Genomic DNA, 144,179 nt, shown 5'->3' with positions numbered 1-144,179 from the left:
AGTGGCTGAACTAATTTACATTCCCACCAACAGTGTATCAGTGTTCCCTTTTCTCTGAAACCTCACCAACATCTGTTTTTGACTTTTTAATAATAACCGTAATTACTGGTGTGAGATATTATCTCATTGTGGTTTTGATTTGCATTTCTCTGATGATTAATGGTGAACATATATTTATATGTTTATTGGCTGCATGTATGTCATCTTTTGAGAAGTGCCTTTTCATGTCCTTTGCCCATTTTTTAATGTAGTTGTTTGTTTTTAACTTGTTGAGTTGTTTAAGTTCCGTATAGATTCTGGATGTTAGAACTTTGTCAGATGCGTAGTCTGCTGATATTTTAACCCATTTTGTAGATTTTCTGTTTACTCTGTTGATAGTTTCTTTTGCTGTGCAGAAACTTAGTTTAATTAGGTCCCATTTGTCAACTTTTATGTTTGTTGCAATTGCTTTTGGGAGCTTAACTATAAATTCTTTGCCATGGCCCATGTCCACCATGTTATTTCCTAGATTTTCTTCTAGAGTTTTTATAGTTTTAAGTCTTACATGTAAGTCTTCAATTAACCCTGATTTGATTTTTGTATATGGTGAAAGGAAGGGGTCTGGCTTCAATCTTCTGTATATGGCTATCCAGTTACCCAGCACCATTTATTGAATAGGGAATCCATTGCATGTTATGGTTGACCTTGTCAAAATCACATGGTTGTAGATGTGCAGCCTTATTTCTGGGTTCTCTATCCTGTTCTATTGGTCTATGTTTTTGTTTTAGTTTTCAACCCAGTACCCTGCTGTTTCGGTTACTGTAACCTTGTACTACAGCTTCAAGTCAGGTAGTTTGATGCCCTACATATATACTTCCCATCACTGAAATCATGGAAGATAGCCTTCTATATTTTATTCTAAAACATTAGTACAGGTTGAGTATCCTTATCCAATATGCTTGGGACCAGAAATGTTTCAGATTTTGGATTTTTTTTTCAGATTTTGGAATATTAGCATTATATTTACCTGTTCAGCATCCCTAATTCAAAAATCTGAAATCTGCAATGTTTCAATATACAGTGCATTTGAGCATCATGTTGGTGCTCAAAAAGTTCCAGATTTTGGATTTTCCAGTTTGAAATCCTCAACCTATAGTTTTATCTTTAAATTTTGTTTTTAATCTACATGGGATTAATTTTAACATATGGTATGAGGCAGGAACCCATTTTCATTCATTTTTCATAAGGGTATCCAGTTTCCAAGCACCAGTAATTGAAAAGCTGTATCTAAAGTACTGTTTCTGTCATAAAGCATGAATCTGTGTATGTGTGTTTTGTCCTATTGATCAAATTATCTTGCCTCACACCACCTCACCACTACAAGACTGTCTTAATTTCTATGGTTCCTATTCTTCAAGAATGGCTATATCTGACCTTTTCTCTTCCATATAAATTTTAGAGTCTAGTTCTACCTGCCCCCTCCGGCCGCCAACAAAATTGGTATTTTGGTTAGGATTATAAGGCATCTGATATAGTTTGGATCTGTGTCCTCACTCAAATCTCATGTTCAGTTGTAATGGTCCATGTTGGAGGTGAGGCCCGGTGGGAGATGATTGGATCATGGGGGTGGATCCTTCATGAATGCATTAGCACCATCCCCTTGGTACTATTCTCCTGGTAGTGAGTGAGTTCTCACAAGATCTGGTTGTTTAAGTGTATGGCACCTCCCCCATCTCTTGGTCCTGCTCCTGCCATGTAAGATGCCTGCTCCTGCTTTGCCTTCCACAATGAGTAAAGGCTCCCTGAGGCCTCCCCAGAAGCAGATGATGCTATGCTTCCTGTACAGCCTAAGGAACCATGAGCCAATTAAACCTCTTTTCTTTATAAATTACCGTCTCAGTTATTTCTTTATAGCAGTGCAAGAATAGACTAATATAAATTGAATTGGAGAAAGATGACATTATAATACTTATTCTACTGATCTATGAACATAGTATATCTCAATGTTTGCCTAGGTCTTTCTTAATGTCTTTCAAGATTCTATAAATTTCTACATGATGGGTTTGCACAACTTTTGTTAAATTTATTCTTAGGGACTTTATTTTCTTAACACCATTGTAAATGGTATCTTGAAGGTATAATTTTCTACTTGTTGCTGATGCACAGAAATACAATTACATTTTATCTTGTATTTTTTTGAGACAGTGTCTCACTCTGTCACCCAAGCTGGAGTGCTATGATATGATCTTGGCTCACTGCAACCTCTGCCTCCCAGACTCAGGCAATCCTCCCATCTCAGCTTCCCAGTAGCTGGGACCACAGGCATGTCACCATGCCCAGCTAATTTTTTGTATTTTTTGTAGAGATGGGGTTTCACCATGTTACCCAGGCTGGTCTCAAACTCCTGAGCTCAAGTGATCTGCCCATATCAGCCTCCCAAAGTGCTTGGATTACAGGCGTAATCCACCATGGCTGGCCAATTAATTTTTTATATATTGATTTTATATCCAAAATTCTTGCTAAATTATCTTTGCAATTATCTATTAATTCTAGGAGCTTATCTGTTTTGTTCACTGGATTTTCTATGTACCTAGACTGGCTCTCCCAAGAAGGAGGTAGCAAGATGGAATTAGATTTATTAGGGAACACACCTGCAGGGGAAATGGGGAGGGGTTCGGTGGGGGTTGGAAAACCCAGCAGACCATGACTGAGCTCATATCCTCATGAAGAATGGAGAGGAGGAGGAAGATTGGCACAAAGATCTGAGACTGCAGTGCAGTTCTGAGGATGTTTGGCAAAGCCAGTGGGGATCCTTGAGCTAAAGTTGTCTGTCAGAGGAGTCTCATGTCTTCCAGGATGGGCATGAGCTGGGGGCAGCCCGTGGAGAGCATGGCCTCTGTCTGCATGGGGGCTGGGAGGCCTCCACATGTTCCTGGGCATAACAGCTGTGGCCCCAGATCTCATTCCCACAGATGAAGGTCTCAGCCATTTTCATGGCCACACAGACCTATTTCTCCAGACACATCTGGGGAGCAGCTCTTTTATGTTCCCGTGGGCCTCTTCCCGAGGGGAGACTCTAAAGAGGGTGTGTGGGATGGTTGGCAGCTCTGACCACTGTGTATGGGGCTGGAACTGGTCTTCCCCTCCCGCTCTGTTCATGTTAAATTCTCCTCACCCTCGGGGATCTTTTGACTGGTGTTGGTGGCTTACCTTGTGGTGTAACCCGAACTTTCAATCTTAGGGTGCGGGAGTCTGAATCTTTGGTAATTCACCCCTTTAAGGCCAGGCTTGCTGCACGAAAATGAGACAAGGAAGTTCCAGGAGGCACCAGCTGGGATTGTCTGGGTCCCACGTGTGCTACTTCCTGTCCCAGCATGTCTGCCACCCTGCCTCTTCCCATGCTTCTGCCAGGGTGGTGGCTCCTGGGCACAAGACGTATGGGTTCCCCGGCACAGCTGTAACCCGTGTTTCAGAGGGAACCTTGCCCTGGTGGGGGAGGTTTGAGTTGGGGGATGCAGTGCTATGGAGAAGCCTTTCTTAACTGGTGCAGAAAGACCTGAGGAGTGGCACTGTCCTTGCAGGAGGCACTGGAGAGATGCTTCAGCTGTACCTTGAGTCACCTGACCCATGTTCTGGGTGGTGCATGTGGGACCCAGCCTGGAGGGACCGGCCCCTGCATCCTCATGGGTCACTTGCCTCCCAGCCGTGCAGCTCGTGTGTCCATCCAAGGCCTTGACCACAGGGACTGAATGTTCGGGATCCTCAGGGGTCAAACCAGAAATTTCCCATGTCCAGCAACTGAGGTTTGCTTAATAAACACCTGCACCACCATGTAGAAATCAAAGGGAATTAGTAAAACCAAAGCTGTGGAAGAATACAGTTGCTTCTTGACTTACCATGGGGCTTCATCCAATAAACATGCCTAAGTCGAAAACGTGTGGCCCAATCAGACGTGGTGGCTCATGCCTGTAATCTCAGCACTTTGGGAGGCTGAAGTGGGAGGACGGCTAGAGTCCAAGAGTTTGAGACCAGCCTGGGCAACACAGTGAGACCTCATCACTACAGAAAAAATGCATGGCTGCCTGGGGGCTGCCCAATATTGTGAGAGGACAGCTCCTACTGCCTGCTCATCCCTTTGCATTGTGGTGAGGTCAAAAATCCGACCTCAGGGACCTTCTCTATAGTGATATGCAGTGTGATGGGGGCAATATAAAATGGCTAAATAAACAGACCTCATACAGGAAGTGTGCTACATATCTCTTTCAGTAAAGAGGGACTCTTAAAAGTATATATACTTTATATATGTAAAGTTATATATAAAATATGTGAATTTTATTATATGTAAGTATATTTAGCTTTGAATTGACCAATCAAGATAGAAAGACTAGAAAATGTGCCCCAAAATAGCGAGAGTTCTCTCTGATTATAGAATTGGTCAGGATTTTTGTTTTCTTCTTTGTACTTTAAAAATTTTATTGTTTATGATGAATTGCTTTTGTAAGCCAAATAAAAATTAGAGACTAATATATAGGTTCAGAAAAGCTAGGAGTGAAAGCAGCTGCTTTAGAGGGCTTTACTGCGGGTGTTAGGGGAGTGTCACTTGCGGAAGCCCTGAGCCACCACGCCTGAGAGTGACGGGTGTACCTCGGGCCACGTGGTGTCCCCCGAGCTGCACTGAAAAACCAGCCACGTGCTTTCGTCACTGCGCGTTTTCAGCCTTTCACCTCCCCAGTGTTGAAAAACACCACAAGCTCTTCCCTAATTGTCCTCTGTGTCGCACAGTCAGTTTCGGGATCTTTAAGAACACATTTGAAGCCTTGGAGAGCCTGTTCACAAGTCACCAGGTGCATTAAATTGGAGATTTGCAAGGAGCCTGGCGTCCTGACTTAGACCCTCGCCCCTAGCCATGTCCCCTGCTCTCTGTGGAGTCTGGCACAGACGCCGGTGTGGGATCTGAGCATTTGTTGGATCAACGGCCAAACATCTGCACATCCTGAAGGCACCCACAGTGTCATCTGTCTGGGGGTCCCGAAGGGTCAGCAGCCTCACCTGGAATGGAGATCTGCCTGTAGGGATTTCCCAAGAATACAGAGGTGTCATTACCTCTGAGGTGCGTTTGGTTATTGTGGCCTCTCTGCAGTAAGGGACAATTTCCAAAATCGTTATCAACGCCTAATGCATACCAGGCACTTCCTACGGCTCACCTCTAGCTCTGACAGCCACCCTAGAGCGTTTTTAAGATATCGTTCTTTTTTCATCTGGGGAGAACAAGGTTCAGGGAGTGAAGTCGACCTGAGTCACCCTCCTTCAGATGCAGTGTAAGGCACCAGGCACCAAAGCTCCTCTCCCGGTCCAGCCAGAGAGGCCACCCAGGTGGGGCTGCGACCTGCTTGGGGCGCCCAGCCGCGAACAGGGGAGGGCTGCGGTCCAGCTCCATTTGCCGGCATGGTGGCCTGCACTGAGCTGTCTGGACCCCACCGAGGTGGCCCACGTAGGGCCTCGCAGCTTCCAGCGCCCCTTTCTCCTCTGCTGGAGGTCTCGGCCCCTTCCCAGCCAGCGCCCGAGAGGGATTGGGTTTCCTAAGCATGAACCCTGTTCCGGAAGCGAGGTTGGCGCCAACCCAATCCCCGCCTGGGGCTCCTGGGGAAGGATGTGCGGGAAGGGGAAGAGGAAGGGAAGTGAAAATTGCACAAAGATCTCCGCGCTCCAAAAATATACCTCTGCTATCTAGAAAATTGAGTAAAATGGGATGGAAATTTGGCTAAGTGATTATGGATATTGTTCTGTGGACGTGTTGCCAGGTGCCTTATAAAGAAGAGAAATAAATTTTTATTTCTCTGCCTTTACGCTGGGCTTAAGGTTTTAATAAGAATGCAGCGAGGGGATGTCGCACAGCAGCTTGCCTGGAACTGAGATCATTGTTTCCGACAGAGCCTCAGGCCGCATTCCTCTGGCACAGCGGGGCTGGCTCCCCCCACACCGACAGACCCGGGGAGTCCGGGATGGGGGGGTGGAGACCGCGTGTCCGGAGTCCCATCCACCCGCGGCGTGTGGGTGGCGCTGGGCTGGTGTCCTGGGGGAGGAGGCCTGGGCACCCTGGGGGCCTCCAGGCCAAGCGGGCGCCTGTTTCAGTTTCTGCGCCCTCCTGGTGTGGGCCGCCCCACCCGCAGGCTGGAGAGGAAAAGCGCTTTCCATGCACCCTGTGGCTGGGGTCCTGGGGAGAGGAGCCCCCGCTTCCATGTGGGGCTGTGCATGGAGAAGCTGGGAGGAGGCGCCGCTCCTGGGACCAAGCAGGGGTATCAGGTGTTCCTGGGGTGAAGTCTGCATCCCACGCATGGGTGTCTAGGGGCAAGTTAAGTTGGACACTTGGGTGGAAGCAGCTCTGAACAGTGGTGCAATGTTGTCCTCGGAGCCATTTCACCCTGGGTCCTGATGTGGCCCCTAAGAGACAGTGCCTAATGTCAAAGCCACGTGCTTTAGGGGGGCCAGGAGGCCTCTGGGCGCCTCGGCACCCACAAGGTGCAGTCCAGAGCTTCCGGAAGGGGAGACGCAGGGCTGCCTGTCTTCAGCCCGGTGATCTCTGGTGCAACCCGTGTGTCAGAGGGACAGGAGGCACACATGCCGGGAGGGGTCCCGAGGGAGGGTGGGGTCCCGTGGCCTCCGAGTTAGCAGGGCCTCGCTCCACCGTGCTTTCTGCACACTTCAGTGTGGCCCTTTCTCTGTGCCTGACTTACCAGGCTTCCTTCGGTGTGTGCATGTTCACATGTGTGTGCACATGGATGGGGCACTGTCTGTGCCTGTGTGCGTGCCTGTGTGCCAGCCTGCTCTGACATTTACGCTTGTGAAAACTGAGGTATGAGATGCGCGGTTCGGCTGCTCTGACAGATGCAGGCTCCCCTGCCACCCACTTCCCCGAGCCCCAGAAAGCTCCCTTTGTCGCCTGGCCCAAGCCACCGTGGAGCTGGTGTCTAGTGGCATAGGTGAGCTCTGCCTATCCCTGAGCTTCCCGCCTGCCACACATGCCCTCTGCCTGGCGCTCTGCTCTTCAGAGTCCTCCTGGTGCCGCGTGTCTCCGCTCGTGGGTTCTTATGGGCGGGTAACGCGCATCCCACGTGTGAAGGTGCTACAGCTTATCCACTCCTCTCACCGGATGCCAAGGCTGTTTCCAGCCTCTGGCTATTTTTTAATATGTTATTAATAAAGATGCCATGAACATTTGTGTGCAAGTTGTGTGTGCACACGTTTGAACATCTCTTGGATAAATGCTTGAAGTGGAATTTCTGGATTATGTGCTAAGCGTTATGTTGAACTTTATAAGCAACTGGCAAGTGGGTGTGGAAAGAGCTCACACCTTTCTGCATTCTCACCAGCAGCCTGTGGGTTCTGGCGGCTGCACATCCTTACCAGCATTTGGAGTTACCAGCCTTTTTCATTCTGGCCATTTCAGGGATGTGAGGTGGTGTCTCGCGTCCCCCACGCCCACCTGGTAGCTGTAGCTCTGAAAGCCTTTCCTGGGCTTGCTGGCCGTTTGCTCATCTCCTTTGTGAAGTGCCTCTCAAGTGTGTTGTCCACTGTTGGGCTATTTTTCGTTTTCATTGGATCGTAGGTGATGGTCGTAGATTCTGCCTGCAAGCCTTCTGTCAGATACGAATTGCAAATACTTCCTCCCTATTTATGGCTTGCCAGTTTAATTTTTAAAAGCTTCCTCACTTTCAAACAATCTCAAACTTACAGAAAAGTGGCAAGTACAGTAAAATAACTTTTTCTTGAAGGATTTAATGATAAGTTGCAGACCTGTCACCCCGTCACCCCCATGTTTTTCAGTTTGTTTTTCCTACAAACAACGATGTTCTCCTATGTAACCACGACACAGCCAGCAGAACCCGGAGTTGAACACGGATCGATTGCTTCCCTGACAGCCAGACCTCACTCCGCTTCTGCCCTCTGTCCCCAGCGAGGTCTTAGATTGCGATTAGATGGTGAGTGGCTCAGTCCAGATCACACCCCCACGAGTCAGCAGGCGCCTGGTTCTCGTTCAGCCTGGAGGTTAGCAGTCTTGCCTTGGCTTTTCTGGCCCTGAAACTTTTGAAGAGGATAGACAGTTATGTTGTAACTTTTCCCTCAGTTTGGATTTGTCCAGTGTCTCCTCACCATGACATTCAAATTATGTACCTGTGGCAGCAAAATTGCTGAAGTCACATGGTGTCCTTCCTGTGCCCTGCTGTTGGGTGGTGCCTCAGCTCAGCTACAACTACCCAGTGAGGTGCCTGCCAGATGTGTCCACTGTGAGCTCAGTCTTTCCCTCTTTGAAACTAACAGCCTTTGGGGGGTGGATTATGAGAATATGTAAATACTCCATTCCTCATCAACCCTTCAGATTATTTATTTATTTATTTATTTATGGAGACAGAGTCTCACTTTGTTGCCTAGGCTGGAGTGCAGTGGCGCGACCTTGGCTCGCAGCAACCTCCGCCTCCCGGGTTCAAGCAATTCTGCTGCCTCAGCCTCCCAAGTAGCTGGGATTACAGGGGCACGCCATCATGCCCAGCTAATTCTTGTATTTTTAGTAGAGATGAGGTTTCGCCTTGTTGGCCAGGCTGGTCTCAAACTCCTGGGCTCAAGTGATCCACCCATCTTGGCCGGCCTCTCAAAGTGTTGGGATTACAGGCATGAGCCACTGCACCTGGCGTATGTATTTATTTTTATCAGGGTAGAGTCATCGTTTTCCATTTTATTCAATGGGATATAATCTGTTACCTTCACTAGTTTTTTTTCATGCTGAAATTCTCCCACATTTGGCCAGCAGGAGCCCCTCCAGCCGGCTTCCATGCCCTCTCCCCATGATGCTGTGGCTGCTTGAGTCCTGCCTTACTTCTGACGAAACACAATATTCCAGGCTTCTCTGGTGCCTTCCCTGCCCCTGCCCTGGGATCCACCATTTCTCCAAAGAGCCCTGGGTCTTGTTAGTGGAGAATGGCACCCAAGACCTGGGTCCCGCTCTAAGTCCATCTTTGGGCAGTTTTTGCTTCAAGTGTTAGAGAGCTTTATTATTAGATGCACACATTTAAGATTATTATGTCTTCTTGATGAATTGACCCTTTTATCATTATAAGCTGTCCCTCCCTTTCTCTTAAACTGTTGGATTTAAGGTCCGCTTTAGTATTAATAAAGCTACGGCAGCTTTCTTTCACTTAGTGTGTACAGGGTATATCTTTTTCCAACATTTTACTTTTAACTTCTTTGTGTCCTTAGGATTAAACTGTGTTTTCTATAAACAATATATAGTTGGTCTTTTATTTTTATTAGTTTTATAATATCTACCTTTAAACTTGTGTATTTAGTCTACTTACATACAATATCAATATATTTGGGTTTGATTCTACCATATTTCTCCATATTTTCTACATATAAATCATCTCTTCTGCCCTTTCTTTATCTGTGCCTTTTCCCCTGCCAAGGTGAATTCTGTAATTTTGGTTGGTATTGAATCTTATTTCCTCCATTGATTTGGTGTTTTTGCATCGTCCTTTTTTTTTTAGTGGTTGCTCCAGATACTAAAATGTACATCTTTGTCAACCTCCATCTTAAAAGAAAATCTACTACTTCATAAAGAGTGTAAGAAATTTTTCAATAGCATAATCCCTTTGTACATTTTGTCTTTATTTTACTTCTACAGATATTGTAAACAGCAAATTACTTTTTATTTATTTTTGCTTTAAACAACAATAGCCTATTCAACACACATATATATGTTTGGGAGAAAATGTAAATACAGAGAAATAGAGAACATATATATATATACATATAAATATTTTTAAGGTATTTTGTATTTAACATGATACAAAATTTTGTTGGTGTTTATCATGTCTATCAGGTATAATTTCTCATCAGACTAAAGGACTTCTCTTAGCGTTTTGGATAATGCAATTCTGGAGATAAAGTCATTCAGCCTTCACCTATCTGAGGAGGTCTTTTTTCTAAAGAATATTTTTGCTAGATCTGGAAATCTAGGTTGATGCTTTTGTCACATTAAAGATGATGTTTTCTCATCTTCTGGCTTCCTTTGTTTCTGATGGGAAGTTGGTGGTGTTCTCATCTTGCCTCGCTGTGTGTGCCATGTCCTTTTGCCTCTGGCTGTTTTCAAGACTTGCACTTTCTGGGTGGCCTTTGGCAATCTGACCACGATGGGCCCTGGAGTGGTTTCTTTGTAGTTTCCTACTTGGAGTTTGCCAAGCTTCTTGGCATTTGTGGTTCTCTTATTTTTTTCAATGTCCTTGCCCATTATTCTTTCAGATAGTTTTATGCCCCATTCTCTTTGTCCTCTCCTTCTGGAACTCCAGTAACATGTACACTGGCTATTACTCTTCACCCACAGGCCTCCAGTGCTCTCTTCCCCCCCCCACCGCCCACTTTATTTGTCCCTTTTGATCAGCTTGGGTAATTTCTATTCATGTCTTCAAGGTCACTGATTCTTTCCCATGCTATCCACAGTCTGCAGAGGTGCCTGTAAAGAGAGCTCTGACCTGATACAACGTTTTCACTTCTAGTATTTCCACGTGTCTGCTGTCACCTTTTTCCCCCTTGATTCTGTAACATATTTATCATTGTTGTTTTAAGGTTTTTGTCTGAAATTCCAGTATCTAAGTGATTTCTAGGTTTGGTTCTGTTGGCTGTTTCCTCTCTTGATGGTGGGTGGCATTTTCCTGCTTTCTGATGTGTCCTGTCGTGTTTGATTGACTGCTGGAAGCCTGTTTGTTGGCATGCATACGCCGCCAACACCCAGGCTGCGGCCTCTTCTTGCCAGTCTGTACTGCAGTGGGTTTGGTCAGCCCATTCTGTAGCTGAGCTGGGTTTGGGCTTTACTGTTAATTTAGTAAGATTCTGTTCACTACAGACTTCATGTGATTTGAAGGCCAAATCAGAACCCTCCTTTTCTTGGGCTCAGGTGCCTGTGGGTTCCATCTTAGCTCCCCTGCCTTTCCTTGGGTGTCCTCTGGCTCCTGGCATCTGCACCTGGGGGAATCCTCCACCCTCTCCCCCTCTCTGTGGTAAACACTCTCTGCTTTATACTCAGTGCCAGCCCTGGGGTGCCTCGGGCTTCGCTCAGCCTTGGTCCCTGCCCTTAGACTGCAGCAGGCTTCATGTGCCTGTGCCTGAGAGGTGGGGCCCCCTGCTTCCCTGTCCTTCTGCAGGCTTCATGCGCCTCTGCCTGAGGGGTGGGGCCCTCTGCTTCCCTGACTCTCTGCAGGCCTCAGAAGAAGGCATGGGGTTTCTCAAGGGATTATCCCTGTTCTGCTGCACCCTTGCTCCTCAGTAGGCCCTTCATCCCCATGTTTTGGAGGGCATCTCTCAGCCTTCTGCCATGTACCCCATCCTTCTTAAGGGCACCTGGAGAAGGACCATGAAAAATCCCTGGAGGTGGGGGTGGGTTCTCCTGTGTCCAGACTCACAGGCACTCTAATGCTCATGCCACCCCACATTCAGCCTTTACACATTTGTCAGAAGCTATCTGTTCTCTTCTTATTTGTGTCCCTGGAAGCTTCCGCCTCCCCCACGGCTGGTCCGTGGCTGATGGCAGCTGTGGACACTTCTATCATGGGCAGGCTGCCGATTCGTGGATTCAGCTCACTGGGCTTCTGTCCAGTTCCAGCTCTCCGATGGGCTTTTAAAAGATGACAATTTTTAGATGATCTAAGTTTTTCTCACTTTAAGGAGGGAGCCACATTTCCTGTGCCATCTGCACCCTGGGTGGGAACAGAGCATCAGTGTCTTCTTTCAGCTGGCAGGATCCTCAGAGGATCTCGTGAGGAGACGGTACGGTGTCCTGACTCTCCTCTGTGAAGCACAGAGTTTCGAAGGTCAGCTCATGGCCAAGCACTGTAAAGAGATGCCGAGCTATTCAACAGTTACACATTTCATTTTACAAAAGAATAAATGCTCCAAATTTGCCAGTATTCCCTGTGATGATAAATGGCTATCCATAGTATGCTACTGATCAAATAGTTTCAAAAATATTAAAATGCTCAACCCCTTCAAGGTAGAACCTTGCTAATAATGTTTTGACAATGAATGAAGCAGCTACCTTTCAAAAGAAATGCGTCTGTGGAGAAAACATTTTTGAAATGAATGTTCAAAAATGTGGTTTTATTATGTGGTTTTGTGGCTAAGAGTGATGTGTCACTTTTTTTTAAGTTTGATTTAAATCCTTAAGAAACTTGAAAAAATAGTTTTCAAACTTGTTTAAAAATATACCAAGAAAGGGATTCCAGTTGATTGGCCCTATTTGTTAAAATTATTGAAATTCAATACATCCTAATTAGCCTGGAGGAAGAGCTGATTGTCATCATGGAGTATAGAAACGTGCTGCCCAAATTTTAACAAAATCCCAGGCAGAGTTGGTCACTGGGATTGAATAATACACAGCACTGTTTAGAAGTGTAGCAATGATGTGCTTCTCCATTGTGATGAATGTATCCTTGTGAGTAATCATTTTGAGGAATCATTTTTCAGATGTCATAGTCATTAAAACTGAGTATCAAAATTAACTAAACTTAAATGTCACTTCAGATAGTTGCACTGCAAAGTGTTAAACCAAGTGTTTCCTAACAGCATCTAAGCCAAGAACCAAATCAGGGGCATAATCCCATTCACAGTTGCCACAGAAAGAATAAAATACCTAGGAAGACTTTAGCTAACCAGGGAGGTGAAAGATCCCTACAAGAAGAACTACAAAACACTGCTCCAAGAAATCAGAGAGGACACAAACAAATGAAAAAATATCCCATGCTCTTGGATAGGAAGAATCAATATCATTGAAGTGGCCATACTGCTCAAAGCAATGTACAGATTCAGTGGTATTCCCATCAAACTACCAATGACATTCTTCACAGAACTAGAAAATCTATCCTAAAGTTCATATTGGAGCCAAAAAAGAGCCTAAACAGCCAAGGCAATCCTAAGCAAAAAGAATCAAGCTGGAGGAACCACATTACCTGACTTCAAACTATACTACAAGGTTACGGTAACCAAAACAGCATGGAACTGGCACAAAAACAGACACGTAGACCAATGGAACAGAATATAGAGCCCAGAAAGAAAACCACACACCAACAATCATCTGATCTTTGAAAAAGTCAACAAAAACAAGCAAGGAGGAAAGGAATCCCTCTTCAATATATGGTGTTGGGAGAACTGGCTAACCATACGCAGAAGATCAATGTTGGACCCCTTCTTTACACCATATACAAAAATCAACTCAAGATGGATTAAAGACCTAAATGTAAAACCTAAAACTATAAAAACCCTGAAGATAACCTAGGATATACCATTTTGGACATAGAAACTGGCAAGGATTTCATAACAAAAAAGCCAAAAGCAATTGCACAAAAGCAAAAGTAAACAAATGGGACCTAATTAAACTAAAGTGAAAAGAAACTACCAACAGAGTAAGCAGAAAAGCTATGGAATGGGAGAACATATTTACAAACTATACATCTGATAAACATCTAATATCTAAATTCTACAAGGGACTTAAACTAAAGTACAAGCAAAAACCAAATAACTCCATTAAAAAGTGGGCAAAGGACATGAACAGACACTTTTCAAAAGAAGACATATACTTGGTCAACAAGCATATGAAAAATCATCAGAGAAATGCAAATCAAAACCACAATGAGATGCCATCTCATACCAGTCAGAATGGCTATTATTAAAAAGGCAAAAAAATAGCATGCTGGCATGGGTGTGGAGAAAAGGGGACACTTATACATTGTTGGTGAGAGTGTAAATTAGTTTGGCCATTGTGGAAAGCAGTGTGGTGATTCCTCAAAGAACTAAAAAAAGAACTACCATTCAACCCAGCAGTCCCATTACTGGGTGTATACCCAAAGGAATATAAATTGCTCTAACATAAAGACACATGCACATGTATGTTCATTGCAGCACTACTCACAATAGCAAAGACATGCAATCAACTTAAATACACATCAATGAGAGACTGGATAAAGAAAATGTGGTACATATAAACCATGAAATACTATGCAGCCATAAAAAGGAATGAGATCATGTCCTTTGCAGGAACATGGATGGAACTGGAGGGCATTATCCTTAGCAAACTAACACAGGAACAGAAAACCAAATACTGCATGTTCTCACTTATAAGTGGGAGCTAAATGATGAGAACACATGAACAAAAGGCACTGGGGCCTACTTGACGGTGGAGGGTGGAGGAAGGAGAGGAGCAGAACGAAAACAAACAAAAAACAGCTATTGGGTGTATGCTTAGTATGTGGATGACAAAATAATCTGTACACCAAACCCCTGAGTCACGAGTTTACTTATATGTCAAACCTGACATGTACCCTTGAACATTAACCTGCACATGTACCCCTGAATATTGACTTTTAATACTTAAAAGTTAAAATAGTAAAAAAAAGTAAATCAAATGTTTCAGAAATAATTAAGCAAATCAAAGCATGACACTCTCTAAAATCATTATTATTTATACCATATTTTAGTGAGAGCAGGAAATGATGATTGCAAAATTACACAGAAAATTTTCTTTTATATAATTCGTATCTCATCCTTCAAAAATGTCTTTTTGTTATGTGATGTGTATAACATAGTAATAGTTCTTGTACACAACTTTTAAATAAGTGTGCATGCTCACTGGGATTCACATTCCGAATTTCAAAACGTAGTTCTCGTTTCAGGAAGTTCAGAGGTTACTCTTTTGGAAGATCCATTCTTGGGTGTGCTGTCAAAAGCACTGTTGTAGCGATGCTTTTGGGGGAGGCTGCATATAATTTATGAATAAGTCCCAAAGGCAGCATTTCTAATAATGCGTTTTCTAATATGTATTAGAGCTGGCTTGGAGGTGTCCCTGGGGAGCCCCTCTTTCCTTCGCATCCATCCTGGAAGCTCTTCGAGTGGAGACAGCATCCATCATGTGTCACTGCTGAAAAATAAAAAGTAAACACCAAAGCTGAAGACCATCCTTTGAAGCCTGAGTCAGGCCCAGGACCTGGAGGGCTTGTTAAACTCAGATGCCCCAGCCCCGCCCAGAGCTTCCGGCCCAGCAGGTCTGGGTGGAGTTGGAGAGTCTGCATTTCCGAAAGGTGCCTCTGAAAGGGATGTAGCGCCGCCATCCCTCTGGAGCTTTGAAGCAGCCGGACTTCAGCAAGAATGATCGCGTGGACTGTTGAAACCCGCACCTGCCGGCCAGCGGCTGAAGAGCCCGTGTTGACCATAAGGGACAGGAAAGGGGGCACTGTCTGCACAGCCTCGGGGCCCTGCTGTGGCCCTTACCTGGGAGGGCTGGCCTGGGGCAGGCATAGGTGCTGAGGACCAGCTGCTGGCCGGCCCTGCCCGACCAAGGCCACCTGTGTTTTCATTCCCAAATTTATTTTCTGCATACAATGTCCCTATAACCAGAGTGGTATTAATGTGTAGGTGGCACAGTTGTGTATTTATGGGTGTGGTTTGGGGAACTCTGTCTTAAAAATGCCCTCCTGACTGTCTCGGTGCCTGCTCCTGGGTGCCCCAGACGGGGGTTTTCCAGTGGCTTCAGGCTGTGTGGCCCAGTGAAGCCGGCGCTCACCACATGGCCGTGGCTGCTCCAGGTAGAGATGTGCCATGGGTGTAAAAGTAAATATCTTATTAATCCATTTTTTCTACTGATTACTTATTGAAATGGCAATGTTTTAGATATATTGGGTTAAATAAAATAGTAAAACAGATTTCTCCTGTTTATTTTCATTTTCTAAAAATGCGGCTCCTAGAACATTTACAGTTCTACGTGGCTTGTGTCTGTGGCTCGCACAGTTCCTTGCACAGCACTCATTCCCTCTGAAGCAGACAAGACGCGTGGACTTCAAGGAATGTCCCCTCCTCTGCTGCTCCCCGTCCCGTCCCGGTGCCTTCCCAGGCCCCTCCCCTCTTTGTCTTTTCCTTGCCTTCCTTGTGGATGAAGTTCAGGGTGTCAGGGAGAAGCCTGGGACCCCCGGCCCTCGCGGATCTGCAGTCGAGGGGGCTGTTTCCCACCCCATTCGCTGTCTTCCTTCCTCTTTCTGTAGCAGAACCCTGCATTGATTTGGGGCAGCAATGAGCCCCAATGAAAGCCTGGTTTTCTAATCTGTTTCACATCTAGGTATTGCCGCATGACTCTCAATGAGCGGTAACTAGACACTGTGTGAAGGAATTTCTCTAGTGGGTCTCTAGTCTCATGCTCTTCTCTCCATCTTCATCCTTCCAGCTGCTGGGAATGTGGTCGTGAGGCTGGAGCTTAGGCAGCCTTCTTGACCACAGGAGTCGACCCCCAGAGAGGGGAGGCACTGTAATGGGAGGAGCCCTTATGCGTGCATGGCCTGCCTGCCCCTGGTTTCTTTCACACAATTGAGAAACGGACTGCTTTCTTGGGTAGCCCTGTTCTATGCGGCCAACTCAGCCTTGACTTTTTTGCCCCTCTTGGTCTGGGTTCTTGCAGGGAAGGTGCCCACAGTCACCCCATGCAGTGACTTGCCTGCAGTAGCGGCAGCTGGGGCTCCACCCACATCTCTGAGATGCCTGCACTGTTGCGTCTCGTCATTTGTCTGCTTACACACCTGTCCTTACGTGAGACTGCTGGCTCCTTGAGGACAAGAACTTGGAGTTACTTCCGTGTTTCCTGTTGCTAAACCAGGTTGGCATAAAGTGGGTGCTCAGCAGATGTTTACTGAGCCGAATCCCATGTACCTACAAGCTCCAAGGTTCCTGCTGTGATCATTCAAACTTATGGATCTCCTTTGAGGGACAGCTGGAAGTTGTTTACAGAATCAGACATGGAGACTTTCTCCTTCAGACGGAATCTAACTGGTCAGTTTTAAAGCTGTGGCATTCCCTGGCGGGGCCACTGTGCTAGTTCTCCCCATGGCGGGCTTTATAGGAAGACTCCCTCTTCACACAGAAGCCGGGAAGGCGTGCCTCGGTAAGGGTACAGCCCTGAGTGTCTGCACCCCCCAAAACCCCTGCTCCCTGTTCGTCTGTGACAATCTGACTTCAGATAGTTAATCCTTCTGGCTCAAGCTTCGGAATGGAGATGGGCTGAATCCATTGGGCGTTTTAGTTGCATGTAAGCCGCACTCCAGGCTGAGCTTGCCGAGCTGACTTCACTGTCTGGGCTGCCTGCCTGGGGTGCTGGGAGCCGAGTGCCCATTTCCAGGAGCTCGCTGTGCTCCCCCAGGTCAGCTCCTGTCTGCCACACCTCACCGTGGTCTCCTTTTCCTAATGCGTGATGAGACCAGCGTCATGTGGCATCCGTGGACCCCATTGGGGCCCTTTCGATCAGTTGGGGTTGGGATGGGGACAGGAGGTGAGCCGCTCATGGTGTTGATTTCTTCTCCTCACAGACACAAGGAGATTCAGAGGTGCTGTTTGTGCCTCTGTCTGCTTTTTCTTCCTGGAAATTTTCTTCCTGGGATTCAGGACCTGAGGAAGGTCTGGGTGTGGCCTCAGCTTTGGGCCATGAAACCCATCTAGACAGATCAGGCTGACCTCTGGGAATCGTCTGTGTGTGGTTTAGACAGGGAGAGAAGCTGGATGGAGGGGAGTGGTGTTGAAGTGGGTTGAGCCAGTGGGGGTTGAGCTGCTGATGGGCTGCAGGCGAGGAGGCTTCCTGGGGCCCTCAGGCAGCCCCTGCTCCCCCCACCTCAGTGGGCCTGGCTGTTCCCTTAGCACAATGGCGAGTTCCAACACTGGATCCCTGGGAGAGCATGTTTTGTTTGCTTTTGTTTAGTTTAAAAATAGATATATTAGGAATCAAGATGAGATGAGGTTAGTCCCCAAAGTTAAATTCCTCTTCCTTGCCTCTGAGCTGTGCCATTCCAGACGCGTCTCCTTTAGTCCCCCTAGGATCCCGTCTGGGCCGGGCCTGCGGATGCCAGGCCCCCCCCTACCCACCGTGTCAGGGCCAGCTCCATCTGTCCTGTGTCAGTGGGGTCCTCACACAGGATTTATTTTAGATCATCACTGCAGGAGATAATCTATTTTCCATAATAATCTGCAGGTAGCTTTATTAATTTCCTCTGGAGGGGGGATGGAGGCTCACCTTGCTTCCGAGAGGCTGGGGCTGTGCCTGGCTGCGCTGATGCCTTATCACCCGTGTCCTCACGCAAGGCTTCACTTTGGTGTCAGGATCTCGGGGGCTTGGAAATGCAGGTTCATTGTGGGTGGAGGGTGAGCCCTTCCTCAGCAGGTCATGACCAGAGGTGGTCGGATGGCAAGGACTGCTCTCCAGGCACGTCCAGCAGGGACAGTGCGGCCAGTCCCTCCCCTCGGCCGCTGGAGGCTGCAGCCTACAGGTTTCTGGCAGTGACAGGCGTCCTCCAGGGAGGGTCTGAGTTGCACCCTCCACATTGGCTGAGGACCCAGCTCATGCTGTGGGAGAGGAGGAAGCCTCCATGGCTCCAGGACTGTCTTCCTGAAGGAAGTTCGTGGGGGCGGGTGGTGGAAGGGGGTTCGGCCCTAGTGGGGCTCCTGTTGTCCCTCAGCACGGCCTCTGCTGGGGGTGGTGGCCCGAACCCTCACTCCAGGGGCCCGAGCTCCAGGTAGACGTGCCCAGCTTAGCTGTGTGGTTGCCCTTGGGAACCACAGTGGGTCAGGAATCAGGCGCTCCAGGGATGTCTGGCTCCCACGGTCCCTCCTGCCAACAGCACAAGGCCCAGTCCCCTCCCTGCCCTGCCCAGAGCCCCCAGTTCCTGCACTCACGACCCAACTCCTTTGTCCCCACTGACTCCTTTGTCCCCACCTTTACAGACCATCCCTGTCCCTCTGGCGACCCCGCTTGTGCCTGCTGCTTCCTGCTGTTATCCCTCCCGGTACAACATTCTCATCACTTGCGATTAGAGCGGCACTCAGGCCTCTGGACACCCGAGCATGACTTCTGGGACAAGCTGTGTCTTCTCTCCCAACCTTTAAAAATGAACCATGATTCAGGTGGTAAATAAAAGCTGGCACGGAATTAAGCGGTAGATGGATGCGACATCTTTATCGCTGTGTCCTGGCTGTGGTGCAGGACGGCCCTCGCGCTGCCGCGGCTGTTTCTGTGGGGTCGTTGGCGCACTGTGGTGGTCACTGTGGCTCACGTGCACCCTTGGAGGCCCTCGGAGGCAGCATCACATCTGCGGACACAGCAGCCCCGGCGGCCTCACCCTCTCACTGAGGATTCCCGCCATCACCTGGTGACGTCCCCTGAAGATTCTTTTTAAGAAGTCAGTGCCCTACATGGCAACATTAGGCTGTGGGCGTCACGCTCCTGTGATTGTGAAAAGTCAAGTGACTGTGGCGTCGGGCGGGGCTCCGTGCTGCGAGTGTGGCCAGGCTTGCAGCTGTCAGTGCTGGGGAGAAGTTCAGGGGTCCGGGCGTCTGGGCGGTCCTTCTCCAATACCACATCCTGGGCATGGAACTCCCTGAATGGAGGGGCTTCTCTCCGTTTTCTTGGGGCAGTTTTGTGATTGGCATTGGCCTTGCGTTCCTTCCTTCCCTCACTGATGTGCACCTCACTGATGTGCCTGCATGTGGGGTGACAGCCTGGGGTCAGGACGCTGCTGGGGGTTAGGGGTGTGTGGTGGGCTGCGGTGGGGTGTGGTGAAGCCTGCCTGGCCTGGAGCCCGGTGGAGGCTCTGGGAAGCCCCCTGCTTCCTAGTCCTGATGGGGGCTGGTCTCCACCTGCCTTTGGTGTTCCAGAGACCTGAAGCGGAGTGGCCAGTGTGGCTCCAAGGTGGCCGGGGCTGTGCGGTGGGCTCTGGAGCCCCCGAAGCACTCTCTCCACCCTCTTCCTGCAGAACTGCATCTGGGCCTCCGGAAGGAAGCTGCAAGTGAGCCGGCAGCGGCTTCCCCGATGGCCCTGTCTTGGCAGCCCTCACCCGGGCAAGGACTCTGTGGGAGAGCAGGGCCACTCTCTGTGATGCCACTGCCGGGATGGCTGAGCTCCAGCGTGGTGCCCGTCCTGGGTCTGAGGGCCCGGAAGCCGCCTTTCCGTCTGCTGCCAGCAGTGTGTGTGCCCAGCATTGGAGAGCAATGAGAGGTACTGGTTTCCCAGCACACAGTGTGCGCCTGCCCGCTCGTTCTCCCGGCTCCGTGTGTGGGGCCCTCACCGGCCAGGTGCTCGTTCTCCCGGCTCCGTGTGTGGGGCCCTCACCGGCCAGGTGCTCGTTCTCCCGGCTCTGTGTGTGCGGCCCTCACCGGCCAGGTGTGTAGCTGCGTGGTGTTTCTGGGGGGCTGCTGGCCTGCCAGGCATGGCCTCTCAGTGGCCAGCATGGGGTCTGGGGGTGGTCTGGGATGGCCAGGCGAGGGGCTGGGGGCTCGGGGGCAGCTGTCAGCCCTCGGGTGTCGCCCTGCACTTCCTGCCCCGTGGCCACATCCTCCCACCCTCTTCTCTGTACATCATGCTCAAGAACAAACAAAAAACCTCACCAAACGCGCGTTGGAGTCGGCCAGGCTGGCTCCATTCCGGGGGCCCTGGCGATAGGTTTCAGGATGGCAGCAGCAGGACCGTGGGATGGGGAGAGTGGACTCAGCTCCTCCCGCCGTGAGGATGGGGAGGGAGGGGACAGGATGTGTGACTGTGGATGAAGAAGGACTGGGGATGGAACACCATGAAGAGGAAGCATCAGGGTGAGGGGCTCTGACAGATTTGATAGGACCACGGCTGACAGCCGGCAGGGCTCCCATGACACTGATGTGCCAGGATTTTCACCCAGTGGAGCGGCTCCCCCTCACGAGAACAGAGCGGGAAGCCCCAGGTCAGGCCTCATTAGAAAGGGCTCAGGAGCCAACTGAGTGTGGGCCAAGGAGAGCCTCTGCGGGCCGACGTGCCCACCTCCATCGGCTATCAGGGCCCGTCCATGGCACCAGTCCCCTGCCAGCCTCCTGATGCTGTCCAGGCGGGCAGGGACCTTTCGGGCTAGGGGAAGAAAGTGACACCTGCCCTTCTGTGCCTGGCCTCAGGGCACCTGTCCCCGTCCCAGGGCGGTGTGGCACAGGTCTGAGGGCTCTGCTGGTCACTCAGCCCCTGAGGCAGCCCCGCCAGCCCAGGCCCGAGCACCTCTTCCCTCCAGGCTGGGCGCAGCCAGTCCCCACCTCCCACCTTCCGCCTCCGCCAGTCCCGGGACATGGAGTCACGCCTTGGACAAGATTCTTACTGTGTCATCAGCTGGTGCACAGGTGACTCCAGAGCGCAGATCGTGCCTAGGGAGGTCCACGCCGTCACCATCTCTCCCCACGCCCTCCACCCATCCCCGTCCACCAACTGACCACACACCCTTGGCTCTAACCTGGGATTTCGGGTTTTGCTGCCATTTAGAAATGACGTTCTTACTTGTTGAATTCTAAAATGGAAGCAACACAGCTGTCTAGTAAATCAAATTTAGTGAATAAACGAGCCGTTCTTGTTTAGTATTGTCTTTAGGTCTTATTTCTCATGTCTCCTTTCATTAGAGGTTTTCATTGTAATCTCTTCGGCTCAACAAAGACAACCAAATCTGCCCTGTTAATTTTGTAATTGAGGTCTCTGCAAACATATTGCCAGAGCCATGGAAAATGTTTACTCTTTTTCAGCTGAACACACAGTACATTTTTAGTTGAATAAGATCCAACTGAAAGGCATAAATCAAGGGTTTAAAAATAGAAAGAGGATCGCAAAGCCTAGTATGTCAATATGCTCGTCAAGTGTTAATGCAGCGAGGCAGAGTTAGGCGGCCCCGGGCGCTGTAAACTGCGTTTGACCTCCTCCCTGCCCCTCTGCGTCTGCAGTTCAGTTCTCACAGAGGCCTCTGGGGGGAGGAGCCAGCATTTAGAATACAGATGGCCAAAGGAAACACCATTTTTAAATAGTTACTTTAAAAAAATCCTTTCAGATGAAAAAATCTGCTATGGTTGATCTTTCTGGTGTTGGTGAAAGGAAAGAGAAATCTCCACGTGGGGAGGCCCTGGGCAGCGTTCAGGGACCGAGCCCTGTGGAGCGGAAAGGCTGGAGACTGGACCTATCTTGCAAAAACAAGGCTCCTGTTAGCAGAATCTAAGTCAATTGAGGAGCTGGAAGAAGACAGGTCCCATCTCTAAAGCACTGTGATTAGCTCAAGCTCATTGGATTTGCACTTTTGGAGACGATGTGTTCAGTGAGGGCTGTGGAAGGCTAGGCAGGCTGGACGCCCAGCTGGAGGCCAAGCCTGCAGACAGCGGAAAGGCGAATGCACCTTCCAGGTGGCCGCCTTTCCTGAAGAACTGCCTGGGGTTGCATTTGTGGAAGCCAACCATCCTTCATCAACGAAGCAACAAATATCGACTGTTTAATCTACAAATTTTCATTTTCTTAATTTTATTTGTATATATTTGAACACCCTGTGGTTTGTAAACATTTAGTAACTTATCCAAAGGTCACAGGACTATCCACGCTTCAAATCCGGGCCCCCGTCCTGGACTTGCAGGGGTGCAGGATGAAGAAACCCCAGGCCCTCTGTGAGGGACCTGAGGCCGCTGGGAGGGACCTGAGGCCACTGTGAGGGACCTGAGGCCGCTGGGAGAGCTGGGAGGTGTGCGCGGTTGTGATGAAGTGTGCATGGTGGCTGGGAGAGCTAGGAGGTTTGTGCGGTTGTGATGAAGCGTGCGCGGTCGCTGGGAGAGCTGGGAGGTGTGTGCGGTTGTGATGAAGTGTGCATGGTGGCTGGGAGAGCTGGGAGGTGTGTGTGGTTGTGATGATGAAGCATGCACGGTTGCTGGAAGAGCTGGGAAGTGTGTGCAGTTGCAATGATGAAGTGTGCACAGTGACAGCACTGCAAAATGTGACGGAGGCTCCGAGCAGCGGTTCCCAGGGGCTGGAGGCTGGGTCTACCCTGGTTGGGGCTGGCCTGGTGGAAGGAGTGAGAAAGGCAGTCTCAGGAACAGTGACTGTGGAGGTGGGAGGATGAGACACGCCCCCAGTACTGGAGGAGACCCTGATGGTGGCAAAGGCGGGTTGGGACAGAATGCGGGAGGCTTTGAACATCAAGACACGAGTCTGGACTCATTTATAGTCAGTATTTTTTATGGGTTAAACAAAAAGACGTGTGGCATTTTGGGGTCTGGACACTTTTAAATCAATGACTCCTAAGTGTTTACAAAGCAGGAAACAAGGTTTGAACCATGAGCTTCAGGAGCAGGACGGGCTCCTGGAGCCTGAAAGGAGCCCAGTCTGCCTCTCTGTGGGCGGCTGGATGCTCCTGACTTGGGTCAAGAGGGAGAGCCGTTCTCCTGGTCTCCATGCCGGTCTGTGACCACTGCCTCTCATTCGAGATGGCCCTTTCGGGGTGTCGAGGACTGAGGCAGCTCTGGAATGTCACCCTACCTGTAAGCTAACCTGCCCAGCTACAGGGGTGCTGGGAGGAGATATGGGGCTCTGAGGTCAGGGAGGGAGGACAGCTTGTAACAGCAGTGACAGTGGCTGGGAACCCGCAGGGCCCCATATCTACTCAGCCACGTGAAGGGACCAGTGCTGCCACACACACCATGAGTCAGGGTTATAGGACAGCACCCCTGAGTCTTCCGCCACAGAGGAAGGCACTGCCTCTGCCTTCCAAGGCTGTATTTGCTTTCAGGTATCCTTGAACAGGTAGCCCTGAACAAAGGGGAGGCCAATGTCTCGCTACATGGGGTGTATAGAAAATGTGCCACCCATGGAGAATTGCCTCCCAGTAGTGCGTCGGTGGCAGCTGGCAGACCCAGCTGAGCTGTGCTGTGGCTAAGCCAGTGGTGGGAGAGGCCTCGCCCCTGGAAGCATGGTGCCCATGTGTTGCCACCACGTCCCTGGGGTCTCTGGGCTGGAGTTCCAAAGTCGTCTTCATCATGAAGAAGCACATCCAGGCTATGGGCAGAACTGCCTTGAAGCCGTCCAGCGGTTTAAATTCTACATTCTGTGGGGCATGCACGAGGTTGGCTTATTCAACCTTCCTTCCATTCTCCCTGTGCTTGGAGAAGACAGAGAACAAAACAACTCATTTCCGAGATGCTTGGCAGCCGGGTTCTGGAAGCCAGGCAGAGTCCACCAACGAGAGGCACCCAAAGGCAATCCAAAAGGCAGGCGGAAGAGGAGCGCATCTTGTCGCCATTGTGCCGTGTTTGCTGGAAAGCACCGTTGTTGAGATGTGAGTATTTCTGCGTGATGTCCGTTCTTCAAACCCCAGACGCAATTGGATGGCAGCCGCGACCCCGCGGGCTCCTGGCTTTTGCTCCTGGTCCCCAGCTGGCTCAGGTGAATCCATGGTCAATGGCAGCCCCAGGAATGGCGGCCCCCATGATGGGTGGGCTCTACATTGTCCTGTAAGTAGTTTCTGCGAGCCACAGCCAAGTGAGAACCTGCTTCAACTTTTCATTGGCTTTCAGAGACACCAGCATTACCTCCTTTCCTGCTGAAGACACCTGGAGTGGCTTCCCTTCTCTGCCTCAAACCCTGACTGGTTCATGTTCTTAGTTCATACCTTACTGCTGGTTACAAATCACCTGCAAACTCTTGGCCGCAGTGCAGCGGGGGCCGGGCTAAGCACTCTGCCCCTCGGGGGCGGTCGGGCGGGGCTGAGCACTCTGCTCCTAGGGGGCTGTCGGGCGCGGCTGAGCACTTGGCTCCCAGGGGGTGGTCAGGCAGGGGTCCGGGCTGGAGAGAGGGTGGCCCCATTAGGGGCGATGAGATGCTCCCGAATCTGATTTGATCATCCCCGCTCCTGCTCCTCAGCCCCCTGGAGCCGCATGTCTCCTTCAAGGCTGCTGTGATGTGGATTTTCACCTGGCGTCCATGGATAGCCACGCCCAGTGGGGAGGGGTGCGGGAGCAGGAGAGCCCGTTGAGGGGGGGTCCCACCGGGTCCCACCCTCCTCCTGCGCACATTGCTGCTGCTGGAAAGGCGGGGGACACAAGCTGCTCCAGAGGCAGCGAGCCCCCATTAGTGAGCTTTCCCCATGGGCTCAGGAAGATCTGCGGCCCTTTGTCTACTTTTGTGTAACAAGTTATCCCAAATGCAATGGCTTAAAGCACACATTATGGCACAGTTTGTGGGGTCGGGAATCCAGGGCCTGTAGCTGGGCACCTCCCGCCCAAGGCTTCTCCTGAGGACAGCAAGCTGTGGCCAGGCCCAGGTCTCATCAGAAGGCTCAGCAGGAGAAGGATCCGCTTCCACACTGGGCTCCCACTGACTGTGGCCAGGTTCCTTGTCACCTGGGCTTTCCAGAGGGAAGCCACAGCCTGACAGCTGCCTGCCTCGGAGTACATAAGAGAGAAAGCATGAGAGGCCCTGAAATGGAAGCCACAGTTGTTTTGTGGCCTGAGGTTGGAAGCAATATTCCATCATGTTTCCATATTCCACGAGTTCAGTCCGTGCTCAAGGGGAGGGGATTACCGGGGGGAGTAGATCCCAGGGGGAGGGATGGCTGGGCTCATTTACGGCTGCTGAACACCCTGGACTTTGGGAAACAACACAGCCTGTGTCTAGGTTCGCGGCATGGAGACTGCTGCGCAGTCACCAGGGCGGTTTGGATGGGTGGAGGTGGCAGACGGGACTGACCTGCCCCTGGAGGCTCTGGTGGAGTTAGTGGCTGGAGTGGGGGCCCAGGGGCTGTGTGTCTGCGGGGAGGGGAGGCAGGGTGGCCGGGGAGTGCTGGTCATTGGGGAGTGCTGGTCATGGGCCTTGGGGGTGGCCTTGAGCCGGGCCTCTGCAGAGGCGGTGCTCCCTGTGCTGGGCACTGCATGGGGCTGAAATGTCTTCCTGTGGCCACTGGACTCCTTGGACCAGCAGAACAAGCCTGGCCCTCGTGGCAGCTGTGGTCGCTTGTGCACACACACCCTGTGGTTCCTTTGCTGTGTCAGTACAGGAGAAACACCCTGGACTCCCTCGTTTCTCGCTGGACGTAACTCTCAGTCCCAGCTGACTGCTGTTCTCCTTAACTCATAGCAGCCCCTCCTGGGAGCAGCTCAGAGGTGCCTGGGAGAGGCAGCGCGGCTTCTAGACACCCTTCTTTGTAATCCAGCCACGCGGATTGGATTGGCCACAGAAGCCCCATCCACCGCTGAGGACTGGGCTTCCTGGGCTTGCCGCGGAGCCTCCCCCATCTGCCCCAGACACACCTGCCTCCTGCATGGTGGCCACTCTTCTCGGACTCCGTGCCTGACCCCACATTTATTCTGTTAAACTTTTCTTTGCAGTACTCAGCCTGTTGTTCTGGGTCACTGTTCAGCTGATTAAAAATGGCAGCTTCCCTCAAAAGCAAATGTTATTGTAGCCCTTGGGTGTCAGAGAAGAGCAGGCAAACCCAACCTAAAGGCTCCTGGGCTTTCTGCGGTTGTCCCCGTCGGCGTTCAGTAGGAACACACATGGAGTGTGGGAGAACTGGATCGTGCAGGTGGGAGTTAAAGGCAAGAGGGGATCCAGGAACGCCGGGAAGCTGCTGCTTGGAGGGGGTGGGATGCTGGCAGGGGCTGAGCCTCCCCAGGACACAGCACCTTCGTCACTCTGGCCACTGGGTCCCCTGCCCCATCTCTGACCACTGGACCTGAGTGGGGTGTGTCTCTGAGTGGGGTGTGTCTCTATTCTGGGCCCATTGGCTCCTCCCTACTTCTCGCCAAGGGAGAGACCAGCCCCTCCCATCACAGGCTCCTTGGAGGGCTGGAATCCAGCTCAACTCAGTTCAGCAAAAGACCGTGAACCCTACTGTGTCCAGGTACAGGACTGAGGTGAGTCTAAACAAAACAGACCCCAGTGCTGAGACAGTGACAGTGAGCCTCTGTGAACACCTGTGTGTCCCCAGCCCAGCTTCTCACTGTGAAATCTTGAGGGGCAGCAGGAAAATAGGGGCTGACCTTGCTCCTAGTCCCTAACAGGGAGCCCGCTTCCGTGAGGGTGAAGGCAGAGGGGCTGAGCTTGTGCAGGACCGGGGGCGGTGACAGCCCAGGGAGGGTGGGCATGGCGGGCAGGGCACGGGGAGCGGACCTTGAGCGGCCGCCTGCCGCCCCCTCCGTGGGGGGTGCAAGGGGTGGAAGCTGTGAGTGTGGACATGAGTGAAGCGGGTCTAGGCAGGGCGGCCTCAGGCTCCTCCAAGGGGGCTTTCTGGTCAGAGCGGGAGGGGTCTGACATCTGCGGTTCTGTGGTCGCACAGCCTGTACCCAGTGTTGAAAAGTAATGTTGCCTCGTGGGGAAACAGAAATGGCCAACAAGGGTGGGTTCATCTCAGTCCTCCTCACCCGTTCACCTCAGTCTCCTCACCCGTTCACCTCAGTCTCCTCACCCGTTCACCTCAGTCTCCTCATCCATTCACCTCAGTCTCCTCATCCATTCACCTCAGTCTCCTCACCTGTTCACCTCAGTCTCCTCACCCGTTCACCTCAGTCTCCTCACCCGTTCACCTCAGTCTCCTCACCCGTTCACCTCAGTCTCCTCACCCGTTCACCTCAGTCTCCTCATCCATTCACCTCAGTCTCCTCATCCATTCACCTCAGTCTCCTCACCCGTTCACCTCAGTCTCCTCACCCGTTCACCTCAGTCTCCTCACCTGTTCACCTCAGTCTCCTCACCCGTTCACCTCAGTCTCCTCACCCGTTCACCTCAGTCATTCACCTCAGTCTCCTCATCCATTCACCTCAGTCTCCTCACCCGTTCACCTCAGTCTCCTCACCCGTTCACCTCAGTCTCCTCACCTGTTCACCTCAGTCTCCTCACCCGTTCACCTCAGTCTCCTCACCCGTTCACCTCAGTCATTCACCTCAGTCTCCTCATCCATTCACCTCAGTCTCCTCACCCGTTCACCTCAGTCTCCTCACCCGTTCACCTCAGTCTCCTCACCTGTTCACCTCAGTCTCCTCACCCGTTCACCTCAGTCTCCTCACCCGTTCACCTCAGTCTCCTCACCCGTTCACCTCAGTCTCCTCACCCGTTCACCTCAGTCTCCTCACCCGTTCACCTCAGTCTCCTCACCCGTTCACCTCAGTCTCCTCACCCGTTCACCTCAGTCTCCTCACCCGTTCACCTCAGTCTCCTCACCCGTTCACCTCAGTCTCCTCACCCGTTCACCTCAGTCTCCTCACCCGTTCACCTCAGTCTCCTCACCCGTTCACCTCAGTCTCCTCACCCGTTCACCTCAGTCTCCTCACCCCCACCCCGCTCTGTTGTTCACCTCGGTCTTTGAGACAGGACCAAACACAGAGGCGGCGCTGGTGCAGCAGGGTCAAGGGGCAGCCTGGGCGCCAGCCTCCCAGCCTCCTGGCCAGTCGTCCCCGAGCCAGTCTCAATCTGTTGGTGCTTCCTTGGGTCTTTCTCTAACCGGTGCCCTTTTCAGCAGCAACAGGGAGGCTGCAGAGGCTTCCGGGCTGGGGAAGGCTTGACCAACAGAGCCAGGGGCCAGAGCTGTGAGCGATCATAGTCACCGTCGCTGAGAGGGCTTTCTGGGTCATAGCCACTGTCGCTGAGCGGGCTTTCTAGATCATAGACACTGTCACTGAGGAGGCTTTCTAGATTGTAGCCTCTGTCGCTGAGCAGGCTTTCTAGATTACAGCTGCTGTTGCCAAGTGAGCTTTCTGGATCATAGACACTGTTGCTGAGCGGGCTTTCTGGGTTGTAGCCACTGTCGCCGAATGGGCTTTCTAGATCGTAGCCTCTGTCGCTGAGCAGGCTTTCTGGGTGGTAGCCTCTATTGCTGAGCGAGCTTTCTAGATTGCAGCCTCTGTTGCCGAGCGGACTTTCTAGGCTCAGTCACAGGCCACATGCTCTGCATTCGCTGCCTCCTCTGCTTCTGCCTGCTTCCCTAGGGCTCACCCATCCTGCAGATGAGGGGCCGAGGGCTCAGAGGGAAGGGCCCGCGGACGCTGAGTGCATCGCTGTGTACACAGATCCCATGGCGAGGCACAGTCCCAGACTCCCGCTTGACCCCAAACCCCAGCCTTTACCCGAGACCCCCAAGCCCCATGTCTCCCAAGCCCTTTCACAGTCTGCTCTGCCCACCGCCCCCCACTCTCAAGGCCTCTGGTGCAGCCACAGGGCCTTGGTAATGGGGGACTGTTGGGGGGCTATCTTTTCGGGGTCTCCTCTGTGGCCCCATCTGCCGGGGAGGAAAGGTCACGGGGGCCTGTGTGGGGCAAGGCAGCATGAAGGGCTTTGCTGTGGGGACTTGGGTCCGGGATGGGCTCTTGGCCACCCTGCGGTGTGCACAGCTGAGCCTGGACTTCCCAGCCGCAGGAGACTGTCATTCCCGGGCCCGCCATAGAGAGGCAGTGCAGGACAGGGCTTGAGGTCCCGGCCCAGGCGCTGCAGCTTCTGGGCTCAGCCTCGGCTCTGTCCACTGACAGATCCTGTCTTCTCCGCCAATCCCCCTGTGTTCAGCAGGGTGAGGATGGGAGGGTGAGGTGATGGTCAATCCTCATGTCAACCTGGCTGGGCCATGGCACCCAGTTATGTGGAAGACACCCCTGGGACATGGCTGGGAACTACTTTTTCTATGAAATTAATGTTAATTCAGGGGACTTTGAGGAAAGTCGTCTGGCGGTGGTGTGGGTGAGCCTCATCCACTCTGCGGAACGTCTTAAGAAAAAGACTGGGGTCCCCACAGAAGAGGGAATCCTGCCTGCAGAGAGCTCTGCACTTGAACTGCAGCATTGACTCTCTCAGGTTCCCGACCAGTTCCTGAAAAGCTCCCCCTCTGTGTGATGTGTGTGTGCGTGTGTGGGTGGTCCCATAGCTTCTGGCTCCTGGAGCCCCTCACCACTCCAGGCGTGGGGCTGCCCTCGGGGCTGGAGGGTGCGTGATGACCACAGGGTGGCGGTCGTGTGTCCTCACTGCCCGGTGCTGTCACCTTCGGGTGGATGAGACGTGTGGCTCTGAGTCAGCCCCCAGCAGTGGCGGAGGGGTCTGTTGTTCTTATTATTAATCATCTCCTTCACTTCCTCAGACCTACTGTTTTCGACGTCTAAATCAGTCCTCACCACCACCTCACGAGCTGAGAGACCTTGCCCCTGACTTTGAGACGCGAACCCTGGAACTCCCTTCCTGGAGCCTGCGTTGCCAGGGACGGGGTGGCCAGGGTGAAGTTGGGAGCACCTGGTTGCTCGCTCCCAGCCAGCCCTGCCTGCTCCACCCAGCCCCGGGGACGGATTCCTGGTGTTTCGGGGCTGTCTGCCGGCCATCTGCCTGGTAGGGCCGTCAGAATCACCTTTTATAAAGCTCTTCTATCAGTGATTCAGGATCAAGGAGTAAGAGTGCTTTCTGGGTTGAAAAACATCGTGTGGGATCTTTAGCTGGAAAACATTTTATTACAAATATTTTTCAAGTCTATGTGGCCTCTTAAAAAGTCCCATCTTTTTAACACAGTGTTTCCCAGGCCAGCCACGTTTAGTCTTCTAAAGCTTCATATGCAGCCTCTTACCTAGGAAACGAGGCAGCTGTGTAGTCTTTTGCAAGGAGCAAGCCTTTGGTTTAAGAAGCAGCATCGGGGGTGGAAGAGGTGGTGCTGCTGGGAGACCCGCCCCAGGCACACGTGGAGGTGGGGCTTGTGGGAGAGGTGGGGCCTGCAGAGACCCGTCCTGAGATTTGCGCTCTCAGAGCCGCGCGGGGCAGCGTGGGAGTCACCAGCCACACAGATCATTTACATTTTAACTCATCCAGATAAAATGAAGAGTTCAGTTCTGCAGTCGCACCTACTGGAAGTGCTCAGGAGCCCACCGTGGTCCCTGTGCAGGGAGGGACTGCAGGGCGGGCTTCTCCCGCTGAGAAAGCTCCCGTGGGCGCAGCTCCCACCTAGGTTTGTAAATAAAGCTTCCCGGGACACAGCCAAGCCCGTGATTCATGGATCCCCTCTGCTGCTTTTTTTTTTTTTTTTGAGATAGAGTCTTTCTCTGTCACCCAGGCTGGAGTGCAGTGGCGTGATCTCAGCTCATTGCAACCTCGGCCTCCCAGGCTCCGGCGATTCTCCTTCCTCAGCCTCCCGAGTAGCTGGGATTACAGGTTCCCGCCACCATGCCTGGCTAATATTTTTAAAAAACATTTTTAATAGAGACAGGGTTTCACCATGTTGGCCAGGCTGGTCTTGAACTCCTGGCCTCAAGTGAACCACTGCAACTGGCCTCTAGTGCTTTTGTGCTACAGTCCGGAGGTTGAGTTGCCAAAGGGACCAGAGTGCCTGCAAAGCCTCAAATGCTTTTCATCTGGCCCTTGATGGAGAGCCTTTGCCGACCCCTGCCCTCAAGCACAGCTGTGAAATCCAGCTGGGTCTGCCTGCAAGGCAGTGTGGCTGCATCACACCTGAGGCCCACTGTAGGTGGTCATGTGGGGCGCTGGGGTGCTGGCCTTGCCATGTTGTGAGTGGCAGGTCTGGGCTGTGCTACGGCAGTGCACACGGTAGGGCTTCTGTGCACAGCAGCAAAGGCGCCAGTCGTGGAGAGCACGAGAGGTGGGGGGGTGGGCAGGGAGCGGCCTCGGCACAGATGACCTCAAGTGTGCCTGAACATGCGTGTTTCCCGTGGGGTGCGTCCAGCCAGCGTGTGAGCAGCGTCTCCTTGGGCAGACGTGCGTCAGGCCACGGGACTGCCCAGGACCATTTCCTCTGGCTGGGGCACAAGGAGACGGAGGACCACGCCAGAGCAGAAACCACCCCTCTGCCCAAGGAAAAGGACCATAGGCTGTTTTCAGAGAGACCAGGAATAGCAGAGGCCTCCTGGCCCACGGTCCCCAGGGGAAAGAGGCCATGCTTTCCAGTGGAAATCAGGTTCATCTCTGGAGAGCTGTGTCTAGAAAGTGCAGTTCGCCAAACAGCATAAACTCCAGAAAAGGGAAACTCACATTTGGAATAAAGGTGAGGAGGGCGCCGAGCATCGATAGCAGAAGTCCTTGGAGCCAAAGGACGCTGGCACTGGGGCGTGGGGCTTGGGCCTGTGCGGTTCTGGAAGGGTCTGTTCCAGCTGCCGAGGACTTGGGCTCAGCTGATTCAGCAGTGAAGACACGGGCAAGTTAGGGACAGGGTGGGTCATGGCAGTCCATCCCTCTTCTCTGTAGGAAAGCCGCAGACAATGGCTGGGTCCTCTATGGCTCTTGCTGTGTAGACACTGCTCACAAGTAGCATCTTCTGAAAGGTGGTGAAACTCCTGGAGTTGGTTTAACAGCAGAGGAGTGTGTGCTTTTGTGAATAAACGAATGGTGGCTGGGCACAGTGGCTCACACGTGTAATCCCAGCATTTTGGGAGGCCGAGGTGGGTGGATCATCTGAGGTCAGGAGTTTGAGACCAGCCTGGCCAACATGGGGAAACCTGGTCTCTACTAAAAATACAAAAATAAGCCAGGCGTGGTGATGCGTGCCTGTAATCCCAGCTACCTGGGAGGCTGAGGCAGGAGAATCACTCTAACCTGGGAGGTGAAGGTTGCAGTGAGCCGAGATCGTGCCCCTGCACTCCAGCACCCCAGCCTGGGTGACAGAGTGAGACTCCATCTCAAAAAAAAAAAAAAAAAAAAGAATGGTGGAATGGTGTCCTGACACGTATTCAGGAAATCTCAGGGAGGGCAAGCAGGTGCCCTGTCTGCAGTCATCTGCCTCTGAGCGCGGCATCGCGACGCTCCCTGTAAGTGACTGTCTCAACTATGCACTGTTCCAAGTTCTCCTGCTGCTTATCTGTAGTCACTGCAGGGCTGGGGGAAGCTTTGGGTCCCTTGGCCTCTGAACTGTGGTTCTCAGAGGACCCAGGGTTGGAATCTGTTCATCTGGACACAGCTGTTGGCTCATAGGGACGGAGGCAACCTCCTCTGGAATCAGAGTGAGGAACTGGGAGGATCTTGGGCAAAAGGCCAGCTGTACCACCATGCGTCAGCACTTCGTCATGGTTTATGTTTTGGAAATCTAAGAGTCTGGGGTGTGGCTCTCAATCTTGTTCGGGCACCAGTTTCCCCCAGAGCACCAGAGGTGACCAGGCCCTGATGCAAGACGGGGAGAGAGGGTTTGTGCATTTAACAGACCAGCTGGTTGAGAAACTCAAACTGCAGAAGGAACTATACGTAGTTCTCTAATAGGTAACTTACGCTATAAACATGCAAGAGATGTTCCAGATAACATACAGGTGTAACTTGATTCTAGTGCGAAGTTCCAATTCCTCCTCATTGATAGAGCCCTTAGTCAGCAAATCTCTCTCTCTCTCTGTCTCTCTTTCACACACACACATGCACACACACACACACACTCACCATGGATATATTGAGCAGTGTCTTTCTGCAAAGCACTTTGTCAAGGTGGTTTGGGAACCAGCCTTGCCCTGGTCCTGACCCTGCTACCTGTGTTCTTCCATTACCCTGGTCTTGTTCTGTTCCTGGTGCACATGCTTTTAGCCATTGATGATATTGGCGACAGAATGCAATGCTCAGAGCCCTCTCAGTCTGTCTGCAACAAATTAACATTCAGTCCTAAAACTGTAGAGTTTGGGAAGTGGCTGGCTGTTGCCCTTGGTGTTAGGCTCTTGGTTGGTCCTGCCCTGACTCACAGGAGGTGGCACGGCTATCACCTCTAGTTTCTGGAGCCATCTCTGAGCTCCCTAATGTTGCAGTGCTCCCCACGGCTCACACACACCCCTTCCTCTGAGGTGGTTTTGATCTGTTCCCTCCCTGACCCCAAGTACAGAAGCTCTGTTTTTTCCTATTTGTGGCAAAATCCTGTCTTCCTTGTAGATGTCAGGATGTAGCTGATTAACTCTGTTTCTAGATTAAAGATTCTCAAAATGTGGTTCTGGGATAAGTAGCAGCCACATCCTCACTTAAAACAATGGGAAATCCTGGATAAAATGCAGATGTGTATGCTGAAAAACTCCCAAGACGGGCAGAACTTGAGTGGTCAAGATTAAGAGAGAAGGAAATTTGCGGATGTGAGTTTTATATTCTGAGCTCATCACCCCCTTGAGGCATTTGCTAATTCTTATGCACCACAGACAGGTTGAGCAGCACAGCAGAAAGCAGTTGCTAGGAGGTTTTCAGTAATCTCCCAGGGCTGGGAAGAAAAAATGTGAGTTAAGGGCTTCTTACACAGCCAGGGCTTCAGGTGCTAAGATCCCAGAAAGAAGGCTTGTTCAGTGTAGTGAGTCCAACTAGCCAATCTGCTTGTCCCCCTAAAGCATTCCCTAAGTCCTCAGCTGTGCTGCTGGGGAGAAGGTCAGCAGAAAGTGGTAGCAGAGAGGCTGAGGAGCTAAAGAGTTTTCAAGCAGTCTCCCAGTGTAAAAAATAAAAGTTGCATTTGAAGGGCCCTGGTAAATTCTCAGAGCTCTAAATTGGAACTCCCATAGGAACAAGGAAAACTAGAAATAGACCAGGTATTACAAAGACAAATCTAGTATTAAAACAACTTAATTAAGATGATCTGTCCTCACTCTAACTGGCTACCAGAGCTAGATGTCTTTCAGAGTTTCTAGTTTTTCATCACACGATGTCCAGCATTCCATCAAAAAGTACCAATCATATCAATAATCCAGGCAATAGAAACAGACTTCTGGATAATATATTGGAGTTATCAAATACAGATTAGGCATAACTATGATTAATATATCCATAAAACAGATGACACAATGGTGAATGTCACAGATAAGTGGAATCCATAGAACCAAATGGAAATTCCAGGATTAAAAGATGTAGTAATTAAAATTTAATTAATTATTTTAATTTTTAATTAATTAAAATAAAATATTAACTTAATATGATGATTAAATGATTATCCAAAGCTGAAGAGAGATTTAGTGATCTGGGTGTAGGTCAGGAGAAAATATCCAGATTGAAATAAAAGAACAAAGAATGAAAAATAAAAAGAGTGTAAGAAAAGTGTGGGACACAGCACAAACATCGAACGTGCATAATTGGAGGAGAGAAGAGAGAGAGAAGAAAGGCACAGAATATTTGAAAAGACAGAATTTTTCAGAACTTACTAAAGAAATAAGCCATGGGTTCAAATATCACCATAAACCCCAGACAGGATAAATGCAATGAAAACACAGCTAGGAACATCATTGTAAAAATGCTGAAATGAAAAGGCAAAGAGAAATGATTAACATTAGCCAGAGGTAGAAAGACACATTACTGTCCAAGGATCAGTAATAACACAGAGAGCGACAGCAGATTCCCCAGGAGAAATGATGGAGGTCAAAAGACAATGGAAAAGAAAGTAACTGGTAATCTAGAGCCTACATCTAGTGAAAACGTTCTTCAAAACATGAAGGTAAAGATATTTTCAGACAAATAAAAACTGAGGATTTTCCCAGTAGGCCTACACTAAAATACTAAAAGGAGTTAGTTGGCAGGAATGTACTGCTAGCCAGAAGCATTAAAAATGCAAAACAGAATGAAGAACAAATAAAGGAGTAAATATGTGGATAAATCTGAAACAAATATTAACTGCATAGAACTAAGTATAATATTTTAAAGCATTTAAAATATATGTAGAATTAAAATCTGTGACAAAAATAATGCAAAAAATGGTAAGTGGAGTTAAGTATTCTTCTATTCTTGCATTATTCAGGAAATGGTAAAAGTGCTAATTTTAGGTTATAGGAAGTCCAAGATGCATACTGTAGTAGTCTGTAATATAACCTTTAAAATAATATTAAAAATACATAATCCATGATCTAATAGAGGGGGAAATTGAATGAAAAAAAAACTTGCTCAATCTAAATAAAGTGAGAGAAGAGAAAAGGAAGTGGTAAAAGTATTAATTTTAGGTGATAGTAAGTCAAGGATATATATTGTAGTCTCTAATATAACCTTTAAAACAATATTAAAATACATAATGATCTAATAGAGGGGAAAATGGAATGAAAAAAATACTTGCTTAATCCAAATAAAGTGAAAGAAGAAAAAAATGAGGCATGTGAGACAAATAGAAAATAAATAGTCGCTTCATAGATACAAACCCAGCTCTAGCACTGCTTGTATTTCATGGAAAAGGATGAAATATTCCAATTAAAAGACAAAAGGACTGGATTTCTAAAAATGTGCTCCTATATATTACTATATTACTCTCTCTCTCTCTCTCTATATATATATATATATGAATATAATATAACATTATAGGATGGAAAATGATATACCATGCAAACATTTACCAAGAGAAAGTTAGCGTGGCTATGTTAATATCAGACAAAATGAATATAAGGCAAGAAGAAATACTACAGATAAAGAGGAATATTTCATAACAATAGAGGCTCAAATCCACCAGAAAGACAATTTAGTCTGTAGGACCTTAGCAACATAGCTTTGAAACATACAAAACAAAATAGAACTAAAGAAATAAATCCCTTGCATTCACAGTGGGGATCTTTTACACACCTCTTTTGATACTGGATGACCAAAGAGGAATGAGTAAGGAGATATTTTAACCACACAATTAACAAACTTGACCCGATTGACTCTGTGGGATCCCACCCCCCAAAACCACAGAATACACCATCCTCCCAAGTTCCAAATGGAATTTTTACCAAAATCGGCTGTATGTTTGGCCCTAAATCAAGTCTCAAAACATTTCAAAAAACTGAAATCATACAGCATACATTAATATGTTTCACCATTTTCTCCCACCCATAACATATAATAGGGGACAACTCTGGCCACAATTCCCACCCTGGGTGACAGAGCCCCCCCGACACTCACCCACCCCTGCCCTGGCACCTTTGGGACACTTTCTTCCTGGAATGCCCATTGTAGTACATGTGGGGGGTCCCTTCCACCTCACAGGCACGTCTTTAACACCCCTGTAAGCCAGTTCATCACTTGCCTTGGGGTAGCTAATATTAACATTGATGATTTTCCTCATCAGCTTAGTTCCCGACTCTGTCTTAAGCCTCCTGGGAACAGCAAGGGTGTGTCCCATACAGCAAGTGGGGCATGCTTGAGCCCTGCACAGCAATCGTTAATCTGGAGACCCAACGTGTTCCCGTGGCTGTTTTCAGTGCCATCCCTGAGAGAGGGAATATTTTGATGTGATCAAACTAATACATCAAACTTCCAGCTTTTGAAGACTGTGTAATCAGGGATCTCATGTGGTCAGGACAGAGGAGAGAGAGTGGTCAAATCAATGACACTTTATATGTTTTGTCTTCTCTGGGTCAGCATTGCTCTGCCAAGTTTTCCTGGGGGACAAACCCTGCAAGAAAGACCCTGCTTGGAAAACGATGATGCCATTGACGATTAAAACATCCAGCAGCAAATGCCTGGCCTGGGGCACAGTGTCAGGTCTGCAACAGGCCATGTGACGATGTGGCAGTGAGTGAGCCACTGAATACCTCTGAGCCCCAGGCCCACTCATGTGGAGTGGAGGCGACGCCTGCCTCCTGGCCTTGCTGTGAGGACTCGGTGGCCCACTGTGCATGGAAACAACTTATAAACCACAGAGTTCGCTAAAAATGCTTTTTGAGATACATGGACAAAACAGAAAAATAAAAACTACAAGTGCACAAAGAAAGGAGAAGAACTACATGGAGCTGTCCCTGTATTAACAGAGAGGCTGCAGCATGGTTTAGTAGACCCGATAGCACTGGGCATCAGAAATAACTGCATCCTGCCATGCCACTGACTTACTGAGTAACTAGTGAGTCATGTATCCTTGCTGCCTCGGTTTCCTCATCTGGAATTGAGGGATTGCATGAAAGGCCTCAAAGGGCCATTCCAATACAAGCATTCTCTGATTCCAAACCCTCAGTCCTCTGCAGTTGCCTTGGAGACACCATAGAAAGAGGGCATAGGACGTTTGCATCTCTTAGGAAGAGAGAACAGCCAGCAGCTACAAGTACAATGGCATTGTCTGCTTCCGTTTCCAGCTGCCTTTGAAAATGGTGTTATTAATAGAAAGGACACCAATCCACTGCTAAACTGTGCAAAGGGCATGGAAGTCGTCTCTCCAGGATTGTTCTCAAACGCGATCCATGAGCTTCTCCAAGCCTGGCTGCCTTTCTAGAGAAATGGAAAAATCATATTTTGTCCTAAATCTTTCCAGATGGGTCACCTCAATGAGTCCAGCAGAGGTTGCAGCCCGTCCACAGTCAGAATCAGTTTGGATAAGAAAAGTTGCCCAAGATGTGTCCTGGTCATCCCCAGCCCCTACCCCCAGGTAATGCTGTAGGTCACACACACCACCTGGAGCAAACCTTCACCTTCCACAACACACAGTCCCAGCCAGCATTCCCAAGCTCGGCAAACATTCCAATGCAATGAGGCTTCATGTGCGTGCGTGTTGTATGTGTGTGCATGTTGCATGTGTGTGTTGCATGTGTGCGTGTATTGTATGCACGTGGATTGCATGTGTGCACATGTTGCATGTGTACATGTTGGATGTGCATGTACGTTGCATGTGTGTGCATGTCACATGTGTTTTATGCATACACATGCATGTATGTGTGTACATGTTGTATGTGCATGTGTGTTGTGTATGCATGTGTTGTGTGTGTATGCATGCGTTATATGTGTGCACATATGTTATGTGTGTGCGCATGTGTTATATGTGTGCATGTGTGTTTTGCAAGGCATGGCAGCAGGGAAGAGACTCTCAGGCCTTCGTAGTCTCTGTTCCTCGTGGACGAATTCTTTATGAGCTCTGAGATTATGTTATTTGTAGACAGAATATTCTGATGCTCTTATTTCCAGGTTCGATATGTTTTTTTGTTTCTTGTTTTCTTTTCTTTTAAAAAAAACCCAAATCCCACATACGCTCTGGCTTAACACTTAAATAAACCAACTCCAATTGGGATTGTGTGAATAAACGATTTTCCTTTATGCGGAATGGTTCAGAGAATGTGGGCATGTGCACACAAGTGCCCTGTTCCGGAGGCTGGTGGGTGGGGGTTCTAGCAGGCTCGTCTCCTGCGCAGGGGCTCTGGGGCTGCAGCCTCATTGACTGCCTTGGCTCCTCCTCTGTGCACTGGTCCTCTGCTGCTCTTTATGGAAAATGTTTCCTGTGTGGAAAGAGGAGGTTTTGAGCCTGGCAGTGTGTGGTGTGAGTGAGATGGGGGCACCAGCAGGATCGAGGGACACCAGGGGACAGGAGGAACCGAGCTCTCAGTTGAGGGAGGGGAGAGCCCCGTGGATGTGTCCGGGGCAGGAGGACGGAGGGGGCGCTGGCTGCGTCAGGCTGCCTTTAGCTCTCCCGCGGGGCCACCCTGTCCAGTGTCATTTCCCCCACATTCTCCCTCAAAACCCATCAACAACTCCGAGCTTGGCGGAGCTGGGCTGATCCTCCTTGTCCTCCCCTCACGGCTGCCGGCTGTGGATCTCATTCCCGGGATGTCAGTACCAGGAGGCTGGGGACTCCTGGTTCTTCACTGTCCAACATTGCCAGGGCTCTGGAAGTCCCCACTGTCACCTCCGGGGCTTCTGTTGCCGACGGCCACACCTAGAGGTGCTGGTGACGTACAGGAGCTTCATCAGTGCAGAGGCCCCTGTCTTTTGCTGTCTGTGTTATAGGAGAATTTGTGGTTCTCCCTGCAGAACAGTCAGGTCCCAGGGAACTGGAACCTTGACAAGGTCAATCATGAAATTGTATCTAAAGCAGCAGAGATTGTCCTGGACAGCAGCACAGTCTGGGAAATTGGCCGTAGCTTGAACGACCGCTCACTGCCCTTTCTACACTGCGTGTGTTGGCCTGGTCCCTGCTGCTGGGGGCACGAGCAGACCTTGTGGCCTGGGGTTTTGTGGTCCCGGGACTGACACTGGCCTGGCAAAGTCTGAACATGGGGGGCCTGGGGTCCCCACTTCAGAGAAGCTCCTGGCCTGTGCTCGATGACAACTCGTGTAGCAGGGAGGTCTCCAGAGACGCTTCCCGGGACCGTCCTCTTCGGCATTTTAACAAAGGACGAGCTGGCCGGCTTCCCACGCTTGTGGACAGTGAGGGGCTGGGAGCAGCAGCCGACAGGCTGGATGGAAAATTCAGAACCCCCATGGTTTAAGAGGGGACACGGAGGCCCACCTAACCGTCCTCTAGTGGGTGAGCTCCCAGGCAGGGCTCTCTGTTTTATGTGAGAAAACCCAGAGCCTAGGACAGTGCCTGGCACGTGGTGGGTGCTTGGGAAGCACCAGTGGAGGTGAGTGAAGGCGACAGGGTCTCAACGTCTGGCTCTGTGCTCGGGCTATGAAAAGCCAGCCGTGTGGCTCAGCAATGGCTCGTTTGCCAAAGTCTTTGGCGTTCACAGACAGCAGCTCCGGATTCATGGTGTGACACGCTCCAGATGGAGGGTCTCAGGCTGCGTGGACGGGCATGTGCTGCAGGGTATGGGGGAAGGGTCTGGGCACACTGGGCTGCCATGTGACTCAGGGATACCAGGAGGACAGGAGGGCTGTCAGCCTCACCCAGGACTGGCTCCCAGGTGTTCTGGAAAGCTCCGAGGAGAAGCCTGGGGCCAGGGGCAGAAGCCACAGGATCTGCATGGCCAACTCTTAGCAGGCGGACAGTGGTGGAGCTGTGTGAACAGGGAGTGGAGAAGGGCTAGCCTGGGGGTCCCCACCCCACGAGAGGGTGGGGGGCCTCCTGAGAGGGGTGTGGGGGCCCTTCCTGGGCCTGTCATGGGGGAGCAGGCTCCCGTCACCACGTGGTTGGGACTCTTGTGTGGGTGGGTGGCGGCAGCCTTGTGAGTCCTGATTATTCTTGGGAAAAGGGGGACTGGTCCCCTGCTCCATTCAGCTGAAAAGGGAGAGCACTCCCTCATTGACACGGGCCTCGACTCCTTGAATTGGACTTGTCCGGTCAGGTGTCCACACATCAACAGTCGGAGAGGGGCTTCTGTGGAGCTCAGGTCGGTCCACCTGGGGGCTGGGCTCACCTGCTCTCCCTGGAGCTGCTTGGAGACACACCTGTCCCTTGAGCAGGAAAAAGAATCCCCAAACAAGAAGACACTTATCTATTATTTCCAATCTACCTGAAGATCTTCCAATATTTTGAAGGATTTTGTCCAGAATGGATAGATTTTCATACTGAGTGTTCTTTGAATTCTTTTCTGTGGGGAAAACAATAAGTACAATGATCACACTTTGTAAATAATTAAGGCATGATTCCACTTTTCCTTTAACTTCAGGGAGCCGTAAGCGCTGAGCAAAGCAGCCCCCACGCACAGAGCAACCCAGGTGAGGTGCCGCGGCTTCTCGAGACACAGCCTCAGGCGAGGCCATCAAAAACATTTCCTCCAGCAAGCCCCAGAAAGTGTGGCTTGGTGCCCAAGCAATGAGTGGAGTCCTACAACTTTATGCTTTCTCTGCGTTTTCTCTTTACACTCTTAGGAGACACCAGCATAAAAGTATTCTGTCCACTCCGAGTCCTAAGGGCTCCCCACTGCTGGTGGTGAGCAGGGCTCCCGTCTGTGGATCTGACACTCATGGTCACTTGAGCCGTGGTCCTTGGACCCGGACACAGGTTTTATAGACACTGAATTTCCCCCACCTCTCTTCCTGTCCAGCCCTTTCTACCAATAACTATGCTGTGTGGTCCCCGCTGCTCAGGAAGAGGTGCAGGCAGTGTGAGGCGACATCAGTTCAGGAGCGGCTCCAAGTCCCCCCAAACCGGTCCTGGCTGCTGCAGCTGTTGGGTGGGGGGCTGGCTCCCTTTGGAACAGCCCCCAGCCTGGGAGGCACCTTTCCTAGTGGGGGGCACCCTACAGACAACCCTAATCCTCTTCCTTTATTTACTTTTCTTACTCTCAAAGCACACCAGGAGGACCCACCTCTCTTTAGTTCTCCCAAAACTCTGTGCAGGTGCAACCTGGAATCCTTAAAGATATGGTTTGGTACGTCTGCATTTTGTGAACGCATGAATAATGACTACTGTTGACTGGCCTGACCCCTCAGTCTCATTTCTTGGAAACAAGAATCCCTCATATATCTGCCGAGCACCTAGCAGGCTCAGCAGGTATTGCTGAGTAAATGAGTCTCTTGTTGACATTAATGTTACAGGAAATGAATGATTATGACATGAATTTATATATGTCCTATGGGATACTTAGATTTTACCAGGTCCCAAAGTCTTAAACTGAAGTTTAGGCACAGTCAGTATGTCAGGAATGATATTATGAACCATGAAACTTTTCCTACTCCCAGAAGTTACAGATTACATGGGGAAGTTGGGTTTTCTAGCAACAAGGAAGAGAAGATAGTTGCAGATCTATTTTCCTCTTAATCCATTTTACATTAAGAGGAATGTGGATTTGCAAACATTCATTAAAGGCTGCAGGCATCCTTAAAGGCTGCTTCAGGCTTTAAAAACATTTATCCAAATTATTCTTAGGTGCTCAGTTTATATGTTTAATAAGGACACAAGCCCATGGAACAATTTTTAAGTTTTAGAAAAGACGTTCAGTGAAACATCAGGCTGTTTCCAGTGGTTGGTCCTCACTACCAGTTTCCTCCTGGAGGCCACAACTGTGACCCATTTTCCTGGGCTGTTTCCAGTGTTTGGCCCTCACTACCAGTTTCCTCCTGGAGGCCACAACTGTGACCCATTTTCCTGGGCTGTTTCCAGTGTTTGGCCCTCACTACCAGTTTCCTCCTGGAGGCCACAACTGTGACCCACTTTCCTGTGTATCTTTCCAGGGATAACCTACACCAGAGAGATTGCTGCCAATTTCATACTCAAAATGAATTCACACAGTTTTTTTAGAGAAGATTCCTTAGAAAATTTTGGCAGATAATTCAGGTTAGCTATTTGTGGAAACATATATAATTCATCATTTAATACAAAACATTTTATCTTTAGTTTGTTTATTTGTAGAGTGTAATCTCTAGCCCTTGGGAGTCCCAGGGAAGTGTATATGATGCTAACATTTCCCCTTTCCCTACGTATGTGTGGTTTCATTCGACTACAGGGCACCTGGTGAAGCCCGTGGGTAATACTTAGTCTTCATGTGTAGATGAGGCCCCAGTGAGGCAAAGCATCTTCCTAAGGGCACTGAGGCTGTATGCGGCTGAGCTGGGAGAACCCAGGGGCCATCACCCCAGTCCTTGCTTTTCCTTCCAGAGTTGAAATGCAGAGGTTTTCACAGTTCCAGGATTCTCAATGGAACCACATAGGTAAAAATCTAGTATTTGAATTTTTAATGTCTGGAAAGGATGGAGTAACAAGGACTAGATTTATCCTCCCAATTTAATTAAAAAACAAGAAAAAATATATGAAACAGTGATTTCCCATATATCAGAGAATAATCAGCAAAGACCAGTGATCCCCTGAGAGATGGAAAGTAGCTGAATGCAGCCCTATGCTTGCTTCAGGCACTGCCTGGAGAGTTTCCAGGGCAGTATTAGGAGTGAGAACTTAGGCAGAGCCCAGTGATCTCAATATACTGAGGGGTTTGGAGAGGTCAAAGTAGCTAGAGTTCAAAGGACAGAGTGAGACACACACACACACACACACACACACACACACACACACACACAGAGAAAGAGAGAGAGAGAGAGAGAGAGAGATGCAAGGGATGACTCGAGCCTTTAGCTGATTACTGGCCATTGAATGGCTGTAAGAAAACTACTCAAGGATGGAAAAAGGACCACACAACTGAACAGGCAGAACAATTTCCAGAGCTCACACAGGCCAGAAATAAGTGGGGTTCCTGTCAGAAAACATTTTAAAAAACCCTCATAATACACAGGACATTGAGTACACAGAGTTACATTGCCTCAGTAGTGGGGAATAGTAGACTTAGAATAAATGCTGCTTGGTCCCATCTAATATAGCATAAAAGTAAGCCTCAAAAGGACCAAACTGCTTTAAAGTAACTTAACTGGGTAAAAGAACAGGCTCAATACTAGTTTTAAAAATACAAGACTATCCAACACATAATGAAGTAAGATTCACAATGTCTGGCATTCAAACAAAAATGACCAGGTATGTGAATAAGCAATAAAATATCATCTACAATGAGAAGAAAAATTAATCAAAATTGACCCAGAAATGACACATGAGAGTAGAATTAGAAAGCAAAAGTATTAAAAATGTTTTTATAATACTATATACCATATGTTCAAGAAGCATAGAATGTCAGATTAGATAAAAAAGCAAGAGCCAACCATATGCTGTCTATAAGAAATCCCCCTAAAGACACAAATGGGTTAAAAGTAAAATGATAGACAAAGATATGACATGCTAATACCAATCAAAAGAAAGGTAAAATAGTTACTTAAATCTCAAAGTATATTTAGGGACAAATAATATTACTAGGAATAAAAGAGTCATTTCTTTTTTTTTTTTTTTTTTAGATGGGGTCTTACTTTGTTACCCAGGCTGGAGTGCAGTGGCACCATCTTGGCTCACTGCAGTCATGACCTCCTGGGCTAAAGCAATCCTCCTACCTCAGCCTCCTGAGTAGCTGAAACTACAGGTGTGTGTCACAACACCAAGTTAATATTTTATTTTTTGTAGAGATGAGGTCTTGCTATGTTGCCCAGGCTGGTCTTGAACTCCTGGGCTCAAGTGATCCTGTTGCCTCAGACTCCCAAAGTGTTAGGATTACAGGCACCAGCCACTGCACCTGGCCAAGAGTCATGTTGCAGGGATAACTCACCAAGAAAACATAACAATCCTACAGGTTTATACACCAAATAAGAGAGCTTCAAAGCACATGAAGGAAACACTGCTAGAACTAAAAGGAGTAATGAACACATCCACAATTATGGTTTGAGATTTCAACAGTGCTTTCTCAATAATCAAGTGAACAAGTAGATTGAAATTTAATAAGGATATAGAAGAGTTGAATGAGTCTACTTAGCATACTTGATCTAATTGACATTTATAGAACAGTCCACCTCTTAACAGTATAATACACATACTTTTCAGGAACACTTGGAATATTTGCTAAGGCACACTATATTCTGGGCTATAGTTAAAGTTTTAAAATTCATTTAGTAATCATGCCATATAACATATGTTTTCTGACCAAAATAAATTAAATTATAAATCAATAAAATTATGGTATCTGGAAAAAACCTCCAAATATTTGAAACTAAATAGCACACTTCTTTTTTTTTGTTGGGTTTTTTTTTTATTTTTTGAGATGGAGTCTTGCTCTGTCACCCAGACTGGAGTGCAGTGGCATGATCTCGGCTCACTGTGACTTCTGCTGTCTGGGGTCAAGTGATTCTCCTGCCTCAGCCTCCCATGTAGCTGGGATTACTGGTGCCCACCACCAAGCCCAGCTAATTTTTGTATTTTTAGAAGAGATGGGGTTTCATCGTTTTGGTCAGGCTGGTCTCAAACTCCTGACCTCAAGTAATCCATCTGCCTCGGCCTCCCAAAGTGCTGGGATTACAGGTGTGAGCCACCATGCCTAGCCTAAATAGCACATTTCTAAACAACCTATGCATCAAAGAAGACATTTAAAAGGTGAATGATAAAGTATTTTGAACTGGATGAAAATAAAAACACAACATATTGGAATTTATGGGATGAGATAAAAGTGATACTTAGAGGAAATCACTAAACATTTCTATTAAAAAACATGAGAAGTCTCAAACCCATGATCTAAGTATTCACATCAAAAAGTTAGAAAAAAGGGGAAATAAAATTTACAATAAGCAGAGGAAAGAAAATAATGTTAAGAGAAGAAATCACTATAATTAAAAACAAAATCAATAGAGGAAAATGAAACAAAAAACCTGGTTCTCTGAGCAGATCAATAAAATGGATGAACCTCAAATCAGACTGATAGGATTTTTAGAAAGATACAAATTACTAGAGAATTGCTATCACTACAGTTCCTGCAGACACTGAAAATGAATAAAAAAAAACTATTGTGAACAACTTTTGCCAGTAACTTTGCCAACTTAGGTGAAATGAGAAAGTTCCCATAAGGACCCAAATTATCAAAGCTTATTAAATAAGAAATAAATACACAAAATAGCTCTTTATCTATTAAATAAATTAAGATTGTAGTTAAAACCCTTCCATAAAGAAAATATAGGCCCAGATGTCTTCACTGATAAATGCTATCAAACATTTTGGGTAGAAATAATATTCATTTCATATGAATGTATCTAGAAAATTCAAGAAGAGAGACTACTTCCCAACCCATTTCTATGAAACCATTATTACCTTAAAACCAAAGCTAGAGAAAAGCATTAAAAACCCAACAAACCACAGACCAGTGTCCCCCAGGGATACAGATGCAAAAATTCTGAACTAAATTTTAGCAAATTAAATCCAACAATATAATGACCAAGTGGGTCAAAAATCAATCACATGTGATTCTCCTCATCAACAGAATAAAGTAAAACCAAGTGACCATCCCAACAGATGCAGGGCTGCAAGCTGCGGCTGATGGTCAACTGTGGACGCACCTGGTTTAGTGAATAAAGCTGCCTTGGACAAAGCCATGCTCATTCTTTCATACACTGTTCACGCTGCTTTTGTGGTCCCATGGCAAGGTCGAGGAACAGAGCCCACATTGCCCTCAAAGACTGAAAGATTTACTGTCTGACTTTGTACAAAAAATATTTGCTATGCTCAGAAGAGATTCAGAAAAAGCTTTTCTCAGAATTCAAACTCCATTCATGAACAAAACTCTCAGCAAACTAGGAATGGAAGGCAACTTCTTCAACCCAACAAAAGGAATGTATAAAAAATCCCTGCAGCTAACATCACCCTTCCTAGCAAATGACCGAATGCTTTCACTCTTGTGAAAGAATGTCTGTGCTTATCGCTCCTATTCAACATTCAACATTGCACTGGAGATCCGAACTAGTGATGCAGGGCAAGAAAAAGAAACAAAAGGCATATATGTTGGAAAGGAAGAACAAACGGTTCCCAGGTGATATGATCCTCTACGTAGAAAATCCAAAAGAATCTACAAAAATGCTACTGGAACTAAAGAGTGAGTTTAGTAAGGTTATGGGTTATAAAGTCAATATACAAAAGCAATAATATTTCTATATATACTAAAAATGAATAACTAGATATTGAATTTTAAAAAGTGTCATTTATAATAATATCAGTAACTACTAAACACTTATGTATAAACCTAATAAAATATATGCAATATCTTTATGCTAAAAACTACAAAACGTGAAAGAAAGCAAAGATCTAAATAAATGGGGTTGCTCATAGGTAGGAAGACTGGAAATTGTTAAGATGGCAGATCTTACCAAATTGATCTATAGATTTGTAGCAATCCAAATTAAAATCCTAGAAGAATTTTTTGTACACATTAATAAGCTGTTTCTTAAATTTATACAGAAAGATAAAGGCACTAGAATAGCCAGATTGATTTTGAAAATCAAGAACAAAGTTGGAAAATTCAAAGCTGTGATCAACATACAGTAACCAAGACAATGAAATGGGCAATGAGGAAGAACAGGTCTTACATCAATAAAACAAAATAAAAAGTCCAGAAACAGACTTGCATATATATGATGAACTGATTTTCGACAAATATGCTAAGGCAACTCAAGAGAGAAAGTTGAATTTTTTAGCAAATGATGTTGGAACAATTGGATGTGAATATGCAAAAATCCAAACCAAACGAAATCAAACCAAAACAATAATAACCTCACCATATATGCAAATTAACTCAATACAAGCATTTAATGCTATACATTTCCATTTAAGTACTTTGTATGGCAGCCCCAGGGAACCAGCAGTGACTAAACATAGTGACTGAACGTAGTGACATGTGCCTGCATGGGGCTACTGTTTGTTAAGGATACAATGCTGAAATCAAATCAGTTCCCTGGGGATCCTGGACCAGCCTCCTGGCAGGTGGAACGCTGGTGCTGTCCAGCCTAGGACCTGTGATGTGGGCCCAGCCTCTAGTGCCACGGGGGGTGGGGAGGCAGGGGGTGCTTTGCATCTCCCAGACCTCAGAGACTTGCAGAGACAATGTGTCCCCCAGAGCTGCACCATCCTGTTCTTTAGCTCTCAACCAGGGCACAAAAAAATCATGTTACGTTGTGAGAGCTCTCTCTCTCTCACACATCTTCTTTGTCTCCCCGTCTCTCTCTGTCTTCTCTCTCTCTGCCTCCACCCTTGGTGAAAACAAAACAGTTTCATACTTACACTCTGTCTTTATTCTGTTCTTCTTTTTCAAATGTTGGTGCCAATCGAATAAATGGACTTTATGGCCCATCCTGGGTGGCCTTGCGCTGCCTGAAAACTGGGAGCAGAGTCAGGGCACTCCCTACCTTGGCTCCAGCGGCCAGGCCGAGCTGAGGGGACAGCAGCCGGGCCGAGCTGAGGGGAAGCCATCCCATTTCCTAACCACCAGGGAGAAGGCATGTTTCCTTCCAGTTGTATCGGCTTCATCGTCTATCTTTTCTGTTTCAGACAATTTATCCTTGTCATGTGCCATCAGTAAACATGGAGAAATGGTTTTCCCCATCTTTTCTTCAACTTTTTTTTCAACTCATGCCCTCTGACTCGCATCTGTTTCTATTGCAATGTTCTCTTGGATCCGGGCGCCCACGCCACCGTGGCGCATGGCTACCCTGTCAGGTTGCATCTGAGTTGCTGGTAAGGTCGCTAGGACTTTGTGGGATTTACCTTTCTTCCATGTTAATGAATCCAGGGGGTTTTTCCTTTACATTCTCACAGAAGCATCTTCTCCAGTCCTCTGCTCAAATAAGGGTCAAGGTTTCACGTTCTCCTCAGTGTCTATGCATTCATTCATTCATTCATTCATTCATTCATTCATTCATTCAACAAACATCTACTCAAGGCAAGGTGCTAGGGTCGGCATGGAGGGTGCACTGTCTCATTCAGGAAGCCTTGTTCCCACGGGGGGATATGGACGTACCGAGAACTACCTGCAGCTCAGAGCAGCAGGTACTGAGACAGCACGAACAGAGAGCTGCCAGCCCAGGAGACCAAGCCCCCGGCCCTGCCTCTTGCGTTCCTGTCATCTTAGGAGCTGAGCTAAATCAGGAGCTGCCTGGACACTTCCATTTGGCTTTTGGTAAAAATTAAAAGGCATGACTCAGGCTGGAGGAGGAGGTGAGAGGAAGCAAAGCAATAATTGGCAGTAGAAGGTCCCAGAGGAGGCACTTTGTAAGATTCAGACTCCATTTCTTTAACCCCGTGCTATGGAAGCAGGGTTTGAATTTCAGGATGGATTTTTCTTTTAATGAAAAGGACCAAGCCCCCAACACAATGCCATTGTCTATATGTGAACTTCTGTCATTCTGTTCTCATCAGAGAAACAGCTCATTCTAGTAGATCATCCAGATCCTCCCTGGCCCGGGCCAGCCCTCATTCCTGACACATCCTGAAGTCCACAGACTGCTGCAGGGAAGCCGTGACTGGGTAAGAAGCAGAAGCTCCGCTTCAGTGTGATGAGAGGGCTAAACGCAGAATTGAAATGACGGCGGTGACAAGGGAATCTTCATGCTCCCAACGCAGCATCACCACGGATGCACCTAGGCTCTTTGGAGGGCAGCAGAGACGCTGGTGGAGACAGGGAAGAGCAGTGCTGGTCACGTGCGGTGCCTGCGGGCGGGTAGGGGCTGCTCCGCCTCACCCAGGGGGGTCCTTGTTCGGATTCACCCCGTATTTATCAGGCTTTTGTTCACCCCTGCCTCCTGCATCTTGCTTCTCCTGCCTCAAATGCTTCATGACGTTTTCTTTAAAACGAAGTTCTCTCAATGCGAAACACTTGGCCTTTTCCAGCAAAGTCTATTTTGCTCTCACTGGCAGATACTTCAGCTGGGTATGGAATTCTAGGTTGATAGCCATGCTTTTAAAAAAATCTTTTGAAGATATGATTTGCTGTCTTTTGACCTCTATTGTTTTCTGTGGACATAACCATTTACAGCCTAATCGTTCTGTTTTAGAAATCTCAACTTGTTTCAGGTTGATTGCCAGATCGTCTCTTGGATTTTGGAGTTCTGCAGCTCTACAAGTGATATGTCTAATTTCATTTCTATTTCTCTTCCTTTAGAACGTACTGTGATTCCTGAATCTGAGGATTATGTTCTTCACTGATATGGGGATAGCCTTGATCATCAATCATTCCTTCAAACACTGCCCCTCGCTCACTCTCCGTTCCCTCCAGTGGGATGTTGGTTCTTACCTTTTATGTTTCCTGGTCTCTGGTTTTATAGCTCTATATGCTAAACTTGTGTAATGTCTCAGGTTCACCTTCCAATTTACTTTTTTTCCAATTATGACAGATCTGCTGTTCCACTCATCACTTCATCTTGAATTTTAATGACTCTTTTGTTTCCATTTCTCCTAGTTCTTTTTTGGTATTTGACAACTTTGCCTGTTTTTCACAGTGTCTTGATATTTTCTGTTCTCAATTCCATTTCTATGCCATGAATAATTTTAAACATGTTTATTTTAGCATAAGCATTTAATGCTATAAATTTCCATTTGAGCGCTGCTTCAGTTGCATCCCACAACTTTTGACATGTTGTGTTTTCCTTTTCATTTAATTAACCCTTTCCCATTTGCCCCGAGAATACTTGCCAATGGTACTTGTGGCAGCAGCATTTACCCCAAGATACCTTTGCCATGAAATACCTCACTTTTAAATTTTGGATTGCTCGAGTATATCGACTTTGGAAACACAAGCCATCATTCTATTTATAGCATTCTTTGTTTAGTAGAGGTATTTCCATTTACAAAATATAGTAATTCTCAGTTGCTGAAAATGTAAAATCTTAGAAAATGTAGCATTCCTATGTGTAATGTTAACATTGTTCTCGAACCGTTGTTGGCCAAAGATTTGTTCAATGAATCTGATTTTTCTGAAACAGACAATTCTGATGATTCAGACGATTCTGATGTTAGTTCTGCTTAACTCCAAGAACGCTTTTTCTATTCTATCTTCACATTGAAAATCAGTCAGATTTGCTTCTGCCTTAAACAGCATGTTTATGTAAAAAGCAAATGAGCACTGGCAGTGAGCTGCACTTCATTTTTCTAAATGGGAAAAGGGTTAAACATTTTTGAATTTCCCTTGTGACTTCTTTGCACATTGGGTTGTTGAGAAGTGTGTTGCATAATTTGCAAATATTTGGAGGATTTCCCCACTCATTTTCTATTATTGATTTCTGGTTTATTTCTGTTGTGTGCAGATAACATACTTTGCATGATTTTAATTATTTTAGACTTGTTGAAGTTTGTTTTGTGGTAAAAAATATGGTGGACGTTGGTGAATGTTCCAAGAGCATTTGTAAAGATATGCATTCTTCTGTTGCTGGGTGGATTGTGTTCTATAAAAGGTCAATTTGAGTAATTTGGCTAAAAATGTTGTTTTGGCCTTTTATGTCCTTATTCTGTCTATTTCTTTTATCAATTACTGAAAAAGAGTGCTAAAGTTTCCAAATATACCTATAGATTTGTCTGCTTTTACTTTGATTTCTATCAGGGTTGGCTTCATACTTGTTTTGAAGCTCTGCGGTGGAGTGCATAGATATATGAGATTATTGTGTGTTTTCCTAAGAAACTGACCCTTCTAAATGATCTAGTTTTCCTTTTATCTTTGATAATGTTGTTTAGAAGTCAACTTTGTCTGATAGTAACATAGCCACTTCAATTTTCTTTTTTCTTCTGTTTTTTCCTAAAGTTTTCTAGAAAAACATTTATTTTCTCCAAGTTTTAAAGTGTGTTACCAGGTTTGTTGTACAGATTATTTCATCACCCAGCAATTAAGCCTAGTCCCTATTAGTTATTTTTCCTGATCCTCTCCCTCCTCCCATTCTCCACTCTCAAGTAGGCCCCAGTGCCTTTTGTTCCCCTCTATGTGTCCATGTGTTCTCATCATTTAGCTTCCACTTATAAGTGAGAATATGCGGTATTTGGTTTTCTGTTCCTGTGTTAGTTTGCTAAAAATTATAGCCTCCAGCTCCATCCCATGTCCTGCAAAGGACATAATCTTATTCTTTTTAATGGCTGTATAGTATTCCATGGTGTATATGCACCACATTTTCTTTATCCAGTCTCTCAATGATTGGCATTTAGGGTGATTTCATGTCTTTGTTATTGTGAGTAGTGCTGCAATGAACAGACACATGCATGTGTCTTTATAATAGAATGATTTATATTCCTATATTTATATTTGGCACTTGGCCTATAGTTTGACAACCCCTGGTGTAAAACATTTAGACTTAAGGTAATTATTGATGTTTTTGGATTAAAAACTGCCAACTTGCTAGCTGTTTTCTATTTGCCTTATCTGTTCTTTCTTTCTTTTTCCCCTTGTCTTCTTTGAATTAATTGGGTATTTTTAAATATTCATTTTACTTCCTCTATTGATTTGTTATTCACACCTTAAATATCTTTAGTGTTGCATCTAGGCTTTACAAATATTTATCTTTAACTTATTGCAGTCTAACTTTAAATAGTAATTTATCACCTCATGTAAAGTGTGAGAACCTTTAAATGGCATACCTCCAGTTGCCCTCCTTTTTGCTATGTTGACATACATTTTCTTTTGCATATTTCTTTCTTTCTTTTTCCTCTGAAGATTCAATTGTATTTGAAGTGATCTCAACTAAGAGTACCAAAATGTCTTTCATATTTACTTCATTTTTACCATTTCCGGTACTTTTTATTTCTTTGTACAATCCACATTTTGGCCTGGAGAATGCCATTTAACATTTCTAACTTTGCAGATCTGCTAACGATGTGTTATCTTTGTCTGAAATAATCCTTATTTTTGTCTTCATATGTAAAATATATTTTCTCTGAGAATAGAATTCTGGGATGGCAATTTTTTCTTCCAGTCATTTAAAGATGTCATTCCACTGTCCTCTAGATTATATAGTTTCTGATATGAAGTTTGCTGTAATTCCTATCTTGGTTTTTTTCTACATAAAGTGTTTCTTTTCTCCCTTCTAGCTGCCTTCAAAATACTCTCTTTTTAAAATTTCAACTTAAATATGATATGCCTAGAGCGTGTGTGTGTCTCTGTGTTTAAATGTATCCTGCTTGGTGTTCTCTGAGATACTTGGATCTGTAGTTTGATAACTTTTATTACTTTTGGGCATTTTCAGCCATGATTTCTCCCTCTATATTGCTCTCTCTTGTCTCTTTATCTTTCTGTGATTTCAATGACATGTATGTGAGGAAATGAAGTATTTACCCATAACTCTTTGGTAATATGGTGTTTTTTCATTCTTTTTTTCCCTTTATGTTTCAGTTTTTATTTCTATTGACCTATTTTCAAGATAGCTGACTTTTTTTCCTAGCTGTGCACAGTCTACTGATAAGCTCATGGAAGAAATTCTTAATTTAAGATATTATGTATTTTATTTCTAGTATTTCCATTTGACTCTTCTTATAATTTCCATATCTCTGCTGAAATTCCTCATCTTTTAATACATATTTTCCACATTTTCCACTAGATTATTTAACGTAGTAATCATAGTTATCATTGTCTGATAGTTCCAACATCTGGGACATCTCTGTGTCTGGTTCTGTTGTTTATTACTTTATAATGGGTATTTTTCTTGCTTCCTTTTGTGTATTGTAATTTTTTATTGAATGTCAGACATCATGTATTGAAGCACAGTAGAGATTGACGTAAATTGTATTATGCCTTAAAATGGGCACACCTCTTCTTTTGTCATGCCATTAGCATGGGGGTTGAGCCAGTTTTGTGAGAGGTAAGTCTGGCTTGGAATCAGTTGTGGCTATTGACATCTTCAATGCACCGAAGAATCAAATTCCTCCAGAGGTGTGCTGCTGTTGCCTTGTGTTCATAGTAGGAGCTAGGGGGCCAGAGACTTTCGTAGTGTTTCTATTTCCCTTTAGCTTTCAGCCTTCCCTGAACACTTGCATGACAGAGCGGGTTTCTTTCTCAGTTCTTCCCTTCCCTCAGGGGATATACTCCCTTCACTGGTTACTCCCTGCTAGGCCTGTGATGGGCAGAGGATTTCTCACTTGTCCTTATCCAGCCTCACTCTCAGGCAATCTGTGATGTTTGATCAGCACCCATGTCACTTCTCTCAGTAGCCAAACTTTGCCTTTTACTGTGGTTGGTCTTGGGTGGTATTTCTTGTCTCTTCCTGTGGTAACAGCTCTCTGTTAGTAATGGTGAAGGACCCTGGCCCCAAGATAGTTTAACATCTTTCTTCTAGAGGCAGAAAAGTTTTGCTTTTACTCCTATCCCCAGAAGTCATAGATCTTTGCTTGTGCTTTGTGAATAAAAGGCTTTGCTGCCCCTCCACAAGAGGCTTTTATAGCTTCAGAGCTACTGAGAAAGTGGGAGGGGTCACCTGTCTGTCCCCAGCTGTGGGTGATCGTTCCCTACATGCCTCTGCGGCCCTGCTGTGCCCCAGTCCTTCCTGTGAGCATCTTACAGAGACCTATGGAGAAGACCTTGTGAATGCAAGCCCCCTTGTGCCTGGGGCCTCTGGATTTTTCAAATGCATATGATATCCCACACTTGGCTATTAAAAAATTCAGTGGTTACTTCTTACCCACTTGTATGGTGATGATCTGTTTTTCTCCTGCTTGGCCAAAAATGAGAAAGCTCATGTGTTCCAGCTCTGTTTGGGTAGGCTTGCCTCTCTTTTGAATTCTGCCTACTTAACTACCCTGCTACTGGAATGTTCTTATGGGCTCAAGGAAAGCCATGGTTTTGTAGAGGATCCCACTTTTTATTATTAGGGTGAGAGTAGCGTAGCATTTTTTTTTTTTTTTTTAAATGGAGTCTCACTCTTGTCACCCAGGCTGGAGTGCAGTGGCATGGCATGATCTCAGCTCACTGCAACCTCTGCCTCCTGGGTTGAAGTGATTCTCCTGCCTCAGCCTCCCAAGTAGCTGGAATTATAGGCACCCACCACTGCACCTGGCTAGACAGTAACATTTTTTTTTTTTTACAGCATTCTAAGTGGAGGTAGAGAACCTGAAACATACTTATGTCAAATGCTCTATCAGATTGTTCAATTATCTGAAATTCTTGAAGTCTAGTAATGCTATTATTTTGCCTGCTGCTTATTACCCATGGTGTATTGCTTCCCATAAGTTTGTGTTTTGAATTATAAGCTCACCTTTGGCAGAGCTATTGTCTGTGAAAATCCTGTATGGCCCAAGTTAAGGGAATCATTCTTTACATCAAGTTTGTATTTGCTTCTTCCAAGTGTCCTCTGACCCGGAGTGTCACCAGATGAGACTTCCTATCATGCTGGTTTCACAGATTAGCTATTCCAGAATACACAGAACTTGAAGTCCCCATGTGGTGCAGGCTTACACAGACATATTTCCATTTCCCTGTGCTGGTAGATGGTTTTTTATCTACACTATCCTTTTACTGAGGGTGTAGTCTTGTTAGCAGTCGTAGCATTATTCAGGGATTTCATTTGCAACACTTTTCTTCCCTAGGCCTCATCTTCTGCAAATAAACTCTAACAACCAAATTTCTATGTTTCATAAGGGAAAATTACAGTTGAGGATTGTTCTGCAATTAGATCTGTAACTTACTGCTCTGGATTTTAATTCTCTCTTGGTTTTCTAGCCCTGAAGATTTCCTTTACTTTGCTGTCAGATCATAATAGACATTTAAAAATGTTTATTATGTTTTATCTAGAATTTCTAAAGATTTTCAACTTATATAGTTTTCAACATTGGCAAACACAAATAAGTAAATTGAATCTTCTCAGTCCTTTGATTTGATTTCCATGTGACTAAGGACTATGGCAGCTGCCTAGGCCTGTGTCTCCCAATATTTCCTCAAAAAATGACACAGAAAAACAGGAAAGAAAAATAAGATTACACAAAACTAGACACTCAGGCATAACCTAACTATAAAATACTCAAATATCAAAATAACAGTAAGTAAAAAATAAAGAATAAAAATTTCAAAGTTATAGTGAAGAATCTCTGTTCCTGCCCTACATCTATTCCATGCAACATTTATTGATGAGCAATGGCAGGTTGAGATAAAACAGTGAGAAAAGTGAGCTAGAAAAAGCCTAACATTGATCTGAAAACCCTATCAGAATAAGCAAGTCCACTGTAAGACTGAAAATACTAAATATGGGTCCTGGGTAGGTCAGAGAAAGGGCTACAGAGAAAGAACTTAAAAAGCACATGTGAATTTTATGTATCAGTCTTCAAAATACATAACACCTGGGAAAGAGAAAAGACAAAAAAAATAAGGAGTAGGCTCCTTTTAGAAATCAAATGACAAAGGACAAAAGTAGCAAAAGGGGAACATGTATGGTCCTGTAAGATTAAAAAGAACCAAAAATATCAGAGGATACACTTATTTTTCTTATATCAAAGCAATCAAAATATTCACTAAAGGATCAGTATTTTTCAATACTGATATAACTTAAATGGAAACTTAATAAAAGGTAGAAAAGTAAGTCAGAAAAACAAGAAAATGTAATGAGATAAAGAAATAAGTAAAAAACATCAATGAGGAAATAATAGAAAAATATAATACAGGCAGGCAAAGAAGAAATAACATCTGTATAATTGGTGTAATTGAAGAAAACAACAGCAGCATTAACTATGGAATAGAACTAATATTTAAAGTTATAATTAAGATAACTTTATAGAAAAATAATAGGTGAGTCTAATTTTGAAAGGATCCATTTTATATCTGGGAAAATTAATACCAAGATGTATCCTAGTAAAAACATTAGATTTCAAAGATAAAACAAACAAAAAAGCAAGGCAACAATGAAGCAGCATTTTCTATCAACTCAATGAAAAAAAGTGTAAGCCAAGGATTTTATATCCATCTAAGTGTCCATCAAACATCAACTTAAACATACAAGAGTCTAAAGATTTGTGTGTCCATAGCACATTCTTAAGTAATCTGCTACAGGATGAGCTTCATCAAACCAAAAGATAACTGGACAACTTCAACAAGAATAGTGATGGTGAAGGTAGATACACACACACACACACAACTCATAATCATATATGTAAATGATTGAAACATAGGTGAGACTGGAAAACTAATATGCAAATGCTATATGTATTGACAAAATAGAGGTGATAAAACTAAACTATGGGAGGTGATAAAGGAGATGAAGAGGAAAATAGAAACTCATTGAAGTTGATGCCTAATTGAATCAATTAGGCAATAATTAATAGTTCAAGTACACCATTAAAAACTGACAAATCAGGGGCTGGCCATGGTGGCTCACGCCTGTAATCCCAGCACTTTGAGAGGCCAAGGTGGGTGGATCCCTTGATGTCAGGAGTTCGAGACCAGCCTGGCCAACATGGTGAAACCCATTCTCTACTAAAAACACAAAAATTAGCCAGGCATGGTGACAGGTGCCTATAATCCTAGCTACTTGGGAGGCTGAGGCAGGGGACTCTCCTGAACCCAGGAGGTATAGGTTGCAGTGAGCTGAGATCATGCCACTGCACTCCAGCCCAGGTGACAGTGACAGTCTGTAACAACAACAACAACAACAACTGACAATCCAGAAAGTGGAGCAAGATAGCTAAATATTACCCTCCAGCGATTGACCCCTGTAGGAACATAAAATTGAACAACTATGCATGCAAGAAGGCACCTTCACAAGAACTGAAAAATCAGATGAGCGATCATAGTACATAGTTTTAGCATAATAACAAGAAAAGACACATTGAAGAAGGTAGGAAGGACAGTATAGTATTGCCTACACCACCCTGCCCCAACACCAAGCAGCACAGTGCAGAGAGAGAATCTGTGTGCTTCAGAGAGGGAGGGAAGTGAGTGTGGGACCTTGCATTGGAGCTCAATGCTGGCCTCACCACAGTGGAACACAGCACCTGGCAGAATTCTGTGGTCCATGATTCCAGGCCAGTGGCCACAGAGGGAGCATTTAGACCCACCCCAGGCCAGAGGAGAATCGCTGCCCTGCAGGATGAACCTGAGTCCTGCCCTACTTCACTGCTGGTTACCTAAAGTGGCCATAGGTCCCAAATAAATTTCAGTGCCAGCAGGGCTATAGTGACCACAGTCCTTGGGTGAACCCTGTGGTGCTGCACTGGTCTGGGAGACAGAAGGCTTGGGATGCAACCCAATTTAACACCAGATGCAGGGGCCATAGGAGTGCCCACATCACAACTCGCTCAACTCCAGGCACTATAGCTTAGAGTGAGACTCCTTCTGGGGAGAAGGAGAGAAAAGAGTACAGGGGCCTTTGCATTGGAACCTAGCACAAATCCTGCCACAGCAAAACCACACTGGGAAGAACCCTGAAGCTCCTGATTCCAGGCTATTACTCCCAGACAACATTTCTAGGCCGACCCCAGGCTGGAAGACCATAATACCAGCCTGGTATGATGGTCCTGAGTCCTGGCTGGCTTCACCTCTGGCTGACTAAAGTGACCTTGAACCTCGAATAAACATCAATGGCAGTTAGGCAGTAGCAGCTGCAGACCTTGGATGAGCTCTGGTACTGTGCTTGTCTGGGCAGCTGTGGGACTTTGGGTGAGACCCAGCATTGGTGCCAGCTGTGGCGGCCATAAGAGTGCCTGTGTCACTCCTCTTCCAACTCCAGGCAGCTCAGTGTGGAGAGAGACTCCTTCTGCTATGGGGAAATGGAGGGAAGTGAGTGAGGGACTTTGGGAGCCCAGATAATTCTCCCTGATTTTCCCCAACTGCATCAGAGCTGGGTATCTAGGAGGTTGCAAGAGACTTGCAGTGTAACTGGACTTAGGATGCTGTGTAGTGCAAAAATGGCTGCAGTAACCACAGGCTTAGGGAACTCAACAGTCAGTCAGTCTCCTTTGAATCAATGAAAGGTCCTCTGAAGGATGGGTACAAACAAAGCCCATGTGGTCACTGGAATAAATATCTAACTTTTCAATGCCCAGGCACCAATGAACATTCAGAAGCATTAAGAACATTCAGAAAAATATGACTCCGTCAAATAGATGAAATAAGGCACCATTAGCCAACCCTAGAGAAACGAAGATGTGTGACTTTAAGACCAAGAATTCTACAAAAATAGTTATTTTGAGGAAAACTTCAATAAGACACAGAAAAGGTTGGGCGTGGTGGCTCACACCTGTAATCCCAGCACTTTGGGAAGCCAAGATGGGCAGATCACTTGACGTCAGGAATTCGAGACCAGCCTGGCCAACATGGTGAAACCCCATTTCCACTAAAAATACAAAAATTATCTGGGCATGGTGGCATGTGCCTGTAATCCCAGATACTTGGGAGGCTGAGGCAGGAGAACTGCTTGAATCTGGGAGGCAGAGGTTGCAGTGAGCTGAGATCATACCATTGCATTACAGCCTGAGTGACAGAATGAGAGCACATCTCAAAAAAAAAAAAAAAAAAAAAGACACAGAAAAGCCATTCAGAAACTTATCAGATTAATTTAACAAAAGATTGAAATAATAACAATAATAACAATAATAAACAGAAATCCTGGGGCTGAAAAACATAATTAAAAACTGAAAAATTCATCAGTGTCTCAATAACAGAATTGATCAGGCAGGAGAATCAGGCTTGAATACAGGCTGATATAGTTTGAATGCTTGTCCCCTCCAAATCTCATGTTGAAATGTGATCCCCAGTGTTAGACGTGGGGCCTATTGGGAGGTGTTTGGGTCATGAGAGTGGATCCCTCATGAACAGCTTGGTGCCTTCCCCTCAGTAATGAGTTCTTGATCTTTTGGTTCACACAGGAGCTGGTTGTTCAAGAGCATGGAACTCCTCCCATCACTCCCTCTTGCTCCCTCTCTGATCACACAACACACTGGCTCCGCTTTCCTTCTGCCAGGAGGAAAATTTCCCTGAGGCCCCAACCAGAGGCAGATGCTGGCACCATGCTTCCTGTACAGCCTACATAACTGTGAGCCAAATAAACCTCTTTTCTTTATAAATTACCCAGCCTCAGGTATCCCTTTATGGCAACACAAAAAGGGACTAATACTTAGGCCATTTAAAAATATGCAGTCAGAGGGGAAAATAAAAAAGAATGCAGAACACTTATGAAATCAACAAAGGGCAAATCTATGGAGTCATAACCTTAAAGAAGGAGTAGAGAAAAAGATAGGAGTAGAAAGTTTATTCAAAGAAGTAATTACAGAGACCTTTCCAAACCTAGAGAAAGATAGGAATACTGAGGTACAAGAAGATCAAAGATCACCAGGAATATCCAACCCAAGTAAAGCTACCCCAATTTATCTAATAATCAAGCTTTCAAATGTAAAGGACAAAGAAAGGATTATAAAAGAAGCAAGACAAAATAATCAAATAACATCTAAAGAAGCTCTGATACATCTGGCAGCAGACTTCTCAGTGGAAACTTTATAGGCCAAGAGGGAGTTGGATGACATATTTAAAGTGCTAAAGGAAAAAAAAAACTCTTCCAACCAAGAATGCTCTACTCAGCAAAGCTATCCTTCAAACCTGAAAAAGAAATACTTTCCCAGACAAACAAAAGCTGAGAGAATTCACGCCCAGACCTATCTTACAAGAAAGGCTGAAAAGAAGTCTTCAATCTGAAAGAAAAAGTGCTAATGTGCAACAAGCAATTATCTGAAGGTATGAAACTCAATGATAAAGGTCAGCAGACAGGAAAATTCAGAACACTCTAATACTGCAATTGTGGTGTGCAAACCACTCATATCTTTAGTATAAAGATGAAAAAGCAAATCTATTAAAAAATAATAATAATTTTTAAAGAGATAGGCAATATAAAAAGACAAATTGAGACAACAAAAGGTGAAAATGTAGGAGGAAATGAGTTAAAGTGTAGGGATTTTTAGTTTGTTCTTTGCTTGTTTATTTTCTTTTCTTTGTGATCAAAGTTAATTTGTTATCAGTTTAAAATAACTTGTTATAGGATGTGTTTTTTAGGTTTCCTGGTAACCACAAAGCAAAAATCTGTAATAAATACACTAAAAACAGACACATAGACCAAGGAGACAGAATAGGGAATCTAGAAATAAATCTATGCATTTACAGCCAATTCATTTTCAACAAAGGCACTAAGAGCATACATTTGAAAAAGGATAGTCTCCTTAATAAATGGTTCTGGGAAAACTGGACGTTCATATGCAGAAGAATGAAACTTGACCCCTATCTCTCACCCATATACAAAAATCAACTCAGAATGGATTAAAGACTTAAATGTAAGACCTGAAACTATGAAAACATTAGAAGTAAACATTAGAAAAACACTTTAGAACAGCTGTCTGGGCAAATATTTTTTGAGTAAGACCTAAAAGCACAGGCAACAAAAGCAAAAATAGACAATTAGGATTATATCAAGCTAAAAAGCTCCTACACAACTAATGAAAATCAAAAAGGTGAAGAGACAACTTAAAGAATGGAAGAAAATATTTGCAAACTATTCATCTGACAAGAAATCAGTTACCAGAATATCAGAATATATAAGGAACTCAAACAACTCTATAGCAAAAAAAACAAAAAAACAAAAAAACAAAACTAATTTAAAAATGGGCAAAAGATCTGAACTGACGTTCTCAAAAGAAGCCATACAAGTGGCCAACAGGTATGTAAAAAGCATTAATCACCAGGGAAATGCAAATCGAAACCACAATGAGATATCTTCTCATCCCAGTTAAAATAACTTTTCAAAAACACAGGCAATGTCTGATGCTGGCAAGGATGGGGAACAAGGGGGAATTCTTGTACATTGTTGGTGGGAGTGTAAACTAGTTCAGCCACTATGGAAAGCAGTATAGAGGTTCCTCAAACAACAACTAAAAACAGAACTACCATATGATCTAGCAAGCCCACTGATGTGATGGGTATATGTCTAAAAGAAAGCAAATCAGTACATCACAGAAATCTCTACACTCCCATGGCCATTGCAGTTCTATTTACAATAGACCAAACATGGTATCAATGTAAGTGTCCATCAGTGGATAAATGAATAAAGGAAATATGGCACGCATACACATGGAATATTATTCAGTCATAAAAAAACAAAATCCTGTCAATTGCAGCAACACAGGTGGAACTGAAAGACATTAGGTCAAGTGAAAGGCACAGAGAGCCTAATATCACATGCTCTCACTCGTATGTTGGAGCTAAAAAATTGATCTCATGGAGGTAGAGAGTGCAATGGTGGTTACCAGAGGCTGGGAAGGTAAAAGGGGAGAAGGAAATAGAGAGAGATTGGTGAATGGGAACAAAAATACAGTTAGATAGAAGGAATAAGTTCTAGCATTTAGCAGCACAGTAGGGTGATCACAGTTAACAATATTTTATTGTATATTTCAAAAGTACTAGAAGAGAAGATGTGGAATGTTCTCAACCCAAAGAAATGATAAATGATTGAGGTGGTGGACATCTCAGTTACCCCGATTTTATCATTACACATTGTATGCATGTAGCGAAATGTTAAATGTGCCCTGTAAATATGTGCAACTATTATATATGAATTAAAAACTGAAAAACAAGATAGTATGTGGTGTAATAAGAAAAAAGGGGATTAGGGACATTTAAAAAGTTGTAAGTACAAAGGTGGTGACTAGAACAAAAATATAAACTTTCTTAAATACCCAAGTTTTTTTTTATAATTTAAATAACAGGAATATTTACTTCCTAAAAAAAAACATAGCAAATGTAACACAATCTACATAATTTTATGATATTTTGACAGAGTCATGATGAATTATCAGTCACACTGATAATGTAAATGAGCTTAACTCATCCATTAATTTTTTTTTTCAGTTTTCCTGAGAAAGTAAGATCCAAGTATATGCTGTATACTTAAGTGATGTTGAGTGGTTAAAAATAAAGAAATGCACGGACAACATTTTGTTTATCCATGTATTTGTCAGTGGACACTGGATTGCTTCTATGTTTTTGCTATTGTGAATAATGCTATGAACATAGGGGTATAAATGCCTCTTCAAAACCCTGCTTTCAGTTATTTTGGGTGTATACCCAGAAGTGTAATTGCTGGGTCATACAGTAATTCTATTTTTTATTTTTTGAGGCACCGCCATACTGTCTTCTGCAGTTGCTGCACCATTTTACATTCCCACCAACAGTGCACAAGAATTCCAATTTCTCTGCATCCTCCTCAGTACTCACTATTTTTTTAATAGTCTGAATTGGACTATTCAGGTGCGTCATATAAGTGGAATCACATAGTATTTATCCTTCTGTGATTGGTTTATTTCATTTAGCATAATATCTGCAAGGGTCATCACTGTTTTACTATGTGTCAGAATTTTATTTCTTTTTAAGGCCAAGTAATTTGCAAATTATATATCTGATTAGAGATTAATATTCAGAATATATAAAAACTCCTAAAACCCAACAACAAACAACTTTTATAATTTAAAGAACAAGGAATATATATATATATATATTTAATTATACTTTAAGTTCTAGGGTACATGTGCACAATGTGCAGGTTTGTTACATATGTATACATGCCTCATGTTGGTGTGCTGCACCCATTAACTCGTCATTTACATTAGGTATATCTCCTAATGCTATCCCTCCTCCATCCCCCCACCCCACAATAGGCCCCGGCGTGTGATATTCCCCGTCCTGTGTCCAAGTGTTCTCATTGTTCAATTCACACCTATGAGTGAGAACATGCGGTGTTTGGCTTTTTGTCCTTGTAATAGTTTCTGAGAATGATAGTTTCCAGTTTCATCCATGTCCCTACAAAGGACATGAACTCATCCTTTTTTATGGCTGCATAGTATTCCATCGTGTATATGTGCCACATTTTCTTAATCCAGTCTATCATTGATGGACATTTGGGTTGGTTCCAAGTCTTTGCTATTGTGAATAGTGCCACAATAAACATACATGTGCATGCATCTTTACAGCAGCATGATTTACAATCCTTTGGGTATATACCCAGTAATGGGATGGCTGGGTCAAATGGTATTTCTAGTTCTAGATCCTTGAGGAATCGCCACACTGACTTCCACAATGGTTGAACTAGTTTACAGTCCCACCAACAGTGTAAGAGTGTTCCTATTTCTCCACATCCTCTCCAGCACCTGTTGTTTCCTTACTTTTTAATGATCACTATTCTAACGGGTGTGAGATGGTATCTCATTGTGGTTTTGATTTGCATTTCTCTGATGGCCAGTGATGATGAGCATTTTTCATGTTTCTGTTGGCTGCATAAATGTCTTCTTTTGAGAAGCATCTGTTCATATCCTTCGCTCACTTTTTGATGGGGTTATTTGCTTTTTTCTTGTAAATTTTTTTGTGTTCTTTGTAGATTCTGGATATTAGCCCTTTGTCAGATGAGTAGATTGCAAAAATTTTCTCCCATTCTATAGGTTGCCTGTTCACTCTGATGGTAGTTTCTTTTGCTGTGCAGAAGCTCTTTAGTTTAATTAGATCCCATTTGTCAATTTTGGCTTTTGTTGCCATTGCTTTTGGTGTTTTAGACATGAAGTCCTTGCCCATGCCTATGTCCTGAATGGTATTGCCTAAGTTTTCTTCTAGGGTTTTTATGATTTTAGGTCTAACATTTACGTCTTTAATCCATCTTGAATTAATTTTTGTATAAGGTGTAAGGAAGGGATCCAGTTTCAGCTTTCTGCATATGGCTAGCCAGTTTTCCCAGCACCATTTATTAAATAGGGAATCCTTTCCCCATTTCTTGTTTTTGTCAGGTTTGTCAAAGATCAGATGGTTGTAGATGTGTAGTATTATTTCTGAGGGCTCTGTTCTGTTCCATTGGTCTATATCTTTGTTTTGGTACCAGTACCATGCTGTTTTGATTACTGCAGCCTTGTAGTATAGTTTGAAGTCAGGTAACGTGATGCCTCCAGCTTTATTCTTTTGGCTTAGGATTGTCTTGGCAATGCAGGCCCTTTTTTGGTTCCATATGAACTTTAAAGTAGTTTTTTCCAATTCTGTGGAGAAAGTCACTGGTAGCTTGATGGGGATGGCATTGAATCTATAAATTACCTTGGGCAGTATGGCCATTTTCATGATATTGATTCTTCCTATCCATGAGCACGGAATGTTCTTCCATTTGTTTGTGTCCTTTTTTATTTTGTTGAGCAGCGGTTTGTTGTTCTCTTTGAAAAGGTCCTTCACGTCTCTTGTAAGTTGGATTCCTAGGTATTTTATTCTCTTTGAAGCAATTGTGAATGGGAGTTCACTCATGATTTGGCTCTCTGTTTGTCTGCTATTGATGTATAAGAATGCTTGTGATTTTTGCACATTGATTTTGTATCCTGAGATTTTGATGAAGTTGCTTATCAGCTTAAGGAGATTTTGGGCTGAGAAGATGGGGTTTTCTAAATATAAAATCATGTCATCTGCAAACAGGGACAATTTGACTTCCTCTTTTCCTAATTGAATATGCTTTATTTCTTTCTTCTGCCTGATTGTCCTGGCCGGAATTTCCAACACTATGTTGTTAGGAGTGGTGAGAGAGGGCATCCCTGTCTTGTGCCCATTTTCAAAGGGAATGCTTCCAGTTTTTGTCCATTCAGTATGATATTGGCTGTGGGTTTGTTATAAATAGCTCTTATTATTTTGAGATACGTCCCATCAATACCGAATTTATTGAGAGTTTTTAGCATGAAGGTTGTTGAATTTTGTCAAAGGCCTTTTCTGCATCTATTGAGATAATCATGTGGTTTTTGTCTTTGGTTCTGTTTATATGCTGGATTACATTTATTGATTTGCGTATATTGAACCAGCCTTGCATCCCAGGGATGAAGCCCACTTGATCATGGTGGATAAGCTTTTTGATATGCTGCTGGATTCAGTTTGCCAGTATGTTATTGAGGATTTTTGCATCAATGTTCATCAGGGATATTGGTCTAAAATTCCCTTTTTTTGTTGTGTCTCTGTCAGGCTTTGGTATCAGGATGATGCTGGCCTCATAAAATGAGTTAGGGAGGATTCCCTCTTTTTCTATTGATTGGAATAGTTTCAGAAGGAATGGTACCAGCTCCTCCTTGTACCTCTGGTAGAATTCGGCTGTGAATCCGTCTGGTCCTGGACTTTTTTTGGTTGGTAGGCTATTAATTATTGCCTCAATTTCAGAGCCTGTTATTGGTGTATTCAGGGATTCAACTTCTTCCTGGTTTAGTCTTGGGAGGGTGTATGTGTCCAGGAATTTATCCATTTCTTCTAGATTTTCTAGTTTATTTGCTTAGAGGTGTTTATAGTATTCTCTGATGGTAGTTTGTATTTCTGTGGGATTGGTGGTGATATCCCCTTTAACATTTTATATTGCATCTATTTGATTCTTCTCTTTTCTTCTTTATCAGTCTTGCTAGAGGTCTATCAATTTTGTTGATCTTTTCAAAAAATCAGCTCCTGGATTCATTGATTTTTTGAAGTGTTTTTTGTGTCTCCGTCTCCTTCGGTTCTGCTCTGATCTTAGTTATTTCTTGCCTTCTGCTAGCTTTTGAATGTGCTTGCTCTTGCTTCTCTAGTTCTTTTAATTGTGATGTTAGGGTGTCAATTTTAGATCTTTCCTGCTTTCTCTTGTGGGCATTTAGTGCTGTAAATTTCCCTCTACATAACTCCTTTAAATGTGTCCCAGAGATTCTGGTATGTTGTGTCTTTGTTCTCATTGGTTTCAAAGAATATCTTTATTTCTGGCTTCATTTTGTTATGTACCCAGTAGTCATTCAGGAGAAAGTTATTCAGTTTCCATGTAGTTGAGCAGTTTTGAGTGAGTTTCTTAATCCTGAGTTCTAGTTTGATTGCACTGTGGTCTGAGAGACAGTTTGTTATAATTTCTGTTCTTTTACATTTGCTGAGGAGTGCTTTATTTCCAACAATGTGGTCAATTTTGGAATAAGTGTGATGTGGTGCTGAGAAGAATGTATATTCTGTTGATTTGGGGTGGAGAGTTCTGTAGATGTCTATTAGGTCCTCTTGGTGCAGAGCTGAGTTCAATTCCTGGATATCCTAAGAACAAGGAATATTTATCTCCTGAAGAAACATAGCAAATGTAACACAATCCACAAAATTTTATAATATTTTGACAGAGTTGTGATGAATTATCAGACACATCCGTAATGTAAATGGGCTTAACTCGTCCATTAATGTTACCCATCCTAATGAGTGTGAGGTAATAGCTCATTGTAGTGTTGATTTGTATTTCCCTAATGATTGGTGATATTGAACATCTTTTCATGGACTTATTGGCCATGTATATCTTCTTGGAAAAAATCTCTATTCAAGTCCTTTGCTAATTTTTAGATAGAGTTATTTATTGTTGGATTTTAGGAGTTTTTAAAATATATTCTCAATATTAATCTCTCATCAGATATGTAATTTCCAAACTACTTGGCTTTAAAAAGAGAAAATTCTGACACATGCTAAGACAGGGATGAACCTTGAAGACATTATGCTAAGTGAAATAAACCAATCACAGAAGGACAAATACCCTGTGATTCCACTTATATGAGGCACCTGACTAGTCAAATTCATAGAAACAGAAAGTAGAATGCTGGCTGCCAGAGCCTGGAGGGAGGCAGAAAGGGGGGTTATTCCTTAATGGTACAGAGTTTCAATTTGGGGTGATAGAAATAATTCTGGAGACAGATGGTGGTGATGGTTAGACAGCATTATGAATGTGTTTAACATCATGGAACTGTACAGTTAAAAATGGTTACCATGGCAAATTATGTTGTGGGTATTTTAACACAATTTAAAAAATTGAAGAAAAAAGCAAATGAATAAAAATAAAAGTTTAAATGGTAAACTAAAAAATAAAGAATGGACAAAATATATCTTATTATTTAATATGAAAGCAGAGAGATAGTGGTCCTTATGGCAGAGAAAGAAATATCCAATCCTCAAAACATTAACATGACAAAGAAAGTATCTTTTCAATGCTAAAAGTTGGAATTCACAATGAAGATATAATATTCATAAAAATCTGTGCACCAAATAACACAGGAATCACACTCATAAAGCAAAAATTACAGAAAATGCAAGGACACACAGACAGAAAAATATTTATAATAGAGAATTCATACACTATTCTTAACAAAAGACAGTTTGAATAGGTGTAAAATGTAAGAGGAGACCTAAACAACATAATCAAAAAGTGGTTGTTATTAACACACACTAGATTCCAGTTAAATCTTGACACTGGAGAATATGCCTGTTTCTCAAGTGCTTATGGAACATTCACAAAAATTGAGTATATTTATGTAACCATGAGCGAATTTTGTAAAGTAAAACTATTACAAACAGTACTTTCTGATCACAGGGCAATAAAACTAGAAATTGTTATGAAAAACAAAGACAAAATGCCCTACTACCTGGGAATTGGAAAACTTTTGGTTAAAAGGGAAATACAAGCTAAAATGATAAATTTCTGGAAAATAATAATGAAAACACTACATGAGAATCTGTGGAATACATTTAAAGAAACATAGCACTAAACACTTATTGGTAAAAGGGGAAAAATGAAAGAATTACTCAGGTCTAAAACTAGAAAAAGAGCAAGAAGTGAACTATAAGAAAAAAATAAAGAAGGTAATATTAGTAACAAAGGCAGAAATTAATGAGGTAAAGAAGAGAATACATCCTGGCTAACACGATGAAACCCTGTTTCTACTAAAAATACAAAAAATTAGCCGAGCGTGTTGGCGGATGCCTGTAGCCCCAGCTGCTCAGGAGGCTGAGGCAGGAGAATGGCATGAACCCAAGAGGTGGAGCTTGCAGTGACTGAGATCATGCCACTGCACTCCAGCCTGGGTGGCACAGTGAGACTCTGTCTCAAAAAAAAAAAAAAAGAGAATACAATGGAGCTAATTAGTATATCAAAACACTGGATTTTGTCTTAAAATTCATATGGAATGAAAAAAGAGCTTGCATAGCCAAAGCAAGACTAAGCAAAAAGAACAAATCTGGAGGCATCACATTATCTGACTTTAAACTATACTATAAGGCTATAGTCACCCAAACAGCATGGTACTAGTATAAAAATAGGCACATAGACCAAAAGAACAGAATAGAGAACCCAGAAATAAAGCCAAGTCCTTACAGCCAACTGATCTTCAACAAAGCAAACAAAAACATAAAGTGGAGAAAGGACACCCTATTCAACAAATGGTGCTGGGATAATTGACAAGCCACATGTAGAAGAATGAAACTGGATCCTTGTCTCTCACCTTATACAAAAATCAACTCAAGATGGATAAAGGACTTAAATTTAAGAGCTGAAACCATAAAAATTCTAGAAGATAACATTGGAAAAAAACCTTCTAGACATTTGCTTAGGCAAAGACTTCATGACCAAGAACCCAAATGCAAATACAACAAAAACAAAGATAGATGGGACTTAATGAAATGAAAAAGCTTCTGCACAGCAAAAGAAATAATCAGCAGAGTTAACAGACAATCCACAGAGTAGGAGAAAATCTTCACAATCTATATATTTGATAAAGGACTAATATCCAGAATCTACAATGAAAAAATCAGCAAGAAAAAAACAAACGATCCCATCAAAAAGTGGGCTGAGGACATGAATAGACAATTCTCAAAAGAAGATATACAAATGGCCAACAAACAGTTGAAAAAATGCTGAACATCACTAATGATCAGGGAAATACAAATCAAAACCACAATGCTATACCACCTCACTCCTGCAAGAGTGGCCATAATCAAAAAATCAAAAAATAATAGATGGTGATGTGGATGTGGTAAAAAGGGAACACTTCTACACTGCTGGTGGGAATGTAAAGTAGTACAACCACTATAGAAAACAGTGTGGAGATTCCTTAAAGAACTAAAAGTAGAATTACCATTTGATCCAGCAATCCCACTACTGGATATCTACCCAGAGGAAAAGAAGTTATTATATGAAAAAGACACTTGCACATACATGCTTATCACAGCACAATTTGCAATTGCAAAAATATGGAATCAGCCCAAATGCCCATAAATCAATGAGTGGATAAAAAAATTGTGGTATAAAAAAATTGTGGTATATGTATGCTATGGAATACTACTCAGGTATAAAAAGAAATGAAATAATGTCATTCATAGCAACCTGGATGGAACTGGAGACCATTATTCTAAGTGCAGTAACTCAGTAATGGAAAACCAAGCATCGTATGTTCTCACTCATAAGTGGGAGCTAAGCTATGAGGATGCAAAGGCATAAGAATGACACAATGGACTTTGGGAACTTGGGGGAAAGTGTGGGAGGAGAGTCAGGGATAAAAGACTACAAATTGGGTACAGTGTGTACTGTTCGGATGATGGGTGCACCAAAATCTAAGAAATCACCACTAAAGAACTTATTCATGTAACCAAACACCACCTGTTTCCCAAAAACCTATGGAAATTAAAAAAATCCCTGGATTTCAGAAAAACAATAAACTAGACAGAGCACTGGCTTACTTGATCAAGAAGAAAATGATTCAGCATAAATTTACAAAACAAGAAATCATAAAGGGGAAATAACAATGGAAACAAGTAAATTTTTTAACATCAGCAGATGATTTAAAGATCTCTATTCAAATACATTTGAAAACCTAGAAGAAGTGGATAACTTCCTAGGGAAATATAGATGGCTAAATTGACCCCACTGATTAAGAAACCTGAAGAATCACTTTTCCTAGAAGAAATAAAGTTATTAAGGAACTACCCCAGAAAAAACACCAGGAAGAGGTGGTTTCACAGGGATTTCTCATAAATTTTAAAAGACAAAATGCTTCTGATGCTCTAAAGAACCAAAAAGGAAAGAAAAATTTCTAATTTTTATTATAAATTTTTTAATTATAACATCAGTATTTCAACCTGATAAAGATAGGTTAAAAAAAACCCAACCATAGACTAGTGTCATTTGTGTATTTAGATGCAAAAATATGAAGTAAAATATTGGCAAGTTGAATCTAATACCATTCTAAGAATATAATCAACATGACCAGATTGAATTTATTTTAGAAATGCAAGGTTGGTTCAGTGTTAGGAAACTCATTAATATCATTCACTATATTTAATAGATCTAAAGAAAAAACTATTGGCTCCAAAGATGATAAAAAAGACTGACAAAATGTAAAATGGTTGATGGATGCTTTCCTTACATGTTAAAATGTGTGTGCCTCTGTTCCAAAGCCAGAATCCTACTTACTGGATAAACACTATAGGCATTTCTACAAAGGCCATGCACAAGGCAAGAACGCCCACTCACTCCACTACTATTAAACATTATCTTGGATATATCAGTCAATGCAATTAGGCAAGAGACATCAATGAGATGCATAAAAATTGGTAAAGAAGAAGAAAACCATTTCTATTTAACAGATGATAATATAGCATATCTGGAAGACCCTAGATAATCAATGATAAAGCTAACTCAAACAAGAAAAGAATTCAGTAAGACAGCAGGATAAATTTAACCTATAGAAATCAAGGCATTCATATAAAAGACCAGTTAAAGTACACAATGATAGATAACATCTTGCTTCTAATAGCAAGAAAGTAGACTGAATACTTAGGAATAAGCTTATCATGACAGTATAACACCTAAACAAGGAAGACTTAAAAATATTCCTGAAAGATAGGAAATGACATTGAACAAACAGAAAGACATTACTTATTCTTAGGCAGATCCACTCAACATTGTTAAAGTGCCAGTTATTTTCTAAATTACTTTACAAATGTAATGCAATCCCAATAAAAACATAAACTCAAGGAAAGGAAATTAGGCATGTTACCAAAAATATAATCAGGGAAACATGGAGAAAGAAAAGCTAAAAAGAAGAACTAAAAGAGGGAAATGTGTCCCAGAGGTTAAAATACACTCTGAATAACACACTGTGGTGCTGGCCCCTTAGTAGAGGACTGTGCTGTATGGCTCAGACAGGACAGTCACACACAAAAAAACTTAGGTGTAATACATGTGGCTTTGCAAATCATGGGACAAAGATGGACTTTTAAAAAATGGTTCAGGGATAACTGGGTAGCCATTCGTAAAAAGATGAAATTAGGAACACCTCACACCATGCTCAGAGATAAACTCCAAATGGATCCAAGAGCTAACGTAGCAGATGAAGTCCTATAAATACTGGAAGAAAACAAATTCTTCTTTAGCCTCAGTGTGGAGAAAGACTTTCTAACTCAGAAAGTCAAAAGCTAAAGGCAGCCAGAGATTGATAATTTTGGCTACACAAAAATTGACATTTTTTTGCATGAAAAATTATAAACATAGTCAAAAGTGAACTAACAAACCCCAATAATTATCCATCTATCATCTATCTGTCTATATATCATCTCTCTCTCTCTGTCTCTAAAAGTTTGTTCTTAAAATATAAACAGCTTTGAGAAATGAGGCTAAAAGACCAAAAACCTAAAGGAAAATGGGAAATTGTAGTGAATGCAACATTTACAAAAGTGGTATAAAAATGGCCCTTAAACATATGAGATGTTTAAACTCACTCATAATGAGACAATTGCAAACAAAAGCAATACTGAAATACCACTTCTCACCATGATGTTGGTGGAAACCTAATGGCGTAACAAGGCATACTGGCGAGGCTGGAGGGAGACAGTCACCTCACACACTTGTGCCTCCGTCTCTCCCACAGAGCTCTCAGTGTGGGCAGGGCACATTTACCTTTACTGGAAACACTCTTCTCACTGCCAGGAGACACCTGTGGCCCACGATAATTCTCAGAAGGATCGCCATGGAGATTTGCATTAGCACTGGCTTCTTTAATGACAAATATGGAAAAAACGGGGAAAATGTTCTTGATTACACACTTATAAGCATTTTGGTCATTTATTTAAACATGCTAAGTTGAAATGCTAATATCATTTTCAAGTTTTATTTGAAAATATGTTTTGGAAACTCAATATGTGAATACAGAGCCAGGCCTCATCTGACTATTAAAACTACTTATTCACTCCTCCACACGTCCTTTGACTCAACATCCCAATGCTAAGAATTGACCCTGGAGATAATTCCCGACAATATGAAAATACCTGTGCTGCAGGCTGCTCACTGCAGCTGTGTTTGAAATGGCAAAATATTGCAAACAATGGAAAGATACATACAAAAGATAACGGCTGCAGAACTGGGGTAGGAAGAAAGGAACGTGGGCAGGAAAGGAGGATTTGCACGGATCCGTGATTTGCACAGATGTTTCCTAGCTCTGTCTGTGGAGAGGGCCTGGAAGCAATGCTGTGCATTGCACTTAGTGAGCACCCAGTTCTTGGCTCACAATCAGTAATGGTGTTAGTGTTTTATAACCCACAGACTATAGTAAATCCCTAGTAGCCCGTGTAGACAGTAATAAGCAACCGAATACATAAACAGGGGAGGAGGGGGCAGCTCTTTCTTAAAGCAGAATCCCAATTAATAAATGGAGAAGCAATGGCAGAAAGAGAAACTTGCCAGTTGGCAAACACCACACTGACCATCAGGCAGACAAATTCGGAGGTATTCATATTAATTTTAAATAAAATCTTATTCTTGTTTAAGCCCTGAAAAAATCTAGTTCAATCTTTCCCAACTCCAGAGTCTGTCTTACTGGGGGGACTGTTTGGGGTAATGGATTGGCATGCAGATTCCTGGGCCCGTGCAGAAATGCTTGGCTCCTGGTACACCATCAGATACTGGAGTGACCTGGTCCTGTGTGTGGTGAACACCACAGATGTCCTACATGTGTGTCCTGGTGATATGGTTTGGCTCTGTGTCCCCAGCCAAATCTCATGTTGAAATGTAATCCCCAGTGTTAGGGGAGGGACCTGGTGGGAGATGATTGGATCATGGGAGCAGAGTTCCTCCTTGCTGTTCTCATGATAGTGAGTTCTCATGAGGTCAGGTTGTTTAAAAGTGTGTGGCACCTCCCCCTTCACTCTCTCTCTCCTGTCTCCATGTGAAGATGTACTTGCTTCCTCTATGGTCTTCTGCCATGATTGTAAGTTTCCTGAGGGCTCCCAGCCATGCCTCATGCACAGCCTGCAGAACCATGAACGAATTAAACCTCTTTTCTTTATAAATTACTCAGCCTCAGGTAGTTCGTTATAGCAGTGTGAGAACGGACTCATATACCTGGGTATATACATGTGCCCTTTCTGGATTTGAATCTCCAGGGTAAATAGGAGGTATTTTGCCCCTCTGTGGGGTCCAAGTATCTTATCCTCTGAGCCTTTGCACACTGATTTTTTCCCAGCAGACTCATCTGTTGGTGGGAGGCTTTTCTCTACTTCTGGGGGAACCCCCTGGGGGCACTCTGGCTCTCTCTGCACCTGCCCTGGGAAGGAGAAGTGACTTAGCTGAAGCTTTGGGAGAAGGGGCCAGGCATTGTGGCAGCACCTGCCTCCCTGTCTTGGCATCTGCCTGCCCATAAGACATTTCTGCTGTGCTTCCCTGGGCTGTGTTTTTTCCAGGGTCAGCCCCACAGCAGGGGGTGGGGAAGCTGGTGGTCCCTCAGCCCCGACAGAGACTGGGAGATCTGCCCAACCAGGGGAAGCAGGCACATTCTCCCACCAAGGGTTTATCCTCCAGGAAGGAGATGTTTCCGCCTGCGTCTGCCTGCCTCCTACCTCTCCCATTACAGCTGGACTTGGGAAGGGCTAATTACTGGGTTGCATTTACCATCATTGGAAATTTTGTCCTCAATGCCAGGAGAGAATTGTAAATTCTCTAATAATTCATGATAATTCTCAGAACCACCAGCTTGATAATTCTCATCAATACCAGCATCTTCAATGAAGAACATGGAAAAAAATGGAGAAAAGTTTTCTTGATTACACAGGTATAAACATTTTTGGCCCATGCTTTATTTTACAATATAAGGTTGGGATGTTAATATGGTTTGCAAGCTCTATTTGGAAATGTGCGTTGGCAAGTGAATGTGTAAACAGAGTCAGTTGTCCTCTGACTCCCTTGAACTAACAGTGTGGACCTTGGCAGATGGCAGGTGAACCAGTCCTAGGAACTGGAATTTACATCTGGGTGCAAGATTTCAAGAGAGTGCTGAACTTTCCTGCTGCTGCATACATTTTCATGCACTGAGTGGGGATTTCTGATTCCCAGTTCTCTCCTTGGCAACTGTTGATTCAGTACTCTGTCTTGGTTCTGAATGTGCTGTTCTATTTCCTTGCATATGTCTTTGACCATGTGAAGCTGCACTTGGGGAAGGCCATTCTTTGTGTTGGTTCATGACTCACTGTGTGGCCTTGGGCAAGTCATTTGCTAGACCTTGGTTTTACCTTCTGTCAAATGGGGTAATGATAACTGCCCTGCTCTCTCAGAAGCCTTAGGTGAGCATGAAGTGAGAGTGTGGGCGTGTGTGGGAGGAACTGTAAAGTGCTGGTTAGTGCAGGGTTCTCATGTTCCTGTGCCCTGCGTTCCTGCAGTGGTTCCCGAGGACGAGAACGTGCCTGAACGTGCACTCCAGAGACCCCAGAGTAAAGGGAATTATCCCTGCCAGTCTACGGTTGACTTCCTCTGTCTCGGGAAGCTGTAGAAATGGTTTTAGATGCCATATTGTTCACATCTGCATGTGCCCTTGCCCCAGAAGTAGCTGGTCTTAATGCTCAAATAATAGGGTAACGTATTCCATACCACAGACCTCCAGGAATAAGGGCAATTAGAGGGTTAGAAAGGGGTATGCTTGCTTTTTTCCTTACGTATTGGTGTTGATAATGTTGTTGCTGTACTTGGCATTTCGGTCGGTGCTGTTTTATTCAGATCCAAAATCTCCTGGACTAGAATTTCATCTTGGGAGAAGCACACAAGAACACGTTAGAGTCAGCCCCACAGGGCTGGCCCTTGTGCTCCTGTCCCCTAAGGCCATCTGTACACACAGTGAATGGGAAACAGGAACTCCCGGAACCCAGGGGATGTGGGACTTGACTTTCGAAAGAACCTTCTCTGGGTGGGCAAGCCGCTGCCTCCCTCAATAATTTCAGAAAAACAGACCATTTGGATGTTTTGGACACTGAACATTGCCCCCCAAAGGTACAAGGCTGGATGCTTGGCCCACACGTGGTCCTAAGTCTCCTGCCCTGGGTCCCTCTGTCCCATCTCTGAGGCTCTCCCAAAGCTGCCCTCCGTGTGTGAGTGAGCGTCGCTCCTGATCTCTGTGTCAACGCAGCCTCACTTTCTTCTTTTACGTCCCTATGTGTCCTCCTAGGGAGCTTTTACCATGAGAGCCCTGAGCTTTGTGTCTGACAGACCCAGAAAAAACACACAGGCTCTGCTCCCACCAGAATGTGATCTTGGACAAATGTCCTCATGGCTCTGAGCTTCGGTTTCCTGTCTGTAAAATGGGGGTGTATGTTTGCCTGTGGGCTTTCCTGAGGGTCCAATAAAGCAGTGTATGCAGAAGGCGCTCAGCACGGAGCCTGGGCCATGGCCAGGTGTTGCGGCAACTAAGAGTCACCGCTGTCTCTGCAGCACAGTCACCAGGCCAGGCTGCAGCGCTGGGCTGGGCAGTGGGTCCTGATTTGCTGGGGCCCTCTGGATTTAGCCCAGAAAGTCCCTCAACAAGGAGCTCCTCACCCCCAGGCAAAGCGGGCGTCTGGTCACTCCAGGACCAGCTCATGCAGAATTCGAGGGTAAAGGGGAAGAGGCTGAAAATGCCACTGGAAATGAAGATGCCACCAATACGACCGAGAAAAATTCTTTGTCCTGGGCTCTTGGTTTCTCGCCCAGCAGCCGCGCTCTCCCTCTTTCTCGCTCACAGAGCTGGGTTTTGGCAATGTGACCCCCAGTGAGGCCCCCTGCGGCCGGGTGGGCTACAGCCCTGTAAGGTAGGAGGAGTCTACCAGCTCTGCAAGGAATTTGCTCCTCCTGATAAAAGGGGAACCAGTGTCCAGGCCTACACCCCCGCCTCCTGCCCTGGGAGTGGACGCGGTGCCTGGCACTGTGGACACCATCCTTGATCATGAGGCACGAGCTTGAGGAGAGGCCAGGACAACCTCAGGGACATGGCCTCGTACCGCGGAACTGCCGGACCAGAGCTGCGTGCCACCTGCCTCTTAGCCGCGGGTGCCCCAGGATCCCAGCCAAGGGGCTGGGCGCTGCCACTCAGGCTCTGTCCGCTGGGGCCAGTGATTGGACAGAAGCACCAATCTTAGGAATTCCAAGTTCCTAAACAGTTGTGGTGTCCAGTGAGACAGGGGTCTTGGAGAAGAGTGGATATGCATTTGAATGGCAAGCATTTACTGTGCACTCTTCTGAACCAGACACTGCAGGGGCACTGGGGTCCAAGGATGGCCCAGCCTCAGTCCCTGTCTCTATCCCACTCTAGCCAGCCATGTCCAGGAGGCAGCATTCTACAGCTGTGACCAGGCACAGCAGGTCAGCAGTAACAGAGCTTCTACCAAGGGCTGATGGGCTCCCAGGGCAAATGGGGGCAGGCAGAGGACAGGATTCAGCTGACCAGCCCTAAGAAGGGAGCCCTCCTGGGGCACTGTCTGAACTTCCTGGCCAACTCTGGCTTCAGTTACCCCATTGTTACTGGGAATCACTCCTATCCATGGTGGATGGGCTGTCTCTGCAACTCTCCATCTCTAACAACCGCACCCACAGTCCCTGACCTGGCCCAGTGTGACCCAGTCCACTCCATGCCTGAAACTGGGAGTGGCCTCTTGGGGACCCAAACTCCTTGAGCTGCAGACACCCTGGGATCCCCTGAGGTGGGCGGATGGTGGCCCAGCTGTGGGGAGGTGCGCTCCTGCTCGGAGAGCAGTCATGGCTTTGGGGGCCAAAGAAAGGCGGGGGGCCGAGCCACCCCACGGTGAGCTGCCCATGGCCAAAGTCTGCCTTGACCCTTCCACGGGCCTCCCCACCCTCAGGGAGATTGGTCAGGGCTAGAAAAACGCTTTAGGTAGAGATGAAGCCAGCAGGTGGAACAAGGTTAGAAAGCTCTTTGTTTTAAAACCAAGTCTAACTGCTGATGGTTGAATTTTTTGAGAGAAGAGAGGCTGAAATACAATGACCAGACCGTCCATCAAAACAGAGCTGACCAGGCTAGGTGCAGTGGCTCGCTCCTGTAATCCCAGCGCTCTGGGAGGCCAAGGTGGGCGGATCACCTGAGGTTAGGAGTTTGAGACCAGCCTGGCCAATATGGTGAAACCCTGTCCTACTAAAAATGCAAAAATTAGCTGGGTGAGGTGGTGCACATCTGTAATCCCAGCTACTCAGGAGGCTGAGGCAGGAGAATCGCTTGAACCCAGGAGGTGGAGGTTGCAGTGAGCTGAGATCTCGCCACTGCACTTCAGCCTGGGTGGCAAGAGTGTGAGACTCCATCTCAAAAAAAAACAGAAAACAAAAACAAAAACAAAAACAGAGCCAACCACACCTTCAGCAGCCAGTCCAGGAGGCTGGCCTGCTCCGCAGTAAGACTTGCAGGAAGTCAGACCTCCTCTAGCAACAACTCAGGCAGCGGAAGCGCAACCCCTGGACCAGGTGGCCCCAGAGGGCCAGGAATGCATTCATCACCGACAGCTCCTCTGGCTTTTGTCCTCACTTCCAACTCGGAGCTGACCAGAGAAAGCCACACATGTTCCCTCACCAACCCCTCACAGCCCGTCTGATGAGCCACCCCCAGCACACCCAGCTGCAGCCTGCACAGGACCTGGGCTTCCTTTGCCCTAGTGAGGCCCCATCCCCTCCCTGACTCAGAGGCTCTGAAATTGCACGTGATGGTGGTGACTCCCCTCCCGCAGAAAGCTCTGGACAGACAGTCTTGGCCTGGCCTGCCTGGGTGGGCTTCGCTGACCTCCACAGGGATTTGAATTCTCACTGTCAACGCTTTCAGCTTTCTACCTAGAAGAAATTTGGAGGTGCGGATAGGGGTAAGAGCTGCTGCCTCCTTCTAGGTTTAGTTGGTCAGGACCCAGGAAAAATATCAGAGACGCCAGCCACTCTTTCCTCTTCCTGAATCCTTTTCTGAGGCTGCTGTTTCTCTGGGGATGGCTGAGACACTGTCTGGAGCAGGTGCTGGTCTCAGGACTAAAACTCTCAGAATCTGGCAACCGCCAGATTCACCAGGAAAGTGAGTCCAGTCACAGCCATTCCTTGACCTTGGGGAGTCTAACTCCTGCCTGGGGCAGTTCCCTTGAGTACCTGGAAAGTGGACGGGGCGGCAGGAGCGAGAATGGGAGCATCCATTCATTCACTGGAGCGCTCACTCATCCATCCATGTAACCTATCAAACACGCAGGCAGGCAGAGTTTTCCCAGGCCTCTCCCACCCAGATGTGGAAAGGGAGCAAAGCCTGACTTCTGACAGTGGCAGCTCCTGGAAAGGGCCCAGCACCTGGGGGCCCTGCATTCCCACGGGAGCCCCTGCTCGAGGCCGTGCAGCCTCCGCAGCCTCCGCAGCCACAGCTCCTGGAAAGGGCCCAGCACCTGGGGGCCCTGCATTCCCACGGGAGTCCCTCTTCAAGGCCGTGCAGCCTCTGCAGCTGCAGTCCTGGGCCCTGCTGGGTGGAAGGTGGCCCCACCCTCTACTCCTGACCCCACTCCACAGGCAATGCTGGCAGAGAGGTCCTGGGAGGTGACTGTTTCCCAAGGGCATTGATGTGAGCAGGGGTCAGGACTGCATGCTCTTGAGTCCCAGCATTCTAGGCCTCAGTTTCCCTACATGTAAAATGAGAGGTCAGAGCAGAACTGTGGGCACTGGCCACACGTTCACACACTGGAGCGTGCTGTCCATGTGGAAATGGCCGTGAAGTGCAAAGGACACATGGAACTGTGGAGATCCAGCGTGACAGAAAGACTGAAACATCTCATTAATAATTTTACACTGATCACATATTGAAATCATCACGTGAAATAAAATGTTATTACAATGAGTTTCATCTGTGTCTTTTTTTCCTTTTTTGAGACAGAGTCTCGCTCTGTTGCCAGGCAGGAGTGCAATGCTGCGATCTCGGCTTACTGCAACCTCTGCTTACTGCAACCTCTGCCTCCAGGGCTCAAGGGATTCTCCTGTCTCAGCCTCTCGAGTGGTTGGGACTACAGGCACACATCACCACGCCCAGCTAATTTTTGTATTTTTAGTAGAGGCGGGGTTTCACCATGTTGGCCAGGATGGTCTCTGTCTCTTGACCTCGTGATCTGCCTGCTTTGGCCTCATCTGTGTCTTTTTAATGTGGCCACTAGACAATGAAAACCATAACTGCGGCTTGTGCTGTGTTTCTATTGGACGGCCCTGGCCCAGGGCAGCGGTTCTCAGCCGGCTGTATTTTAGCATCATCTGCAGAGCCCTAGAGAAGCGCAGAGGCACCAGGCTCAGCCAAACCAGCATGGTCTGCATCCCCGGGGTGAGGCCAGGGGGTCCGTAGTTTCCACCATCTTTCCAGGGGGCTGGCAGGGCTGAGGCGGTGGAGGAGGGGACGGCTCAGCCATGGGGCCTCTCAGGTGCACAGGAATCAGAGGCATCGGGTTGAATGCGGTGCTGGTGCTGGAGGACTGGGCCCGGCTTGCCACTGGGCGTTTCTAACAAGCTCCTCAAACCAGATGATGCAGACGCTGAGGGTCCTTGAACCTCACTTTGAGAAGCAAGGCTCCCAGGCACTTTTTAGGCGTAATGGTCTAAAATTCTGTCTTCCTTAATTTCTTGAGAGTTTTGAGGTTTGACTCTTAAATGTCAGCAGTAAAGCTATGGGCCATTGGAATATGATTCTAGCCCCAAACCAATCGGTTCCCTCCATTGTCTGCAGCTCATACCAGGTTATCTGGGAAACAGCCACAGACAACCATCCAGCCCCCTTCACGTACAGGCCAGAGGTTGATAGGAGGGGCTTCCTTACCTAATAATTCAGACATATCCTCATGTTTTGAACTGAATGGGATTTCAGTAGGTGAACCTAGGAGGAAATAAAAACCCTATAGTTTAACAATGTTCATCGAATTTGCATATTTTTCTCTTTAAATGGATATGGTTTTGTGGGTGCCCACCAGCCCCCTCTAGAGGAAGGAGCCCTGCCCAAGTTCCAGTCTCTCCTGCAGGTGATGAGAGATGGCCCCAGGAAAGTTCTCTGGGACTTGGCTTTCTTGTCTGGAAAATGCAGAGAAACAGCCACCTCTGGGGTGGCTGTGAGGATGGAGGACAATTGCCCAGGAGCTCTGAGCTGAGCCTGCCCTCCTGGTCCCTGGAATCACCCCTTGAGAGGTCAAGACAACATCCCGGTCCCAAGGATGACTGGGCTCACCCAGCTGCTTTGAGGCGAGCAGAGTAAGAGGGCACATTCCTCTTGTGAAAGCAACACTTTGACCTCCTTCGTGAAAGCCTCCTGCAATGCCTGCACCTGGAGGCTTAGAAACATGTTCTGGGGAAATGGGAAACACTGTGCGATGCTGTGGCTGCATCATGAAGACCTGGCTTCACGGCTCTGTTTTAGGAGGAGCAGGACTCAGAGAGACGGGCCACCCCTCTTCCTCCTCCTTCATAAGCATAGTAATTTCAGGGTGGTCCTGTTTGCAGATAAGAGGTGGAGTCATGTGGGTGAAATGCTGAGGTCTGGAATATGGGTTGTCCACAAGCCCCGTGGCCTCCTGACCTGTGGACTCGGCTGCCTGACTGACGGGAGCTGACTGTGCTGAGTGACCCTGAGAGTGGGTGGCGGTTCTGAGCACTGCTATCTCCTTGGCAGCCCCCACCCAATAGTTCCCCGCTTCTGCCATTCACAGTTTTTCTTTATTGGAGATGTGGCATCTCAGCGTCCTGGGGCATTGCTTTGGCTCAAAGTCAAGGTCAGCCTCTTCCTCCAGCCCTGAGGTTGGGCTCAGCAGGGCCACACACCTTCCCTTTCCAAGTGCACAGAGCTTTCCAGTGGTGGCTTCTAGGATCTGAAGTTCCAACACTAAACCAATGACAAAGCTGATTTCCAAATGGCTTTAATGACAGACAATCTGCATACCAATCGACTCGTCTGCGCACATGCAGGCTCAGAACAATGCGGGAAAATATGCAAAAAGGTCTGAGATGTGATGACAATTGCTTCCCAGTATGCTGACCTTCGGTAAACGAAACAAACAAAGTACAGTTCTCTTTGGATGAGACATTAATGATCATTAAGAATGGGTACAGCTGCATCGTGCAAGTGCTTTGTTAAAAATATTCTTTTCATTTTGTGTCTGTCCCATAATTATAATGGAAGTATTGTGCGAGTCAGCCAGTAAGCATGTGCAGTAAAATATTTGTGTTTTATAACATCCGTGCGATTTTTGAAGTGCATTGTCAAGTGGAGTGGCTTTGCCATATCCTTCCCGTGTCACCTCTGACTTGAGCCTCACGGTTTTAAGGTGGCGCACGCCGTGTAATCGTAAGAATCCACTGCTCTTTCTCGATATTTACATTGTGCACACTCTGGCCTCTGTGAAAGGGTTCCCTGTGGAGTTCTGAGATTTCATTCTGGTTAATTTGGGGAAAACAGCACTGCACCCTTCTCAATCACTAGGACCACGTTAACCGCTCTCCTCTCTCCCTCAAGGTCCAACATCTCAAGAAAGCCACGTAACATGGTCAACTCAATTTCTGAGGCAGATGCCTGAAGTGCCCACTGAGTCATTAAGGCCCAAGGAGGGTAAGGAAACCCAATGTTCCTCGTGAGAAAGTGATTTAGAAATGATCCCTTAATTGGTCTTCAAGCTGGGGAAGACCTTGGTCACCTGTTTCAACTGTCTGGATGAGGAAATCAGATCTTGGGAGGTAAGGACTAAACTCTGACCTTTTTTCTCTCTTACCCATTCCTTACACAACCGTGACCTGAATGCTTTCCTAAGGAGTAAGAAGCCAGCTCTGGAAAACAAGAAACAAAGGACCCATTCCTTTGTCTCCTTGAGCCAATCATTCAAGTCTGTGACCAGACTCTCCTCCCTTTTGTGGTTTAAACAGTGCAGTGCCCCCAGCACTCCTTCCTGATGAGAGACCACTGACCATGGAGTGGTTCTGGCCAGTCCATGTAGGACACACAGTGAGGGTTTCCTGTCCTCTGCTTCACCTTTGGATGTCAGAGGCTGATATGGTTTGGATTTATGTCCCCACTCAAATCTGAGGTTGAATTGTAATTCCCAGTGTTGGAAGAGGAGCCTGGTGGGAGGTGACTGAATCATGGGGGCTGACGTCCCCCTTGCTGTTCTCATGATAGTGAGTTTTCCCGAGATTTGGTTGTTTACAAGTGCGTAGCACCTGCCCACTCTCTCTGTTCCTCCTGCTGGCCATGTAAGGTGTACTTGCTTCTCCTTTGCCTTCTGCCATGATTGTAAGTTTCCTGAGGCCTCCCCAGAAGCAGAAGCCTATACAGTTCACACAACAGTGAACCAATTAAACCTCTTTTCTTCATAAATTACCCAGTCTCAAGTATGTCTTTATAGCAGTGCAAGAACTGACTAATACAGAGGGCCAAAAATGCTGCTCTCGGATCGTGCTAACACTGCCATGCTAACACTGCCATTTTTTGAACACATACCCATGAAAAGGCATGGAGCTCAACTGCACATGGGCAAGGTTCTTCTGTTTACTGAAACCCCTTCTAAAACCCTCCTGACCCTCCCCACTGAGGCACTGGCTCTGCTTCTCTCCTTTTTGCTGTGACTTTGCAAGGACCATACAGAGTGGCCATGGTCCAGATCTCCCCAAACTGGCTCCCAGATTTCTCTCCTAGATGTAGTCTCTGCACCCGAGTTCTCTTCGCACCATCTAATCTCTGTTAGCCCCCTTGCACCATTGGATGTGTCCCCCTGGGCCTCCACTCCTCCCCCCACCCCCATTATACCCTTCTCTTCCCACTCAGCCCCTAGACTCCCAACAGTCCCTGGAGCTTTATGGACCCAGACAACCCCAGATCAACTACCTGATCTGAGGCTGAAAAGGAAAAAGACCAACTGGAAACAGATGGGACATTTTATCTACTCAGTGAAGGCTTTGACATATCCAGATGGCTGCTTCAGTCACAGCCTCTGTAAGATTAAATAATATCAGGGGAAAAGAAAGGCTTGAAACTCCCCTTCACAAATGCTGGTTAAGAAAGAAAAATCTTTAGCCCTTATTGAGTGGGTAACCTCAACATATCCCGTTTTTATCAGAAACATAATTCAGATAAAAACATAGAGTGGAGATAAACCAGTGAGTTTTGTGTTACTGTGTTGCCGGACTCATGGCTAAAATTTAAGAATGAAGCCATACAATCACTGTTTTCATGTGTCTGTCTGTATGTGTATGTACCTATGTTACATATATGTGATATTTTTCTACCTCTGGATGGTATTGCCGAAGTAATTATAAAATTCCTTAAAGGAGTTCTATTCAAATTGGCTTAGAGAAAAAAGATGCGCTTGATTAAATATTCCCAGGACTCTCAGAAACAGAGGAGCTAACCCAAATGTTTTTTAAGTTTACATTACTAGGATGGTTGATATATAAAGCTAGTTTGAGATTGTTTGTTAAATAAAGACAGTTTGTCTTTGGAGTTGTCAGCTATAGATATAATGCAGACATGATTTTATTCTACTTGGGTTACTAGCCAAATAAACTTAAAAATAGTTAACAGGGAAATAACTGGAGATGATGGTAGCTTTATTTGGTGTCATAGTGAAACCATCTTTGTAAAATTATGACTGAGACAGTGAAAGAGGTTTAACAGGCTCCATCTTGCTTTTAACCTCCAAGCTGTCCTTGCTTATTCCTGGGCATAGGCTGAACTAACTATGGGAGAAGGTTTATAGTTTATAGTATAAACAAAGACGGTAACAGCCCTTTCCCAAAGCAAACTTCTTCTTGCTTGGGGACTAGACTGCTTTGTAAGACTAACATTAGCCATAAGATTAGAAATTATGGTTTAGAGTCACGCAGCTGGAGGCTACAAGATTCTGACCCTCCCTAAACTGCTCCTAAGATCAGTGCTTGAGATATTTTGCAGACCCTGCCCTTGATGGATCAGCTGGCACCACACAGATGGATAAAGTGGCTCATCTGATCTTGTGGCCCCCACCCAGGAACTGACTCAGTGCAAAAAGACAGCTTTGACTCCCTATGATTTCATCTCTGACCAATCAGCACTCCTGGCTCACTGGCTTCCTCCCACCCACCAAGTTATCTTTAAAAACTCTGTTTCCCGAATGCTTGGGGAGACCGATTTGAGTAATAAAAAGACTCTGGTCTCCCGCACAGCTGGCTCTGCGTGAATTACTCTTTCTCTATTGCAGTTCCCCTGTCGTGATGAATTGGCTCTGCCTAGGCAGGGGGCAAGGTGAACCCCTTGGGTGGTTACAAATTTGGGGGCTTGTACAGGACTGCCCTTTTGGATATCCACTCACGGTTCAGTGGCTCCCCTTCAACAATGGATCCAGAAGCCAGCCAGCCCAAGCGGCTTCCTAGTTCTCTTGGACTAGGGGCTGACTCTGGTACTCTCTCTACTGGTGGGGCACTGCCAACCAATGTGCATGGATTTAATTGCAATGGAGAAATAGTTCTGGGGAAACGTCCCTTAACTGTAGCCCTATCTGAGTGTCTGTCTGTAGCCCCATGGTAGGGTGTCTGTGTGTAGCCTCACTGTAGGGTATCTGTTTGGCTCCTTGGGGGTCTTGGCTGGCTTTTTCTAACTAGTAGGAAGATTCCTGGTTTGGGAAACTTCTCCTCACTCAGGAAGATTTTGAGGAGGTTTCCCAGATGGAGAATAGGAGGATAGTTTGAAAGGGATACTCTTGGAGTTCTTAATTGGGGATCTGATTTGGAAGGCCTTCTGTCCATCTCATCTTAATGTGTGTTTGTGTATGTGGAAGGGATCTCTGAAGGGGTTGCTGATGGAAGTCCAGCAGGCATAACTCAGAACCCTCCTTATTTGTCTGGTCACATTTGATGAGCCCTAGAGAAGGCTCAATAGGCCTGTCTTCACCTTGCCCAGAGATCTCATTGTGAATTGCCATACAGAGGTTGTCCATCACCACCTGGAGTGGATCAAAGAAAACAGGGACCAATGGGAAAATGTTTGAGCTTTGCCAGGTTGACATTGGGTGCTGAACGAGGTGACCAGTGTTTGTTTTCTTATGTGTATTTTGCTGGGATAGAAAATGTTAATTCTGTTCTCCTTGCAGCCCATTGGGCAGCATCTTCCAAATTAAGAATCTTGCCTATGGTTCCATAAAACAGGAAATGGTGATTTTCTCTTGTAAAGTGGCTTGAACCCCACGGCTATGGTGCAGTGAGCAGGGTCATCAGAAACTACTCCATTCTTCTGAAATCTGCATAGAAAGGGAGCCCGCAAGCCTAGTATGCCGATAAAAAGGATAAGAAATTCTTACCAGCCAAATTTCTGGTTTCTCTCTCTTTCTCTGAGTAAATGGTAAACTATTTGTCTCGCTGCAAGGATTTAATTAATGGAAAAAGGATTTGTGAAACTAGTCTTAGGTGGTAGCAAATCTTAGCAATCTTAGTACTTTGTGCTAAGAATTTGTCTCTCTGTGTTCTGTAATGGAGAAAGAAGTATCACAGGATAGAATGTGGGTTTAGGACCCACTTTCAAGCCTGCTTTTCAAGCCAGACTGGCAGGCTGGTCAGTTACAAACTTTGCTGTGGGTCCCTGAAACTAATACCGGATGAAATTTTTCCGTCTTGTTTTGTGTCCTTAAGAGCTTAACCTTGTGATCATGTGCAGTTACTTTCCCTTGGTTCCACCATCTAGAAGACAGGAATTTGGGGATTCATGTCCTAGTTAGCCCTAAACATTTTCTTAAGCAGTTAAAAGCCTTTGCGAGCTTGAAACTGGTTCTCTAGGCTCCTTCTGGAAAGAGCAATAGAAAGTGCTCAATGCTGTAACTCAGTAGCTAAGACTTTGCTTTTTGACAATGGCGGCCTGGGTTCTAGTCTTGGCTTCTGTAATGATTCCTTTCTGATTTCTTATTTATGTAATTTTGCCATTTATTGAGGTTTTTTCCCTCATAGATAGCTTCTGATTTCCTCTCTTGAATTTTCCTTTCTCTGAACTTGTGGAGATTCTAAATCTTGTAAAGAAAGAAACTTCTTACCATGTTTTTGAAACACCTAGGAGGTTACCTTTGGTAAAGTTCAGAAGCTAAAAATATTAGCCGCTTGGCATGGCTAAAGTCAGGTAATAAGAGATTTGAAGGGATTTCTTTTTTAAAAAGCAGCATGGTTAAAAGTCAGGTTAATTAAAAGTGGATGAACAAGGTATAGATGTATTTAAAAGGCCTTTATGTTTTTCTCTTCTTGGATCTTGTTTTTCTGGAAAAAGTTTATTTTTCTTCTCAGTCAACTGTATTATTTGTCTCCATTTTTTTTGTCTTGTCACCCTTAATGCACACATGAGAGGCCCTAAGATAACTTCTGGTAGCCAGGGACTCCTTGGGAAAAACAGAGGAGGCACCACAGACCCTGTTTTGCAAACAAACACACACCAAAAAACAAACAAAAAAAGACTGTTTTCCTCATAAAACCCCAGGAATTAAAAGTGGATAAATCCCTCTCGAAATCAAAGGCTATGTTCTGTTTTGCATTGTGTCATCTGACAGTTTTGAGTTTTGGGGGTATCAGAAACTACTTCGCAGTATAAAAAAGATTTGGTGTGTAATAACTAGGTAGGAAATCTACTTTAAGGGGTGGCTAATAGTAGTTAAGGAGGAATACTTGACTCTTTGCCTTCTTGGATCAGAGATGCATGCTCTTGGGCATCTGGAAGATACGGAAACTTCCCCACCCCCACTGAGAGATGGGACTCCCATGAGGGATGGTCTAATTATAAAATGGGCTGACTGGCTTTGGGTTGCCTTGCAATAAAATGCACAGTAGAAGCATTGCACTGTCTTCTCCCATAGTACTTTTCTCCTTTTGGGGATCCAGTGTTCAGTATAAAATGGCACCCTTAATTTTGGGGATCTGTCTTTGCCTTCCAGCTATGCCTGCTTATTAGGCCCTAGAAGTTTCATGCTTTCCCAGCCCCATTCCTCCAAGGGCTCCACCCTGAAGCCAGTCATCCAATTAAAAAACTGGCCAATGAAAAAATCTTACAAGTGCTGAATCTTTTGTCTGTCTATTTATATGTGTTGTATGCTTGTTTATATATAAAAGCACTCTGATTAATTGACTTAAAAAATAAGCACTTAAATCAAATATTTTGTCAGAAAAGTAGAAACTTTAATGCATTTTTGTTCATGTGACCAGTAATCTTTTAGAAATAAAAGCAGTTTTAAAAATTATTAGTAAAATAAAATATTTTAAAAATGTAGACATTTGATCTAAATTAAGGTCAAATATCAGATTTGCTAAATGTTTTAAGGTCAAACTGTTTCCTTGACTTTTAAAAATTGTTCAATTTACCTACTTTGAAGCATTAGATTATAGATAAGGCCTGGAGACATGTGGAGAGGCATGCTGCTAGCTATGCTGAAAAGAGTCAGACCTTATCTTCGTTTGTGTCTCATGTCCTAGGCTGCACCCCTAGTACATAATTAAAACAGCTTACTTACCAGGTTTTTCACTAAAAATAAAAGTTGCTAAGAGTTAACATTATAAAATAAAATTAAGATTACTGGAGAAACAGTTTTATATACAAGATGTGTAGGGAATGTGTTTTTGGTAGAAGATTATAAGAAGGCATAGGAATATGGCTTTTGTTAAAGGGAATGCAATTTTGTCTAGTTCAGAGAGTTTTAAAGATTGTCTTAACCTAAAAGAGTAATGGCACAAAACTAAAGGTTTAAGCAAAGTGAAAAGGGTTTGTAAAGGGTTAATCTTATAAAAAATTCTGTGGGTTTAAACAAGTTGGCTGAGATTTAATTAGCTTTTTTCTGTAGGCTAAAATATTAAAATCATACTTATGTGGGGCCAGAATTTGGGCCCATGTGTCCGAACAATAGAGTTTTCTTAGAAAATTAATCTGCTCTTTGATGGAAAATTGTAAAGGTTTCTAAAAGTTTATAAAAATGTTACCTTATGGTCAAACTAATTAAAACTGGATAGAGATATAAAATTTTATTTGATAAACTAGCTTCAACATTAAAAATGCACCAATACACACATGAAATTTGGTTTTCTCTTTTGAAGACAAATTTTATGTAATGTTAAAATATAATGAAAGAGTTTTGTTTTCTCCTTTGGGTAAATGACAGGGAAAAAAGGGAGGAGAGAGAAGAGACAAGTTCAGTTAGCCTCATGCTGTCTTTATTGGGTCTTGTTTGGAAAGCTAAGTGTTCTCTATCAGAGTAAAGGTTTTTCTTTTAAGATTTTGAAGTTATCATTTTGGCTAAATAAATGACTTATTATAATGACCTGGGATTCTATTTTGTGATATCCAGTGTTTTAAACCTTTGCTATTTGACAAACGTTCCAAAATCAAATTATAAATTTTGTCTATTTCTAACCTAATATTTAAATATTAGGTCCTTTAAAGTCCAAAAATGACATTTGGCTTATTTGGTATAAAAACCATACAGGAAACATTGTCAAATACAAAATGGTGTTTGGCTTTCTTTGGGCTATATTTGTGTAAATGTGTTATTAATATATGTTCCAAAATTATGTAAAACTCCTATAATTCTAATATAACTTAGTATATGTTATCAGTAATAATTTTAATTATTATGTCAAATGACTGTGTGCTACAGAGGTAACAAATTTCTTTGTCAATTGTGTCTTTAATAGTGGCTATACTAATTCTTTTGTCATCCGCAAACATTTTGTCTTGCTTTAGTCCTTTTCAAAAGGCAGTTTATAATCAAATATAAAACTCTAAGTACAGGTCTCAGATAACTTTAAAAATTATGTTATTGGAATAAAGAAAAAACCCAAACTTTAGAACTCTTATGGAAAACTAACATATTAAACATTGCTAAACCTTTTGTTTTCCAAGTCAAGAGAACTTATTTCTTTAAAGCTATTTGCAACTTTTAACAAGTGAGTAAAATATACTCCTGTGAACAAAATTTACAACGTATTTGTTTCTCTCTACCTGATTTTTCCAAAATTTGAAAACTATTTCTAAGTATTCTCAATTTATGGTAGTATAGTTAATTGCATAAGTGCAATAAAAATCTGTTTTCTTTTGTAACAGGACACAATTGGAGAAATTGGTCATTTTACCAGGCTTTAACTGGACTGGCATGCTTCTTTAAAGAATCAAAGTTAACTTATAAAGCCAATTAAAGCCCGTTGGGAAATCTGGCCTCATACCTTGTCCACACAGAGTCCCTGTACAAGGTTCCTGACCTGTGGTAAATAAAAAATGTCACTTTCTAACAGGCCCAGGAACTGCAGGATATCTTGGGACCTCAAGAAAAGAGGAATTTGCTTAACTCATAGGTATTTAAGGTTACAAATCCATGGCTGGGCTCGGCTTTTAAAAAGTCTTATCTAAAATTCTTCATGGAATAAAGTTCCATCAAAGCCCATTAAAACCTAAGTGAAAAATAATTATTCTAGTTGTATTTCATGCAAATAATCAAGCCAAGTACTATAAGACTAAAGTTTATTTTGTAAACTGTAAATCATTTCTATCATGATTTGTTTTTCTTTAAAAAATAGGGACTGGAGAGAGAAAAATTATGCTTCCAAAAAACCCATAGTACATTGCTGTTAGTGCTTCTTAAAGTTTTTTTGGGCAGTTTAGACTAAATTATAAATTCTTTATGAGTTAGAATTCCCAAACTAATGCTTTTAAATCTTTTTCAGTCTTTCTTTCTTTTTCTTTCTTTCTTTCTTCTTTCTTTCTTTCTTTCTTTCTCTTTTTCTTTCTTTCTCTTTTTCTTTCCTTTCTTTCTTTCTTTCTTTCTTACTTTCTTTCTTTCTTTCTTTTTCTTTCCTTTCTTTCTTTTCTTTCTTTCTTTCTTTCTTTCTTTCTTTCTTTCTTTCCTTCTTTCTTTCTTTCTTTCTTTCTTTCTTTCTTTCTTTCTTTCTTTCTCTGTCTCTCTTTCTTTCTTTCTCTCTCGCTCTTTCTTTCTTTCTTTCCTTCTGTCTTTCTCTCTCTCTCTCTCTCTTTTTAGACATAGTTTCACTCTTGTTGCCTAGGCTGGAGTACAATAGCTCAATCTCAGCTTACTGCAACCACTGCCTCCCAGGTTGATTCTCCTGCCTCAGCCTCCCTAGTAGCTGGGATTACAGGCACCCGCCACCATGCTTGGCTAATTTTTTGTATTTTTAGTAGAGACAGGGTATCACCATGTTGGCCAGGCTGGTCTCGAACTCCTGATCTCAGGTGATCCACCTGCCTCAGTCTCCAAAAGTGCTGGGATTACAGGTGTAAGCCACCGCGCCTGGCCTCAAATCTTTGCTTTTAAAATTAAAAATTGTACTCCTTATCCTAGGACTCATTATTTACCTTATAATATGCTGTTTACTTAAATACTGTACTAAAACTATAAATAAAGGTAATACTGTTTTTACCACACAAGCCTTGGAAGCCCAGCCAGGCCTGCATGTGTCACTCAGACAGTTGCAAAATGGTTCCACTCTTCTCACCTTGGGGTTCATTCCCATTCCCACTACGTCCCCTGTCAGTGGGAAGAAGCCAGAGAAATGACAGCCTTTTCCTATCTTCACAGCCTACACCTGAAGATTAAGGTGTTACTGGCCAGGTGCAGTGGCTCATGCCTATAATCCCAGCACTTTGGGAGGCCAAGGCGGGCAGACCATGAGGTCAAGAAATCGAGACGCGCCTCTGCACTCCAGCCTGGCAACAGAGTGAGACTCTGTCAGAAACAAAACAAAACAAAACAAAAACAAAAACAAAAAAGATTAAGGTGTTATAAAACCCAAAGGGAGAGATTGAAACCACATTTGCAAGATGATGATTGAGACAGTGAAAGAGCTCCAGCTTAACTGACTCCCTCTTGCTTCTAACATCCAATCTGTCCTTGTTTATTCCTGGGCGTAGGCTGAACTAACCTTGGGAGAAACCTAGTTTATAGTTTAAACAAAGATGGTAACAGCCCTTTCCCAAAGCAGTCCTCCTTCTTGCCTGGCGTCTAGATTGCTTTTGTAGGGCTAACATTAGCTCCAAGATTAGAAATTATATGGTTTAGAGTCATTTAGCTGGAGGCTACAAGATTCTGACCTTCTCTAAACTGCTCTTAAGATCAATGCTTGAGATATTTTTCAGACCCTGCCCTTGATGGATCAGCTGGCACCACACAGATGGATAAAGTGGCTCATCTGATCTTGTGGCCCCCACCCAGGAACTGACTCAGTGCAAAAAGACAGCTTTGACTCCCTATGATTTCATTGCTGACCAATCAGCACTCTTGCCTCACTGGCTTCCCTCCACCCACAAAGTTATCCTTAAAAACTCTGTTTCCTGAATGCTTGGGGAGACTGATTTGACTAATAATAAAACTCTGGTCTCCCACACAGCTGGTTCTGTGTGAATTACTCTTTCTCTATTGCAGTTCCCCTGTCTTGGTGAATTGGCTCTGCCTGGGCAGGGGGCAAGTAAACCCCTTGGGCAGTTACAATAGTGTGTCTGCATTTTTTTTTTTTGGGACAGGGTCTCATTCTGTCAGCCAGGCTGGAGTGCAGGGGCGTGATCATGACTCACTACAGCCTCGACCTCCCGGGCTCAGGTTATCCTCCCATCTGAGCCTCCCAAGCAGCCAGAACTAAAGACACGTGCCACCACACCCTGCTAATTTCTGCATTTTTTTTTTGGTAGAGATGGGGTTTCACCATATTTCCCAGGCTGGTTTTAAATTCCTGGCCTCAAGTGATCCACCAGCTTTAACCTCCCAAAGTGCTGGGATTAGAGGTATGAGCCACTGCACCCAACCTGTGTTTGCCTTTTAAAAACAGTTTCTAAACATCTTTTTGGTGACTCATAACCCTGGCATCATGATCAGTTAAGTAAAACAAGAGTTTCATTAATAATTTTTATATAAGATAAGCTATCGAAACACTCAGTACTAAGCACAAGTTTATATACTTTTGACTTCTTATTTTATATGGTACAGACAGACTAAATGTATTTGAGTCTGTTAACAAAAGTTGTTTTTGCCACCTTGAAAAATTATGCTGTAGATAAATATATCTCTAAAAATTGTAAGATGGTATAGTCATACAATTTGCTGCTTTGTTACAGAATGCTATATGTGACACAATTCACAACTGTCTACTCCTAGTTTTCTCTGTTGAACATTGTAATCAACATAATCAACATATGTAATTAAAACTACTGGAAATAATGAGGGTGAAGAAAAACAACTTCCTGTGCAAAGTATAAAGGAAAGTAAGATCTGTTTTTGATAAGAAAGCATATGTGATATGAAGAATGTGTTTTTGTTGATGAAAAAAGTGAGTAATTTTGTCCTAAAGTGGTTTAAAGTTTGTTTTTTCAGGAAGAGAAAAAACCGGACAAAATGCGTAAATTAGTATGGAAAGACGTAATGAGTCTCTGAGAAAAAAGAGAGAGAGAAAAATCTTATGTGGTCAAGATACACTAAGAGTAAATGAATTTTATTATAAGATTTTATAGATGAGCTTTAGTATCAATAGTGTAGCAATGCAGTACTGGAGTTTGATTTTATCTGTCTGCTAAAAGGCCAAAGTTTTGTTGAATTATTGGTCTTTTTTTTTTTTTTTTTTTGAGACGGAGTTTTGCTCTTGTTGCCTAGGCTGGAGTGCAATGGCGTGATCTTGGCTCACTGCAACCTCCACTTCCTGGGTCCAAGTGATTCTCCTGCTTCAGCCTCCCAAGTAGCTGGGATTACAGGCATGCACCACCACGTCTGGCTAATTTTGTAGAGATGGGGTTTCACCGTGTTCGTTAGACTGATCTTGAAATACTGACCTCAGATTATCCGCCCATGTTGGCCTCCCAAAGTGCTGGGATTACAGGCATGAGCCACCACACCAGGTCTGGTCTGTTCTTAATAAGAGATTGTAAGAGGTACTTGTTTCTTACCTGTTGAGTAGTCTTACTAGGAAACAAAGATTCTGTGTCTTATCAAATATTTCCTGTGTTTCATGTTTTCTTTATCATGTTTTTGATTACTTAAGAAAACTGAGTCTCCTCAATATTAAAAGAGCTAAATTGTTTTAAAAACCATGCTACTTCCTATATTTTCTTTAAAAATTCTTTACTGTCATTTAACTTAAATGGATAACTACCATTTCATAGTAACTTATGATCCTATTTAACCAGATATTCAAACCTTTTATATTTTTTGACAACTTCATCCAAGTAAAATTCTAAATGAAGAATTTTGACCTCAAACTAATTTTGAGATTTCCCAGAGGGCCACTAGAAAATCTCAAAGGATTTGTTCTCTCACTTGGTGAAAAGAAAGATGTTAAACTAATTAGCTTTATTTGATACATTAAATTCATAAAAAGCATTGTCAAATAAGGGATGTTTAGCCTTCTTTATATTTGTATGCATATATGTTATAAGTGTTTCAGAAATTGTATAAAATTCCTAGAAATTTTCACTGTCCTTACTGTCCATGATATGTCCTGGTATAAAGTTATGAGTCCTAATTTCCATTATTGTCTTGTAATGTTGTATGTCACAGAAACAACCAAATTTCCTTGTCAATTGCGGCATAATTAACTCTCATCAGATTTTTAACCATGGCCATTTTATGCATTTTATGTCTTTTGTCATTCAAGACAATTATTGTTTTACTCTGATGCTTTTTTGAAAGCTTTTGCAATCAGCTACAGTCCAAAAATTCTTTGTCTTCAAGGAGATTTTTAGGTAAGACTCTGCCAAGTACTCTGGAGTAAGGTTTCTGACGCCTCTAAGATTGCACGATTAGACTGGACTTTTCCAGAACTGAGGGAGACATTGACGGATTTGTAAACCTGCTAACCCAAGATTGAGTAGAACAAGAATTAATTATATGGGACTCAATGTGGGGACGATTATAATTTTTCTGAATTTTCTTGGAAATGTTTCTGGTTTTTTAATGTTTTGTTTTCCAGATTTAAAGAACTCTCTGCTTCTGGTTTCTCTTAGGCTATGCATAACAGACAACAATTTGGTAATTACACTTTCCTAAACAAAAATGAAGCATTTATATTTTTTGTCCCACTCTAGAATTCAGATATTATGATTTTCAGGACCATATAATTGTTTACATAAGTTTAATTAAAATTGATTCTCCTTGCAACAGGACACGATTGCAAACATTGGTCATATTACCAAGGCTTTGACTGGAATGTCATATTTGAGATTGATACATAGAATCAGATGTGACCAGACAGTTTTTAAAAACTGAGGTTGATTTGATGGAGCTGGAGAAACTGACCTGCTACCTGGCTCACCGGGTCCTCATCCCACAGGTGAGTGAAGAAGGTCATTTTCTGGCAGATCCAGGAACTTTGGGAACCTCGAGACCTTCGGAAGAGAGAAATTCACCCAAGTCTTTAGGTACCACACGTGAAGTCTGATGGTGAGTTTTTGGCTGGGCTTCCTAGCCTCAAAAAGCTTTTAAAAAATCGAATCTGAGATTCCTTGTAAAAAGCTCCAGCAAAGACAACTCAATTTATGTGGTCCATTACCATTCTTGCTGCACTTATGTAAATAATCAGACCAAATCTTGCAAGATGTGATATATTTTTGAGACAAGAATAGCATTACTTTTGTCATCTTGATCAAAAAAAGGGGGTGACTATAGAGCCATGTTTTATGTTTTAATGAAAAATGGTAGCACACCCTTGTGAGTTATAACCCTGTGTATTCTACTTTTTTAAATCTTTTGATAAACTCCACCTTACTTTCTACTTTGTTATCTACGAAACTGGACTGGATCCTGAAGTCTTTTAGAGTCCTTCAATGTCCCCAGGCTAACGTTTCCCGTCTTTCTTCTGCCCTCCTGACTGGGTGTTACTGAGAACTAAAGCCTGACAACTCAGGCCTTCCGTGGGACCATCTGGACACATCCACGCTCTGCCCCCAGCAGAACCATGACTGTGGCTCTGATGGTCATGACGTCACCAAGGACACACCCCCTGCAAACTAGGAAATCCATCCTTGCCCCATCGGCTGAAGATGCCTCGAGCCCAAAATCCAGAAATCTTCTCAACAGACTGCCCTCTGGATTCGGGAACTGTGTTTCCAACTATAAATCTTTGTTTTTATTCTCTTTTTTGTAGACATTCCCCTCATTAAATTCCTGACGACTTGTACCATCCAGCAAATATCCTCCACCAGATGAAAAATGGACTTACCTTGTTCAAAGGGAAAAGGAATGTCTCTTCTTTCTTGAACAAGAGGAGGGAATGAGAAAGCCTCGCTCCTTGACTTACCTCATGCCAGGCTCCTCTGAGTCTTCTCTTTGACTAGGCCTTGACCCTAGCTTCTGTCTTTGTCTGCTTTTCCCCATGTTTAGTAGGAATCCTGTGAAGTCTTTTAGTGGAAATCCCCTAGTCTTGGCCTGGTCACCCTTGATATCTGATCAAATTCCTCACCCTCCATCTTTGATTATTTTATTGCCTTGGCTTCCTTTCAGGCCTGACCTCCTGTTTGGCGAACACAATATGCACAATAATTGAACTTGAGGGTGAATACATGGAGGTTCATGATATTCTTCCAAGTTAGAAATTTTCCATAATAAAAGTTAAAATAAGTAACATATGCAACTCTCTCATGGACGTCTAGATTTTAAAAGGTCTTCAAAGATAGCAGACCTTTGTGTCCTGTTGCAAGGACAATCAATTTTTATTAAACTTATGCAAACAATTATATGGTCCTGAAAATCATAATATCCAAATTCTAGAGTAATCAGGTGGGACAAAAAATATGAATGCTTCATTTTTGTTTATAAAAGCCCTCTTGGCCTTTGCTGAATCAGTTTAGCAAAGAATTCTCCTACCTTTTAGCAATGTTCATCCACTGACCCACCCTGATCCTTGGCTACAAATCTCCACTTTCCCTGTATTTGGAGTTGAGCCCACTCTCCACTATTATGAGACGCCACGGTAGTAGCCCCCTTTGAATAAAGTCTGCCTGCTCATCTTTAACAAGCATCACAAATATTTTTTAACGGTATGAGCTGAGATAAAGGCTTTTGGTAATTATGTTAGTGTGATTATGACATTGTAGATAATGCTTTTATCTCTTCTCAAGAAAATGTTTTACATGAGGTGGTAAGACATCTGGGATGGTGCTAAAATACTCCCCAAACAAGAAAAGTGTGTGTATGTGGTGTGGGGTGTGTATGTGTGTGTGTGTAGAAAAAAACAAAATATGCACAATAATTGAACCTGAGGGTGAATACATGAAGGTTCATGATATTCTTCCCAGTTAGAAATTTTCCATAAGAAAAAGTTAAAATAAGTAACATTTGCAACTTTCCTATGGACATCTAGATTTTAAAAGGTCTTCAAAGATAGAAAGACTTTTTAGCTACATTCATTCCCCAAGGAATAAATGGTAAATTCATGTAGGCTGGGAATAAGAGGAACCCATGGGAGAAGAGGCCGCCGCTCCCCACCTGGTTCAGTTCTCTTTCTGCTGAGCCATCCCTGTGGGGCCCTACCTGGAATCACGGTTCTCGGCCGGAGCTCAGTTTCTTGCCAACAGCACAGCAGGAGGACAAAGCAGAGGGTCCCGTCTCCTTGGCTCACTGCCATGCTCCCTCCAGCTGAAGGAGAAGGACGTTCTGGAGGTTGACAGTTTCCCATCCTTGGTCTCCAGGACACTGTGGAATGTCAGGACCTGTGACATCACAACCAGGAAGGGAGCTGGGGTCCTGCCCTGGTGGGGAGGTCATGTCCAGGGACCTGTGACATCAGGACCAGGAAGGGAGCTGGCATCTTGCCTGGGGGGCGTGGGGGGCAGGGCAGGGTTTCAGTCCAGAGTCTGTGACTGGGAAGCAGGGAGGAGGCTCACTTGGGTCTTAAGGTAACAGAGATCCTCTCCACTCTTTCTTATTGCCTGTTCTGGTGACTTCCTCTGTCCTGAGCACCCTGAGGACTCAAGGGGTAGATACTAATCAGGACTTAAGGGCCAGTGGCCAAAAGCCAAGAAAATCTGTTCCCATGGAAAGATGCATATTTGAAGGATGCTGGAGAGGTCACTGAATTACAGAGCAAGTGCCAGAACCGACAGATCCAGAGGGTCTAATCACCTCTTAAAGGCCCCTTGAAGAACAGAGCCTTGAAGAACAGAGGCCCGTGGCCCCATGTCCCCTCCCACCCTCCCCCACCCTCAAAGTTCCAGGATCATGAAGAACAGGAGACAGATGACCCAGGTTTCAGCCTCCTTTCCCCCACACCTTCTTTCTCAGCATCAGCCCCAATCTCTCCCTGGCAGTGAGACTTTAATCACGAGAGGAGAACATGGCTGTATTTCCATGTTATCATCCTCCCAGCTCTATCTCCTAGACTTTCTAGAGCTTTCTCCATCAGCACAGTGACAAAACCCCAAAGGAGTCACTCTGGCTGACTCCCCTGGATCCTATCTCATCCCTGGACTGACTCCTACATCCAGGGCTCAGAGTGGGGCAGCTGGTCTAGACTCGGCTGGTGGTGGGGTCCCACGTGAACAGCCCTCAGATCCCAGCTCCATGGTGGAGAGGGCTGGTGTGTTTGTCTGTTCCCACACTGCTATATAGAACTTCCCTGAGACTGGGTAATTTATAAAGAAAAGAGATTTAATTGACTCAGAGTTCTGCATGGCTTGGGAGGCCTCAGGAAACTTACAATCATGACGGAAGGGGAAGCAGGCCCCTTCTTCACAAGGCGGCAGGAGAGAGAGAGAGTACATGAAGGAGGAGCTGTTGAACACTTATAAAACCATCAGCTCTAGTGAGAACTCACTTCTTATCATGAGAACAGCATGCAGGAATCCACTCTGATGATCAGATCGCCTCCCACCAAGTCCCTCCCTCAACACGTGGGATTATGAGGATTATAATTCAAGATGATGCTTGGGTGAGGACACAGAGTCAAACCATATCACTGGGGCCCTGGATGCACAAGACTAACAATGCCTCCGAGGTCTGGTCAGGACCCCAAGGATGGCTGACCCACCATGGGTCTCTGGCTCTTTAATTTTTATTGCTGGTATGGGAACCCACAGCACATTTTTGTTCAGGTTTTCCTCTTGATAGATGCCAATCTACCTCAAGGTGTGGGTAGTATATTTCAGATTTTCAGCATGTCCATAAAGGCACACTAAGCATGGTTGACATTTGCAGAAACCCAGTGGGTTCCAAGTCCCACTCTGAGTTAATGAATGGTCCAAGTGAGATGCTTGCTTCTATAACCCAGGCTCTTGCTACTCAAAGTATCATTTTGGGGCCAGCAGCATGGGCCTAAGAGTCTGAATGTACAAATGGACAGCAGCCAGAGCTCCCATGGCAGCAGAACCCTGCACCGCTGCCTGTCAAACGACACCCACTGCACCAAGGAGGGATGTCTGGCTAAGGCAGGCCAGGGACTTCCACCTCGGGGCAGAGGACGAGGAATTTGATCAGGGCTGGGGGCGAGGCCTCGTTGAGAAGAGGGGTCAGAGGAGCCTGGCTGGTTTGGTCGAGGATGGAGTCATTATCAACGCTGCCCGAAGCTCGGTGACTTAATACAGCCCACGTATGATTGCTCACAACTTTGTGGGTTGGCTCTGGGAGCTGCTGGCCTAGTGTGGCCTCATGGACATGTCTGAGGCCTCAGCTAGGATGCTGGGGCTTGGGATGGCTGAGGCTTCCCTCCATGTGGTCTCTTGGCCTCTAACAGGCAGCCTGGGCTTGGTCACAGCAGAAAGAAGAGTAAGCCTCGATGCAAACAAGCCTTTTCTTGCACCACATTTGCTAATGTCTCATCGGCCAAATGAGTCAAACTAATCCCAGATGCAGGAGTGGAGGAACAGATTTGAGCACTAAAATATGGTAGTCAGAGGCCGGGCACGGTAGCTCACGCCTGTAATCCCAGCACTTTGGGAGGCCGAGGTGGGCGGATCACGAGGTCAGGAGATCAAGACCATCCTGGCTAACATGGTGAAACCCCGTCTCTACTAAAAATACAAAAAAATTGGCTGGACATGGTGGTGGGCGCCTGTAGTCCCAGCTACTCGGGAGGCTGAGGCAGGAGAATGGCATGAACCTGGGAGGCGGAGCTTGCAGTGAGCAGAGATCGCACCACTGCACTCCAGCCTGGGTGACAGAGCAAGACTCCGTCTAAAATATATATATGGTAGTCAGACTGGCTTAGTTCACAGAGCTCTGCCCCCCTCATTTCATAGATTTGCTTAGCTAATTGGAAAGAAGAGGCTAGAGTGTATGGTATGTGTTTTTAATCAGTTGCTTTATGAGGTTCTAGTTTGAAGAATCTCTCACCAACCCTTGGGAGGTTGATGGCAAATTTATTTTTCTTATTCTTTGCTGTCTTTTAGCAACAATTTTACACATAATTCCCTTTGCATTTGTATTTGCATGCAACATTAAAACCAGAAGGGAATTTAACAAATTAATCCATTTATACCAGTTTCTTTGAATGGGGACTTTAATTCATTTGCATAACTGTCATAGCAGCAGCATATGACTCCTAGAAGTTTTTTTCTCCATGGTTGCATTTCAGTTGAGAGATTGTCTCTGTCATATGCCAATAGAGATTTGTTTCCTGCATCTTCCAGGGGAAAGAGGAAAGAACTCTTTATGGCTCTTTTAAAATAAATAGGCTTTCGTTATTTTTTTAATTTTTGGAAACGTAAAAATTTTAAAAATTAAAAGAAAAATGCAAGGCTAGGTCCAGTGGCTTACACCTGTTATCCCAGCACTTTGTGAGGCTGAGGTGGGTGGATCTCTTGAGCCTAGGAGTTTGAGACCAGCCTGGGCAACAGAGCAAAACGTCATCTCTACAAAGAATACAAAAATGAGCCAGGCATGGTGGTAAATGTCTGCAGTCCCACCTACTTGGAAGGCTAAGGTAGGAAGATCACCTGACCTTGGGGAGGCAGAGGCTGTAGTGAGCCGTGATTGTGTCACTGCACTCTAGACTGGGTAGCAGATTGAGACTCCATCTCATAAAAAAATTTTAAAAAAGCTGAGTGCGGTGGCTCACGCTTGTAATCCCAGCGCTTTAGGAGGCTGAGGTGGGTGGATCACCTGAGGTCAGGAGTTCAAGACCAGCCTGGCCAATAAGGTGAAACCCTGTGTCTACTAAAAATACAAAAATTAGCTGGGTGTGGTGGCATGCACCTGTAGTTTCAGCTACTTAGAAGGCTGAGGTAGGAGGATCACCTGACCTTGGGGAGACAGAGACTGTAGTGAGCTGTGATTGTGCCACTGTACTCTAGCCTGAGGAACAGAGTGAGACCCCATCTCACAAAAAACAAAACAAAACAAAACAAAACAAGAAAAATGCAAACATACTTAGTTCCATTGTACAAATTAACACCATTAGCATCTTAGAATATTTGCCTTTGATGTTTGTAATTTTTGAAAAATCATGGTTTTGTTTTTATAAATACTCTAATAATACATACTCACTATAGAGAACTTAGGCAATTAAACTATAAAAAGGTGAAAATTTAAAAATGACCCCAGTTGCCCCGCAGCCATGACCACCATGAATATCAGGTTAACATCATGGCAGATACCTCTTCATCTATGTTTACGTGCACATGCTGGTGGGCGCGTGGAGAGATAGACATGGTGTGAGGAGCTCTTCTGTGAACGCAAACACCTGTGGGGTAATAACATAAGGTAATAAAGGTGGGAACACACCCCCTCACTCCTGCAACAAAAGTAATTCTTCAAATTTACTCAGATTTAATGGAGGGAAAAAAACCTGAAGCACAACTGAAGGAATTGATGAACGTCCAGTATTTCCTCACTATGAGTTGTTGCTCAGAGCTCTTTCTCAGGAGAGGAGGGGAGACTCTGGGGGAAATCTTAGGTATTTGGAGTTAATGCATTTTTTTTTAAACATGTACAAGTTTCACTTTTACACAGGAACAGCCAACTTCCTGATCTGAAATACGAGGACGGCTTCACTCTCCCTTCCTCTCACTTCCCTTCTCTCCACTGTGTGTGTGTTTTCTTTTGATTCAATGCTAATTGGCCATGAACTTCTTATTTCCCCTAAGAAGAGCTCAGAGATGTTCTATCCCAGGACATCTTCAGACCTGAGAACTTAGGTTGTTGGCTTTAGAATCTAACAGTGACTTGGGGGGGAACAAGATTCATGGGTCAGCCCTCCTTCCCTAAGAGTTGTTATAGTTTCCCCATTGCAGATCCTGAGTGCTGTGTGGAGTGCTCTGTGGACCACCTGAGATGGACCCCCTCTTGCAGATGATCTGCTCTGGCTGTGTGAAGACCCGAATTATTCTTTCTTTATCTTGAAATTAAGCAGCTGAATTAGGATTTACCTTGGCGTTTCTGTTCTCTGTTAAACTTCCCATGAAGAAGGTATGTCCTTTTGATCTGCAGACCCAATCTTTATTCACGTCAGGCACTTTTTAATCTCATGTCTTTGAATATGTCATCGATCCATCTCTCTGGTTCTCTACCCCCAGGCACCTGTTTCCTTACACTGGACCTTCTCCATCTGTCTTCCTTAACCATTAGCTTTTCCTTAATTGCTGTAACCCTCTTGTCTTCAAAAAAAAATCTGTATTCACTGCTTTTTTATCTGTGGTAATAATTTCTAGAGGTATTTATTTTGTTTCTTGCTGTTTCTGTCATTATATCATTGCTGTTTATAACATTTTAGGTCCTCAATGTGTTTCAATAACTTCATTTTCATCCAATTCTATTTTGTGTGTGTAAAATCTCACCTTTGAGCTTTTCTATAGCTTGCCGGTTATTCCACAGCTTTCTGCCTTTAGAGTTGGTTTTCTTTTGTGTTGTTATTTTGGTGTGTCTTTTGCTTGGTGTTCCTTTATTTTATAGAGATTTGTTTTAGTATGTTTGCAGAATTGCCATGTATTTCTTCTCCTCTCGCTTGTGTTTGGAAAGTTCTCCCAGATGTTTTAGTTGCTCTGAAAAGTGGTGAGCAACTACTTGTCCATCCTCCAACTTTTTAAGGCCCAGTTTCTTTCCTCCTCACTCTCCTGTACACCCTGCTCTAAGCAAAAGTTTGAGGGCTGAGTTTGGTGGTGCTGGGATGAGTGGTGGGAAGGAGGAACAAGTATGTGTGTGGAGCGGGACAGTCTCTGCAGAAATAGCTGGGCCTGTCTTTCCTCTGCTGGGATTTTGTTAAATGAAGTGAACCAAGGTCCATGCCACGGCTACACTCCGTTTCCTTGTTTGGTGGTGGGGTGGGGTGGGGCAGTACCTCAATCTGTGCAACCCCGGAGTCAAACTTCACCAAAATCAGTCCTTTATGGCCCAAAGTGGTTCCAGATTCCAATGCTCATGTTATCAAGTCTAGTTTTTTAAACCTTTATTCTTTCAGAAAGGACCCAAGTTGCAAGTTACAGTTTTGTAGGATTTGGATAACTTTATTCATGCTCTTTTTGTTTTTTTTCTTAGACAGGGTCTCACTCTGTCACCCAGGCTAGAGTGCAGTGGTGCGATCACAGCTCACTGAAGCCTTGATGGATTAAAGGGATCCTCCTGCCTCAGCCTCCTGAGTATCTGGAACCGCAGACACGTACCACCACATCTGGTTAATTATTCATACTCTTTTAAAAGCCTTTTAATTATGAAGTGATGACAGAGTCACAGGAAGTTGCAAAGAAATGTACAAGAAGGTCCTGCATGCTCTTTGCTCAGTTTACCCCATGTTTACATTCTACATAACTTAGTACAGTAGCAAAACCATGTAAGTGTAAATGGGCAAAATAGATTAACATGTCACAGTTCCGTCTGTTTTTTTGTTGCACACTAAAAAATATATATTTATATATTATTTATTTATATATAAGTATATATTTAAATATATAATATATTTAATAAGTACATATAAAATAAGTAATAAGTACATATATAATAATTAATAAGTACATATGCTTAAATAATTACATATATTTAAATAAATGTATATTTAAATATGTATATACATTTCTTGAAATTCCTTGATATATACATATAAAGAAATATCAAGCAAAAGACAGACCAAAATAACATTACAGACATCCCTCAACTTATGATGAGGTTACCTCCTGAAAAACCCATCATAAGTTGAATATATCACAAGTCAGAAATGCATTTAATACACCAAATCACAATTGGTAGTTTAGGTGATTAACCTACCAGATTAACAAGAGATTGCTAGCCTGACTTACTCAGAACACTTATATTAGCCCACAGTTGGGTGAATTATCTAACATCAAGCCTATTTTATACTGAAGTGTTGAATACTGTACACAGGTGGGCATTTTGTAGACATGATGGGATGTGAAAACACAAAACAGAGTATCCAAAAATCTCTAGCAACACACAGAGTGGGCTGTTGACTTTCGTGATTCCCCGGCTGACTGGGGGCTGCACCTTGCTGCCCTGCAGGGCAAGGGAGTATCACAGCACGTATCACTAGCCGAGGAAAGGGTCAAAACTCACAGTGCGGTTTCTTACTGAATGTGGATGGCTTTTGTTTCGTCATAAAGTCAAACAGTTGTAAGCTGAACATACATCAGGGACTGCCTCTATTGGTGAAATGCATGTGTGTGGTTCTGTCATTTTATCATGTGTAGATTTGCATAACCACAGCTGCATTTGAGACACAGGACTGTTCCACATCCATGAGATCTCCATCACACTGCCCCCTACGTCCTCCCTCAGCCAGCACTCATCTGTTTTCCTTGTATGTAATTTTGTCGTGTGAGAATATTATACAGAAGGGTGATTTCTCCGAGATGGGCTTTTCTTTCATTCTGCGTAATGCCCTCGACATTGATCCAAGTCACTGGCTGCATCAACAGTTCCTTTTCATGGCTGAGCAACAGGCACTCTGTGGCATAGCTGCACCACGCTTTGCTTATCTGTTCTTATACTGAAGAACTCTTTGGTCCTTTCTAGTTTGAGGCTGTTTCAAATAAAGCTAATATAGACAACTGTGTATGGGTTTTGTGTGGACATAAGTTTTCACTCCCCTGGCGTGCATGCCTAGCAGTGCAATTGCTGGATCATGTGGCCTGTGTAGGTTCAGTTTTTCAGGAAAGTGCCCAACTATTTCCAGGGTCTCTGTTTCATTTTACATGGCCACCAGCAACATATGCGAAATCCAGTATCTCACTGTCCTTGCCCGTATGTGCTATTGGCTGTATTAGCATTTTAGCTGTTTAATAGGAGTGTAGTGGCAATCTCTTGTGACCTTAATTTGCATTTCCCCAACAGCTGATGATGCTCACGTCTTCTTGCGTGCTTGCCACCTGTGCACCCTCTCAGGAACATGTCTGTTCACACCTGAACTAGTTTCTTATTGCTTCTCTAACAAATTCCTGCAAATTTAGTGCCTTAGAACAACATGATTTATTATCTTACCAGTTCTGAAAGCCAGAAGTCCAAATTGGGCCTCAAGGCTAAAGCCAGGTGCTGTGTGGCTGCATTTCCTCTGGGGGCTCCAGGAAATCTGGCTCCTTGTCTCCTCCACCATCTGGGGGTTGCCCACATTTCTCCAGCAGCAAAGTCTCCCCTTCTCCAGTTCTGTCTTCTGCCTTTCTCTTGATTTATAAAGACCTTGTGATTCCACTGGGCTCTGCGATGATTAAATTCATGTCAGCTTGGCTGTGCCATGGTACCCAGACATTTGGTCAAAAATTATTCTGGACTGGGTGCAGTGGCTCACACCTGTAATCCCAGCACTTTGGGAGGCTGAGACGGGTGGATCACCCGAGGTCAGGAGTTCGAGATCAGCCTGGCCAACATGGTGAAACCTCATCTCTACTAAAAATACAAAAATTTACTGGGTGTGGTGGCATGCACCTGTAATCCCAGCTACTCTGGAGGCTGAGGCATGACAATCGCTTGAACCTGGGAGGTGGAGGTTGCAGTGAGCCAAGATGAACCATTGCACTCCAGCCTGGGTGACAATAACAAAACTGTCTCAAAAAAAAAAAATTATTCTGGATGTTTCCGTGATAAGACTTACATTTAAATTGATGCTCTGTTCTTCTTCCATTGACTTGCTTTCTGCTTTTTGTTAAAAACCAGCTGGCCATGCGTGTGTGGGGCTATTTCTGGGCTCTTTGTGCTATTTGGTTAATCTGCGTGTTTATGCCTCTCCAGTGCCACATTGTCCTGACTGCTGAAGCGACATGAAAGTCTGGGAAATGGGAAGGGCAATTGCTTCCATTTTAGTATTATTTTTCAAAACTGTTTACTCCTCTTCCTTTGGCTTTCCATGTTACATATTAGGATAATCTTGTCTATATCTGCCAAAGAAAAGCTGGAATTTGATGAATATTGTGTTAAACCTGTGTATCATTTTGGAAAGAATTGTCATTTTTTTCCTGCATGAATATATATGATCATGTAATTCTTTTTTCTTTAGCGTGCTAATATAGTGGATTACATTGAGAAATTTAATTATTTTTTCTTTGCATTGCTGATTATTTTCTGTCTTTTTATGCTGCTATTGATCCCATATAGTGATTTTTAGAATTTCAGATATTGTATTTTTAGATTTAAAATATCCATTTGGTTCTTTTTTTATTTTCTACTATTTGCTGAAACCTTTAATTTGTATAAACTTTCTATTTCTTCATTTGTTTCAAGAGTGTTTGTAAATGTTTGTTGAAACATTTTTATGATAACTGCTTTAACACCTTTGTCAGATAATTCTCATGTCTGTGTTATTTTGGTGTTGGTCTCTGTTAGTTGTCTTTTCTTGTTCCATTTGAGATTTTCCTAGTTCTTGATATGGCAAGTGATTTTTGATGGAAACCTGGGCAGTTTGTGTGTCATATTGTAAGACTCTGCATTTTACCTGCATCTTGCCATTTAGCAGGTTTCTCTGACCCTGGGTGAGGGCAGGTGCCATCGTGTCTCTGTCATGCTGGGAGTGGAAGTCCAGCTTCCCTCTCTGCCCTCATTGATACTGGCACGGTGGGGCTCTTCTGCACGGCTGGCAGCAGGTGAAGCAGCAGTGCCTTGTTACTGGTCCCACATGGCCCCAGGTGAAACTACAGGGGTGGTGGCATCATGACTGCTGGGGTGGTGATGAGAGTTCCCACTTCCTGCTGCCTCCCTTGTCACCATCCTGATGGGGAGGAGAAAGGGCCTTGTTACCACCAGGTGGGGGTGGAAGTCCAAGCCCCCCTCCATCAGTCTGTTCCCATGCCACTCAAAGAGGGGTTTGGGGCATCTCATGACAGTGTGCTGAGGGCAGAAGTCCAGGCTCCCCACTTGACTTCTGCTGGAGGGGTGGGGACAGGGCCACAGCTCCATAGTGTTTGGCTGGAGGAGAGAAGTTACTGTGTCCTGCAGGGCTGCTACTTCCTTGGTCTTGTGGCTGCAGAGGGTAGGCTTTTCCAGAGTCTTTTTTGGTCTGAATCCATGGCCATCTCTGCACTGCCAGCTTCTCCAGCACCCACTTGGGAGACATGAGGCAAAAGGAAAACCCAGGGAACTCCTGCTGGGCAATTCCTCAATCCAAGGTCCCCAGTGAGTCTGCCTTCTTCCCTCCACCTCTCTAAGACTTCTTCTATTTGTCTTGTGGGCAGCGTCCGGGGCTTTCTCTTGTCCTCAGTGGGAATAGCAGGGAAGCAGAGGCAGCTCCTATTTTCCTCTAGTCCAATCTATGCATCTCTATGAGTGCATGCTTGCAGGACATGAGTCCATGGTGGGCTAGGCTCTGGGAGGCAGTGTGCACTAGGCTAAGTGCTCAGCATGGTCACACCAGCTCGATTTAATTCCTGGTCAGTGGCTTACTAGCTGATGACCTCAGACAAATCACATACCCCTCTGAGCCTCTGAGCTGTTAGCTCCCACAAGTCTAAGCCATTTGTTTTCACCATACTGCTGCATGGCAAACCACCCCAAAACTCAGTGGCTTAAGTCTGTGGCCAGCAGTGTTGGCTAGGCTGAGCTGGGCAGTTCTTCAGGTCTGGGCTGGACTTACTCAGCTATTCTCATTCACTTACTGCAGTTGGCTCTCAGCTGGGGTTGTGGAGGTGCAGACCGTGTGCCTCTCCCCTCAGGCTGGCTTGAGCACATTCTCATGACCACAGTGGAAAAGGAGCAGGGGCCATCAGGACTTGGGTGTAAATACTTCCCAGCTTTTGGTGGTGTGTTGTTTGCTTACAAACCACAGTGTTATGGGGCTCAGCCAGGGCTAAGGGGTGGAGCTGGGCACCAGCCCCAAGTGGGAGGATACAGGTGTGGAAGCAGGGAGGGTGGAGCTGGGTCCTTCGTGCTGTGTTCTTACCACACCCCTTTATGGTGTTAAGTGAGTGTCTCAGTCATAACAGGCTGTGGGACAAAATACCACAGACTGTGTGTCTTAATCAATAGACATTGATTTCCTATAGTTCTGGAGGCTGGAAGTCCAAGATCAAGGTGCTGGGAGATTCAGTTCCTGGTGAGGGCTCTCTCTCTGATGTGCAGACAGCAGCCCCCTTGCTGTGTCCTCACGTGGCAGAGAGAGGACCTGACCTGTTCCTCTTCTTATGGAGACAGGAATCCCATCATGGGGAGCCCACCCTCCTGACCTCATCTAAACCTAATTAGCTCCTAAAGTACCAGCTCCAAATACCATCTCATTGGGGGTTAGCGCGCCAACACACGTGTTTGGGGGCACAGAATCCAGTTGATAGCAGTAAGTTAATGCATGGAAGGGTGGCTTGCTTGTTTATTGTCTTGGCATTCTTTCTAAGCTGTTAGACTGGGGCTAAGCTCCTCCCTCTGCTGTCATACTTTCCTAGGACTTTGGGAAAAATTGTGTTCCTTTGAGCAGGTCTGTGAAGCCCTGGGATCCCCCAGTGCCAATGGTCCCTGATCTCGAACTTGGCTTTCAAAGCACAACCCTTCAACCCTCTTTGGGCCCAGCCCCCACTCTGTGGCCTCCCTGGTAGCAGCATTGCTGGTGTGTGGCCATGGGGCAGGACCCTCCCTAGGTCCACGCTGACTCAACCTGCCCTGCCAGACCTCACTTCTCAGGCTCACCTTCTCCACTTAGAGCCAAAGCTTAGGCTGCACCTGCCCAGGCTGGCTCCCTGGCTGTGCCTGCTTCTCTGTGGGCTCACTTCCCCTTTACCCGCCCTCTGAAGGTTTGGTTCAAAATCAACTGATAAAAGGCGGATTGACCTGAGAAAAGGCACATGCAGTTCATGACTGTGCCTGGGGGAAATTGCAGTGATTTCCCAAATGTGTTGCACAGTACAGAGGCTGATGTGTCCTTTTCCACAGGGGAGCGGGGGGTTGGCGAGGGTGGGAAGTTCTTCTGAGGGACAATAAATCATCAGGGAAAAGCGAATGGCCCCGGGAGGTGGAGGCAGGAAGGTGGGGGATGGAGCTGCACCGGAATAAAGGTCGCCTCACTATGCAGGTCAAGTCCCCCAAAACCTCCCTTGAAGTTGCCCTTGGAAGAACAGATGAGAAGTCCGGGTGTGGGGAACCCCTGTTCCCTCCCTTCGCAGATGGTTGAGCTTTCTTGGCCATTGATGAGATTCCCAGGGAGGGAGATATAAGACAACTTCATTGAAGCTGCTTTGGTAGGCAGACAAGGAATTCCACAGAGAGCCCCTCTCAGCACCTGAGGGGGCTGGCATCCAGGCCAGGGGGCCCTGATTTGGAGACAGCTCCCTGGGCCTCTCAGCAGGTCCCAGCCAGGCTTTGGGGTGTGGCCTTCTGAGCCCCAACACTGCCCAGGCTCCTCCTGCCTCCACCTGGAGTTTCCTGTTGCTCATCACAAGGAGGCAGTGCCTGGCTTGCTCTGGTCCGAATGGTGGTGCTTTTCGCTGGTTTGGATTTTGTCTCCAAGGCTCTGTTGCTGTTGCTGACTGCATCTTGGTTTCTGACATGTTTGGGTCCCAGGGGAAACCCTGTGCAGGCCAGATACTGAGCTGGGTGGGACCAGCAGGGTGCTGGGATTTGGGTAGGGAAGGTGTGTTGGAGGCCGTTGCCACAGAATAGCTGCGACAAACCAGCATGCAGACCCCGGTGGATGCAGTGGCCTGGGAGGGCTGGGCTCCTGGACGGAGCACACAGGGAGCAAGGAGGGAGCTGGACAGGCCCACACTGTCCGGGTTTCATGTCTGCAAGACAAATCTCTGCTCACAGAAAACTTGAGAAGAAAAAATGGGCTGTTCAACCCACTGGGAAGCGTTGTGCATAGCGAGAAGGAATGGCCATGCATCCGTATGTCACCAGACTCCCCAGTTAAAGATCCTTTTCCAGGCACGTTGGCAATTGTTTTCTCTTATGAAAATATCCCGTAGACCCATAATTTGGCAATATACATATAACCAATTGTTTTAAAAACAGAAGTGATGCTGGCTATTATAATGTAAACTGTTTTCTAAATGAAAGAATTAAAGGAATGTAATTGGAGAAGTATACAAATAGTGGTTAATATGCTGCTTCTTGCAAAGGCATATTACAACTTATAATCTTCCTTTATGGGTGTATGTTGTTAGTGCTTAATCAGGCATGTGAATGTATTCAGGTGTTAAACCATTCTATTAGCTGGGAAATTGCACTATTATTTGCTGAGCTGTTTATGCTATATTGTTGTTGGCTCTCTGAGTTTCTCTTTCTCTCCAAGCTCATCTTACTCTGGTCTCTGCAATCTGTATAATTGTCTTCTTTACTTTTGTCTTTAGAAAGCTTTAAATAGAGATACTGGGAACGATTAACTGTGTCAGAATCACAAAGTTCTGCTGCTTTACAGATTAATTGTAGAGACATTATGCCGATGCTTTAAAAGGCAGAAAGAACCTGGATGCAGAATGGAGGGTCACAGCAGGATCGTGGCCAATGACACTTCCTGCCCAGGAAGTGTCCACAGGAGGAGTCTTTGAAGACTAGCAAGAAAATGCAGGGCACCTTCTTGGATGCATCAACCTTGACCTCAATGGTCCATAATAGCTCTGCAGTCCAGAGGTCCCTCTACTAGAAATTCTAAGTGTTGGTGACAAAAGTAAAATGCCAAGGGCGAGTGCTGTCTCCTCTGGGAAAGCAAAATATTTACCTGAGAAAGAAAATCTCCTAAAAGCTTTCTATACCATCCATCCATCCATCCATCCATCCAACCATCCATCCATCTATCCATCTATCCATCTTCCCTTCCCTTCCCTTCCCTTCCTTTCCCTTCCCTTTCCTTTCCTTTTTCCTTTTTCTTGTCTTCTTATGGAGTATGTTTGCTGAGAAGATCAGGTTACATGGAATCAGATTAATTGTAGATTTCTACATGTGATAAAATCCAGTATATTGGCCACGACTGGCTGTGAAACCAGTAGCACAAAACGGCAGAGTTTCCCAGGATGGCCAAGACTGGCCTGGAAAATCCGGGCAAGTGTGTTCACTGAGACCATTTCCATATATTCAGGCTCCATTTTGTATTAGTTTCTTGAATTCAAATAAAGAATCCAATGTTGCTTTAAGAAATAATTTTGGCAAAATCAAATACAAAATACATTGTATGAGGATGGAGTTACATCACAGTGAAAGAAAAAAAGATTTGATTACATAGAATTATTAATTGGAAAACTAGGAGAAAAGTGTTGATCATGAGTTTGATGTAAAACTGTGCTAGAAATGTTTATCAAGACCTACTATTTGTAAAACACATAGCTATGGAGTTAGGCCTCTGTTAGCAGAGTTTAAATTCAGTTTTTCTTTCAAAGAATATCATTAGCTGGCAGGACAAACAGGGAAACAGGGTTAAAGAAACTTTAAAGATGTTTCCTAGCCATGTTCCCACCAATATGTTTGCTCAAGTCTAATAGCTGTTATTCCCGATAGCTACTGAATGCAGACAGCATGGTTAAATGCCTAGACATTGTTTGTGGAGTACAGTCATAAATTCACAGTTGTCGGTGCTACAACTGTTGGAACTAAGAGTGACTAAGAATTAAAACTGGGAATCCCGGAAGTCCTGACCAGAGAAATCAGGCAAGAGAGAGAAATAAAAGGCATCCTAGCAGGGAAAGGGGAAGTCAAATTATCTCTCCTCACTAATGCGATTTGATACCTGGAAAACCCCAAAGACTCTGTCAAAAGGCTCCAGAACTCATACATGACCTCAGTAAAAAGTTTCAGGATACAAAGTCAATATACAAAATTCAGTAGCATTTCCAGTAACATTTGAACTGCTAGCAAATCAAGAACATAATCCCATTCACAATAGCCACAAGAAATAAAATACTGAGGAATACATCTGACCAAGGAGGTGAAGGATCTCTACAAAGATAACTACAAAACGCTGCTGAAGGAAATCATAGATAACACAAACAAATGGAAAAATATGCTTATGGCTTGGAAGAATCAGTATCATTAAAATGGCCATGATGCCCAAAGCAATGTGCAGATTCAACACTATTCCTATCTTAAACTAGCAATGTCATTTTTCACAGAATTAGAAAAAAAAAACTATTCTAGAATTCACATGGAACAAAAAAGAGCCCAAACATCCAAAGCAATCCTAAGCAAAAAGAACAAAGCTGGAAACATCACATTACCTGACTTCAAACTATGCTATAAAGCTACAGTAACCAAAACAGAATGGTACTGGTACAAAAACAGACGTATGGACCAAAAGAATGAACAGATAACCCAGAAATAAAGCTGCACGCCTAGAGCCACCTGATCTTCAACAAAGTTGACAAAAATAAGCAACAGGGAAAGGATACCCCATTCAATAAATGGTCCTAGGATAGCTGGCTATCTATATGCAGAAGAGTGCAACTGTACCCCTACTTTTCACTGTATACAAAAGTCAATGCAAGACAGATTAAAGACTTAAATATAAGACCACAAACCATAAGAATCCTAGAAAAAAACCTAGGAAACGCCATTCTGGACATTAGCCTTATTTATGGTAAATAATTTATGACTAGGTCCTCAAAAGCAATTGCAACAGAAACAAAAATTGAGAAGTGAGACCTAATTAAACTGAAAAGCTTCTTCATAGAAAAAGAAATTATCAACAGAGTAAATAGACAGCCTACAGAATAGGAGAAAATATTTGCAAACTATGCATCCAACAGAGGTCTAATATCCAGAATCTATATGAAACTTAATGAATTAAACAAGCAAAAACCAAATAACTCCATTAAAAAGTGGGCCAAAGACATGAATAGACATTTCTCAAAAGAAAACAAGCCAGTGGCCCACAAACATGTGAAAAAATGCTCAACATCACTGATCATCAGAGAAATGCAAGTCAAAACCACAATGAGATGCCATTGCACACCAGTCAGAATGGCCATTATTATTATTATTATTTTTAAAGTCAATAAATTTACTCAAGGAATTCCATGGTGTGATTTCTTTCACTGTCCATCAAGATCACTTTATTTAGAGAGCTGGAGTAACAATTTGTCTTCAAAAGATTTATTTTCAAGTTAGCCCTTTTTAATGAAACTGATGCTTATTTAATCCAGTTGTCCTGTCAGCCCATAATTCTTTTATTTTGGCTTCTGTCATCTCCTTTTAATATGGATAGACTGATGAAGACTTCAAAATTCACCTAGGAAAAAATCAAGAATCTTTGGGATCTAATTTCTTCAACCGATTTATTTTAGGGCCATTTTCAGTGTAGGTGGACATGAGAATGGCCATTATTAAAGTAAAAATCAACAACAACAAAAACAAACAAACAAAAAAAACCACATGTTGGTGAGGATGCAGAGAAAAGGGAATGCTCATGCACTGTTGGTGGAAATGTAAATTGTTCAGCCACTGTGGAAGGCAGTTTGGAGATTTCTTAACTTAGAACAGAACTATCATTTGACCCAGCAATCCCATTACTGGGTATATAGCCAAAGGAAAACAATGATTCTACCAAAGAGACACATGTATGCGTGGGCTCATCGTAGCATTATTCACCATAGCAGAGACATGGAATCAACCTAGATGCCCATCAGTGGTGGATTGGATAAAGAAAATGTGGTACATTTACATAATGGAATACTAAACAGCCATAAAAAAACAAAATCACATCTTTGCAACAACATGGATGCAGCTACGAGTCATCACCCTAAGCAAATTAATGCAGGAACAGAAAACCAAATACCATGTGTTCTCACTTATGAGTGGGAGCTAAACTTTGGGTACTCATAGACATAAAGATGGCAACAATAGACACTGGGAGGACTAGAAGTGGGAGGGAGAAAGTGGGGCAAGGGCTGAAAAAGTAACTGTTGGGTTCTATCCTCAGTCCGTGGGCATCACACAATATACCCATGTGACAATCTTGCACATGTACCCCCAAATCTAAAATAAAATGGAAATTATTTAAAAATGAAAATAAAATAAAAACAAACCTGGGAATCCTAAATGTCTGGGTTGCATGGCCGTCTTTAATATTGTAAAATCATGATTTGAAATAAAATGACTATAATCACACATGGCTCTAACAGTTGTATATATTGAATAGTCTGAAAAAATATATTTTTTCTGGTACTTGACTATTTCAATTACTCACCACTGTTACCAACAGGCCCGGGTAACAGCCTTTTCTGAGTGGACTTCTAAGACTGTGGCCATGGAAATGCAGCTCAGGGACCACTGTGTGACAAGCAGAGCGGAAGGCGGGAGGTGTGGGCACCATTCGCCCTGGTGGTTTGCTTCATGAAAGGGGGATAGTGCTGGCTCATGACAAAGAAGAGAAAATTGGTGCGACACCCCATGGTTAACGTGACGGCACGTGGCTAATGAGCACTTAATGATCCCTCGCCTGAATGTTTCTGTCACCCATTTGAGAATGTCACTTGTTTTATACTTAGCCCTACAGTGCGGGATTAGCTTCTTGCTAAAGTGAATTAGTCAAGGTTCTTTAGAAATCAGAACAAAAGTGCTAGAAGATGTGTACAGATATGAAGAGACTGAACATGTACACACTGGTTCAGATAATGTATAATTAACTTAAAGGAATTTTTGCCTGGGACGTGGGAACTGGCAGTGAGCTGTTATTTCACATTTGCTGAGACCTCCACCTTACTATGGATGTTTTTTAATCTGAAATTATTCTTGGAGAAATATCAGGTTGTGGCAGACCCATCACTCTTCCTGGGGCACAGAAATCCTGATGTCCACAGGAAGAACATCATTTTCCAAACAGAATTAAGGGGTTCTGTTTCAAAACATAGAGATCCAGTCATTTGGTTATTTGTTATAGACACACACAGACCATACACACATACACACCACAACACACATGCATATACACATCACACGTACACATACACATGCATATACACACCACACACAACATATAAACATCCTCCCCTACATACACACTACACACACACACGTCACACATCACACATACACATGCATATATACTCCCCCAACACACATGCACATCTTACACACATACACAGGTCACACATACACATGCATATACGCCACACACAACACATAAACATCGTCCCCTACATACACACTACACACACACACACGTCACACATCACACATACACATGCATATACGCTTCCCCAACACACATGCACATCCTACACACATACACACATATATACCCACACATACATCATACATACACATGCACACACACACCACACACACAACACATAAACATCCTCCCCTACATACACACTATACATACATACATCACACATCACACATACACATGCATGTACACACCCCCAACACACATGCACATTCTACACACACACAACACATGTGGATGCATGTACACTCACACACAACACCCACATGCACAGTCTACACACATATACACGCATACCCACACATGCACACATCACACATATGCATGCATGTACACTCCCCCACAACACACATGCACATTCTACACACATATATACACACAACACATATGCATGCATGTATACTCCCCCACAACACACATGCACATTCCACATACATACACACACACGGATCCACACTCACCACACACACAATACACACATGCACATTCTACACACATACACACATATATACATCGCACATACACATGCATGTACACTCACTATACACAACACGTACACATGCACATCCTACACACACATACATAATCACACATACACATACACATGCATTCATACTCACCACACACATACAACATGCATACACATCCCACATACACATACACACACCACAAACAGAAAATATACACACACCACATACATATACACATACACTAACATACACAAAACCACAACACACCCACAAGACACACATACACACTTTTTTCTTTTTGACCCCAAATTCTCCGTTTACTTTCTTTCACTCCCCCACATCTCCCAAGCTCTTTTCTAGCCTTCATTTAGACAGATGCATTCCAGAACTCCGAGGTTCCAGATAAGATGTAGAACGTGTCAGTTTTTTTGTTTGTTTGTTTTTGTTGTTGTTTTTTTAACGTTCAAAGATCTCTATCATTCACATGTTTTACAGATAAGGTCAACTTAGCAAAAAAGGTTCACTCTGACTACTCTTAAATTTTGTGATGGATGAGTGAAAACTTTTTCTCACTTGCTGACTTTCTGAACAGCCCACCTGTAGCCTTAAAACAATTTCTGAGCTGCTGTTTCCTTCAACCCTGAAATTAAGCATCCAGCGCCCACTCACCCAGGCTTCAGCTTTACTGAAGCTGAAGGCAAAACTCTTATTTACTACAGCAATGCAGAATGAATAAAAGCCTACAGCTCTGGCACTTTGATTTGTGAATGTTTGGAATAGAATATTAGTTCTGCCATCTTGTATGGGCTTCTGCTGACCACTGGAAATTTGGCAGTGGTCCATAGAACCAACCAGAGGTGTCCATCCAGGTGCAGCTTCTTACAACCTGAGGCACAAAGAAGCCTTCTGATTAGCTCAGGTGGCTGCATTTTTACTGTCAGAAAGTTCTTCCTTTGCTTAACATGTTGTGTTATGGGGGCTACCATTGAAACGTGAAACACTCTTGGAAGAAACGATGTGCTAATAATTTACCAGGCATTGGTGTCTAAGAGGAAATTAAAAACCGGTTTTGTAGACAAGGTAGCGAGTTGGCAAGTCTGAGGTTTAGCACATGCACAGACTGGCAAAGGTGGCAGATTGGTCCCTGCCAGAGGTAAGAGACCAGAGGAACCAGAGTTTTTGGAGCTACTGTACTTAGAGGGAGGGGGGAGGTGCTGGTGGCGCTGAGAGCTGCCTTCCACTGGGTTCTATATATGCCTGTGGATCTTTCTTGCATATCCCACTGTTTGAGAATGCAATGCATTCAAAATCCATGTCTGCATGAAGGACTGGGGTCACCTGAGTCCGGAATGAGGAGGGGCTGAGGAGATGCTTGCCAGCGCAGCATCTCTTGCAGTTTAAAATGGAACACTTATAGTTCCGAATTTTCTAATTTTGCTATCCAGCAGCTCTTGGAGGTGAGTGTGTCAAAATCATAATTCCATTTTGATAGATCTTGTGATTAATCTTTGCTCATCAAAGCTCCTCCATTATATTCATGTACCTGAAACTGGAAGGCGGAGCTGTTCTGGGGTCACAGGTGGTCCCGGGTTCAATGAAAACTTGTTTTGCACAAAGAGATCTGTAAAAATAATCCAGCATTTTAGTTTTTGATTCCCTTTCTATTGATTTACACTTAGGTATATTTAATTCCAAACATTGGAGATGGCTGACAGGGTCATTCAATTGAGTCTTTGTAATGAAGAAACCATTAAGAAAGTGGAGAGGCTGGAGCCGTGCAATTTCCACGGGGATGAAGAATCAAAGACTAATTTTATTCTGAGATCGAAGTCGTGCCAAGCGCTTAGCAGGGCACAGGCCAGAGCCATCATTTCAGCATAAGGAGCCTGGCGTTTGGAGTGTGAGCAGGTAACACACTCTGGGTCTCTGTCCATGCCCCACACGGAGGCACCATTCTGGAGACCGCGGGAAACAGGCATCCCAGTGGCTGGGCTGAAAACGCCCTCCTTCTCTAACACGTGCTGAGAAACAGCCAGGGGACCATGTGCATGTCCCTACATGTTTTTATTTGAGATAATTTGATGCAATTTAAAAATTAATTTTGATCTTAAAAAAGGTGTCCTTTCCTCAGTTTAGGAGTGGAGGTGAACCCCAATCTGGCCCCCACAGCAGGGACGCTCTGCCCCTGGTCATCCGTTGCCTGGCTCGGAAATGAGATGGCGATGGAGAAAGGCCGTTGCTGGAGCAGGAGGGGGCCCCACTGCTCCCTCCTGGGGGTGAGACACCAGCATAATCATGCAATATCTAAATTAATACAAACCTAAAGTCTCTTCAAGGTACTTTCATTGGAAAGTTTTCCAAATTTGTTTCACCTTGGAGGTGATGTCTCATCCAAGTTTGGTTTTGTTTTCAGATGTATTTCCCTGCTCTGTGAACTTCACGGAAGGACTTCACATTAGGGGAGGCTCTAAGGTGCCCTGTGTGCTAGGCCCTCATGAACCCTCCCAGGGCTGCCTGCTCTGCAGGACCACGGCGTTGCTGTGCCCAGTTTGGGGTGGGCTCCTGTGCCCCTGCGTGGGTGCCCGCCCCACCTCCACACTGCCAGCTCTTCTCTGCCTGCGTGTGCAGAGTAGAGAAAGGGAGAGGAGGCAGGAGGGGCTCCAGGAGGGCAAGGAGCATAGAGCAAGCTGAGGACGGGAGGAGGAGACCCCCAGGGGGCCGCAGCGGGCATGGTGGGGGCCACCATGCTCTTAGTTCATGTCCCCCAGGAAACTCGTGTATCGAAATGCTCAGCCCCACGGTGATGGTGTTGGGAGGTGGGGCCTTTGGGAAGGGATCAGTTCAGATGGTCATGAAGGTGGGTCCCCACGAATGTGATTTGTGCCCTTGCAAAAGAGGCCCAGAGAGCTCCCTCACCCACTCCACCATGTGAGGAATCAGTGAGAAGGCTCCGTCCACAAACTAGGAAGCCCTCTTTAGACGCCAAATCCGCCGGTGCCTTTATGTCAGACTTGCAGCCTCCAAAACTGTGAGAAATACATTTTTGTTCCAAGCCACCCAGTTTATAGTATTTTGACAGCAGCCTAAATGGACTGAGATGGAGGCCAAAGGGGTGAGTGGCCGTCTCCAGCAGACAGAGCCCCCAGTGGGCCCCGCTCACACCTGGTGTTCCAACTGGGGCCACGGGCCTGGTGCCTGCTTCCCTTTCTCACTTCCACCTGGACCTTTCCACAGACGCCCCCTTCCCCCATCGCCGGCTTAGCCTTGAATGACACACCTGATTAAAGTTAATTTAAATGTAACATTGATTTGATTTGAATAAAAACACCTGTGGCTTCTGAGGGCACCACCACATGTGACCCCCATGGCCAGACAGGTGGCCCTCCCCCTTCCGTCTCCCTTCCCTCCCCTGAGGCCTTGCCCTGGGCTTGAGCTCCTGCATGGCTGCACTGGGACGATCACACACACAGGGTCTGCCTGCACATGAGAGGCAGGAGAGCGCCCTGCCTTGGGGTGCAGGGGGTGGTCCCGGCGTCCCTGTGCCCTCAGAGGCCACCTAAGCTCCAAAGCCTCCGTTTTCTCATCTGTAAAGCGCGGTCCCCGGAAGCGGGGAGGATCAGGTGAGTGGCGCTCTGCGTTGAGTGCTGGGTGTTGGGTCACCCTGTGCCCTGGGACTCTGGCTTCTGCCCTCACAGCTTCACCCTGTGCTAGGCCCTTCTGATGGATCTGAACCCTCCTGGCTAGTGAGGAGCCTGCAACCCCCTCGGGGAGACGGAGGTGAGACAGGGGTGCGGGCACTCAGCACCCCCTGCCCCTCCACAGTTCTGCGCTGGCCCCAGGGAGGGAGGCCGGGTCGGAGGAAGCTGAGCTTGGAGAGTCCCTAAAGGTGACACAAGAGGATTGTCCCTGGGTAGCCATGGGCGGGGGCCCTATTGGCAGGTGAGGCCTGGGGTGGCCACAGAAGGGTCAATGGTGGGTCTAGCAGCTCAGAGGTCACGGTCACATCACCAGACGCCTCTTTGGCAGCTCAGAGAGTGAAAGCTGCTTCCCCAAAGCCCCTCTGAGGCTGCAGGCCTGGCACAGTCTCTGGGGCTCTTGGGCCAGGGCCCAGTCTCCATTCGCCACCATCTCCCCCGACGCAGTTCCCTGACCTCCAGGCCTTGGGGCCCCACTTTCCAGGACCCCACCTGGATGGGGCTGGGGGGCTCCTTTGCTGAGTCTGGCCTTCCCTGGGTGTCTGGGCTGGGTGTTTTCTGGGTGGCTCAGCTCCTGGGTGCACGTCCAGGGAGGTCCCAGGGTCCCGGATCCTCAGTGGGTCCCGGATCCTCGGTTGCTCCCGGCTCACAATGCACCCTCCTGCTGCCTTCCAGTGGGCCTGGGAATCATCATCTCCAGGGAGATTTCTAGCAGCTGCTGATGTTTTCTAAGCTCGCCATCCCACCCACCTGTCACTGAAGGCCTTGTTTCCTCGCCACCCTTGCCATTCTTTCCTGTCCCCCTCATTCTTAATTCTGCTGCCCACCAATTTGACATCTGAAAGTGTTTTAAGATGTTTTTCTCTTGAGACTCAGCAGACAGTCTGCCTTGTTTCCCCGTGAGGCTCTGATCGCTGGGCCAGGTCCTCCAGCTCCTCCTGAGCGTCTGGGAGAGACGAAGTCAATGGAAGTTAGGAGGTGAAGTGTGCTCCAGAGATAAGGCTGAAAAAAATTTCTGAAATAACTTTTGTTATCCTTTGGCTGAAAATAATGAATGTTCTGGGGGTTAAGCGACAAGACTGAGGCCTCCTTTCAAAAAGCAAGTTGTCCTCGTGCTGTGTTCATGAGCGTCTGGCGGGCGCGTAGCCCCAAGGACGAGAGCGGCCAGGGGTGCTGGGCTTCGAGGCCTTCAAGAGCTCCTTGTTCTTCAAATGCTGCAGCTTAGATTAAAAGTCAAAGTTGTAGCTATTCACTGCCTTTGTGGGGTCAGAATGCGAAAACTTTGATGGCTTTATTAAGCTAGCAGCTTTTCAGTGGCACAGTGAGAAAGCTGTAGAGAGCCTTCCTGCTTTATCAAAGGGATTATTTATTTATTTATCCCAGAACACACGTGTGTTTTCCACCGCGTGCACAGAGAGCTGCCTCATTGAACACACAGCCATTCGCTATCATCTGAACATGCGGCAAAGCAGGGCAGTGTCCCCCAGAGCTGTGGTTTCCAACCCCATCGAAAACCAATGCCACCTGCTTTCATGACAAACACGTTGTCACTTTCCTTTACTTGGAATGAAAGTCACAGCTAGTATGAGTAATCCACATCCCTGAGAAATAATATTATAGATAGGAAATTAATTAAAATAAACTGTCATCAAAGGACGTTAATTTACAATGGCCTATATTTCGATATGTAAACACCTGGGCATGACAGTGTGAACAAACATAATGAAGTAGACAAACACGTGCCTCTTCTTCACATGAGCCAGTCAGGTTTCAGAGAAGTGAAGCAACATTCGGCTGCCGGTTATGAAGACTTTATGTTCAGTATTTTGAAATAAAAGCTATCTAAAATATTTGGATTTACACATCCTAATAGAGAGGATTTTCATGAATGCAATGGTTACAAATACAGACCAATACACCAACAATTCTATCTTTGCATCATAGACGCCAGTAATGACAGGATTTTCCTGTCTGTGGCATGATTTTCCTCAATGATAAACAACACTTGATAACGTTCTGACAAAATAAAGTACTGACTTCTCTTGATTTTCAAAGTAGTTGCATTACTGGAGAATTCAGTATATACTAAAACCACACAACAAATATTATCGTGTTTACAGAAGAAAACAGAGTTGGCCTTGGTAGACAGAAACAGGCTTTTCACCTACAGGATTGTTCTGAATGGAAGTTTGCCATGGTGAGGTCTTCCCTGTAGCCTGGGGTCCTGATGCCCTTTGTCCTCACCCCCAGGTGCTGGAAAGGCCCCACCCTTGCACTATGAGTGTCCCAAATACTCCCTTCTTGAGCAAGACTCAGAGGCCCTAAGTCGCAGCCAGCTTGGCAGGAGCCTCACAAACATTGCTCCCATTCTCCAAATATTTCTCAACATTCACTGGATTTTTTTGCACTATTAAAACATATTTGAAAAATACCTTGAATCTTGAGAAATTCAAATGCTTCATGGACGTGAGGGTGTAATTTAAGAGGGCCACGATACAGTGGTTCAACCGGCAGCTCTGCAGCCAGGTGCCTTTTTCTCAAATTCCTGCTGGACTGCTTACTGGCTATGCAAACCCATCTATAGAATCACAACAGTATCCATCTGACCGCGTTCTTGGGATTAGATGAGAGAACCTGAGTAAAGGGCTTAGCATGGCACCTGCTCCCCGGAGTGTTCAGTACATGTTAGTTATAACCAAACGTGTTTATTTCCTCTGAGTTGTTGACAACATGTATCTAATACAGAAAGCATCTCTAGCAGAGCTTTTAGCAAAAGTTTGTTTTGTTTCAATTGAACTGGATCCCACAACATCTCTGCAACCTGGCAGAAACCTACAGCCTCTGAGACTGAGCTTTCATTAAGTTACAGACCAAGGTACACATGCTTTCTGTCTTCTGTGGAGGGGCAGAAAGAAGAGGGAGAGAGAAAGAGTGAGTGAGAAAAGGAGGAGAGAGAGACAGAGAGTGTAAGGTTTGTGATGAAGATGTGGCATATATTATGGAGGATGTGAGAAAATATAGTGTCTGTAGAAACTCATAAACCCTGCTCACATGAGAAGTGTTAAGACAGTTCACAGCCACACACAACCATGCACAACCATGTACAACCACTCACAGCCATACACAGTCATTCAAAGCTGCATAATCAACCATGCACAACCATTCACAGATATTCATAACCATTCCCATCCATGTGCAGACATGCGCAGTTGTGCACATTCACAACCTTACAGCCATGCACAGCCATGTGCAACCATGCACATTCACAACCATTCACAGTCATGCACAATCATGCACAATCATGTGCAACCACTCCCAGCTGTGCATAGCCATGCACAACCATGCACATTCGCAACCATTCACAGTCATGCAAAACCATGCAAAGTCATGCACAACTAGGCACAGTCATGTGCAACTATGCACATTTACAATATTCACAGTCATGCACATGGAATGCACAGCCATGTGGAACCATGCACAACTATGTACAATCATTCCCAGCCATGCACGGACATGCACACCCAAGCACATTCACAATCATTCACAGTAATACACAACCATGCACAATCATGTACAGCCACTCCCAGCCATGCACAGCTGTGCACAGCCATTCACAGACATGCACAACCATGCACATTCACAATCGCCAGAAGCCAGGCACAGCCAAATGCAGACATTCACAACCGTTTAGACATGCACAACCACATACAGCCATGCACAGCTGTGCACAACATCTGACACAGATCTGCAAAGAGAGCTACCAGCAAATGGAACACAAAGGTGCTACTCATGGTGAACAGTACTTGGGAGATGGTTTAAGGTAGTGACAGTTTCTGATTATAGAATTTAAGGGCTGGAAGAGGTTTTTTTCCTCAGCTCTTCATTTACAGATGAGAAAACTAGATTGTTTCTGAGAATCTGTGTATTTGTGGTGGTACAGGAGCTGGTGCTGGCTTGCTCAGTGGAGTTGCTGCTGCCTCATCTGCACAGCAGGCCATCATGGGGTAACCAGAGCAGTGGCTCACTGCTGTGCGGGCTGCTTCAGCACATCTCGTGGGCTGGAGCCGGGGCCCAGGGCGCTGGGGAGCCTGCCTGGGAGGTGGCAGGAGGTCAGGCCCTGCTCTCAGGAGTTCTGCGAAGACATGCTGAGTGGATGGTGACACGCGTGAGAGACACCCAAGAGGCACTTGAGACAGAGGGGCCGTGACAGCCACAGGCTTCCTCCTCCCCCGAACCCCAGCGCATATGGCTCCTTGCGGCATGCAGAGGAAGGGAGGAGAGTTGAGTCCCTTCATGGGAGAGGCTGCAGCCAGAAGGTCGGGACCAAGGGAAAGTACAAAGACTTCACTTATCTGAATGAACCCAAATCTGCCTCTGGTTTGTTCTCATGTGGGGCCTGAGCAGAAGAAGTTTCTCCCATGTAGTCTTGAATTTGGTGAAGTTAGAAAGACAACCAGAGCAAGTGTCAGTGAGAAGGCAAGGCCAGTCCTGCCATCAGGCAGGGTGGCTCCAGGGCCACCTCTTTCATGAAGCCTCCCTTGTTCCAGAGCCGGAAGTGAGTACCGTATTCTCCATTCATTTAAAAAATGCACTCATGCTTGCATATGTGTGAGGGAGACAAACACCTGCGGGGGCCTCAGAGAAGGGTGCTGACCACATCTAGGGGAGTCTACAGGTGCTCGTACCAAGGCGGATGCCTGTCTTACCACTGTGCTACTGGGCTCGAGTCTTCGGGGCTACAGCCCGGGAACCCGCATCACTAGCAAGCTGGTAGGCTTGTGAGGACCTCAGGGTTCACGGCCTCTTCTTTGTTATTTTCCCACCACAAACAGAAATTTGCGAACGCCCTCACTAGACTCTAAGCTCCTTGAGGACAAAAGTCACCTTCTATTCCTCTTTGCACTGGAGAGGAATGTAGGAAATGTAGGAAATGGAGTCACCTTCTATTCCTCTTTGCACTGGAGAGGAATGTAGGAAATGTAGGAAATGGAGTCACCTTCTATTCCTCTTTGCACTGGAGCACACCTTCCAGCAGAGCTGTGGGCTCGTGGAAGATCATCACTAAACACTGCTGAGTTCTGGCTCTTAAAGGTGGCCCCGGGATCTGAGCAGGCCCATTAGCTTATTTGTTTGGCTTGCCTATTACTCAAAAAAGACAAGATTTCACGTAAAAATCCAACTTCCCATCCATTCTCAAAAAATCTGAAGAGCAATCGTGCAGAGCCCACTCACCTGAGAAGGAAGGCAAGTTCTCAGAGTCTTCTTGAAATCTTATCAATAAAACTCACAGGCATCATTCAACTCTCTGGCACAGAGGCTGTCTAAAAAATGGGGTTGCATAATTTGGCCACAATTTTCTTCATGTTACTCCCTGAAGGTCTTAGAATTCTGGTGCGGAGGCTCCCCACTGCTGATTGGCCCACGTGCGGTTTCTGTTGGCTTCTTTGTTGGTTTCAGGATCGGGTCCAGGTTTTCCACTCTCCAGCACCACCCTCTTGCCAGCCGTCGGCCAGTGCTGACTGTGCACCTGCTCCAAGTCCTGCTGGAGGTGCCTTCGAGGACAGGTTAATGAGCACAGCACCACCTGGGCATCTTGTGAAATCACAGCTTCACATTCAGCAGGACCCGGGCAGGCCTGAGACTCTGTATCCCTAACAGGCTCCCAGATGGGTGTGAGGCTGCTGGTCCAGGATTTGCCTTAAAGGTCAGAACGATGAAAGTCATGTCTCTTCCTCACTGAAGCTCACTGGGAAACCAGGACTTGAAAAGAGACACACAGAAGAAGAATTCCCAGCAGGGGACAGTCACACTTAAGGCCAGCCGGTGGCACCTGCCCCAGGTGTTCTCATCCGGGGCTCACACACTGACGTCCTTGTGGGTGGCCCAGGGGTGAGAGGGACAGAGGGGAAGGCTCCGGCCAGGCTAGGTGGGGGCTGCACTGGCTGCCAGGCCTGTGGCTACAGAAGGAATCACAGAGATGGGGCTCCAGGCATTGCTCCCTGGTGAGCGGGCTCTGCACGGTTGCTCTTCAGATTTTTTGAGAATGGATGGGAAGCTGGATTTTTATGTGAAATCTTGTCTTTTCTGAGTAGTAGGCAAGCCAAATAAAACAGGCCGATGGGCCTGCTCAGATCCTGGGGGCCACCCTTACGGGCTGAGAATATTTGCAAAATTTTGAGCATCAGTGGCTGTGTTTGTGTCTGTCACCAGAAACACAGAATGTCTGCCTGAGACCCAGTGCATGCACGGAGCCTCAGGGGACAAATAGCCAAGGAGGCCGACATGGGGGAGGCTGAGACCAGGAGTGTCCCTGGCGTGGGGACAGGGAAAGGGGCCCCGGAAGCAGGGTCACTTTTTCCTACATTTGAAAACCTCCCGTCCCTGTCACACAGGGCCAGCTGAGCTGTGCCTGATGCCTCCAAGAAGGCAAAGTGATTCCTAGTGAATCCCAGAAAGGTGAGATGATGGCTGTGCACTTGACCTTAACAAAAGAATGCATTCAGCCTCACAAAAGCGATGGAAGTTTGATGGTTCAGAATTTATCTGTTTCCTGTCTGAGTGGCAAAGGACAAGTACATAGATTGTTTTCCAGATTAGATTTTTTAAGGTGCATTATTCAGATTCCTTAATGATTGCAGTGCATGAGTCACTGAAACAGACAATATTCTAACATTGTCCTCTGAAGTCCTGGAAGATCATCAGACTACAGGTGTTAACTTGAATATGTAAAATAGTTACATTGTTTCATAATTTGCTGTATATTTCCAAGTTATTTCTACCTGCAACTTTTACTAAAATATACAGCAAATTATGAAACAGAATATGTAAAATAGTTACAGTTGTTATTCATTTCCCCCGCTACTGTAAATGTGACCCTTGGGCTCTGTAGAAATGCTCTGTGAACAAACACCTTCTACTAGAGCCATAGAAAATGATACTGTGGATCTGCTCACATAAAATCTGCAGGGGTTGAATGTCTGGTTGGAATTACGTGCTGTGGGTCTATGAAGAAAGAGATGGCTACGGTTAACACCATGATAAAAGAAGTAAAGAACATGTTTCCTTTAACATCTATAGTAAAAGAGAATTGTGTTCTGTAGAAGAGAAAATACACCTAGATAACGGTAATTTATTTTTAAAATTCTTAGTTTTGTAACATGAGTACCAGTAGCTGTACCTGATATACAATAATTATACCCATTGGTGCTATTTCGTGTTACTTCCTTTTGAATAGGAACTAAAGAATGCTTTTTACTATGTCAACACATTTTAAATAATGACATATTACCTTTAATTTTCCCATTTGAATTTAAGGTTTTCTTTTGATCAACATTGATTTGTCAGTTATTTCTACATGCAACTTTTACTAAAATATACAGCAAATTATGAAACAGCCTCACAGCCTCAGTTTAGCTGTCACTGATGTCGTTCCTCTGTCAGTAATGACCGCAAATCACACAGGGTCTGTCTCGGCACCTTATTTTTATTTATAAATTCCACTTCATTATTGCAACAAGACACCGCAGGTAGTGCATTTGTATGGAAAGACCGCCTCTCCTTCTGGTAAAAGTCTCTGAGCCTTTCGCCTGAGAGTGCAGGATACCCCCCGATGTGCTCAGTAATCGCCCAGAGCTGCAGGGCACGCTGGGGCTTCTGCCTTCCTAGCATTTAGTGTGATCGTTTTAAGGAAAAAAGAACTATAATAAAAATTATGTGCTGGGGAGAAAAACGCAAAAAGGAACGAACTATGAAATAATATAATTGTCTATAGGGTCTCGAACTTTTGTTTTTGATATACAGAAAATGTTAAGAAGTTATTTTATCTTGCCGCAGATGCTCTCTAGGGAGATATTAAAGACAGACTTTGACAGGGCCTTTTGGCTAGGTGCATCCTGGAGGCCTAGGGCTGACTTCTTAAAAGGGTTAAGCTGCTGTGTTCGCATTGAATTACCACTGTCATCCAATTCATTAGGAGAGTTTATGGAGTTACAATCTGTCTGTAATTTATAGCCTGCTTACTGACAAAGCTTAACGCTAACATATGCCTAATTTGCCGAGGTTATCTCAAGTTCTATTCATCTCCCCCACTAACAATATGCCTCTGATTCCATGCTGCATGGATGAGGTACATGCGGTTTCATATTTAGTGCTATCAATCACAGGCAATTGTCGGCAGCTCCCGCCTCAGGGCTCAGAGTGATTTCCCCACGGCTCCCGATGACTGATGAGAGGGCGGCTTGGCCAGGGGAGGGCGTTGCTTGAAGCCTCCCTGGAGCGGCAACCGTCCAGCAGAGGCTGTTCGAGGCTTGGCAACTGCTCTGAACCTGTCTTGCCAGCGTCCTCTCTCTGGGGAGCTGGCAGATGTGATCTGGGGAGCCTCAGGGGCATCCAGTGGAGGCAACTCGTAGCCCTGCCTGAATGGCCTGACACCACCACACCGATGTCTGGTGGAGGAGGTGTTCATGGGCTCAGGCAAATGCTGCCCTCATTACCCTCATCAGACACATCACAGCGCAGGGACATGAGAAAGGCCTGGTGCAGTCGAGTTTCTAAGCTTCAGTGTGTGGGGCTTTGCCTGGTCCACCTCGCAGCTGCACGCCCAGCCCTCTGCTGAACACCTTCCATGTAAGCTAAGTGCCGGGTACCCGCCCAGAGCACAGTTCTCCTGGGCCCCTCTCTTTCTCCCTTGAGGAGCAACCTTGCTCAAATGTTTGATCACCTTGTGAATTTCTTGATGAAAAGTAGCCACTGCTTGATAGGAGAACTACATAATGAATATGGTTGTTTAGTTCTCGGCATGTGAAAAGAATACAAAACTGTGTTGTGTATCTCCGAAGCTGATATTCTAGAAACATCACAGTGTTAGCTACGGAGCATGTGGGACCTTTAGTGTCCCTGATAGGTATTGACTCTGAACCGTGCTCTGAACTCCTGCCCCTCGACTGCAGCCTTGGGGGTCCCAGGCAGGGAACAGAGGTTTGTGTAGCTGCATTATCCAAATGTCAAAACTGAAAAGTCTAGCCTATGAGTGACATGGGATTGATCCCACACACAGAAGCAAATGGTTCTAGCAAGTCCTAAACTTACTGGGGAGACAGCAACTTGATTGAATGAAAACATGAACTTTTGTATGGGAGGCCAGCAGCAGTTGTCATGAAAGACGAACTCACTGGGAAAAGAGGCTTTCGAGTCAAAGGGAGATGCACCTGCTTCCAGCACAGGGGCCGTGATTTCAGTGTCTTTGTAGAATTTGCTACTAATTTCACCACAGAGACCCTGGGCAGGCCTGATGTGGCCTATGTACATTCCCTCCAGATGAGGGACCTCTGTTCATTTTCACAGCCCCCAATTCCTTGGGTCAGAATTTTCTGTCTTTCTGCATTCTTTAATTAGATCCTTACTGATAGTTAACAACAAGAACTGAAGCCAGAGGCTGCGGAGGGTGAGGTGGTAGGGGGCGGGGGAAGTGAGGAGATGTCCTTTACTGGGTGCAGAGTTTCAATTTTGGGAAATGAAAGAGTCCTAGAGATCTTACACAACAATGTGCACGTACTTAACACCGTGGCACTGGACCCTGAAAAATGGTTAAAATGGTAAGTTTTAATGTATGTGTTTTTTACCATTATTTAAAAAAAAAAAACCCAGAATTCTAGACGACCAACTCACAGGATACTGTTTATGATGTCATTGCAACCATCTCCTGGAAACAAGTGGAACCCGTGGACTCTCTCAGGGCTGGGGGTTCAAATCTCCTCACAGTAAAGCAAAGCTCATATGTTGACAGCCTGTCAGGGGAGGTGAGGGGCATGCGTCGTGAACAACAGAAAAGACTTTTTACATAAGTCTTTTTACTCAGAAGCTGGAAGAATTTAAACATTTTTTTTCTTGTACCATTGGTTCAGAAGACAGGGGCTACTAGGCCAATTTTGCCACGTTCTTCAGAGCGACACACAAGGAAGAGGCAGGAGCTAAGAACTCACCGTGGTAACAGCTATTTCCCTTCTGGTTTACTTCCTGGATGATTATCCAGGGTCCAGTCCCTTTCAGAGCCGGTAACCAGACACATCGCTGGTACTTTCCCAAATCTGTTTACCATCTTTTGGGATTCCATAATGTAAGGACGACCCTCCAGAGCAGCTTGCCCGTACAACGTTTTCTCTTGGTTCGCAGCCAGTAGTGGCAGAATCTGATTGTTCTTCAGATTACGGGATTACCAACTCATTCCTGGAGAGTTAATTCAGTGAGATTTTTGCTTATGTCAGAATCCTAGGTACACGCAGGGGGTGTCATCTTGTGCTTTCTCTAACGTGAGGCTGAGAAATGCTCTCTCCTCTGCACGTTGGCGTTTTTGGGATAGCAGAGGGAAAAGGCAGAGAAGAACTCTCTGAGCCTCACTGAGCCCTGATGCAGGGATCTCGTCACTAGAAGCAGAGAGATGAGTATGCGCGCTTGTTCTAGCCCATATTGTGGAAGTCTGAGCACCTAAGAGCTAGAAAAAGGAAAGGCATGCTTCGCAGGGGCCTCCATGGCCACGGAGGTCACATTCTCTCTGAATTGTCAACGAGAGAAATCCCTAGAAAAACGTGCAAAAACGCAGGATGAAAACGATGGTCTGGCATGGGGTGAGGAGGTGATTCCTTTGCCAGCCCATGTGCGAATTCCCCCTGCTTTCGGGACAGGGACGTGGTCTCCACAGAGAGAAGCATGGGCGTGGGCTGTGGCATCTGAGAAACTGGCGGAGGCGCTGAAGGGCCGCAGCCCTCGCCGTGTGCACCCCTAGGGGACAGCTATGCATTTATTAATAAGCTCCCCCGAGCCCTGGACGGAGAGGTGGGTGACGGCGAGGACACGCCGCGCTGGGGCTGTTTGGTGGGCGGCCAGCATGCGGCAGCCACCATTTACTGAGCGCATTTGGAGATGAGGCCCTGTGTTTGGTCCTTTATGATTTTCACAACCATCCTGCAGAAGGATCCTGAGATGAGGATGGGTGTGGCTGCGGAGGCGCCTGCCCAGGGCTGGCTCAGAGACCACTGGGATATAAGGTCGACTTCATCCCGTTCCCCGGACCGGTTAGATAGAAAAGTACTCAGTCTTTTACCAAATGTATTTTTTAATTACGAAAGTAATACAAGCTTTTGAAGTGATACATCCTTACTTGGAAACACCCTCTGTTAAGAAGAGGGAAAATGAATGATTTCTTTCCACTCCCAAAGCTGCACGTGAAGCGTTTGGCCTGTTTGTCCTGTCTGTTTTATTCCCACTTTCTGGGCGGCAGAAGGGGCGTCTCCCGTGGGCGCCTGGCTGGCGCCTGCCCCTTGCGTGGGGAGTCCCCGGAGGGCGCGCGGTGGGCTCGGGTCCCCTCCGCGTCCCTCCCCGGCCTGGCCCAGCGGGCCCAGGGGCGCCGCCGTCGGCTTCCTCGCCCTCAGACCCTGGCCTGCCCCGTGGACTCGCCTCACTTGTGGACTCGCCTCACTCACGCGGATCCCATCCGCCCTGGGCAGGGCCTAGGACGCAGCGTCTTGGAGGCAAACCCGGGCCACGCCGCGACGTCCCTGGATTCCCAGGAGGCTGGGGCTGCCCGCCCCCGAGTAAGGCCCCGACTGAGCGTCCGGGATGTGGCCGATGATCCCTGCGTCTCCCCCGCACAGGCGGCTCTTTCTGCACCAGGTCCCGGGACCTTGGGCTCTCGGGCATCGCTGCCCGCCTGGAAGGGAGGGTGGTCTTCAGGCTCGCCCGAAGGGAGGACGCTGTTTAATCTGCGTTTTCATTAGTCCCAACCTAGGCCCGAAGGCTGCTTCTCACACCGAGGGCAGGTGGAGGGGGAGCTTCGGAATAAGTCTCTGAGAGCATGGCTACTAGGCATCCACAGCCGCTTATGCAGAGACCCCCACCAGACATGAGCCAGTGCCTGGAGCCGCCCGTGGCTGCTGTTGGAGACTGCCCCGGTGATTGGCTTAAAACTGAAATTCCTTCTCTCAAAGTTCTGGGGTCAGAAGTCAGAAATCCAGGCGTCTCAGGGCCCCACTCCCTCCAGGGAGCCGGGGGTGGGGGTCCTTTCTGCCCCTTCCAGCCTCCTATGGTGCAGGAGCTCCTTGGCTTGCTCTGCATCGCGCTGGTCTCTGCCTCGGTCTTCTCGCGGCCACACTGTGCTGTGCTTTCACTTGCCGTGTCCCTTAGAAGGACAGCTGGCGTTGGATGCAGGGCCCACCCTAATCTAGGACAATCTCCTTTCCAGGTCCTTAGCTACATCTGCAGAGAAGCCTTCCCCAGACACGGTCTCCTTCATAGGGTCTGGGGGTTAGGACCACTGTCCAACCCCCTCCACTAGTTTAATCCTGATCACACCAGGAAAGGGTGGGACTGTTCCCATTTTGCAATGAGGAAAGGGAGACCTCATGAGGTCAGGACACTTCCGTGGTAGCGAGAATTGATGAGGACAGGGCTGGGTCTGTGGCAGGGGCCAGCATGGCGCCGTGGGGCTCTATCCCTTGCTTTTCTTTTGGTTTTCACAGTAACAGTTCAAATGGGTTTTGAATTCAGGTGAAGGTCTGGCATCACCCTGGAGCGGCATTCTCAATCCTGGCCGCCCCTGGCCGCACACTGGACACAACTGTGACATTAGATTTCACACAGGCTGACTGGGCGGCCTGAGAGCTGGGTCCAGGCTCTGGGCTGGGCTCTGAGCAGCAGGGTTTCAGTGGCTCCTGAATGAGCAGCACCCTGAGCACCGTTGTCCTAGAAATTACAAAATAAACAGAAATCAGTTGATTTCCCACTTATTTTCCTTCTAATCACTATGGTTCTTTAACAATCGTGAAACCGTTCTCAGATTTTGGTACAAGAAAACATACATAGGCTTTGAGAGTTTCTTACACTTAAGCCATAGTCCTTCTCATCTGCGGTTTTGCTTTCTGTGTTTCATTTACCCAAGGCCAAGTGTGGTCTGAAAACCGGTGACTATAGTGCAATAAGATATTGGGGAGAGAAACAGAGAGAGAGAGAGAGAGAGAGGGAGAGGGAGAGGGAAAGAAAGGGAGAGAGGGAGAGAGAGAGAGGGAGAGGGAGAGGGAAATAGAGAGAGAGAGAGGGAAAGAGACAGAGGGAGAGAGATAGAGAGGGAGAGAGAGAGCCAGAGAGAGAGAGAGAGGGAGAGAGAGAGGGAGAGAGACAGAGGGGGAAGGAGAGAGAGAGGGAGAGAGATGGGGAGACAGAGAGAGAGGAAGGGGGAGAGAGAGGGAGAGAGAGAGGGAGAGAGAGGGAAAGAGAGGGACAGAGAGAGGGAGAGAGAGAGGGAGAGAGAGAGGGAAAGAGAGGGACAGAGAAAAGGAGAGCGAGAGGGAGAGAGATGGAGAGAGAGGGGGGAAAGAAAGAAACGGGAGAGAGAGAGAGGGGGGAGGAGGGGGAGAGAGAGGGAGAGAGAGGGGGAGGGGGGAGAGAGAGAGAACATGCATATTCACATAACTTTTATTACAGTAGATTGCTATAACTGTTCTAGTTTGTTATTAGTCATTGTTGTTAATCTCTTACTGTGCCTAATGTATACATTAAACTTTATTGTGAGTATACAGGTATAGGAAAAAACAGTACATACAGGCATACCTCAGAGATATTGCAGGTTCAGTTCTAGACCACTGCAATAAAGAGAATATTGCAATAAAGTGACTCACACAAACATTTTGGTTTCCTGGTGCATATAAAATTTACACTGTACTGTAGCCTATGAAGTGTGCAGTAGCATTCTGTCTAAAACAATGTGCAATCCTTAATTGAAAAATACTGCTAAAAAATGCTAACAATCATCCGGACCTTCAGCAAGTTGTAATCTTTGCTGTTGGAGGGTCGTGCCTCAATATGGATGGCTGCTGACTGGCCAGGGTGGTGATTGCCAAAGGACGGGGTAGCTGTGACAATTTCTTAAAATAAGACAGTGAAGGTTGCCACATTGATGGACTCCTCCTTTCATCAAAGTTTTCTCTGTAGCATGTAATGCTATTTGATAGCATTTTACCCACAGTAGAACTTTCAAAATTGGAGTCAGTCCTCTCAAATCTTGCCAATGCTTTATCAACTAAGTTTATGTAATATTCTAAATTCTTTGTTGTCATTTCAACAATGTTCACAGCATCTTCACCAGTTCATCTCAAGAACCCACTTTCTTTGCTTATCATAAGGAACAACTCCTCATCCATTTACGTTTTCTCATGAAGGTGCAGCAATTCAGCTGCATCTCCAGGCCCCACTTCCAATCCTAGTTCTCTTGCTGTTCCCACCTCATCTGCAGTTCCTTCTTCCAATGATGTCATTAACCCCTCAAAGTCACCTATGAAGGTTAGAATCAACTTCTTCCAAACTCCTGTTAATGCTGACATTTTGGTTTCAAATTTCACTTAACCAGTGTTCTTAGTAGCATCTAGAATGGTGCAACCTTTCCAGAAGGTTTTCAATTTACTTTATGCAGATCCATCAGAGGAATCACTCTCTCTGGCAGCTATAGCCTTACAAAATGTATTTCCAAAAAAATAAGACCTGAAAGTCAAAATGACTCCTTGATCCATGGGCTGCAGAAAGGATGTTGTGTTAGCATTCATGAAAACAATATTCATCTCCTTATACATCTCCATTGGCGCTCTTGGGTGATCAAGTGCACTATCAATGAGCAGTAATATTTTAAAATAAGTCTTTTTTTTTGTCTGAGCAGTAGGTCTCTACAGTGGGCTTAAAATATTCAGTAAACCATGCTGTAAACAGATATGCTGTTATCCAGGCTTTGTTATTCCATTGATAGAGCATAGGTAGAGTAGATTTAGCATAATTTTTAAGGGCCTTAGGATTTTTGGAGTGGTCAATGAGCATTAGCTTCAACTTAAAGTCACCAGTTGCATTACAGTCACTGGTTGCATTAGCTCCTTACAAGAGAGTCAGCTTGTGTTTTGTAGCGTTGAAGGAAGGCACTGACGTCTCCTCTCTAGCTATGAAAGTCCTAGATGGCATCTTCTTGCAACAGAAGGCTGTTTCTTCTACATTGAAAATCTGTTGTTAGCGTGGCCACCTTCATCAATGACCTCAGCTGGGTCTTCTGGAGAACTTGCTGCAGCTTCTCCATCAGGACTTGCTGCTTCACCTTGCACTTTTATGTTATGGAGACAGCTTCTTTCTTTCAACCTCAGGAACTAAACTCCTGCTAACTTCCAACTTTTCTTCTGCAGCTTCCTCACCTCTCTCAGCCTTCACAACTCTCTCTCAGCCTTCATAACTCTCTTCACTGAAGAGAGTTGGGGGCTTGCTCTGGATGAGGCTGTGGCTTAAGGGAATATTGTGCTGGTTTGATTTCCTGTCCAGACTACTCATACTTTCTTCACATCAGCAATAAGGCTGTTTCACTTTCTCATAATTTGTGTACTCACTGGAGTAGCACTTTTAATTCTGTTCAATAATTTTTTCTTTGCATGTACAACTTGGCTATTTGGTGCAAGATGCCTAGTTTTTGGCATCTCAGCATTTGACATGCCTTCCTCCCTCAGCTAATCATTTCTGGCTTTTGATTAAAGTGAGATATGCATGACTCTTTCTTTTACTGGAACACTTAGAGGCCATTGTAAGGTTCTTAACTGGCCTAATTTCAACATTGTTGTGTCTCAGGGAATAGAGAGGACTGAAGAGAAGGGGGGAGGTGGGGAGACGATTGGTTGATGGAACAGTCAGAACACACAACATTTCTCCGTGAAGTTCACTGTCTTATATGGGCATGGTTTGTGGCACCTTAAAACAATTACAATAGTAACATCAAAGATCACTGATCACAGATTACCATAACAGATGGAATAATGATGAAAAAGTTTTAAATATTGTGAAAATACAAAAATGTGCCACAAGGTCATGAAGTGAGCACCCGCTGTTGGAAAAATCGTGTTGTCAGTCTTGTTCACTGCAAGGTTGTCACAAATCTTCAATCTGTAAAAAACAAATAAACAAAACCCCACAGTATCTGGAAAGCACAATAAAGTGAGATACAATAAAATGAGGTGTGCCTGCACAGGGTTCTGAAGGAGCTTCGGCTTCAGGCATCCACTGGGGTCTTGCAGTGAGTCCCCATGAATAAGTGGGGATGCTGGACACAGACAGGTGCCATGGAGCCATGCAGCACTGGGAGAAGATAAGGTGGGTTTTGGGTTTGAATTCTCACTCAGTCACTTTCTGGCTTTTGGATGCTGGACTTTGCAAGTCACCAGATCTGTCTTGACCTGTAAATTGGAGACAGCACCAATTTTCTTGATGAGTCTCTGTGGTGGCAGAGAGATGCCACCAGCACTGCCCTGGCACATGCCCCCAGCCCCCACTGGTGATGCTCATCACACATTCTTCACTCCAGGGACTGAGCACTGCCCTGGCACATGCCCTCAGCCCCCACCGGTGATTCCATCACACATTCTTCGCTCCAGGGACTGAACACTGCCCTGGCACATGCCCCCAGCCCCCACCGGTAATGCCCATCACACATTCTTCACTCCAGGGACTGAGCACTGCCCTGGCACATGCCCCCAGGCCCCACCAGTGGTGCCCATCACACATTCTTCATTTCAGGGACTGCGCTCATCCTCAGTGGGATTTCTCTTCTAAAATTGTCTAGTCTTTGGATTTTTTTTTAATTTTAAACTATTTTTATTTTATTTTAGTGTTGACATTTTATCCGTTTGAGTGAACTGCAGAAATCTTACATTTCTGTAAGTTCATTATTACCCCCTGCCTTTGAAAAATCATTGTTTTGCAATTTCCTACACATACATTGGGAATCACAACATGATTATTTTTGCTCAAACTTTCAAACAAAATTTAGAAAGCTCAGGAGGAGGCTGGGGGCAGTGGCTCATGCCTGTAATCCCAGCACTTTGGGAGGCCGAGGTGGGTGGACCGCTTGAGGTCAGGAGTTTGAGACCAGCCAAGCCAACATGGCTAAATCCCGTCTCCACTAAAAATATAAAAATTAGCTGGGCATGGTGATGGGCGCCTGTAATCCCAGCTACCTGGGAGGCTGAGGCAGGAGAATTGCTTGAATCTGGGAGGCAGAGGTTGCACTGAGCTGAGATCACACCATTGCACTCCAGCCTGGGCAACAAGAGTGAAACTCCATCTCAAAAAACAACAACAACAACAACAAACCCCCAAAACCTCAGGAGGAGGAGGAAGGTCTATTGTCTCCACCAGCATTTCCTTTCTTTCTGTCGCTGTTCCTTCCTTTCTTGCCTTTAGAGATTCCCTTTTCCATCATTTCCCTTCTGTTTAGAGAACTTCCTCTCTCCATTGTTTTAAGGCAGGTCTGATTGTGATAAATTTTCTCCATTTTTCTTCATCTGAGAATGTCATTTTCCCTTAAGTCTTGAGGAAATCTTTGCTGCATATAGTATTTTGGGCTGATAGTTCTTTTCTTTCAGCCCTTGAAGAATTTGTGCCCTATTGGGACTGGTCTCTAGGGTTTCTGATGAGAAATTTGCTATCTTTTGTATTTTTTTTCCCTATGAGTGATGCCTCCTGTCTCTCTGGCTGCTTTTGGGAGTTTTTCATTGCCTGCAGCTTCTGAAGTTTGACTGGGATATGGGCTCTGCCTTGGCTTTATCCTGTCTGTGCTTTGCTCAGGTTCTTGATTCTGAAGTGTATTATTTTTGCCAAATTTGGGAAATTTTCTTCCATTATTTTTTTAGATGCTTTTCCAGCCTTGTCCTCATTCTCCTCTTCTTCTGGGATTCCAACAACACGAATGTTAGGTTGTTGTTTTACTTCCAAGATACCGGAGGCATTTATTCTTTTTTTTTAACCTGTCTTCTCTCTGCTGGTCAGATTGGGCAATTTCTACTGTTCCATCCTCAAGTTCATTGGCTATTTCCTCTGTCTTCTACATTCTTGTGTTGAGCCCATCCAGCAGGTTATTTTATTTGCATTATCATATTTTTCAGTTCTAACATTTCCATTTTGTTCTTTGCTGTATCTTCTGTTTCTTTGCTGATGCTTTCTATTTTCACATGTGTTTCCAGCAGGTTTGTAATTGTGACAATTGCTTGTTTGATAGTTCCAACATCTGTGCCATGTCAGAGTTGGTGTTTGTTGCTTGTCTTTTCTCATTTAAGTTGAAGTTTTCCAGATTCTTAGTACGATGAGTGGTTTTCATTTTATTTTATTTTTAGTTCTGGGGTGCAATGTGTAGGGTGTGCAGGTTTGTTACATAGGTAAATGTGTGCCATGGTGGTTTGTTGCAACTATCAACCCATCGTCTAGATATTAAGCCCAGCATGTGTTAGCTATTTTTCTTCATGCTCTCCCTCCCTCTGTCCCCACCACAGGCCCCTGTGTGCGTTGTTCCTCTCTCTGTGTCCATGTGATCTCATTGTTCAGCTCCCACTTGTAAGTGAGAACATGTGGTGTTTGGTTTTCTGTTCCTGTGTTAGTTTGCTGAAGATAATGGCTTCCAGCTTCATCCATGTTCCTGCAAAGGACATGAACCCAACCTTTTTATGGCTGTGTAGTATTCCACGGTGTGTATGTACCACATTTTCTTTGTCTAATCTATCATTGATGGGCACTTGGATTGATTTCATGTCTTTGCTATTGTGAATAGTGCTGCAATGAACATACACATGCATATGTCTTTATAACAGACTGATTTATATTCCTTTGAGTATATACCCAGTAATGAGATTGCTGGGTCAAAAGGTATTTCTGGTTCTGGGCCTTTGAGGAATCATCAGATGAGTGATTTTTAATTGTATCTCAACACCTTCAGTATTACACCACGTTCTTATGTTCACCTTCTTCTTTAGCAGGTCTCCTCTGACAGCACACCATCAGGAAAGGAGGCTGTTGCCTCATTACTGTCAATTAGCAGTAGAAGTCTGTGTTCCTCACCAGGTGCCCTGACACCTGGGGTGTTGGGAGGTGCCTTCTGAGTGCAGGGGGTGGAGGTCAGACTCTCCATCAGGTCTCTGCTGATCCACCCATCAGGAAGGTGGGCAGGGCCACAACCTCTCCTCTGGTACTTGGCTGGAGGAGGCCATTGTTGTTGAAAAGTTTTCCTTCCTGCTAAGTTGCTCCATTCCTTTGACCTAGAGAGAGAGCTGGCTTTTCTTTGACCTTTTGTTGGGTCTGTGTCTGTTAGTGTTTCTGGGTGGCTGGACTCTCCAGGCCTCAGTGAGGATAAAGAAAATGCTACATGTTTCCTCAGGTCCTGCTGTCTCTAGCCCATCTGCCTTCTCTAATTTTCACAGCTTTTTCTTGAGTGTTTGATGTATAATACATACAGTTCTAGCTGTTCTTAGTGAGGGGAATAGAGAGAAATGGACCTACTTCATGTTGTCTGGAACCGGAAGTTCCTTAATCTGGTTTTGTGGCTGATGTGCAAAATACCATTTATCTCCTTCAGCTGTGTGCAGCTCACCTGCACCACCTCGGAGGCCCCGGTGCCATTCTCTGTTGTGGTTCTCACCAAGGAGCTGCTCGAGCATCCTTCTGAGAGCCAGGCCAAAGCTTCTGGGCCAACAGGATGCTGGTGTTTCGGTGCTGGGTTGAAACAGGCACACAGAGGAGGCGGTGATCTTGATGGTGGCAGCTTTTCTGGATCTCATTCCAAACGCTCTCCAGCTTCCAGGGGAAGTAATTCTCCAACGCGTGCAGCAGGAGCTGCCTGAATCCTGGCCTGCCTCTGGCGTGGGGTGGCTTCACAGCACGGATGTGGGAGGGTGGAGCCGCTGTTCTCAAGTGGCCTAGTCTCTGGGCAACTTTGCGCTCTTAATGTACTTACAATAATAACTACGAAAACTGAGAAATTTAAAATATTAAATACATTCTGTGTAAACCTAGCATATTTTTATTAAAAGTGATATTTTCTAAATAAAAAAATATTTAATGAGAAGCGTGGTCTTGGTGTGTGTGCCTTTGCCAATCTCTTTCATGCCTGGCTTAGCAGGAATCAGTGGATTCTCACATCTCTTTCTGGTGGAAGTGGATGAAGATAATTCCATTCGCTCAGATACACAGCTGGTAAGAGGAGTCTTTTAATGGCCTTTTCAGTTACATGTGGACCTTCTTCGATGATACACCCATTAGGCAGTTTCTTTAAGGTTAGTTATGACATGGGAGTCCAAAGCTATAGCCATGCATCGCTTAACTGCGGGGCGCTTTCTGAGAAATGTGTTGTTAGGCAATTTCATCACTGTGTGGACATCTGGAGCAAGCTTGTCCAACCCATGGCCCATGGGCCACATGTGGCCCAGGACGGCTTTGAATGTGGCCCGACACAAATTCGTAAACTTTCCTAAAACAGTATGCGTTTTTTTTTTTTTTTTTTTTTTTTTAGCTCATCAGCTATCATTAGTGTTGGTGTATTTTAAGTGTGGCCCAAGACAATTCTTGCAATGTGGCCCAAGGAAGCCAAGAGATTGAATACCCCGATGTAGAGTGTGCTGACTCAAACCTAGATGGTAGTGCCTGCAGCACACCTCGGCTCCATGGTGCAGCCTCTGACTCCTAGGCTGCAAACCTGCCCAGTGCGTGACTCTACTCAACACTGTAGGCAACTCCAACACAATGGTAAGCATTTATGTGTCTAAATATATCTAAACATAGAAAAAATACAGTGAAAATACAGTACAAAAGATAAAAATGGGCACACCTACACAGGGCACCTCCCACGAATGGAGCTTGCAGGACTGGAAGTTGCTCTGGGTGAGTCAGGGTGTGGGTGGGGACTGGCTGTGAAGGCCTTGGACATGACTGCGCTCTACTGGCGACTCACAAACGCTGTACACTTCGGTGCACTACACTGATCAAAAATAGTTTTCTTCTTTCAATAATACATTAACCTTAGCTTACTATAACTTTTTTTACTTTTATAAACTTTTAATTTTTTGACTCTTTTAATAACACTCAGCTTAAAACACACATTGTACAGCTGTACAAAAATATTTTCTTTGTATCTTTATATGCTTTTCTTCTATTTTTAATTTTTTACTTAAAAATTTTTTTTTTTTTGTTAAAAACAAAAATACAAACACACACATTTGCCTCGGCCTGGTCCTGGGGTCAGGACCGTCAACATCACTGTCTTCCACCCCCACATCTTGTCCCACTGGAAGGTCTTCAGGGGCAGTGACACACACTATGACAATGCCTTCTTCTGGACACCTCCTGAAGGACCTGTCTGAGGCTGTTCTGCAGTTAACTTACACATATATAGAAAGACCAGTACTCCAAAACAATGATAAGAAGTAAAGCATAATAAATACACCAACCTGTGACATGATCATTTGTTACCATTATCAAATATGACCGCTATAGCTAATTGTGTGTGTTGGGCTTTGTCACATCACAGCCATCTTGGGGTCACACAGTGCATCACTCACGTGGGTGCAGTAATGCTGGTATGAACAAACCTGCTGCGTGGCCAGCATGTAAGAGTCTAGCACAGACAGCTGTGTACAGTACACAGTACTTGAGAATGATCATCAATGATTATGGTCCTGGTTTATGTATTTGCTACACTGAAAACAAAGGTTGTAGTGAGGTCAGGGGTATGGGTCAGAAGCCCAGAAACCTGTTAGGTAGAGGGGAGGAAAACGGGGGGAAGGAGAATAGACAGAACTATCAAGTTCGGCCTTGGATAAAGGATTAATAAGAAAATGCAGGATCCCAGGTGTCGGGGCTAATGCGGAAGCCAGGCAGGCGCTGGGAGGGACAGGAAGCACCTTCAACAAATGCCTACCGACCCCTACTCAGCCCTGCAGGCGGGTCCAGCCCTGAAGTCCAGTCTCCACTCATTCTGGACAAATGCTGGGGTGGCTTTCATCTCAGTTCCCCAGTACAGGGATGGGGAGGCCTCCGTGGGTCTTGGCAGCCCTGTTCTCTGGAGCCTGCGTCCGGCAGTCCCCTTTCTGTGCGGGGAGAGGGTGGAGGTGCCCAGCTGTGGCATGCGGACAGAGGCCAGGTGGAACACGGCAGTACCCTCCAACCTGCCTTTGTCTGGCTTCCCAGAGGGGTCATTGGTGCCTTTGCATGGTAAATTCCAGAAACCAGCCGCTCCAGCCAAGACACATGTGGAGAGTGGACTTTGGCAATGGCCGTGGCTTTGGCAAAACTCTGACCGTGCCAGGCTCCTTCTCCCCTTGTAGAAATAAGGCCAGACTGTGCCAAGGCCTCAATGCCCACCTGCCGACTGAAGGTCACACCCAGGCTGCAGGGAGATGGAGGGAAGGCCAAGAGAGGGTGAGCAGGGAATTGAAACCCATGGGGTAAAACAATTTATTTTATTCACTTTATTTTTTCATGAAGGACCAAAGGCCGCTGTAGGCGATGATTATCCCGGATCACGGCCCTCGACCGGAGCGCACTTCCCGCATCTGGAGCCATCTGCATCTGTCTCCTTTGCAGTCTGCCGGTAATTGGGTCTGAAATCACCCGCGTCCCACTCAGCTACATTTACATTTCCTTCTTGCGCTGTTTTTATATCCAGAGCTGTTGAAACCACTCCTAGGATGAATTTCTAAACTTAGACCATCTCATCCTCAAACGGCAAGAAAGAAAGTGTGATGTGTCTGTGAATCTGCTGAATGGGCCGAGGGGTGTTTTTAAAAGATCATATTGCAGGGAAAAAGCAGGCACTGCAGAAACCTATGGATTGGGGTGCTAAAACCTACGAGCTTCCCAGGAAGCTGCCTTTTGGGAGTCTGAACTATCCCAGAACCTTTTCCTAGTAGCAGATCACAATGAGGGTCTCTTCTGTGAGCCCGCTTCAACCCGGCAATGATAGGACACTTCTACACTCCAGCAATAAGAGTAGGAAATCCCACTCTCCCTCCAACATAAAGTCTACACATTTGAGATCCTCTCAGTGGACTTTAAAAAAAAATAACATCTTCCATTTATGCTTGAGCAGGGAGAAGAGTCATTAAAAAGAAGAGATTTTTAAAATCCCTGTCCAATGCTTTTGGCCAGCCAGCCGCTCAGGACAAAGGGCTGCCTGGTTTGGGGACCTAATTATCCGGAGGCCAAGGCGCGGCTGCGGGTGATGGGGCTGCCGACTCCGCAGCAAGCACAGTCCGCCTCATTGTTGGTGAATTTCCTGCTCTTGGCACTTTCTTTGGCAGCCTCATGGCCAGCACCTGTGCACTCAGACCTGGGGCCTGGGACGTCTACACAGATGTCACGGCGCTTTTGTTGATTTCCTATTAGTGACACTTAATAGGCAGGCGCTGGGGACAGCTTGGCTCGGCTCCGGGGAGGGGCCGCAAACATCGCTCCCTTGGTGGGCGAAGGGTCAAATGGTTTCTAAAGCTCAGCCAGATAATTGCTGGTGATTAGCAATTTTAATTAGCAGGTGCGAGGGGTCGGGACCCCCTTCGCTGTAATTGGACAGGTTGTTAACATCCATGGAGTTGTGACCGGGGAGTATATTTTACTAATACTCTCTAGGTCCTTTAAAGTTAATTAAATTAAAGAAGCTAAAACCACCAGAGAAGGCCTGAGATCTGATGAGCCAGATGGGAAAAGTTTTCAGTAAAACTTGTCTCACTGGAAAAAAAAAGAAAAAAAAAATCTTCAAACACAGCCATGAATCCCTTGTGAACACCGCGTGCCCCTGTGCGTGTTCTTCTGTGGCTGCGGAAGGCTGGGGCCCTGAACGTTTTTTTCTCTGCTGGGTGCCTCATGTTGGGACTCAGCCTGTCGGGGGTCCGGCTCTTCTGTTCTGCGCACTGACTCTTAGGGGCTTTGTTCGGTCACAATGAGCAGAAAACCAGTGTCTCCCTGGTGCAGCCTTGGAAGGGGCTGGACACACACTCATGGCCACAGAGGACAGCTTCCCGGCGACGCTCCAACTCTGCCTCTCGGACTCTCACGGATACAGGCGTGTATTTGAAATTGATCAATGTCCCCCCAGTTCCTTCCACAGAGACCAGAAAGCCCGCGAATACACTTCACAGTCTCTGAGTAAGTGCAAGAAGAGGGCGTGGCAGGAGTTTCCTGGGGTCTCAGGGCCCAGGGGTGGTGCCTGCAGCACTCGCCTCTCTAGGCACGCGGGAGGCTGCATGCAGCCCGGGCCGACTTAAAGGCAGGCGAACACTGACACTGTCACGCTGCCACATCGAGCGTGGCGACAGGGAATAGCTTAGCTCACACACTCAGGAGGTGGGACGCAAGCAGCCAGGAACACGGGCCTCGTGTCGGACTCGGAGGAGGGGTATGGGGAGAAGAGGAGGCACCCACAGGCAGCGAGTTCAGAGTGAGAGCAGAGGCGATGACAGAGCCTCGTCCTCGGTCCCTGAGGTCCCAGGGCTGTGCCTGGCTCTGTGTAGAGATGCAGAAGGCGGGGATGTGAGAACCTCGCCCACGACCTTCGGTTTCTGGGCGCTGTTGTTAGAAGCTTTGATTAGAAGCCTTTTCTTTCCACGGCACATTTCTAATGCTCTTTGCCCACGATACAGACCCTCGCTCTAAGCGCCAATAGGAATAATTCGTTCATGATGGGAGAACCGAGTGCTCCATTCTGAGTTCCCGCAGAGGGTTCTGTGCATTTCCAGAAAGAGCAGATGGGGGTGCGGGTATGTGTTTGAAGGAGCTTCGAAGAGGGTGGCCCCGTGGGGTGGGGTGGGGGGATGGGGCCTCGTGGCATGGGGACAGTGACCCAAGGAAGCTTCCGGCCAAGGGGCGTCACTCACATGGAGCGGAGTGTGACTGAGGGTGAGCCGGTGGGAGGCTGCATCTCGGGGCGGGGGGGCAGGCAGAGGGTGAGGTCCTCGGCCATGCGTGAGACTGAAGAGGGCTGCAGGATGT

The 144,179-nt window shown here is 45.3% G+C and overlaps 1 protein-coding gene across 3 annotated transcripts; it reads right to left on the bottom strand.

Moving 5' to 3' along the window:
- Nucleotides 1-38,711: 38,711 nt before the first annotated feature.
- On the bottom strand, nt 38,712-97,398 carry SPACA7 (sperm acrosome associated 7). Of its 3 annotated transcripts, XM_054529271.2 has the most exons (8): nt 97,231-97,382; nt 94,999-95,087; nt 80,559-80,615; nt 75,424-75,513; nt 74,387-74,494; nt 72,401-72,496; nt 40,873-40,950; nt 38,712-38,916 (listed from the first exon to the last, which is right to left on the bottom strand). In XM_054529271.2, exons 2-8 carry the CDS (start codon nt 95,048-95,050, stop codon nt 38,852-38,854), a joined length of 546 nt encoding a protein of 181 aa, XP_054385246.1. In that variant the 5' UTR covers nt 95,051-95,087; nt 97,231-97,382; the 3' UTR covers nt 38,712-38,851. The 3 variants fall into 3 exon arrangements, with proteins under 3 accessions (XP_054385246.1, XP_002824486.3, XP_054385244.1); XM_002824440.6 differs by lacking the exon at nt 94,999-95,087 and having other exon boundaries at nt 97,231-97,398; XM_054529269.2 differs by lacking the exons at nt 75,424-75,513; nt 94,999-95,087 and having other exon boundaries at nt 97,231-97,398.
- Nucleotides 97,399-144,179: the final 46,781 nt, after the last annotated feature.

This window comes from Pongo abelii, chromosome 14 (genome assembly GCF_028885655.2).
Source record: "Pongo abelii isolate AG06213 chromosome 14, NHGRI_mPonAbe1-v2.0_pri, whole genome shotgun sequence".
NCBI lineage: Eukaryota > Metazoa > Chordata > Mammalia > Primates > Hominidae > Pongo > Pongo abelii.
The sequence above is the reverse complement of the archived record's forward strand: the minus strand, read 5'-3'. Positions and strand labels throughout refer to the sequence as shown.

Bases quoted from the DNA above. Each gene is read 5' to 3' on its own strand.
- SPACA7 (XM_002824440.6), bottom strand. From the start codon at position 97,375: ATGGGAAACTGTCAACCTCCAGAACGTCCTTCTCCTTCAGCTGGAGGG. The intron at 74,495-75,423 runs GTAAGGAAAAAA...TCTTCATTGAAG, and splicing joins AACATTATCAACACCAATAC to ATGCTGGTATTGATGAGAAT. The intron at 72,497-74,386 runs GTAAATGCAACC...TTGTCATTAAAG, and splicing joins GGACAAAATTTCCAATGATG to AAGCCAGTGCTAATGCAAAT.